Source organism: Electrona antarctica (assembly GCF_951216825.1).
Source record: "Electrona antarctica genome assembly, chromosome: 22".
Lineage (NCBI taxonomy): Eukaryota > Metazoa > Chordata > Actinopteri > Myctophiformes > Myctophidae > Electrona > Electrona antarctica.
This window is the reverse complement of record NC_136805.1, coordinates 8,209,204-8,353,382: the sequence shown is the minus strand read 5'-3', so window position 1 is coordinate 8,353,382 and position 144,179 is coordinate 8,209,204. Positions and strand designations below refer to the sequence as shown.

At 43.7% G+C, this 144,179-nt stretch overlaps 5 protein-coding genes and 1 long non-coding RNA gene across 14 annotated transcripts; 2 read left to right on the top strand and 4 right to left on the bottom strand.

Moving 5' to 3' along the window:
* Window positions 1-33,046: 33,046 nt before the first annotated feature.
* LOC306915839 (multidrug resistance-associated protein 1-like) lies at window positions 33,047-37,579 on the bottom strand (the record flags this gene model as incomplete). Its single annotated transcript, XM_079493478.1, has 1 exon — window positions 33,047-37,579. One exon carries the CDS (start codon window positions 37,577-37,579, stop codon window positions 33,047-33,049), a length of 4,533 nt encoding a protein of 1,510 aa, XP_079349604.1.
* Window positions 37,580-39,964: 2,385 nt separating this feature from the next.
* On the bottom strand, window positions 39,965-46,269 carry dhrs7cb (dehydrogenase/reductase (SDR family) member 7Cb). Its single transcript, XM_079492516.1, has 7 exons — window positions 46,105-46,269; window positions 44,346-44,502; window positions 44,066-44,178; window positions 43,080-43,290; window positions 42,821-42,913; window positions 41,538-41,699; window positions 39,965-40,969 (listed from the first exon to the last, which is right to left on the bottom strand). Exons 2-7 carry the CDS (start codon window positions 44,497-44,499, stop codon window positions 40,749-40,751), a joined length of 954 nt encoding a protein of 317 aa, XP_079348642.1. The 5' UTR covers window positions 44,500-44,502; window positions 46,105-46,269; the 3' UTR covers window positions 39,965-40,748.
* Window positions 46,270-47,248: 979 nt separating this feature from the next.
* On the top strand, window positions 47,249-98,212 carry LOC306915362 (myosin phosphatase Rho interacting protein). 5 transcript variants are annotated; one of them, XM_079492679.1, is made up of 25 exons: window positions 47,250-48,191; window positions 52,894-52,971; window positions 53,613-53,678; window positions 62,292-62,443; window positions 63,450-63,534; window positions 65,425-65,599; window positions 66,044-66,500; window positions 69,054-69,180; window positions 71,924-72,022; window positions 81,089-81,145; window positions 81,961-82,029; window positions 82,136-82,225; window positions 82,341-82,450; window positions 82,970-83,543; window positions 83,667-83,804; window positions 85,180-87,852; window positions 90,114-90,261; window positions 91,782-91,899; window positions 93,131-93,290; window positions 93,510-93,617; window positions 93,826-93,912; window positions 94,098-94,260; window positions 94,713-94,798; window positions 96,442-96,516; window positions 97,119-98,212. In XM_079492679.1, the coding sequence occupies exons 1-24, from the start codon at window positions 48,069-48,071 to the stop codon at window positions 96,472-96,474; spliced, it is 5,976 nt and encodes a 1,991-aa protein (XP_079348805.1). In that variant the 5' UTR covers window positions 47,250-48,068; the 3' UTR covers window positions 96,475-96,516; window positions 97,119-98,212. The 5 variants fall into 5 exon arrangements, with proteins under 5 accessions (XP_079348806.1, XP_079348805.1, XP_079348804.1 ...); XM_079492678.1 differs by lacking the exon at window positions 96,442-96,516; XM_079492681.1 differs by lacking the exon at window positions 96,442-96,516 and having other exon boundaries at window positions 47,253-48,191; window positions 85,180-85,236.
* LOC306915363 lies at window positions 96,719-98,206 on the bottom strand. The gene is made up of 2 exons (XR_013788803.1): window positions 97,244-98,206; window positions 96,719-97,212 (listed from the first exon to the last, which is right to left on the bottom strand). It is a non-coding gene; the product is annotated as an uncharacterized lncRNA (long non-coding RNA).
* A 2,516-nt stretch (window positions 98,213-100,728) lies between the features above and the next one.
* Window positions 100,729-116,004, top strand: LOC306915689 (uncharacterized protein). 5 transcript variants are annotated; one of them, XM_079493204.1, is made up of 6 exons: window positions 100,729-100,780; window positions 102,119-105,348; window positions 106,017-106,110; window positions 107,825-107,874; window positions 109,388-109,453; window positions 112,927-116,004. In XM_079493204.1, exons 2-5 carry the CDS (start codon window positions 102,124-102,126, stop codon window positions 109,433-109,435), a joined length of 3,417 nt encoding a protein of 1,138 aa, XP_079349330.1. In that variant the 5' UTR covers window positions 100,729-100,780; window positions 102,119-102,123; the 3' UTR covers window positions 109,436-109,453; window positions 112,927-116,004. The 5 variants fall into 5 exon arrangements, with proteins under 5 accessions (XP_079349330.1, XP_079349328.1, XP_079349327.1 ...); XM_079493202.1 differs by lacking the exon at window positions 100,729-100,780 and adding an exon at window positions 101,091-101,236; XM_079493201.1 differs by lacking the exon at window positions 100,729-100,780 and adding an exon at window positions 101,093-101,455.
* A 5,054-nt stretch (window positions 116,005-121,058) lies between these two features.
* Window positions 121,059-126,970, bottom strand: bsk146 (brain specific kinase 146; the record flags this gene model as incomplete). The annotated part of the gene is made up of 4 exons (XM_079492155.1): window positions 121,059-121,838; window positions 122,726-122,917; window positions 125,297-125,499; window positions 126,796-126,970. 4 exons carry the CDS (start codon window positions 126,968-126,970, stop codon window positions 121,059-121,061), a joined length of 1,350 nt encoding a protein of 449 aa, XP_079348281.1.
* Window positions 126,971-144,179: the final 17,209 nt, after the last annotated feature.

Below are 144,179 nucleotides of genomic sequence, written 5' to 3'. Positions count from 1 at the left end.
ACGCACGCACGCACGCACGCACGCACGCACACACAGACACACAGACACAGAGACACACAGCTTATCTAGTTTATTTCTAATGAATTGAAAATGGTGGACCCTGTTCTAAACAAGTGTAATGCTTTATCATGGTGTTTCACAGTTTTTGAGGGGTGCTAGCCCCTCCTAGGTTTAATGTTTGTTTTTAGTTCAATGTTTGTTTTAAAAACGCTATTGACAATGAAGAGAGTTTAATGTTTGTTTAGTCACTAACACAAACATTAAAGGCCATTAACAATAAAGAGAGTTTAATGTTTGTTTTGTCTGTGTTCACCATTACATCACCAAATCATAGCAACATGAGTTAGACTTTAATATATTAGCGTCCCTCACTTCACACGGGTGTGATTTTTGTATTGACTGTTGTTTGAAATGTACCCATTCAAAGGTTTCAATCAATCAATCAATCAATCAATCAATCATTCAATCAATCAATCAATCAATCAATCTTTTAGTGCTGGGAGGAAGCACCATTACTCCACTGAGTACCGACAACATTTCTGTACATCTGCTTTCTATTGGAGATGAAAGAAAAGTGTACACAGACATAAAAACATGCACGCACCTATTCTGTGTAGCTTGATCACAGGCTGCTTCAGCATGGCTTTCTGGTGGATCTCTGACTGTTGCTCCTCTGATGCAGCAGTTGAAAAGCTGTTGAACGACATCTCTCTTTTAAAAACCCCAAGTAGCTCATCTCCTTCGGTCCACTCTGATGGTCGACATTTGAGGCCCGCTTTTTGGGATCTGACTTTACTTGCTGACATGTTATGGTCTTCACCCAGTCCTCTGCTCCGGTTAAACTCTCATGGTATGGTCTTCACCCAGTCCTCTGCTCCGGTTAAAATCTCATGGTATGGTCTTCACCCAGTCCTCTGCTCCGGTTAAACTCTCATGGTATGGTCTTCACCCAGTCCTCTGCTCCGGTTAAACTCTCATGTTATGGTCTTCACCCAGTCCTCTGCTCCGGTTAAACTCTCATGGTATGGTCTTCACCCAGTCCTCTGCTCCGGTTAAACTCTCATGTTATGGTCTTCACCCAGTCCTCTGCTCCGGTTAAACTCTCCCAGTTCAACTCCAGACAGAACGATGGCCTTGTGTAGCCGGACTTATCTGCCTTTAGAATGCAAATACATGAGGCTAGGACAGAACAATGCTTACATAACCAGGTCAGCCCACTCTCCACCCACTGTTGCAGCGCTCACGGTAAATGGGTACCAAGTAAAGTAAAACTACACCTCCTTTTTTGTAGGGGTTCTAGCCCCTCCTATGCCCAGCTTTGTGTGTTTGTGTGTACCCCATAGTAATGATTTGATTGGCTGAGCAATGTGTGTACCCCATAGCGATGATTTGATTGGCTGATTCTATGTTCTATGTGTCGTAAGACAGAGAATTGAGGACACCAATTGTGATTGGCCGGAATGTGCTGATGTATGATGATAAGAGCGCCCCTCACTTCACACGATTGTGATCTTTCTATGGAAATAAAAAAAATCACACCTGTGTGAACTGAGTGGTGCAACTATGTCCAATGTCAGTGACGTCACATACTAACCATAGCAACCATGCTCGTTTTTTTGGTTGCTAACCATAGCAACCATGCTCATTTTGGTACGAACAAACACGGGTACACGGGTACACGGGTACAAAGCCAGTTGTTGGAGTGGTTTGCACCACTCAAAAATGATAGAACTTGCTCAAAAACAAATTTCACCCACTTTTGGAGTGGACTTTTTTTCATAATCAAGGTCCATTATTTATTCGGCATTTGAGCTACTAAATATAGGCCTAGATGTTTAACAGTAATTTAAGACTGTAAAATAAATTAATTTTACACACTAAAGATCTATAACTACAAGGGTCCATTTGGTCACTGTGGACCGGTGAGAGAATGAAGAATACAACTAACTGTCTTTGGTAGGTTTATTTGATACAACAGATGACACTGACAGTAACATAATGATTGGACACATAACTAAGATGGAGTAATAAAGGGAAAGTGGTCAAAAGAGAAAAAGATTAGCTCAAAATTGTTCTGGATTCTGACAATACTTAGCTTACGCATGTTTCTTGATAAATGCTTTTTATATATGTGATGTATTCCCATGCTTTTTGTTCTTGCTTAATGTAAATTGCTCTGGATTAAGAGCGTCTGCTAAATGCCTAAATTGTAAATTGTAAATTGTAAATTGTAATACTGACAGTATTGGAGAGGACAAGACAAAGTTAAATCAATCTCATGGATACAAGTGATACAGTTTCCTCTCTAAGAAAACATCATGCAGGTGTCCCTCCTTATCTGCCCCTGTCTAGCCTATGTTTACATTCTCGGCCAGGACACTAATAATGAACTGATTCAGCTTCCAGTCATACAGAACAAGTGATGAAATGGTGAAATAGAAAGACTCATTAATCAATCACTATAATCAACAGGAATAAAATGTAATTTCCATTACAGTCACCAACTTTCCATCATTTAGCTGGGGACCACCTGGAACCCCCTCAAGGACCACTGGTTGAGAACCACTGAGAACCCCACAGACCAAAACATTTTTAGTCTTTGGTATGACACAGCCGGGGATCGAAACCCAACCTCTCAGTTTCAGGGCGAACATTCTAACGACAAGGACACTGTCTGGTCTCATGAGAGATATGGAAGACTACAGCAGGATTTGGAAAGTCGTATGCCTATAACCCCCATAACCTTATCAGAACCGAGCCTGAAGGACAGAATGACAAAAAAGATATGCTGTAATTTAACGGTTATGTCTGTCCTTGAGTTTTATAACTATTTAACCAATGAAAAGCTTTTGACAAATAACTACATTGCAAAGCCGACTCTGGGATGGGCAGAGTATAGGCTACATAAGGGAGATATGAATTTCTCTCCTCTCTTGCCAGCCACTCGTATGCTGATGCAACCTTGGCAACTGAGGTGAGAAGAAAAGTCGAAGTGAGTTGAGACGGGAATTCAAAGGAGATGCACAGCAGCCAAAGAAAAAATTATACTCCACATTTGAGCCATCTCTTGGAGCGGTGAGCCGCAGCCAAGGAGCGGTGAGCTGCAGCCGTGCCGCGCTCGGGAATCATTTGATTAGTTGATTTGACCCCCCAATCCAACCCATTGATGCTGAGCGCCAAGCAGGGAGCCATTTTTATGTCTTTGGTATGACCCGGCCCGGGATCGAACCCCGACCTCCCAGTTTCAGGGCTGACACTCTAACTAACCACAAGGCCACTGTCTGACAATGTGCTAGTTCTACACGGCAACTCTCTCTGGCTCGACTGAGCGAGACCGTTTTCTCTGTAAGGTGTCTTGGAGCTTTCAAGAGACAGCAGGCAGTCTATCCTCTGACCTCATGATTTCTATGTGACTGCGGAAAATCATATCAAAGTCAAAGTCGTACGATTTGTCTCACACAATGCCACGCTCGGGAATCATTTGATTAGTTGATTTGACCCCCAATCCAACCCATTGATGCTGAGTCCCAAGCAGGGAGGCATGGGTCCCATTTTTAGTCTTTGGTATGACCCGGCCGGGGTCATACATTACCATACATTCTAACCACAAGGACACTGTCTGGTCTCATGAGAGATATGGAAGACTACAGCAGGATTTGGAAAGTCGTATGCCTATAACCCCCATAACCTTATCAGAACGGAGCCTGAAGGACAGAATGACAAAAAAGATATGCTGTAATTTAACGGTTATGTCTGTCCTTGAGTTTTATAACTATTTAATCAATGAAAAGCTTTTGACAAAATAACTACATTGCAACGCAAGTTAGTTTTGGTTGTTTCCTGACACCAATGATATACTGTTCAGTCTGTATAGTGTATGTATACATATAGATAACGAGACCGATCTCACCCAAACACGGTGAAATAACACGGATTGGCAATTCCGTACATACACTACTAGAAAACCCCATAATCCGTACACTACTACTGTTTTGACTGTGATGGGGGCGTGGCCTTCACCCCATTTTGTCTCAGTTGGGGAAATTGTGCTTCCCACAACATTATTTACGATTCTGTGTGGGTTGCAACTCGGACGGTCTGATTCGGCTCAGTATATGCTATGCTCTGCTCAGTCAATCACAGCGCAGAATGGCACACCTTCCAGTCGTTGACAACGGACAATCACAGTGTCAATGTCGGCACCGTACATGGTAATTTTTCCGTCCAATCACACCAATTTCCAATTTCTGGCCAATCACAGCACCAATTTCCGTCCTCAAATTTGGTGCCATACATGGTAATAAAATAAGTCTTGAATAATTTTCCAAAATAAATAGCGTGATTATAAAATGTATATTTCTGATGCTAGCTCTTTTGACACACGATATGGGGCATATTATAGTATATTGAGATGGCAGGTATATGTCACATAAAAAATGAAAAATCACACTTGTGTGAAGTGACATACATTCTGTAAACTTCCGGTTCAGGCCTTTGTCACTATTCGCCAATAGAAGTGGCCCCATGAAGTGAACGGAGTTGTCTTACTCTGTCTTACTCTGTCTCATAATTGGCGTCTTGAATTTTCTGCCCTCAGTTTTTGCTCAGCCAATCAAATCATCGCTATGGGGTGATCAGCCAATCAAATCATCGCTAAAATTCACACAAACAGACCAAGCTGGGCATAGGATATTAGAACACAAACAAATCACACCTGTGTGAAGTGAGTGGCGCTCTTATCATCATACATCATCATATTTCGTGCTCAACCAATCAAATCATCACAAATGTCATTTCGACCAATCACTTTTGGCGTCTTCATTTTTCTGCCCTCAATGTGTACTTTGCTCAGCCAATTAAATCATCGGTATGGGGTGATCAGCCAATCACAAGCCATGAATGTTTGTGTTCACACAAACCCGGAAAGCTGGGCATAGGAGGGAGGGGCTAGCGCCCCCCATAAATCACTACAGCTTCAGTAGTCAACCTGTAAAACTTTTGACTATCCAGTTGAAACTTGAAAGTGAAAGTGAACTACGCCGACACTGTATATACACAACATGGAATGTATAGCCTAATATTACGTTTCATCATTACGACATTTCACTTTAGGTTTTTGAGGTCTGGATGGCTTTCACTCGTGATGTCATGTGGCAGCCAAGTCTATGGAATTTTAATGTTTGCTTTAACCCATTTTGACCTGAGATCAGATTCTAAAAATGTCTTCTACATCCTGACAGTTTTCTGAAAAAGCTATGTTTCTATGTCAGTCGTTCTTTGATTTTTCAAAAATAGCAGATCTACAAGCTCGTAGCGCGCCACTCGGTGGCGCGCTATGAGCTTGTATATCTGCTATTTTTCACCAAAAGGGGTTCCCACCCAAAATGGGTTAAGCACCCCCCTTAAAATAGATAATGATTTCAATTAATTGTTCCCTCTCTTCTGTCTCCAACTCATGATGGGGAGTTAGAAGAGCAGAAAGGAGGAGTGCAGCTGGGTGTGTCCTGGATTAGACCAACTGGGAGTCTTTGGCCATCGTGTAAAAGATTCCTCTTTGAGAGATGAGGTTGGAGGGGGTGTCGAACTCAACCATCTGCCCCATGTCCAACACCAGGACCCTTTGAGGTGCAGTCCTCAAACTGTGTGCGGATGGTGGACTGGATTAGATTGTCTGTCTTGAAGTCCGAGATCCACAGCAGGCCAGGATTTGGAATGTCTTGCCTCTCTTTACCCTGCAGCTCTGTGTGTTCCTAGATAACCCCCATGACCTTATCATCAGAACCCAGAGTGAAGGACATGCAGAATGACAACAAAAGTACATATACCACTGATACCGGTATCTCCTTTTGGAAAAAAAACATTTAACCTATAATGACAAATTACGTTGAAAGGGGTTAAATCCACACTTCCCAAACTCTTCTCCCTTCTGGCTCCAAAACTATGGAATGCACTCCCCATCACAATCAGAACTGCAGCCTCACTCCCAATCTTCCGCCGTAGTCTGAAAACCCACCTCTTCAGACTCCACCATGGCCCGTAACACTAGCCCCTTAGATAGCACTTTATGTAGACTTAGATAGTATTTTAAATATAGCACGTTATGTAGACTTAGATAGTATTTTAAACAGACTTATAGCATGTTACGTAGACAGCACTAGAATTGCATTTTTATATCACTTTATAGTACACATGTATAATATATAATATAGTATAGTATGTATAGTTTACATAGATACTCCACTGTTACGTTCTTAGCTTACGCATGTTTCATGATAACTACTTTTATATATGTGATGTATGCCATGCTTTTTTGTTATTGCTTAATGTAAATCGCTCTGGATTAAGAGCGTCTGCTAAATGCCTAAATTGTAAATTGTAAATCTGTCCTTGAGTTTTAGGTCTACATTACAAATTACAAATGAGTGCAATAGCTACTGAATAAAGGCCACTGTTCTCTCATATTGTAGACATTAGTCAACATATAGAACTACTGAGAGAGGATTATACCATCAAACCAAAAAGGTCTACTCTATGCTTTCATTGAAAGATAAACCCATACGAAATCTCCTATTTTTTTTTTTTTGCTATGATTATAGGGATGGTTTAAATACAGGGAGGTGAGAATCTACACTACAGTAAGATGGTTGGTCTGTGTGTGTTGTGGACATTTTGAGATTTCCCAAATGAATACAACGAAATGTCTTAGTGCATTTATTTAATACAACAGATGACAATAATAATACAATTTAAAAGAGAGTAATGGATTGAAATGAGAATAGGCCTTCTAAAAACGGACAGCGTCCAGTTGTCTCAGAAGGCAACAGGAGACTGACCCTGATTCCAGTGTTGGTAAAACAAAAATGAAATGTTACAAATGTAGGCCTAATCAGACGACCCTGGTGCAGTATTTTGGCCAAGCAGTTCTCCTTTCCCAAGTGAACACTAATGCAGATGGCTCCTTATCTTCCTTGTTTACGTTCCCTGCCAGGGCACCGGCTGACTTGTCATTCTAATCATTGATGGACAAAACAACTATCTCCACAAGGTGGAGTTAGGTGGTTTGAACAGTGTGAGTATCCAATGGAATTGGGAGGTTTAGTCAGAAGCGCATTTAATACTTTTCATTGGTTACATATTTTGTAAAACCAAACACAGACGTAAAGGGTGTTCAATTGAACTGATTAAAAAAAAAAAGTGTATATAGCGGGTTTCTGCCCAACAGCAATGATATCATTGATATCCTACATTGAATCCTTTTCTTTGAAATATCAACAAGTTGTAACATTTGTGTCAGTCCAATACAGAGGTTTATACAACCAGGTCAGATAAAAATGAGGTGATACGATGCAGGCACAAGGGAGACGTTTTCCCTCAATGCTTTCTACTAACCTAACCTTAACCTCACTAAACTGAGCCTAAACCTAACCTTAACCTCACTAAACCTACACTTAATTAACCTTACTAAACTCAAACCTATTCTGTTGAAGATGCCGAAAGCAAACATTCTTTGTACTGTGCTTATACAGTACAAACACATTTCTAAGGTACAGAACACCGAAGTCCCCTAACACAGACACTTAGCCTAAAAAAAGGCTGGAGAGACTACTTACTCTCTGACTACATGACATCTTTAGAGAGTCCTGCATGAGTGAGTTCTCTGGTGTTTTCTTTTAGGTCACTGCTCACGCTGAACCTAGTCCCACACTGGTCACAGTGGGGTATGGCTTCTCTCTTGTATGAGTTCTTTGGTGAACTTTGAGAGTACTGTTGCGGCTGAAGCTTATCCCACATTGGTCACAGTGGTAGGGCTTATGTCCGATATGAATTATCTGGTGATTTCTTAGATGACTGCTCCGGCTGAAACATTTCCCACACTGGTCACAGTGGTACGGTTTCTCTCCTGTATGAATTGTCTGGTGTTGTTTGAGAGTACTGTTCTTACTGAAGCTTATCCCACATTGGTCACAGTGGTACGGTTTCTCTCCTGTATGAATTCTCAGGTGAACTTTGAGAGTACTGTTCTGACTGAAGCTTATCCCACACTGGTCACAATGATAGGGCTTCTCTCCTGTATGAATTCTCTGGTGATGTTTGAGATTACTGTAAATGCTGAAACATTTCCCACACTGGTCACAGTGGTACGGTTTCTCTCCTGTATGAATTCTCTGGTGACATTTGAGAGTACTGTTCTTACTGAAGCTTATCCCACATTGGTCACAGTGGTACAGTTTCTCTCCTGTATGAATTCTCAGGTGAACTTTGAGAGTACCGTTGCAGCTGAAGTTTGTTCCACATTGGTCACAGGTGTAGGGCTTCTTTCCTGCATGAATTCTCTGGTGATCTCTTAGATGACTGCTCTGGCTGAAGCTTGTCCCACATTGGTCACAGTGGTACGGTTTCTCTCCTGTATGAATTCTCTGGTGATTTCTTAGATGACTGCTCTGGCTGAAGCTTGTCCCACATTGGTCACAATGGTACGTTTCCTCTCCTGTATGAATTCTCTGGTGTCGTTTGAGAGTACCGTTGCAGCTGAAGCTTATCCCACACTGGTCACAGTGGTACGGTTTCTCTCCTGTATGAATTCTCTGGTGACGTTTGAGAGTACCATTGCAGCTGAAGCTTATCCCACACTGGTCACAATGATAGGGCTTCTGTCCTTTATGAAGTCTCTTGTGTCTCTTTAGGTAACTGCTCGTGCTGAACCATTTCCAACACTGGTCACATTGGTAGGGTTTCTCTCCTGTATGAATTTTCTGGTGACATTTGAGAGTACCATTGCAGCTGAAGCTTATCCCACACTGGTCACAATGATAGGGCTTCTCTCCTTTATGAAGTCTCTTGTGTCTCTTTAGGTAACTGCTCGTGCTGAACCATTTCCAACACTGGTCACAGTGGTAGGGTTTCTCTCCTGTATGAATTTTCTGGTGACATTTGAGAGTACCGTTGCGGCTGAAGCTTATCCCACATTGGTCACAGGTGTACGGTTTCTCTCCTGTATGAATTCTCTGGTGTCGTTTGAGAGTACCGTTCTGGCTGAAGCTTATCCCACATTGGTCACAGTGGTACGGTTTCTCTCCTGTATGAATTCTCTGGTGATTTCTTAGATGACTGCTCTGGCTGAAGCTTGTCCCACATTGGTCACAGGTGTAGGGCTTCTCTCCTGTATGAATTCTCTGGTGAATGTTGAGAGTACTGTTCTGACTGCAGCTTATCCCACACTGGTCACAATGATAGGGCTTCTCTCCTGTATGAATTCTCTGGTGAAGTTTGAGATTACTGTCAATGCTGAAGCATTTCCCACACTGGTCACAGTGGTACGGTTTCTCTCCTGTATGAATTCTCTGGTGACGTTTGAGAGTACCATTGCAGCTGAAGCTTATCCCACACTGGTCACAATGATAGGGCTTCTCTCCTTTATGAAGTCTCTTGTGTCTCTTTAGGTAACTGCTCGTGCTGAACCATTTCCAACACTGGTCACAGTGGTAGGGTTTCTCTCCTGTATGAATTTTCTGGTGACATTTGAGAGTACCATTGCAGCTGAAGCTTATCCCACACTGGTCACAATGATAGGGCTTCTCTCCTTTATGAAGTCTCTCGTGTCTCTTTAGGTAACTGCTCGTGCTGAACCATTTCCAACACTGGTCACAGTGGTAGGGCTTCTCTCCTGTATGAATTTTCTGGTGACATTTGAGAGTACCGTTCTGGCTGAAGCTTATCCCACATTGGTCACAGTGGTACGGTTTCTCTCCTGTATGAATTCTCTGGTGATTTCTTAGATGACTGCTCTGGCTGAAGCTTGTCCCACATTGGTCACAGGTGTAGGGCTTATGTCCGGTATGAATTCTCTGGTGATTTCTTAGATGACTGCTCTGGCTGAAGCTTGTCCCACATTGGTCACAGTGGTACGGTTTCTCTCCTGTATGAATTCTCTGGTGTTGTTTGAGAGTACCGTTCTGGCTGAAGCTTATCCCACATTGGTCACAGTGGTACGGTTTCTCTCCTGTATGAATTCTCTGGTGATTTCTTAGATGACTGCTCTGGCTGAAGCTTGTCCCACATTGGTCACAGTGGTGGTGATGTTTGAGATGTCCATTTCTGCGGTATATATGTTTGAGTTGGGAAGGTAAGACATCTGGTATGGAGAATGAGGAGAGAGAAAAAAAGTTAGACTGGCAGCAGCAACTGCCAGGCACAGATTGGCCGTTGGAACATTTAGGCTAATTCCTGGCCTGCCTGACGACTGATACTTCTTCTAGACAGTTGTGATTAAAATGCATTAAATCCCAACCCTCTCTCTCACACATACACACATGCATGCATGCACGTGCACGCACGCACGCACGCACGCACACACACACAGCTTATCTGGTTGATTTCTAATTAATTGAAAATGGTGGACCCTGTTGTAAACAAGTGTATAATGCTTTATCATGGTGTCGTCAGTTTTTGAGGGGTGCTAGCCCCTCCTATATACAGGATTAATGTTTGTTTTTAGTTCAATGTTTTTTTTTAAATGCCATTGACAATAACAAGAATGAAATGTTTGTTTAGTCACTAACACAAACATTAAAGGCCATTAACAATAAAGAGAGTTTAATGTTTGTTTTGTCTGTGTTTGTTTTACATCACCATTACATCACCAAATCACAGCAACATGATATTAGCGCCCCTCACTTCACACGGGTGTGATTTTTGTATTGACTTGTGCTTTTGTTTGAAATGTACCCATTCAAAGGTTTCAATCAATCAATCAATCAATCAATCAATCTTTTAGTGCTGGGAGGAAGCACCATTACTCCACTGAGTACCGACAACATTTCTGTACATCTGCTTTCTACTGGAGATGAAAGAAAAGTGTACACAGACATAAAAACATGCACGCACCTATTCTGTGTAGCTTGATCACAGGCTGCTTCAGCATGGCTTTCTGGTGGATCTCTGACTGTTGCTCCTCTGATGCAGCAGTTGAAAAGCTGTTGAACGACATCTCTCTTTTAAAAACCCCAAGTAGCTCATCTCCTTCGGTCCACTCTGATGGTCGACATTTGAGGCCCGCTTTTTGGGATCTGACTTTACTTGCTGACATGTTATGGTCTTCACCCAGTCCTCTGCTCCGGTTAAACTCTCATGTTATGGTCTTCACCCAGTCCTCTGCTCCGGTTAAACTCTCATGTTATGGTCTTCACCCAGTCCTCTGCTCCGGTTAAACTCTCATGTTATGGTCTTCACCCAGTCCTCTGCTCCGGTTAAACTCTCCCAGTTCAGCTCTAGACAGAACGATGGCCTTGTGTAGCCGGACTTATCTGCCTTTAGAATGCAAATACGTGAGGCTAGGACAGAACAATGCTTACATAACCAGGTCAGCCCACTCTCCACCCACTGTTGCAGCGCTCACGGTAAATGGGTACCAAGTAAAGTAAAACTACACCTTTTTTTGTAGGGGTTCTAGCCCCTCCTATGCCCATCTTTGTGTGTTTGTGTGTACCCCATAGTAATGATTCGATTGGCTGAGCAATGTGTGTACCCCATAGCGATGATTTGATTGGCTGATTCTATGTTCTATGTGTCGTAAGACAGAGAATTGAGGACACCAATTGTGATTGGCCGGAATGTGATGATGTATGATGATAAGAGCGCCCCTCACTTCACACGAGTGTGATCTTTCTATGGAAATAAGAAAAGTGATAGAACTTGCTCAAAAACAAATTTCACCCACTTTTGGAGTGGACTTTTTTTTCATAATCAAGGTCCATTATTTATTTGGCATTTGAGACCACCATTTCATGAAAAATACTCTCCATGCTGTCCCCAAGTGAGGCCAATTATCTTGGCATCTTAGGGGTTCCACTTGAGGGACTGTCTTGTGGTGTTTGAGGCTGGTTTACGGAGAGTATGGCCTATCCATATGTTGTTATTGTTGCATAAGATTTTGTCCACAATTCCATGCTGTTTTGATGTTGGTACCATAGGCATAGGAGAGATAACAATTATTCTATATTCTCTAATTGTGTAAACTTGTAAATTAAGTAATGTAGATGTTTGACAATAATTTAAGATTGTAAAATAAATTAATTGTACACACTCAAGAGTTAAAGATCTATATAACTGTCTACAATGGTCCATTTGGTCACTGTGGACCGGTGAGAGAATGAAGAATACAACTAACTGTCTTTGGTAGGTTTATTTGATACAACTAACTGTCTTTGGTAGGTTTATTTGATACAACTAGCTGTCTTTGTAGGTTTATTTGATACAACTAACTGTCTTTGGTAGGTTTATTTGAACAGATGACACTGACAGTAATATAATGATTGGACACATAACTAAGATGGAGTAATAAAGGGAAAGTGGTAAAAAAGAGAAAAAGATTAGCTCAAAATTGTTCTGGATTCTGACAATACTGACAGTATTGGAGAGGACAAGACAAAGTTAAACCAATCTCATGGATACAAGCGATACAGTTTCCTCTCTAAGAAAACATCATGCAGGTGTCCCTCCTTATCTGCCCCTGTCTAGCCTATGTTTACATTCTCGGCCAGGACACTCCAACCAGACATGATATCCTTATATACAATTGAAAACATGTCCCCAAAAGCACGCACAGGAACAAAAGGCACCAGCTACTACGTCACTGACACGCTGCAACACGCTGCAACACACACTGCAACAACACACTAACACGACACAGTCTTACCCTCCGCGTCGATCCACGGCTATCTCCTCATGTCGCGCCGCACGCCCACAGTCAACAACACCCGCGTAAAAACTGTCATTGCACTGCCACTACAGCCGCCTCCCGTCCACACTCACAAACAACATCAATATCAATAATAAACACAAACACGCCACAAGCACCGACACCCCCGCCTAATTTGTTGCCAGGTCTATGAAAACAAGCCCAGAAAAAATGCCATTCAACACGCTACTTACAACTCGCTTACAATTCGCGGACCTGGCAACACTGCATCCTGTTTTCCCATTGGCTACGGTTGCTACAACACGCATTTGCACTGCATCTTGGGAGCAACACAGCTTAATGTAGGGGTCACCGATTGCTGTGCTACATCCCCCTCATGTCCTCACCACCCCGTTCGGCTACACCACACACACTCACCTACACAATTCTCCACATGCAACACAGGGCCCTTATTGGCTAGCCCCCTCACATGGCGATCCCCACGCAACAAAACACAGCCAGCCACACACACACACACCCACCCACACACACACACACAACGCCCACGTTCGGAAATATCGCACTGAGCGCACTGTGCAAACCTGGCGTGGTACAAGCGGGACAAACCGACGCGCAAATATCGACACGAACAACAACAACAACACTACACGCACACGCGCGCGCTGCAACAACACACAGCTACGTCCAGTGTGTGTGTGTGTGTGTGTGTGCGTGCGTGCGTGCGCGGGGGGGAATTTGGATCGCCTCGCGATGCAGCGAAAATGCCACTACACTACACAGGGCTCGACAGTGCGACTAGGTACTCGCATTTGCGCCTTACAACATCACCGTGCGAGTTGTAACATTCACTTTGTACCACCGGTGCGACTACACAATCCGAACTTTAAAGCTACAACTTGCGCAGTTTACATCCACAAGAATGTGTCACTCTCTCGGTTCTGCACCGCTGCTGGAGAAGTATAGCACTGTCGCAGGCAGCGCCACTAATCCCCCCCCCCCCCCCCCCCACACACACCCCAGAGACGGAGGCGAGAGAAGAGAGCGAGAGACACAGAGAGCACACACGTGAGTCCTGCAAATTATATTGACCCAATATTAATTTGTACAACCTAGCAAAGCATAAGATATCATGCTTTGGAGAATAGGCTGGTCTCTCTTTTTACAAGACATAAGCCATTGCATACAGCTTCTCAACCCTTTTAAATTTCAAGGACCCCCATAACTCTGAGAGTAAAACCAAATGGACCCATAACAGTCCCATTTCATTCCATTTGTACAGTATCACAGTTAAACGTTATAACAGAGTCCATTTGGTTCCATTTGTACACTCTCACAGTTACAGACCTGTAGGGTCCACTTGGTTCCATTTGTACACTCTCAGAGTTACAGACCTATAATGGGTCCATTTGGAACCCCCTCAAGGAACCATGAGGGTCCCTGGATCACACCTTTGACAGCCACTGCTTTAAATCTATACATAACTAATATAGAGCATATTTGATCCATTTATTGTTATGGATAAGAACAACAACACTACACGCGCGCGCGCGCACGCGCTGCAACACAAAACAGCTGCATACAACGCGTGTCACTGTGGACTTCTGTATCTGTGGACTTCTGTATCGCAACGCGGGGCAACGCAACTCTGGGATGAGCGGGCCGAAGGCCCGCGAAATTCTAGTTCATAACACTGCACTAATAATGAACTGATTCAGCTTCCAGTCATACAGAACAAGTGATGAAATGGTGAAATAGAAAGACTCATTAATCAATCACTATAATCAACAGGAATAAAATGTAATTTCCATTACAGTCACCAACTCTCCATCATTTAGCTGGGGACCACCTGGAACCCCCTCAAGGACCACTGGTTGAGGACCACTGAGACCAAAACAAAAGTAGCCTACTACACTGACACCATAAACAGCGCAAGTCCATTTTTACACTCAGTGTAAATTCACACTCTGGATTTTAGTGTGCACCTCTGTGTGTTGCAGAATTTCAAAGAGCTGTGGGAGGTGGAGGTTACAGTATTGTTGGTCACACACACAGGTAGAGAAAGCCGACTCTGGGATGGGCAGAGTATAGGCTACATAAGGGAGATATGAATTTCTCTCCTCTCTTGCCAGCCACTCGTATGCTGATGCAACCTTGGCAACTGAGATGAGAAGAAAAAAATCACACCCGTGTGAACTGAGTGGTGTAAGGTTTTATATAGCATGATCAGCTGTGGTCTGACGTTTGGCTAGGTAGGGTCGTCTTCTGACGTGATGATTTGTGACCATGAAGTTGATTCAGCTGGAGTTTTTGTCCGATGTGAGGTATTATATAAGGTAAGGTATTATATAGCCTGATCAGCTCTGATCTGACGTAATGAAATCACACCCGGATGTGATTTCACAACTGGCTTTTTTTGTGCAGATAAAATGAGCATGGTTGCTACGGTCATCCAGTTCACCCGGGTGTGATTTAATTACGTCAGAAATTATTTTGAACATAGCAACCATGCTCATTTTTTCTGCACACAAAAGCCAGTTGTAGGAGTGGTTTACACCACTCAAAAAAAAAGTGAGTTGAGACGGGAATTCAAAGGAGATGCACAGCAGCCAAAGAGAAATTTATACTCCACATTTGACCCATCTCTTGGAGTGGTGAGCCGCAGCCAAAGAGCGGTGAGCTGCAGCCGTGCCGTGCTCGGGAATCATTTGATTAGTTGATTTGACCCCCCAATCCAACCCATTGATGCTGAGCGCCAAGCAGGGAGCCATTTTTAGTCTTTGGTATGACCCGGCCCGGGATCGAAACCCAACCTCTCAGTTTCAGGGCGGACATTCTAACCACAAGGACACTGTCTGGTTTGCAGAATTACAGTACATTCCAAGCACAAACTCAATACAAAGGCTGTTAACTGTGAGTGGACGACCCAATTAAGCATTACACTTGTTTACAACAGGGTCCACCATGTTCAATTCATCAAAAGAGTGATATGGAAGACTACAGCAGGATTTGGAAAGTCGTATGCCTACAACCCCCATAACCTTATCAGAACCGAGCCTGAAGGACAGAATGACAAAAAAAGATATGCTGTAATTTAACGGTTATGTCTGTCCTTGAGTTTTATAACTATTTAACCAATGAAAAGCTTTTGACAAAATAACTACATTGCAACGCAAGTTAGTTTTGGTTGTTTCCTGACACCAATGATATACTGTTCAGTCTGTATAGTGTATGTATACATATAGATAACGAGACTGATCTCACCCAAACACGGTGAAATAACACGGATTGGCAATTCCGTACATACACTACTAGAAAACCCCATAATCCGTACACTACTACTGTTTTGACTGTGATGGGGGCGTGGCCTTCACCCCATTTTGTCTCAGTTGGGGCAAATGTGCTTCCCACAACATTATTTACGATTCTGTGTGGGTTGCAACTCGGACGGTCTGATTCGGCTCATTATATGCTATGCTCTGCTCAGTCAATCACAGCGCAGAATGGCACACCTTCCAGTCGTTGACAACGGACAATCACAGTGTCAATGTCGGCACCGTACATGGTCATTTTTCCGTCCAATCACACCAATTTCCAATTTCTGGCCAATCACAGCACCAATTTCCGTCCTCAAATTTGGTGCCATACATGGTAATAAAATAAGTCTTGAATAATTTTCCAAAATAAATAGCGTGATTATAAAATGTATATTTCTGATGCTAGCTCTTTTGACACACGATATGGGGCATATTATAGTATATTGAGATGGCAGGTATATGTCACATAAAAAATGAAAAATCACACTTGTGTGAAGTGAGGGGCGCTCTTATCATCATACATCTTCATACATCGTCATACATCACATTCCGTGCTCAGCCAACCAAATCATCACATATGTGGTTCCGGTCAGAGCCATAGAGTAAGACAGAGTTACGACATTGAGGAGGCACAAAACAGCCCGGTCACGTGGTTCATGTAACTCGTTTGTTACTGTAAAGCCTATAGATTCCAATACATTCTGTAAACTTCCGGTTCAGGCCTTTTTCACTATTCGCCAATAGAAGTGTCCCCATGAAGTGAACGGAGTTGTCCTAACTGTCTTACTCTATGGCTCTGGTTCCGGCCAATCATAATTGGCGTCTTGAATTTTCTGCCCTCACTTTTTGTACTTTGCTCAGCCAATCAAATCATCGCTATGGGGTGATCAGCCAATCAAATCATCGCTAAAATTCACACAAACAGACAAAGCTGGGCATAGGATATTAGAACACAAACAAATCACACCTGTGTGAAGTGAGGGGCGCTCTTATCATCATACATCATCATATTCCGTGCTCAACCAATCAAATCATCACAAATGTAATTTCGGCCAATCACTTTTGGCGTCTTCATTTTTCTGCCCTCACTTTTATCCTCAATATGTACTTTGCTCAGCCAATTAAATCATCGCTATGGGGTGATCAGCCAATCACAAGCCATGAATGTTTGTGTTCACACAAACCCGGAAAGCTGGGCGTAGGAGGGAGGGGCTAGCGCCCCCCATAAATCACTACAGCTTCAGTAGTCAACCTGTAAAACCTTTGAAACTTGAAAGTGAACTATACGCCGACACTGTATATACACAAAATGGAATGTATAGCCTAATATTACGTTTCATCATTACGACATTTCACTTTAGGTTTTTGAGGTCTGGCTGGCTTTCACTCATGATGTCATGTGGCAGCCAAGTCTATGGAATTGTAATGTTTGCTTTAACCCATTTTGACCTGAGATCAGATTCTAAAAATGTCTTCTACATCCTGACAGTTTTCTGAAAAAGCTATGTTTCTATGTCAGTCGTTCTTCGATTTTTCAAAAATAGCAGACCTACAAGCTCGTAGCGCGCCACTCGGTGGCGCGCTATGAGCTTGTATATCTGCTATTTTTCACCAAAAGGGGTTCCCGCCCAAAATGGGTTAAGCACCCCCCTTAAAATAGATAATGATTTCAATTAATTGTTCCCTCTCTTCTGTCTCCAACTCATGATGGGGAGTTAGAAGAGCAGAAAGGAGGGGTGCAGCTGGGTGTGTCCTGGATTAGACCAACTGGGAGTCTTTGGCCATCGTGTAAAAGATTCCTCTTTGAGAGATGAGTTTGGAGGGGGTGTCGAACTCAACCATCTGCCCCATGTCCAACACCAGGACCCTTTGAGGTGCAGTCCTCAAACTGTGTGCGGATGGTGGACTGGATTAGATTGTCTGTCTTGAAGTCCGAGATCCACAGCAGGCCAGGATTTGGAATGTCTTGCCTCTCTTTACCCTGCAGCTCTGTGTGTTCCTAGATAACCCCCATGACCTTATCATCAGAACCCAGAGTGAAGGACATGCAGAATGACAACAAAAGTACATATACCACTGATACCGGTATCTCCTTTTGGAAAAAAACATTTAACCTATAATGGCAAATTACGTTGAAAGGGGTTAAATCCACACGTCCCAAACTCTTCTCCCTTCTGGCTCCAAAACTATGGAATGCACTCCCCATCACAATCAGAACTGCAGCCTCACTCCCAATCTTCCGCCGTAGTCTGAAAACCCACCTCTTCAGACTCCACCATGGCCCGTAGCACTAGCCCCTTAGATAGCACTTTATGTAGACTTAGTATTTTAAATATAGCACGTTATGTAGACTTAGATAGTATTTTAAACAGACTTATAGCATGTTACGTAGACAGCACTAGAATTGCATTTTTATGTAGTCATATCACTTTATAGTACACATGTATAATATATAATATAGTATAGTATGTATAGTTTACATAGATACTCCACTGTTACGTTCTTAGCTTACGCATGTTTCATGATAACTACTTTTATATATGTGATGTATGCCATGCTTTTTTGTTATTGCGTCTGCTAAATGCCTAAATTGTAAATTGTAAATCTGTCCTTGAGTTTTAGGTCTACATTACAAATTACAAATTAGTGCAATAGCTACTGAATAAAGGCCACTGTTCTCTCATATTGTAGACATTAGTCAACATATAGAACTACTGAGAGAGGATTATACCATCAAACCAAAAAGGTCTACTCTATGCTTTCATTGAAAGATAAACCCATACGAAATCTCCCATATAAGCTCATTTGCTATGATTATAAGGATGGTTTAAATACAGGGAGGTGAGAATCTACACTACAGTAAGATGGTTGGTCTGTGTGTGTTGTGGAAACTTTGAGATTTCCCAAATGAATACAACGAAATGTCTTAGTGCATTTATTTGATACAACAGATGACAATAATAATACAATTTAAAAGAGAGTAATGGATTGAAATGAGAATAGGCATTCTAAAACGGACAGCGTCCAGTTGTCTCAGAAGGCAACAGGAGACTGACCCTGATCCTATAGTGTTGGTAAAACCTAGGATGAAATGTTACAAATGTAGGCCTAATCAGACGACCCTGGTGCAGTATTTTGGCCAAGCAGTTCTCCTTTCCCAAGTGAACACTAATGCAGATGGCTCCTTATCTTCCTTGTTTACGTTCCCTGCCAGGGCACCCCTTTCAGACATAATCATAACACAATGTGCAGATCTAAAGTTGCAACAGTTCAAAATCAAGTCATACAATTTTAAAGTAATACTCAAATAAGATGAATACTGAATATATAATACATCAATAATTATACAGGAATATAAATGTAATTTCCATTACAGTGTGTGTCTCTGAAGTTAACCCCTTTTGGTGTTAGCATTATGTTATGCTTTAGCTATTGAAAAATAGCAGATCTACAAGCTCATAGCGCGCCACTCTACGAGCTTGTAGGTCTGCTATTTTTGAAAAATCGAAGAAGGACTGACATAGAAACATAGCTTTTTCAGAAAACTGTCAGGATGTAGAAGACATTTTTAGAATCTGATCTCAGGTCAAAATGGGTTAATCTAGTAGACCTTTGGACTAATCAGTGACTTATGTAGCCAACACTGCTAGTAGGCCTGTAGCTTTATATACTTTTAACATTCATTTCATAATATAGGAGTTAATGGGGCTCGTGGCTTGAATATGGTGCTTTCACACGTCGGGCAGACGCAAAGATTACAGATACAGTCTACCATTAATGAATTAATTAATGAATTCATTGTCAATGGAAGCCAGCAACACGCTTGATGATGTCAACATTAACCGTGTGAGCAACAGATTTTACAAAGCGACAATGCAATTGTCCACATTGGAACTTTTTTGGTATTCCAACATGTGACTTTGTTTGTTTGAGTGTCTATGCATTATTATTCCGCCCGCTGTGACATCATGTGGGTCAATACATCATCATGATAAAAGGCACCGCTCGGGTGTGACCCCCCCCCCCCCCCCGGCTGACTTGTCATTCTAATCAATGATGATGGACAAAACAACTATCTCCACAAGGTGGAGTTAGGTGGTTTGAACAGTGTGAGGATCCAATGGAATTGGGAGGTTTAGTCAGAAGCGCATTTAATACTTTTCATTGGTTACATATTTTGTAAAAACCAAACACAGACGTAAAGGGTGTTCAATTGCACTGATTTATAACAAAAAAATTATATAGCGGGTTTCTGCCCAACAGCAATGATATAATTGATATCCTACATTGAATCCTTTTCTTTGAAATATCAACAAGTTGTAACATTTGTGTCAGTCCAATACAGAGGTTTATACAACCAGGTCAGATAAAAATGAGGTGATACGATGCAGGCACAAGGGAGACGTTTTCCCTCAATGCTTTCTACTAACCTAACCTTAACCTCACTAAACTGAGCCTAAACCTAACCCTAACCTCACTAAACCTACACTTAATTAACCTTACTAAACTCTAACCTCTTCTGTTGAAGATGCCGAAAGCAAACATTCTTTGTACTGCGCTTATACAGTACAAACACATTTCTAAGGTACAGAACACCGAAGTCCCCTAGAAACAGAAACAAAAACACTAAAAAAAGGCTGGAGAGACTACTTACTCTCTGACTACATGACATCTTTAGAGAGTCCTGCATGAGTGAGTTCTCTGGTGTTTTGTTTTAGGTCACTGCTCACGCTGAACCTAGTCCCACACTGGTCACAGTGGGGTAGGGCTTCTCTCTTGTATGAGTTCTCTGGTGAACTTTGAGAGTACCGTTGCGGCTGAAGCTTATCCCACATTGGTCACAGGTGTAGGGCTTATGTCCGGTATGAATTCTCTTGTGTCTCTTTAGGTAACTGCTCGTGCTGAACCATTTCCAACACTGGTCACAGTGGTAGGGCTTCTCTCCTGTATGAATTCTCTGGTGACATTTGAGAGTATCTCTGCGGCTGAAGCTTATCCCACATTGGTCACAGGTGTAGGGCTTATGTCCGGTATGAATTATCTGGTGATTTCTTAGATGACTGCTCCGGCTGAAGCTTGTCCCACATTGGTCACAGTGGTACGGTTTCTCTCCTGTATGAATTCTCTGGTGTCGTTTGAGGGTACCGTTGCAGCTGAAGCTTGTTCCACATTGGTCACAGGTGTAGGGCTTATGTCCAGTATGAATTCTCTGGTGTTTTCTTAGATGACTGCTCTGGCTGAAGCTTGTCCCACATTGGTCACAGGTGTAGGGCTTATGTCCGGTATGAATTCTCTGGTGATTTCTTAGAATACTGCTCTGGCTGAAGCTTGTCCCACATTGGTCACAGTGGTACGGTTTCTCTCCTGTATGAATTCTCTGGTGTTGTTTGAGAGTACCGTTGCAGCTGAAGCTTGTTCCACATTGGTCACAGGTGTAGGGCTTCTTTAATGTATGAATTATCTGGTGATGTTTGAGATGTCCATTTCTGCGGTATATATGTTTGAGTTGGGAAGGTAAGACATCTGGGATGGAGAATGAGGAGAGAGAAAAAAAGTTAGACCAGCAGCAGCAACTGCCAGGCACAGATTGGCCGTTGGAACATTTAGGCTAATTCCTGGCCTGCCTGACGACTGATACTTCTTCTAGACAGTTGTGATTTCAATGCATTAAATGAAAATCTTATACTGTAGCTTCAGACCAAATCTATGCTAGTCACTAAAATCCCAACCTTCTCTCTCACACATACACGCACGCACGCACGGACGCACGCACGCACGCACACGCACACGCACACGCACACGCACACGCACACACACACACACACACACACACACAGCTTATCTGGTTAATTTCTAATGAATTGAAAATGGTGGACCCTGTTGTAAACAAGTGTAATGCTTTATCATGGTGTCGTCAGTTTTTGAGGGGCGCTAGCCCCTCCTATACACAGGATTAATGTTTGTTTTTAACGCAATGTTTTTTTTTTTTAAATGACATTGACAATAACAAGAATGTAATGTTTGTTTAGTCACTAACACAAACATTAAAGGCCATTAACAATAAAGAGAGTTTATTGTTTGTTTTTCTGTGTTTGTTTTACATCACCATTACATCACCAAATCACAGCAACATGACTTTAATATATTAGCGCCCCTCACTTCACACGGGTGTGATTTTTGTATTGACTTGTGCTTTTGTTTGAAATGTACCCATTCAAAGGTTTCAATCAATCAATCAATCAATCAATCAATAAAACAATCAATCTTTTAGTGCTGGGAGGAAGCACCATTACTCCACTGAGTACCGACAACATTTCTGTACATCTGCTTTCTACTGGAGATGAAAGAAAAGTCTACACAGACATAAAAACATGCACGCACCTATTCTGTGTAGCTTGATCACAGGCTGCTTCAGCATGGCTTGCTGGTGGATCTCTGACTGTTGCTCCTCTGATGCAGCAGTTGAAAAGCTGTTGAACGACATCTCTCTTTTAAAAACCCCAAGTAGCTCATCTCCTTCGGTCCACTCTGATGGTCGACATTTGAGGCCCGCTTTTTGGGATCTGACTTTACTTGCTGACATGTTATGGTCTTCACCCAGTCCTCTGCTCCGGTTAAACTCTCATGTTATGGTCTTCACCCAGTCCTCTGCTCCGGTTAAACTCTCATGTTATGGTCTTCACCCAGTCCTCTGCTCCGGTTAAACTCTCATGTTATGGTCTTCACCCAGTCCTCTGCTCCGGTTAAACTCTCATGTTATGGTCTTCACCCAGTCCTCTGCTCCGGTTAAACTCTCATGTTATGGTCTTCACCCAGTCCTCTGCTCCGGTTAAACTCTCATGTTATGGTCTTCACCCAGTCCTCTGCTCCGGTTAAACTCTCATGTTATGGTCTTCACCCAGTCCTCTGCTCCGGTTAAACTCTCCCAGTTCAACTAGACAGAACGATGGCCTTGTGTAGCTGGACTTATCTGCCTTTAGAATGCAAATACGTGAGGCTAGGACAGAACAATGCTTACATAACCAGGTCAGCCCACTCTCCACCCACTGTTGCAGCGCTCACGGTAAATGGGTACCAAGTAAAGTAAAACTACACCTTCTTTTTTTGTAGGGGTTCTAGCCCCTCCTATGCCCAGCTTTGTGTGTACCCCATAGTAATGATTTGATTGGCTGAGCAATGTGTGTACCCCATAGCGATGATTTGATTGGCTGATTCTATGTTCTGTGATTCTATGATTCTATGTTCTATGTGTCGTAAGACAGAGAATTGAGGACACCAATTGTGATTGGCCGGAATGTGCTGATGTATGTATACAAATTTCACCCACTTTTGGAGTGGACTTTTTTTCATAATCAAGGTCCATTATTTATTCATTTGAGCCACTAAATATAGGCCTAGATGTTTAACAGTAATTTAAGATTGTAAAATAAATTAATTTTACACACTCAAGAGTTAAAGATCTATAACTATAAGGGTCCATTTGGTCACTGTGGACCGGTGAGAGAATGAAGAATACAACTAACTGTCAGATGACACTGACAGTAACATAATGATTGGACACATAACTAAGATGGAGTAATAAAGGGAAAGTGGTGAAAAGAGAAAAAGATTAGCTCAAAATTGTTCTGGATTCTGACAATACTGACAGTATTGGAGAGGACAAGACAACGTTAAATCAATCTCATGGATACAAGCGATACAGTTTCCTCTCTAAGAAAACATCATGCAGGTCCCCCCCCTTATCTGCCCCTGTCTAGCCTATGTTTACATTCTCGGCCAGGACACTCCAACCAGACATGATCATAACACTGCACTAATAATGAACTGATTCAGCTTCCAGTCATACAGAACAAGTGATGAAATGGTGAAATAGAAAGACCCATTAATCAATCACTATAATCAACAGGAATAAAATGTAATTTCCATTACAGTCACCAACTCTCCATCATTTAGCTGGGGACCTCAAGGACCACTGGTTGAGACCCACTGAGAACGCCCCAGACCAAAACAAAAGTAGCCTACTACACTGACACCATAAACAGTGCAAGTCCATTTTTACACTCAGTGTAAATTCACACTCTGCATTTTAGTGTGCACCTCTGTGTGTTGCAGAATTTCAAAGAGCTGTGGGAGGTGGAGGTTACAGTATTGTTGGTCACACACACAGGTAGAGAAAGCCGACTCTGGGATGGGCAGAGTATAGGCTACATAAGGGAGATATGAATTTCTCTCCTATCTTGCCAGCCACTCGTATGCTGATGCAAAAATCTGAACTATCCCTTTAGTCATACGTAAAGATGTCTGACGTCACAGACTGGCACATGAAGTCCGAGATCCACAGCAGGCCAGGATTTGGAATGTCTTGCCTCTCTTTACCCTGCAGCTCCATTGTGTTCCTAGATAACCCCCATGACCTTATCAGAACCCAGAGTGAAGGACATGCAGAATGACAACAATATATGCTGTAAATACAGTACATATACGTACAGTACCACTGATACCGGTATCTCCTTTTGGAAAAAAACATTTAACCTATAATGACAAATTACGTTGAAAGGGGTTAAATCCACACGTCCCAAACTCTTCTCCCTTCTGGCTCCAAAACTATGGAATGCACTCCCCATCACAATCAGAACTGCAGCCTCACTCCCAATCTTCCGCTGTAGTCTGAAAACCCACCTCTTCAGACTCCACCATGGCCCGCACTAGCCCCTTAGATAGCACTTTATGTAGACTTAGATAGTATTTTAAATATAGCACGTTATGTAGACTTAGATAGTATTTTAAACAGACTTATAGCATGTTACGTAGACAGCACTAGAATTGAATTTTTATGTAGTCATATCACTTTATAGTACACATGTATAATATATAATATAGTATAGTATGTATAGTTTACATAGATACTCCACTGTTACGTTCTTAGCTTACGCATGTTTCATGATAACTACTTTTATATATGTGATGTATGCCATGCTTTTTTGTTATTGCTTAATGTAAATCGCTCTGGATTAAGAGCGTCTGCTAAATGCCTAAATTGTAAATCTGTCCTTGAGTTTTAGGTCTACATTACAAATTACAAATTAGTGCAATAGCTACTGAATAAAGGCCACTGTTCTCTCATATTGTAGACATTAGTCAACATATAGAACTACTGAGAGAGGATTATACCATCAAACCAAAAAGGTCTACTCTATGCTTTCATTGAAAGATAAACCCATACGAAATCTCCCATATAAGCTCATTTGCTATGATTATAGGGACGGTTTAAATACAGGGAGGTGAGAATCTACACTACAGTAAGATGGTTGGTCTGTGTGTGTTGTGGAAATTTTGAGATTTCCCAAATGAATACAACGAAATGTCTTAGTGCATTTATTTAATACAACAGATGACAATAATAATACAATTTAAAAGAGAGTAATGGATTGAAATGAGAATAGGCATTCTAAAACGGACAGCGTCCAGTTGTCTCAGAAGGCAACAGGAGACTGACCCTGATTCCAGTGTTGGTAAAACAAAAATGAAATGTTACAAATGTAGGCCTAATCAGACGACCCTGGTGCAGTATTTTGGCCAAGCAGTTCTCCTTTCCCAAGTGAACACTAATGCAGATGGCTCCTTATCTTCCTTGTTTACGTTCCCTGCCAGGGCACCCCCTTCAGACATAATCATAACACAATGTGCAGTTATGAAGTTGCAACAGTTCAAAATCAAGACATACAATGTTAAAGTAATACTCAAATAAAATGAATACTGAATATATAATAAATCAATAATTATACAGGAATATAAATGTAATTTCCATTACAGTGTGTGTCTCTGAAGTTAACCCCTTTTGGTGTTAGCATTATGTTATGCTTTAGCTATTGAAAAATAGCAGATCTACAAGCTCATAGCGCGCCACTCTACGAGCTTGTAGGTCTGCTATTTTTGAAAAATCGAAGAAAACTGTCAGGATGTAGAAGACATTTTTTTAATCTGATCTCTGGTCAAAATGGGTTAATCTAGTAGACCTTTGGACTAATCAGTGACTTATGTAGCCAACACTGCTAGTAGGCCAGTAGCTTTATATACTTTTAACATTAATTTTATAATATAGGAGTTAATTGGATATGGTGCTTTCACATGGGCAGACGCAAAGATTACAGATACAGTCTACCATTAATGAATGAATTAATTAATTCATTGTCAATGGAAGCCAGCAACACGCTTGATGATGTCAACAACCGTGTGAGCAACAGATTTTACAAAGCGACAATGCAATTGTCCACATTGGAACTTTTTTGGTATTCCAAGTAACATGTGACTTTGTTTGTTTGAGTGTCTATGCATTATTATTCCACCCGCTGTGACATCATGTGGGTCAATACATCATCATGATAAAAGGCACCGCTCGGGCGTGATCCCCCCCCCCCCCCCCCCCCTGTCTGACTTGTCATCTAATCAATGATGATGGACAAAACAACTATCTCCACAAGGTGGAGTTAGGTGGTTTGAACAGTGTGAGGATCCAATGGAATTGGGAGGTTTAGTCAGAAGCGCATTTAATACTTTTCATTGGTTACATATTTTGTAAAACCAAACACAGACGTAAAGGGTGTTCAATTGAACTGATTTATAACAAAAAGTGTATATAGCGGGTTTCTGCCCAACAGCAATGATATCATTGATATCCTACATTGAATCCTTTTCTTTGAAATATCAACAAGTTGTAACATTTGTGTCAGTCCAATACAGAGGTTTATACAACCAGGTCAGATAAAAATGAGGTGATACGATGCAGGCACAAGGACGTTTTCCCTCAATGCTTTCTACTAACCTAACCTTAACCTCACTAAACTGAGCCTAAACCTAACCTTAACCTCACTAAACCTACACTTAATTAACCTTACTAAACTCAAACCTATTCTGTTGAAGATGCCGAAAGCAAACATTCTTTGTACTGCGCTTATACAGTACAAACACATTTCTAAGGTACAGAACACCGAAGTCCCCTAACACAGAAACTTAGCCTAAAAAAAGGCTGGAGAGACTACTTACTCTCTGACTACATGACATCTTTAGAGAGTCCTGCATGAGTGAGTTCTCTGGTGTCACTGCTCACGCTGAACCTAGTCCCACACTGGTCACAGTGGGGTAGGGCTTCTCTCTTGTATGAGTTCTCTGGTGACGTTTGAGAGTACCGTTGCGGCTGAAGCTTATCCCACATTGGTCACAGTGGTAGGGCTTATGTCCGATATGAATTATCTGGTGATTTCTTAGATGACTGCTCCGGCTGAAACATTTCCCACACTGGTCACAGTGGTACGGTTTCTCTCCTTTATGAATTCTCTGGTGATTTCTTAGATGAGTTCTCTGGCTGAAGCTTGTCCCACATTGGTCACAGTGGTACGGTTTCTCTCCTGTATGAATTCTCTGGTGTTGTTTGAGAGTACCGTTGCAGCTGAAGCTTATCCCACATTGGTCACAGTGGTACGGTTTCTCTCCTGTATGAATTCTCTGGTGATTTCTTAGATGACTCCTCTGCCTGAAGCTTGTCCCACATTGGTCACAGTGGTACGGTTTCTCTCCTGTATGAATTCTCTGGTGTTGTTTAAGAGTACCGTTGCAGCTGAAGCTTGTCCCACATTGGTCACAGTGGTACGGTTTCTCTCCTGTATGAATTCTCTGGTGTCGTTTGAGAGTACCGTTGCAGCTGAAGCTTGTTCCACATTGGTCACAGGTGTAGGGCTTCTTTCCTGTATGAATTATCTGGTGATGTTTGAGATGTCCATTTCTGTGGTATATATGTTTGAGTTGGGAAGGTAAGACATCTGGGATGGAGAATGAGGAGAGAGAAAAAAAGTTAGACCGGCAACTGCCAGGCACAGATTGGCCGTTGGAACATTTAGGCTAATTCCTGGCCTGCCTGACGACTGATACTTCTTCTAGACAGTAAAATGCATTAAATCAAGATCTTATACTGTAGCTTCAGACCAAATCTATGCTAGTCACTAAAATCCTAACCCACGCACGCACGCACGCACGCACGCACGCACACACGCACATACGCACACAGACACACAGCTTATCTAGTTGATTTCTAATGAATTGAAAATGGTGGACCCTGTTCTAAACAAGTGTAATGCTTTATCATGGTGTTTCACAGTTTTTGAGGGGTGCTAGCCCCTCCTAGGTTTAATGTTTGTTTTTAGTTCAATGTTTGTTTTAAAAACGCTATTGACAATGAAGAGAGTTTAATGTTTGTTTAGTCACTAACACAAACATTAAAGGCCATTAACAATAAAGAGAGTTTAATGTTTGTTTTGTCTGTGTTCACCATTACATCACCAAATCATAGCAACATGAGTTAGACTTTAATATATTAGCGCCCCTCACTTCACACGGGTGTGATTTTTGTATTGACTGTTGTTTGAAATGTACCCATTCAAAGGTTTCAATCAATCAATCAATCAATCAATCAATCAATCAATCAATCAATCAATCTTTTAGTGCTGGGAGGAAGCACCATTACTCCACTGAGTACCGACAACATTTCTGTACATCTGCTTTCTATTGGAGATGAAAGAAAAGTGTACACAGACATAAAAACATGCACGCACCTATTCTGTGTATCTTGATCACAGGCTGCTTCAGCATGGCTTTCTGGTGGATCTCTGACTGTTGCTCCTCTGATGCAGCAGTTGAAAAGCTGTTGAACGACATCTCTCTTTTAAAAACCCCAAGTAGTTCATCTCCTTCGGTCCACTCTGATGGTCGACATTTGAGGCCCGCTTTTTGGGATCTGACTTTACTTGCTGACATGTTATGGTCTTCACCCAGTCCTCTGCTCCGGTTAAACTCTCATGTTATGGTCTTCACCCAGTCCTCTGCTCCGGTTAAACTCTCCCAGTTCAACTCTGGACAGAACGATGGCCTTGTGTAGCTGGACTTATCTGCCTTTAGAATGCAAATACGTGAGGCTAGGACAGAACAATGCTTACATAACCAGGTCAGCCCACTCTCCACCCACTGTTGCAGCGCTCACGGTAAATGGGTACATCAAGTAAAGTAAAACTACACCTTCTTTTTTGTAGGGGTTCTAGCCCCTCCTATGCCCAGCGTTGTGTGTTTGTGTGTACCCCATAGTAATGATTTGATTGGCTGAGCAATGTGTGTACGTACCCCATAGCGATGATTTGATTGGCTGATTCTATGTTCTATGTGTTGTAAGACAGAGAATTGAGGACACCAATTGTGATTGGACGGAATGTGCTGATGTATGATGATAAGAGCGCCCCTCACTTCACACGATTGTGATCTTTCTATGGAAATAAGAAAAATTATAGAACTTGCTCAAAAACAAATTTTACCCACTTTTGGAGTGGACTCTTTTTCATAATCAAGGTCCATTATTTATTCGGGCATTTGAGACCACCATTTCATGAAAAATACTCTCCATGCTGTCCCCAAGTGAGGCCAATTGTCTTGGCATCTTAGGGGTTCCACTTGAGGGACTGTCTTGTGGTGTTTGAGGCTGGTTTACGGAGAGTATGGCCTATCCATATGTTGTTATTGTTGCATAAGATTTTGTCCACAGTTCCATGCTGTTTTGATGTTGGTACCATAGGCATAGGAGAGATAACAATTCTTCTATATTCTCTAATTGTGTAAACTTGTAAATTAAGTAATGTAATTTAAGTAAAATAAATTAAGTTTACACACTCGAGTTAAAGATCTATATAACTATAAGGGTCCATTTGGTCACTGTGGACCAGTGAGAGAATGAAGAATACAACTAACTGTCTTTGGTAGGTTTATTTGATACAACTAACTGATGACACTGACAGTAATATAATGATTGGACACATAACTAAGATGGAGTAATAAAGGGAAAGTGGTGAAAAGAGAAAAAGATTAGCTCAAAATTGTTCTGGATTCTGACAATACTGACAGTATTGGAGAGGACAAGACAACGTTAAATCAATCTCATGGATACAAGCGATATTTTAGCTGAACAGTTTCCTCTCTAAGAAAACATCATGCAGGTGTCCCCCCTTATCTGCCCCTGTCTAGCCTATGTTTACATTCTCGGCCAGGACACTCCAACCAGACATGATCATAACACTGCACTAATAATGAACTGATTCAGCTTCCAGTGATGAAATGGTGAAATAGAAAGACTCATTAATCAATCACTATAATCAACAGGAATACAATGTAATTTCCATTACAGTCACCAACTCTCCATCATTTAGCTGGGGACCACCTGGAACCTCCTCAAGGACCACTGGTTGAGAACCACTGAGACCAAAACAAAAGTAGCCTACTACACTGACACCATAAACAGTGCCATAAACAGTCCATTTTTACACTCAGTGTAAATTCACACTCTGGATTTTAGTGTGCACCTCTGTGTGTTGCAGAATTTCAAAGAGCTGTGAGAGGTGGAGGTTACAGTATTGTTGGTCACACACACAGGTAGAGAAGGCCGACTCTGGGATGGGCAGAGTATAGGCTACATAAGGGAGATATGAATTTCTCTCCTCTCTTGCCAGCCACTCGTATGCTGATGCAACCTTGGCAACTGAGATGAGAAGAAAAAAAGTGAGTTGAGACGGGAATTCAAAGGAGATGCACAGCAGCCAAAGAGAAATTTATACTCCACATTTGACCCATCTCTTGGAGCGGTGAGCCGCAGCCAAGGAGCGGTGAGCTGCAGCCGTGCCGTGCTCGGGAATCATTTGATTAGTTGATTTGACCCCCCAATCCAACCCATTGATGTTGAGCGCCAAGCAGGGAGCCATTTTTAGTCTTTGGTATGACCCGGCCCGGGATTGAAACCCAACCTCTCAGTTTCAGGGCGGACATTCTAACCACAAGGACACTGTCTGGTTTGCAGAATTACAGTACATTTCAAGCACAAACTCAATACAAAGGCTGTTAACTGTGAGTGGACGACCCAATTAAGCATTACACTTGTTTACAACAGGGTCCACCACCAATTCATCAAAAGAGTCATATGGAAGACTACAGCAGGATTTGGAAAGTCGTACTGTATGCCTATAACCCCCATAACCTTATCAGAACCGAGCCTGAAGGACAGAATGACAAAAAAGATATGCTGAAATTTAACGGTTATGTCTGTCCTTGAGTTTTATAACTATTTAACCAATGAAAAGCTTTTGACAAAATAACTACATTGCAACGCAAGTTAGTTTTGGTTTTTTCCTGAAACCAATGATATACTGTTCAGTCTGTATAGTGTATGTATACATATAGATAACGAGCCTGATCTCACCCAAACACGGTGAAAACACGGATTGGCAATTCCGTACATACACTACTAGAAAACCCCATAATCCGTACTACTGTTTTGACTGTGATGGGGGCGTGGCCTTCACCGTGGCCTTCACCCCATTTTGTCTCAGTTGGGTCAAATGTGCTTCCCACAACATTATTTACGATTCTGTGTGGGTTGCAACTCGGACGGTCTGATTCGGCTCATTATATGCTATGCTCTGCTCAGTCAATCACAGCGCAGAATGGCACACCTTCCAGTCGTTGACAATAACGGACAATCACAGTGTCAATTTCGGCACCGTACATGGACATTTTTCCGTCCAATCACACCAATTTCCAATTTCTGGTCAATCACAGCACCAATTTCCAGTCCTCAAATTTGGTGCCATACATGGTAATAAAATAAGTCTTGAATAATTTTCCAAAATAAATAGCGTGATTATAAAATGTATATTTCTGATGCTAGCTTTTTTGACACACGATATGGGGTATATTACAGTATATTGTGGGTTGTATATTGAGATGGCATGGGTATATGTCACATTAAAAATGAAAAACCACACTCGTGTGAAGTGAGGGGCGCTCTTATCATCATACATCTTCATACATCGTCATACATCACATTCCGTGCTCAGCCAACCAAATCATCACATATGTGGTTCCGGCCAGAGCCATAGTAGAGTAAGACATTGAGGAGGCACAAAACAGCCCGGTCACGTGTAACTCGTTTGTTACTGTAAAGCCTATAGATTCCAATACATTCTGTAAACTTCCGGTTCAGGCCTTTGTCACTATTCGCCAATAGAAGTGGCCCCATGAAGTGAACGGAGTTGTCCTAACTGTCTTACGGCTCTGGTTCCGGCCAATCATAATTGGCGTCTTGAATTTTCTGCCCTCACTTTTTGTACTGCTCAGCCAATCAAATCATCGCTAAAATTCACACAAACAGACAAAGCTGGGCATAGGATATTAGAACACAAACAAATCACACCTGTGTGAAGTGAGGGGCGCTCTTATCATCATACATCATCATATTCCGTGCTCAACCAATCAAATCATCACAAATGTCATTTCGGTGAATCACTTTTGGCGTCTTCATTTTTCTGCCCTCACTTTTATCCTCAATATGTACTTTGCTCAGCCAATTAAATCATCGCTATGGGGTGATCAGCCAATCACAAGCCATGAATGTTTGTGTTCACACAAACCCGGAAAGCTGGGCATAGGAGGGAGGGGCTAGCGCCCCCCACAAATCACTACAGCTTCAGTAGTCAACCTGTACAACTTTTGACTATCGAGTTGAAACTTGAAAGTGAACTACGCCGACACTGTATATACACAAAATGGAATGTATAGCCTAATATTACGTTTCATCATTACGACATTTCACTTTAGGTTTTTGAGTGGTGTAAACCACTCCAACAACTGGCTTTGTACCCGTGTACCCGTGTTCGTACCAAAAAAATGAGCATGGTTACTATGGTCACTGACAGACCACAGCTGATCAGGCTATATAAGACCCTGCACCACTCAGTTCACACGGGTGTGATTTTTGAGGTCTGGCTGGCTTTCACTCGTGATGTCATGTGGCAGCCAAGTCTATGGAATTTTAATGTTTGCTTTAAGCACCCCCCCCCCCCCTTAAAATAGATAATGATTTCAATTAATTGTTCCCTCTCTTCTGTCTCCAACTCATGATGGGGAGTTAGAAGAGCAGAAAGGAGGAGTGCAGCTGCAGGTGTGTCCTGGATTAGACCAACTGGGAGTCTTTGGCCATCGTGTAAAAGATTCCTCTTTGAGAGATGAGGTTGGAGGGGGTGTCGAACTCAACCATCTGCCCCATGTCCAACACCAGGACCCTGGTATAATCCATGATAGTCTTGAGGCGATGGGCAATGGTCAGGATGGTGCAGTCCTCAAACTGGGTGCGGATGGTGGACTGGATTAGATTGTCTGTCTCCAGATCAACGGCGGCTGTGGCCTCATCCAAGACCAGGATCTTGGTCTTCCTCAGTAGAGCTCTGGCCAGACACACCAGCTGGCGCTGACCCATGCTGAGGTTCTCTCCTCGTTCAGAACATTCATTGTTGAGTTTGTTTGGCAGACCTGATACAAAGCTCTTGAGGTGGGCCAGTTCCAGAGCTGTCCACACCTCCTCGTCAGTGTAACGATCAAATGGGTCCAAGTTCATCCTCAAAGATCCTGAAAACAATACCGGGTCCTGTGGTATGATGGTGATTCTGGAGCGGAGTTCGTGCAGGCCCAGCTGAGCGATGTTGACCCCATCAATGAGGATGTATCCTTCGGCTGCTTCAATGATGCGGAACAGGCCCAGTGTCAGGGAGGACTTCCCTGCACCTGTACGGCCCACAATACCCACCTTTTCCCCTCCCTGAATGGTGATGTTGATGTTGCGAATGGCCAGCACATGGTCCTCACGATAACGCAGGCCAAAGTCTCTGATCTCAATGTAACCTGCTGTTGGCCAGCCAGGGGGCAGGATGGATGGGTCATGTTTCCACTCTGCCTCTTTCTTTGTGTCGCCGTACTCTTTGATCCTCTCCACAGCCACAATGTTTGTTTCCAGTTCAGAAGACATCCTCACCAGCCATGACAGAGAGACTGTCAGCTGCAGAGCATATGAGATCGACAGGCCCACGATCCCAGGACTCAGGCTTTCTCTGGCCATCACAGCAAATAAAGCAGCGAATAACACAATGCAGTTCCCCACAAAGTCTAGACGGACAGCCATCCACCTGTTGGCCGCGATGCTGGGGTAGTAAGCCTTCTGGTTGTGATCGACACGCTGGTCGCTCTCTTGGATAAAGCGCTCCTGCTTGCCGAAAGCACGAATGACGCTGGTTCCCAACAGGGTTTCGTTGAAGTGGGTATAGATGGGCGACCGGCTTACCGACTCCAGTCGCTTGAGCTGGCGGGACGATGCCACGTAGAACCTCTGTACAAAAAAGTAAAGCAGTCCCAGCGGAGGGATGACGATGGCGACCAGTGGCGTGGCCACCAGTATCATGGCGCATCCATCCAACACGTTGAACATAGAACCCAGGAACATTCTGATGATGCTGGGGAGGACCGAGTCGATGGTGTCCGTGTCTTTGGCAAATCGGTTCACCAGGTTTCCGCTGGGTGTGCGCTCAAAGAAGGACATTGGTGAGCGCAAGACATTAAACAGCAAGGACTGGTGGAGGTAGCGCGAGGCCAGGATTCCCCCAATGTTCATTGAGATGGAATAACAGAAAACTGCCACACCTTGTGAGAAGCCCAGAGCGCCATACACGCCCAGTCTCATCTCCGTATAGGGTTGAGTGCCGTTGATCACTGGGTCGTCTGTCCACCGACTAAGCCAGTAGTTGGACAAGAGCGAGGCCGAGTGGTGAGCAAGGAACAGCACCAGACTGATGCAGGACAGCGGCACTCCTATGGCCTTTGTGTATTCCCAGAACACAGCCAACTTTACCTTTCCTGTGTTGGCCTTGTCTGCCTCCATCAGCTTTCCCACTTCATTGTCATTTGCTTTCATCCCAAAAACCTCATCTCCTTTCTTTGAGTTACTGCTGTTCTGAACACTTTGACCAATGACAGTAGCAGGGCCTCCGCTTTCCATTCCCTTTGGTACAGAAGTCGAGTTGTTGCTTTGCTCGGTGTTGGCGTAAGTATGCAGGAACTCGGCAAAGGCCCCCTCTCTGGCCATCAGCTCCAGATAGGACCCCATCTCTGTGATCTCCCCCTCCACCATCACCAGGATTAGGTCAACCTGCGGCAGGTAGCTCAGGCCATGAGTCACCAGCACACGTGTTTTGTCCCTGAGCATACCCTGTGGGCCGATGATCTTGTCGAAGATGTGTTTTCCCACATGGGCGTCGACCGCAGACAGCGGGTCATCCAGCAGGTAGACGGAGCAGTTGCAATAGACAGCCCTGGCTAAGCTCACCCTCTGCTTCTGACCTCCTGATAGATTCACTCCCTTCTCGCCGATCTCAGTATTGTCTCCTGCAGGCAGGATATCCAGGTCGGGCAGCAGGGCGCAGGCCTCCACAATGTGCTGGTACCAGCTATCATCCCTCTCCTGACCAAACGTGATGTTGTCTTTGAGGGTGTCATTCTGAACCCACGGCTGTTGGGGAACATAGGCCACGGAACCCTTAACAGCCACAGTCCCGTCTAGTTTCTCCATTTCTCCCAGCAGAGCAGAGAGCAGCGATGACTTTCCAGATCCTACATGTCCAACCACTGCCACTAGGGAACCTTCGGGTATGGACACATTCAACCTCTTCAAAGTCTCCGGTTCATCTCTGGACCAGCTGAAAGACCCGTCCACAATGGATATACTGTTAGCAGATCCTGCTATCATCTTCCTCTCCACGCTGTCCTCCTGCAGCTCCTCGTGAGACAGGAACGCATGTAGACGCGTCATGGAAACGCTGGCCTGCACCATGCTGCTGATGACCATGGGCAGCATGTTCAGAGGGAAGCGCAGGATGTTGAATAGAGCCAACGAAACAAAGGCCTTCTGGGCATCCAGCACGTTGTTCTCGTCACTCAGAACGTACACAGCGAACGTGGACAGCGCTACCAGGAAGGGGGTGCAGATCCAGGTAAAGGTGGATAAGGCATGCAGGTAGGCAGCCTTCGTTAAGACACGCAGCTCGCTCTCACGGATAGCAGACAGCTTTTCATTGAAGGCCAGTTCCCAAGCATACAACTTCAACACCTTGATGCCATTCAACACCTCGTTCATCAGCTTGATCCGGCTGTCTTTACTCTTCATCTGAGCTACCTGGTAGGTCTTGGTTTTCATGGCAATGACAGCATTGACTGGCACCATCAGAATCATCATGGCTACTCCTGCCAGTACAGATGGACCCAAGGTCTGCCAGAGGAAGTACAGGGCCAACACCACCTGTAGTGGTGCAGACCAGATCATGTTAATGTAGGTGATGAGGTTCATTAAGTGCTGGGCGTCTACCGACATCAGGTTGACAATCTCACCCACTGTGGAGGTACGCCGTGCCGCATTAGTGATAACCATGGCCTTTCTGTAGACGGCTCCAATGATGGCGGTCCGTAGTCGCATACCAGTCACAAAGCACACATGGAAGTACTTATGTAGAATCAATGTCTGAAAGCAGGAACACGCAAACAACAGCAACGCGTAGAAGTAGCCCTGCCAGGAGGGGGCACTGGAGCTGTTGACAAAGTTGATCAATCGACCGAGGATCTCGGGCCCGACAAACAGGAGGATGTCGTGGATGATCTTGTAGAAGGCGGACATGATGAAGTATGGTCCGAAGGTCAAGCACAGGGCCCAGAACAGAGAGGCCTCTCTGGTCTTCTTAGGTTTCTTCACCATCGGGATCTCTGACTTCTCCACAGGTTGCTCCTCCTCTCTCTCATCCCCGCGCGACGCCCTCTTGGGGGAGTACAGCATCTTATCCTCTGGCCTTTTGACTTTTTGGCACTCTCTGTTCCAGCACTGCAACAGGTGAGGGACGACCCTCTGGGAGCAGTCCTCAGGGTTCAGGGACCACAGGTCTTTTTCCTCCAGAGGACGCCTGTAGCCCGTCGTCATCATGCCGGTAACCCACCAGAAGGTTATCCTGGACAGGAACGAAGCGCCGGCCTCGGGACAGGGATTCTCGTCTTTGATGGCCTCTGTGAACAGCGGTGGACTGTCTGAAAGGCAGGACAGGAACGTGGCAATGAGCAGCAGGGCATAGTACACGTAGAAGGTGGTGTGTCGCCACGCGCACACAGCTGACGGCTGGTCGAGTGCCTGGATTATCTTGGACCTGAATGTGACTGTGGCACAAACCAGAGCCAGGAGCCAGAAGCCCAGCATCCGCCCAGAAGACTGGATTCCTTTCATACGCTCGCAGTGCGCCAACAGGGTGGCCAACAGCATGGTGACTCCCAGTACGGCGGGGCTAACCAGGTACACTGGTGCGGGAGCATTGTGTGGTTGGCTTCTTTCCCAGACAGAGTAGAAAAGATCTGCCCAGCAAATGATCCACAGCAGAAAGCCAACCGCCGTTTTGGATCGGTTGAAGTGGTTCATGCGGATGTAACCACCGTTTTGGCGGCGGAGGTAGGCGAGGTAGAACGGAGCACACAGCCAGAGGTAGAGGCAAGGTAACCACGCCAGCACAGTGTTTTGGAAGCACTGGGTTAGGTCTGGATTGGCCGTGTACCAGGTCCGGTTCCAATCCCAGAATGGATCGGAACCGTCCAGACTGCAAAGGTTGGCTAAGCCAAATAGATGTGACATAATGTAAGTAAAGCGTTCTGTTGTTTTTAAACCAGTTGTGTACCTGTCTCTCAAGTACCATTCCACCTAGCTGTCCACCCTGGAATTGCATGCACTGAATGAAATCTGCTGCTGCGGCAGCTTTTACTGTTGGCAGCTACTGTATGATGTCAGTATAGTATATAGTGTATACTATATAGTGTAACCTAGCAACGGACACTGCTGCGGTTTTTGTTTTCCTTACTTTCTTCAATCAGAAAATACTATAATCGAGGTGTAGTGGGGATAGTGCACATCTTCTTGATCAGGTACACGCTACGCACGTACACTCACACACCCGTACATGTGTGCCCATGTGCCATCCATCATATATTTGTTTAAAGTGCCATCCAGATTTGTGTGACTCTGATCAGATTTTCTAATATACTGTCTGTTGGAAACCCAATATATCCAAAACCATGCATTTACCATTCCGATTTTGAGGGACACTAGCCCCAACTATGCCCAGCTTTGTGTGTGTGTGTGTGAATAATAGCGATGATTTGATTGGCTGAGCAAAGTACGGATTGGGGATAAAAAGTGAGGGCGGAAAAAATAGGATGCAAATTGTGATTGGCTGGAATGAGATGATGTATGATGATGTACCATGATAAGATCGCCCCTCACTTCACACGGGTGTGATTTTTGTAGTGCTGTGAGTGTGCTGTGAGCGTGCGGTGAAACAGTATGGCATTAGGTCAGGGAAACAGGTTTCTTCGCGACAGCGGATGCATTTTTCAAAACTATAATAACACTGGTCTGTGTCTCTGCACAGACATGTGTGTGTGCATGCATTTGACGCAAACATATCCATTACATCCCTGAATATAATTAACCGGGAGGCTAATAAAAGAACATATGTAGTATAGGCTATATGCAATTTAACCACTCTTGCACAATCAGTGCCTATTGCCTAGCCTTAACTAATAATGAGTACTTAAAATTGATCCCTATGGCCAGCTGGTCTGGGCACCTAGGCTGCAATGCGGCCTGACAGTGTGTCAACGTTTCAAAAATAGCAAACAATTGCTGATCTACAAGCTCTCACAAGTAGATTCATCATGAGCTGTAATTGGGCTTAAAGGTTAATTGGTTACATTTCTTCATTAAAAGGTTAACTCGTTATATTCTGATAGTAATCTTGTTATAGTGTTGGTTCAGTAACCAGTTCTGTCCTTGTCTCTCCAGCTCGTTAATGAACATAAAGTATCCAATTTTAGTCAATCATGACTTCAGGAGAGAGTACCAGTGCCAATTTTGTGTGCTCATTTCTTTGTTTAATCACTTCCAATTTGACCTGTTTATCCTGAATCCTGCATGTGTGAGTTCTCACCTGATTGGATACAGTTGGTATCCCAATATCTTACATTAAATGCATTTTCTGTTTATTAAAGAGCTCAGAATATAGAGTTATTATCTTAACAAAACTATCGCTACCTTATTTAAGTGCACATGTGGGGAGTCTCAGTTTTGTCCGACATAAGAAGGGGAGCTCCAAGGAAGAAGGCATGAGAAACACTGTCCTACCTAGAGAATGAGACTCATTCACACTTTGACTCCAGTCGTTCCTCTTCCCTGTGACCATCATGATTATCCTAGAGTTCAAGTCATTCTACATCTCCATCATGATCATAGCCGTCATCACAAATGTGATGAGGTCATCACAAATGTGATAAGGTCAGCACAGTTTGGCACATTTGGGTATGGCTATGGCCAAATTTAGGCCAAGGAATATTTTTTGTGCAAAACGAATGCTTGGAATGGATTCAGAATCATGAAAACCCCCTAGTTTGACATGTCACATGCTACTTAAAGCATAATGAAATTTGGAAAATGTTGTCTTATATAGGTTGTTGGTGTGGTATACAAAAATGGCCATAACTTTTTTCTCGCAATGTTTCCGGCAGAGCAGGCCTCTCATTCTGTGGACCTTAATGATCAAATTAATAGAAAAAAATCACACCTGTGTGAACTGAGTGGTGCAAGGTCTTATATAGTCTGATCAGCTATGTCAGTGACGTCACACACTAACCATAGCAACCATTCTCATTTTTTTGGTACGAACACGGGTACATGGGTACAAAGCCAGTTGTTGGAGTGGTTTACACCACTCAAAAACACAAATAAAAAGTACGGCATGACATCACAGGTTAAACTCTATTCCTTGAGCTTTTGGGCCTGTGGCCCCTAGTGTTTTACAGATGAAATTATTCTAGGCATTTCGATATTTAAAATGTCAAGCATATACATATACATATACATATACGTATCTTCAGACCTTCAAGGTCTGAAGAAGAGCCTAGTCGGCTCGAAACATTACTGATGAAGATGCGTGTGAGAGCATGCAGATATTCTGAGGGACAATTCATTATGACACATTTGCCACTGAACTATTTTATTTCACTGTCACATGTCCAGGGCATTACATTCTTATTTGTTTTTGGGGGGTTTTATCTTAAAATGCACACATATTTCAAAATTGGCACCATCATAAAATGCAAGCAAATGGCACAAAGTTAAATATACCTGAAATACACCAAGGAACAAAGACCACACTAGTGCTAAGAATGACATGTTGCTGCCATCTACTGGAGATTCCATAAACTGGATGGATTTCACAGATGAAATAGCTTGGCATAAAAATCCATCTTGGGCCAAATACACATTTCAACAAAACCATGCTTTGTGATTCTATGGACAAATTATAATGGACATATAATCTGTCATAATATGATTTATCTTCAGCTAAAGTGATCTGATGTACTTACCAACTTCATTCTCAAACACTATACAAATCATTTGTAATGGCCAAATAATAAAACACAACAAATTTCCACTTCTAACTAACCATAAGCCTAAGATGTATAACTTAAACTCTTTATTTTGATATACTCCATGGGAAAACAATTTAAGACAACATCCTTACATTTGTGTGAATATTCCAAACCGATGGATAATAATTGCAGAATTAAATTAACAATGGCGATTTATTTAAATTATAGTCTGTTATGCAGTGGAAATGCATGTCAAACTGAGGGTCCTTGAAATTAAAATGGTTGAGAATCACTGCTAGAACCATACATTATACTCTTATGGGGGTCCCTGGTCAATTTAGGGGTCCTTGATATGAAAAGGTTTGAGAACTACTGTCCTACTGCATCTGCTCAGCCAAAACAGAGTCCTTCACTCCCGCGGCCAACACAGAGAAGAGGAAGGATGGGAAGAGTGAGCGGAGGTAGAGGGCCACCCTGGGGATGGGGTGGGCCAGCAGGACCTCTCTCCTCTTCCTGTTCACGGTCCGCACAATCTCATTGGCCAGGACCGATGGGCCCACACCATTGGCCAACTGGTTAGCAATAACGGTGGTAATGTCTGTAGCAGGAAAAAAAAATGGTTCAATTTAGCCAAAACAATATTCATATGTTGCATGTTGTGCATCTGTATAATGATTTAGCTGTCATTATTATTACACAAGTACGCGCTTTACCCCATTTTGGGCGGGAACCCCTTTTGGTGTTAGCATTATGTTATGCTTTAACTATTGAAAAATAGCAGATCTACAAGCTCATAGCGCGCCACCGAGTGGCGCGCTACGAGCTTGTAGGTCTGCTATTTTTGAAAAATCGAAGAACGTCTGACATAGAAACATAGCTTTTTCAGAAAACTGTCAGGATGTAGAAGACATTTTTAGAATCTGATCTCAGGTCAAAATGGGTTAAACAATACATTCTTGTATGTGGGGGGGATTTCTGTGGCACAATAAATGTGCTACTGATCGGTCCAGTGAACCTAATTTTGATGAGATTAGCTCCAGATGGAGGCATAGACAGACTCTGCTAGAGATTCCTTGCAGATCCACACAGTAAAAATAGCGTGTTGTGTTTTTCACCTCAAAGTCAGCCATATTTGGCAAGCAACATACATTAGGCTTTATACTCACATGGTTTCAAGTTGTTTAGGTTGAGTGCAGGTGTGTCAGATGGAGGAATGGCACCAGTATTGATGAAGGTGTGACTTATGGTGCTTACGGTTATCCCAAACTCCTCCACTTCAGCACGCAAGCAGTCAAAGAAGGCTTGTGCTGCATGCTTGGAGGCCGCATCTAAGAAGACATACATAAACACACACAGACACACGCGTGAACACAACAGAGCTTTGACTCACCCATAACGCAACTTCATTCCATACATTGCAAAGGAGACACTGAGCCTAATTGTTATCTGTCTCGCCACAGGAATTCTTTGTGCCTGTTGCACCACACACTGAAAACTTGTAGTTCATGTTTGAAATTCTAACAGGCTGTATGGTCTCTTATGAGGCACAGTACAATAAATGGGGAGCAGAAAATACAGCAGTGTGTGGATATTTTCATATATTTTTCCTTTATGATCTTTACTCAGCATATAGGTAATAGTTCAGTTATAGAAACATATAGAGACTGCACTCCTTGAGTCCGTGGTCCTGCCTATACTGTATATGGGCGTATCAGGTTTGTTTATGGTTATGTCTGACAGTCTAACGGCCACGCTACACCAGGCTTTTCTCGCGTGTTTACCCTAAACGCGCGGCCCGCGCGTGCGTTTTTGAGTGGTGTAAACCACTCCTACAACTGGCTTTTGTGTGCAGAAAAAATGAGCATGGTTGCTATGTTCAAAATAATTTCTGACGTAATTAAATCACAAATCACACCCGGGTGAACTGGATGACCGTAGCAACCATGCTAATTTTTTCTGCACAAAAAAAGCCAGTTGTGAAATCACATCCGGGTGTGATTTCATTACGTCAGATCAGAGCTGATCAGGCTATATAATACCTTACCTTATATAATACCTCACATCGGACAAAAACTCCAGCTGAATCAACTTCATGGTCACAAATCATCACATCAGAAGACGACCCTACCTAGCCAAAGATCTTTAAGACCACAGACCACAGCTGATCATGCTATATAAAACCTTACACCACTCAGTTCACACGGGTGTGATTTTTTTTTTTAAATAGGACTGGACCTAAATTCAACGCAGGCTCTAGCCTGACAGCACATTGCGTGTTCGAGTCCCGTTCATGGCGACCTTTGCTACATGTCTCCCCCATCTCCCTCTCCCTCTTTCCTGTCATTCTTCACTTGTATCTATCAATAAAGGCAGAAAAGCCAAAAAGGAAGACAGACACCACAGAGAAGCTGTCTTAGCAAGTGATGAAAACTGCTTCATGAAAACTTACAGGAGCTTCTGAAAGGGACCGCCAGTCTACCCTGAATGCTGTTGACCAATACGATGTGTCCTGATCTTCTGGACAACATTGTCGGGAGCACACCTGTGACACGATTCACACAATATTAACAGTATTAACACAATCGTTAATCATTAAGCAATCATTATTGGCTGACAAAGACATCAATAATACAGGAATGCACACAGAAACGCAATGTCTTGTCATAGTGTTTGTGGCGATTTGGGCAAATTGTCTCTGGTGTGTCTACCTTTGGCCAGAGTGCTGGGGCCAAAATAGTTGATGTCCATGATGTTTCTGTCCAGTTCCAGAGAGACGCTCTGCACGGGGGCCTTCAGCTTCATGCTACTATTGCAGATCAACACGTCCACGCAGCCATAACACTCAACCACCTCATTCACCACCTCTGGCATGCTGTCCATGTCACTAAAGTCCAGGATCACAAGCTTGGGCTGGAACGTCTTGGGGAAATAGAAAACAAGGAAGGTATGTGTTATGGGTGCCACTTGAACCCTATATTTAGCCGACCTCTACGCTAAATATCTTCACCTAAAATAACAGATACAAGCTCACGAGGCATCACGAAATGATGCATTATGAGCTTGTAGATTTGCTATTTTGCTAAATGCCAAGATTATGAATGCTGTGCTAACCAATTAGATTTTGGACAGGCATAATGCTCATATGTTTTCTCATTGGATAATATTAGTGTCTGTTTCAGTAACATCTGCTTTTATTTCCTATAGCCTACATGCATCTGCTCTGGCTTGTGTGCAGGAAATGCCCAGTGGACAGTGGACACTCAGAAAGGATATCCTACTATTGTGTGTGACCAGAGGAGGAAGCGGTGGTCTGTGACGCGATAGATAGAGGAGAGCATTATGATAAAAGCAGTGATGGAATGTGCTATGGTTATGTCTTATTCTAAGAACCATTGTGTCATCCATTGATCCCTCACTGACATAAGTGACATTCCAGTGAGTTTTTGGTTTATTCATCTGAAAAGGCTTCACACAATCAAGACTGTGAGTGTGATGTCATGAAGGTGTAACTAGATCTTTGATAATCTAGTGTTGTATATTTCTTTGGATCAATGGCTGCCAATACATACTTTTTCTCATTCAGGGAGCTTGCAAAAGCATGGAAAACTTGCCTATATGAGGAATCACTTAGTTTTTGGTGCTTATTCAAACAAGGATGGACTTCCTGAAACTGTTTTCGATTTGGTTGCCTCACCTGGCTGGGATCAGCATCTCTGGTCAATGAATCAAACAGAGACTCAAGCTTATCCCAGCTCATTCCACACAGGATCAGTCTGGCACCTCCCTTATGGAGGGTATGGGCACATGCTAAATAGGAATAAAACAATAAAAACAACAACTGAAATTATATCAGGAGAGGTATAGAAAATAATAGTTGGCTCATCATGTACAACAACCTTGTTATGCATTCTACAACTGCATTGGAAACTATTTCTCAAAGTCAAATCATGAGAAAGTTATGAAAAGTTATTTACCAGTCCCAACCCCCGACACGGCGTCCGTGATCACCACCACTTTGTTCCGCACCAAGGACTTGGCCATGAACTGCATGACCTCATTGTATATGTAGTATATCCCTGCTGCCACCACTATCAGCAGGGGCAGCGCAAACACAGAGGAGAAACTCATGATCTGTTAGGGAGACACAGAGGAATCCAATAATAAGCAATAAATACACAAAAGACCTATATTGACCTGCATTCTATAGAACAGCAAAAGAGCCAGTCAAGGATCAGGTGTTGAGACAAGAACCAGAATCCAGTTGGAACTTGGAAGTGTAACTATTTTGAGGTGCGGCTTATCTGTTTGTGTAGATTGCTGTAATGCCAAAAAAGCATCATCATCGCTGAAAACTCTGTAGAGCAATATCAGCATATGTGCTGTCAAATACAATTGTGTGCTCAAGAGATGATGAGCCCACTATCCTGTGTTTCCACAGTGGCTGAGGAGTAAAGCCACGGGCAACGAAACTGTTGCCCGTGGCTTACTGTTCTCTCCTGTGTCCAACTCGAGACTATACACTCGACAGATCCTATTCAGATAAGCATGGGTGACATCAGGGTAAAATGTAGGTCACGTTTCAACTTATGGAACATTCACTGTGTTCTGTAGCAGCAGACCAGACACTGTGCACTTCCCAATTGATAGATATTAGATATGTGTGCCAAAGGAGAAGTCTCACAGCTCATCTCATGCCTCCTAGACCTTTTAGTTCTGCATGTCGGTATTGATTGCATGCCGACATGGCTATATCTATGGAGAAAAGTAAGGTGGATTTAGAATAATTTAATTCACTTCTCACTTGTAAGGTAGTGAGGTATATTTCTTGGTTACTTCAGTAGTAAGGCCTATAATGGTACTAATAAACTCAAAATGTTCCTCCTAAATCTCTGGGTCCAACATGTGTCTGGTGGCCTTTATATTGCACTTACCATGTAAAGTGTGTCTTAAGAGAACGGCTAAATATATTCTGCCGCAGCAGAATCGCTTAGTTGCACTACATTGAGTCACCTCCGGGATATCGTCATTGGATACCCCAAGGGGGGCAGAAGGTTCACGTGCACAATCAAGAAAGGACCTTCCTTGTCTTGATTTAGTGGGGAAAACACATTAAAGAGGCCTACAGTCAGAAGAACCATACATATGTGACCAGGTCTAGCAAAATGGTCCTCATCTCGCCTATAATGAAAAGGCAGAAAATCTAAAATAAACTTGATTTATTTTTTTGTGATTTTCGTTTTTTTTTCATATTAACACAGCTTGAATGTTGAAGAAGGTTTTCATTCCAACAGATTATTGATTTGGGCAAATTAAATGTATACATTTATAAGTCAAAGTAGGCTAGCCAGCTCTAGGTGTTGAAATGTTGTGAACATTCAAAGGGGATTTTCTCAGCTTTGGGTAAAACGGCACAATCATTTTAAAATGGCCATATCTCCTTCAAATATTTTCCAATTTAATTGAATGATACATCATATGAAAGCTTACATTCTGTACTTTAATAATCTGTAAAAAACTGAAAAATTACTCTGGTCGAGATGAGGGCCTATTTGCCAGACCCGGTCACATATGTTGTATAATTAGTTAATTACAAATACTGTAAATCCCCCCTGGAGGTCCCAGAGGGCTAGTCGGTATAGGCCTACTGATGATGAGCAGCACACATGACACATCTAAAAGCAACACAGCACACAGACACACACATGTAATCTCTGTTATTCTTGGGTCACTTACAGCATGGGCAGGGAACTAATCCTTCACCGGGGATGGCTGATGTTTTCCGGGTTTAGTTAGGTAACAGACAGAGTATTATCCCTTTTCCCTCTGTGTCTCTTGTCAGTTCACATAGCTCTCTAACACACTCTCTGTCTGCCTGGCCCACTGCGGGCTAGTGGAACCTGATGCTTATAATAGCCCGTGCTAGAGTCAGCCATTAATACACGTTATGTGGTGTATAGTATTTAAGGCATGCCTCCTTGTTGCCAACATGAAGCAGGGATCGACAACAAATGGAGGCCCAACTCCCCCCGACTAGAAATAAGAGTTGCACAGTTGGTGTTGAAGGAATTTTAGTCAACGCCTTGTCTAAATAATATCAATCAGCAACTATATGTCCCCAAACTCAAACTCCTAAGGGTAGGCTCTATTGTCCCCCCTCCTTCCTCAAAGTTTTAGAAATGCTTAAAATGCTCCTTATTCGCCTAAACCAGCTTTTAAGTAAATACAAAGTCTGAGTATGTGGATAGAAAGTCACATGGCATGGGTCAAGAGAAAGAGAACAAGACTATTACTGCCAATTTCATCCATAGTTTCACGATTACATCCCAATTCTTAAATAAACTAAAATTTGAGAACTTGAGTTTTTCATTTTTCACCCCAGTCTACTCTCAGAAGAATGACTTATTTAAACTTTGCATTTCCCACAGTTTGTCGACTTTAAAGCATATAAACAGTATTTAATTACACCATTTATTAACTCCATCTCGTGTCGCTCGCCCAAAAGAACAGATAAGGAGCTTGTGTAAATCAATCAGTATTTTTGGGTGGGAGAGGGGCAACTGCGACACCGTCGTACTGCGGTGTATATATATATTCGATGCGCGACACCACCGTACGACATGATATTACGCTTCTCTCTCTCCGGTGGGCGGCGACAGTTGAGCTAATACCGCGAGATCCCGTAAAATTCCAGCAGCAAATCTGCGACCTCCATCCACTGGGAGAGAAGAACTCAGTCAGCCCCGAGAAAAGGAAGAAAAATAAACCCACCGTGGTGCTGCTGTGTTAGTGCTAACCCAAACCAGCCAGGAATAATGGAACCCAACCCCAAATATCAACTTATTTGGCGTCAGTAGTGATTATTCGGGGACGGGACGGGACGGGCGGGATGGGGTTTCTTTCTCTGCAGACCGACCGTATGGGAAGCACTAGAGGGAGTCGGTAGGATTTGTTTTTGTTTTGGCTCCTTTTTAAACCCAAAAGAGGGTTTCATTATTAGCCTGCAAGCTAGCTCAACGAGCTAGCAGGAGGAGAGGAGAGGAGGAGCGGTCGGTGGGTCAACTCCGCTCCGTGGAGGAGGAACGAGTCGACCGACCCGAGGGGGATAGGAGCCCGCTAGCTGACTGACTGACTGACTGACTGGAGGAGAGCTCCGTTCTTGCCTGGGCGGATTTTGTTTCCCCACTTTTTTGATGGAGTTCGAGGCGGACGCCTCCTCCTCGGCCCTGGTGTTTTTGTGGCTTGCGGCGCCCCGTTATTGATCTGTGGAAAGAAGCCGTGTTGGGCTAGTAGCGAAGCTAGCTCGTTAACTACTACTACTACTACTAGCCACCTCTGTCTGTCGCCACTGGGCTTTGTGGGTGCAGGAGGCCATGGACTAGAAAGGCGTTCATCACCACCAGCAGGCTGGCTTAATAATAATAATGGACACTCATCATTTATTGGGGTTATAATAATAATTGGATATAACTCGACAAGCAAAAGGGAGCGTTTGTTTTGAACTGTGATCGTGCAACGCTTAAAAAACTTGGAGGAATGATGCATTGGATGGCTAAGCAGTTGTTCACCACATTTGGATAAAAACGAAACGCACAAGAACAACAACCCCGGGGATTGCACAAAACACACAGCTCAAAGAGTTGTCAGAAGAAAACTATTATCAGTTTGCTAAGCTTTGAGGTGGGAAGAAACAGCAGAGAATGTCTGCTGCAAAGGAAAACCCCTGTAGGAAGTTCCAGGCGAACATTTTTAACAAAAGTAAATGTCAGAACTGTTTCAAACCACGAGAGCTGCATCTCTTGACGGACCAAGATTTGAACCAGGTAGGCTTCAAGTTAGGCCTAATTGCAGTGTTGATTAGGTTTGTTTTGCGAAACACTTTGTATCTCCTAAAACCCGTCGTTAGTCACAACAAACGGGAATTTCATTTCAGGATGCATGACTGATACGTCCCTGCCAGACGTCAGTCAAAAGTTTCAATTAGCTGACAAAGGTAACCTGATTACAGTGTTAACCAGCTTGTCAAGTTCACGAGAATGTAGTCGAGCTACAACGATCAGCACTCGTTTGTATACTGTATATAGACAATGATTATCCATAAAGCACTTTGTAATTGATATAATTGTTACTTAGATGGTTAGATATCTGGGCTTTTGGATAGTGTTCTGGTCGGATCAGTGTTTATGTGCTTGTGCCAGTAATAAACAACAAGCCAAGATGCAGACAGACACTATGATGGAAGAGTGCTTTATTGTTTTGGCCAAAACAAGCTGTCTATGTCATGCATTGATATGTCTCTGATTCTAAGCAACCCACTTTCTTTACCCATGTGACAGGCATGTTGTTGAATGGTAATTCCTCTAGCTTGGCTAACTGGCAATTTCAGCTTAGCACTGTTTCGCCTGCTGGGGTGTCACCATCAACTATGCGTTTTATCTGAAAATGAGTGCAGCGGCTATAAAGAGAGAGAGCGCCCTTCATCAAAACTATGGAGATTGAGTTATACAGTACACACTCTTTCCCTTCAGTCTTTCTCGCCTGTGTTCACTCTCCCTCTCTCTCCCCCAGATCATTAGTTTAGTCTCTGTTGTATCCTGTAATTGATCCCAGGCGATGAGGTCCAGATGGGCCCTTGAACATGGCTTAAGAGCCAAAACGGCAACGTCAGCATCCTCTCCTCTCCGTGTCTATACTTTGTGTGGATCTGCTAGTGTTTATTGCAGGTTAACCCGTTCGGATCCAAGACTCCTGATTCCCGAGCAAGCATTTTAGGATTACATCACTTCCTCTAATCCCCTGTGACCCACCCCTCACACTCTCTAAAAGCATTGATGATGACATCCATCCAAGGAACCAGAAAGGCTGTATAATAGTAATACTGTGCTGTACATGTGCTGTACATGTCTGCGTAACTGTTAGATCCGTGGGCTCAGTTCTTTAGTCTTCTTTACATTCACAAAATGCCTTGTGTTCCAATCTTCCAACACTATAGTAGCATGCAGTGCATTTGTATATAACGTAGTGGTTCTCAATGTGGGGTCCAGTGTTTAGGGAGGTCCATGACTCCATGACTAAAACGTTTGAGAACCACTGGTATAATCACTGGTTGTTATCAACAGTCCCTACCGGACAATCCACACAATGATGTATTTGCTATAACCCCTGGCTTCCATCTATGCATGAGCAGTCAGTGTTAAAGTTCCCAGACATGTTGGACGTGTATAAAACAAGGTTTTTTATTTTTGAGAGGGAGAATGTGACCAGTGGATGGAAAGTGTTACAGGCTGACTAGGAAAACGCCAAGCCTCTCAGCCAGCGATAAACTCAATAAGCAAGTGAGAAGAAAGCTTCAGCGCTGCAGTCGTGTAATGCTGTTAAAACACCATGAATGGCTCATTAGGCTAAGTGAATTTAAGAAAGTTATTTGGGACTCGAAGGGATCTGGAATTGCTAGTTTAAGCGCCCCCCCCCTCCCCCTGCTTTTCTTTTCATTCGCCTCCCACTACTCGTTTGATAGAGCTGGCGCTATGAATGCAACATTGACATAGATAGCCCACATGGAAAAGTTATCCGAAGGGAAGGCCGCGAACATCAGAAGAACAGTATCCAATATAAACAAGCTCTTTGTTTCACACTACTAGGACATAAGGTTGAACCGGGGGAGGGGATGCGGCTTGAGCACATTCCTGTATCTCAGCTTGTGTACTCTTTAGAAGAACCCAAAGGCAACGAATTTGTTGAATTTGTTGCTATGGGTTGTCACATGAATGATTTGTCCATAGAGGGATTGAGATCATCTTCAGGCTTTGGAGTTCCTCCCCACGCGAGAGAGGAACGTAATCATGCTTTCATGGTGTAGGGGTGGTGGGAGGCAGGGCTATGATGGAGGATGCAGTCTAAAGTCTGTGTCTGCGAGGCAGGATGCGTGAGAAGCTGAGGGAGTCTGGGATGGGGTAGTAGTTGTGAAACGGTGAGAGTAGGAGTGAGTTAAGCGAGAGGGGGGAAAGGAGGAAGCGTTTCTAAGGGGAAGTGGATCCATCGGGGGAAACTGGAGCCGAGCTTCCCAGAGGTTTCTGCTCAACCTTGCACTCCGTGGGCTTGCAGGCACTGCAGGCAGTAGTTAACAGAATTTGAGACAAAGTCTTGGCCTTAAAGAGCCTTTTAGAATTAACACATTCCAAATGTTCCAAGGCAGCTAAACCCTGCAGACTATTCCCAATGTTGGCATCATGGAATGATTGGTGCCGCCAAGTAACTTTTATGCCAAATAGCCAATAGCTTATATTGTTGACTGTCCAGCACAGTGCCAGTGGGTGGAGGGATGCTAGTATTTAGAGGATCACTGTTGTGGTAGTGGAATGACTTTCGCATGGCTCCCTCCATTCTTGCGTGTCACACCCAGCTGTGTTTCTTTGTCACTCATATGCCTGACCAGCGACACGTGTGCGCCTGCTAGAATATGTACACCCACGCTGTAAAATCCTCAGTATTAATTTAAACACGAAACTCAATACACCAGGGCTGTCAGCTTAGATTGGCTGGTTTCAGTGCATAAGACATCACCGTATGACACTGTCTCTGACAGTATGAAGTATACTATACATTTACCCATGTGGACCTGTGAAGATCCACTGAGGGTTACCTAGCACTGAGGTGCACCTGCCTGCTGGTGCCAACATTTGGACGGGCTAAACGACGAGCACCCGGGGTTGAGCACTGAGCAGTTCACCCCTTGCTTGGGCCCTCTGGATTGCTTTAGGGAAGAAATAGAAACATAACCCCCCCCACCACTGGTGGGAGAATGAGGGCTGTTGAAAGATTCTGCAGGAGACGTGTGTTAGGAAGAGGAGGTTGGAGGGCTTGTGGCATCACAGCAGGACCCCTACACCCTGTGGCTGTTTCTCCCTGGCTCAACGGCCTGCCATCACCCCAGGTGTCAGCTCACACAGCTGCTCTCCCCTTGTGATTTTTCTCCCTCACGCTCTCCTTTCTTTATTTTTCTTTTGCCTGTTTCCAGACCATTGTGTGCAATCTGTGCATTAAAACATTAGAGATAGGCTAAATGTAATTGTTTGTGTCAAACTTTGCCAAATTAGCAGAGAGGTTTGATTTATGTGGCTCATGACGTCTCTCCCCTCCAAAAAATCACTTTGTTTAAACTAAAGGGCCTCCATTTGTCTATCCCCATAGGTGCATCTATGCAAGTTCAAACAAGACAGATTTATAGCAGGCATGCGATGACATGGAGCCACAACAGGGCCAGTAATGGTGTAGCTGGGGCTAATAATCAGATGTTTCTGCTCTGCAGGTGAGCCATTCACCTGGAGTTTGGTAAGGGGGCGGCTCAAGGAAGAATGAGGGCCGCCTGGCCTGTCAATGTTTTAACACTCAACACAGATAAACAAAACACTTAACCTGGCATCCCTTATTTTGGGCATGTCATTATATAGGTCAATTAAAAAAAGGAAAAAAGGCAGATCTACACTGAGCTATCTACGAGACGGAGGTATTTCAACCCATTCTGGGCGGGAACCCCTTTTGGTGTTTTAAACATTGTTATAATTTAGCTATTAAAAAACAGCAGATCTACAAGCTCGTAGGTCTGCTATTTTTGAAAAATCGTGAAAATATTTTTTTCAGAAAACTGGAGGATTTAGAAGATTTTTTTTAAATTTCGACGTCGGGCCTCAATGGGTTAAAAGGCCTTCCTTCTATTCCGCCCGTCCTATGTTTCCATGTCTTGAACTTATCCTCTATGAACCAGTGATCATGTATAGGGGATTTGTATTTTTTTTTGCTGAGTTAGTTTCTGGCTGATAGCCACTCTGTCGCTGTCAGTCACACTTGGATGCCCCACTCTGGGCTCATCTGTTGTGAGGAAATGGGAAGGAGAGGCACTCAAGCGTGTCATCAAACAAGAGTTGATTAAACCAAGAGGCTTCACTAACTGGCTGTTGTGTGGTTGCAAAAATGCCTCGTGAGAGGAGAGGAGAGGACAGGATGGCTGTGCTTTGTTGTGGGGAGCCAGGTCGTAAGCTTTAACCCCTTTTGGTGTTAGCATTATGTTATGCTTTAGCTATTGAAAAATAGCAGATCTACAAGCTCATCTACGAGCTTGTAGGTCTGCTATTTTAGAAAAACCGAAGAACGACTGACATAGAAACATAGCTTTTTCAGAAAACTGTCAGGATGTAGAAGACATTTTTAGAATCTGATCTCAGGTCAAAATGGGTTAAGACAGCTTATCAGTCTCACCTGGGCATAGCTGATGACCCTTACTGTGCCCAGATCTCAGCGGGGGAAATGCAAGGCTGTGATGCTGGAAATGCTAGAAACTGGCTGTTGTGTGGTTGCAAAAAGGCCTCGAGAGAGAAGAGGACAGGCAACATCTGGGCCCCAAAAGGCTGCACACTCTCTCACCATCTCTCTCTCTCTCATCCCATCCCCCCTCTGGTTACACTCTCTTCCAGTTTTAATGATTGCCTAAATTGCCCTTTCCCCCCCTCTCTTTTTTTTTTTTTACAGGCTAAACCTATTTATGGCGGATGGCTGTGCTTGGCCCCCGAGGGGACTGACTTTGACAATCCTATGCAGAGATCCCGGGTAAGCATGTATTTGTAGTGGATGTAGCACTGGAGCAGGGGGATGGGCATGCATTGCATATGCTCATTTTTTTCCCTGTACTCTACACTGAGATAGACTAGTGGTATGTTACACGAGCTCCATTTCCTGCTGTGAAAAATGTATGGCTGAACTTTTACAGCCTTTTAACTGATTCTGGTCCATATCATATGGGAGATATAGGCTAATGGCCATTGACACGAGGTAATCTGTGTCCTTATCTTATCTGTCTCTTTTATTTAGGGTGCCATATCTTGGCTTTTGTGAGTCATTAACCACATTAACCTGAATGTCCCTATAGAGGGTATGCGCATGCTTAAAGGAGAGGACTTTTCTGTTTGGATGCATGGGTTATCATGGCCAGAAAGTAGTTTTTTGCCACTCAGTAGGCATTCCTGCATAACTTCCTGGTTTGATTATGATGTCACGCGCATACCCTCTATTCTGGGGCACACATTTGGTAAAAAAAAGAGATTTGGTGTGGAGCAAAAAACGAGGGTATAGACTGGGGGACTCGGTCAACAAATTATATGAGGTTTAAGTCGCTACTGCCTACTGAGCTTCTTTTACGCTGCTTAATTTACAAGCTTCTCCAGAATAACCCGACTTCTCAATTTTGACAGAAATGGCAGCGGAGATTCTTTGTGCTGTACGAACATGGCTGCCTGCGCTTCGCCCTGGACGAATCGGTAAGCACAGCATCCGTGTCACTCAAATCACAGTCTTCCTTTTGTTGTGGGGAGCCAGGTCGTAAGCTTTAAGACAGCTTATCAGTCTCACCTGGGCATAGCTGATGACCCTTACTGGGCCCTTATCTCAGCGGGGGAAATGCAAGGCTGTGATGCTGAAAATGCTAGAAACTTTTATCACTGGAGAACAACACATCGCAGTAGTTCATAGAGAGGTAAATGGTGCAATGGAGAGATAAGCATGAAGGAGAACGAACGGTCCAGCAAATAAGAGGGAGGCCGCAGAGCTGTAAAGTCACTTTATCCCATTTTGGGCGGGAACCCGTTTTGGTGTTTTAAAGCATTATGTTATGCTTTAGCTATGGAAAAATAGCAGATCTACAAGCTCATGAACTTGTAGGTCTGCTATTTTTGAAAAATCGTGAGAAACATAGGTTTTTCATAAAACTTTTAGGATTTAGAAGACAATTTTTTTAAGAATCGTCCTCAGGTCAAAATGGGTTATTGACCATATTCACATGGCCGGAGTGTGACACAGAGCTAAAATGGATACTATGTACTGTATATATGGTCTGTGGTGCCCACGCTAAGTCCATGTTTGTGCTGGCGTTGTCGCTGGGGAATGTGACACGGGTGACCAAACCCACAGCGGCTGATCAGGCTGGAGATTAGACTGCTTGTGTATAAACATTGGGGCCCACACATTACGTTACCATGTGCAGCATAGCCTGCACACATTACGTTACCATGTGCAGCATGCCTGCACACATTACGTTACCATGTGCAGCATAGCCTGCACACATTACGTTACCATGTGCAGCATAGCCTGCACACATTACGTTACCATGTGCAGAATGCCTGCACACATTACGTTACCATGTGCAGCATAGCCTGCACACATTACGTTACCATGTGCAGCATAGCCTGCACACATTACGTTACCATGTGCAGAATGCCTGCACACATTACGGTACCATGTGCAGAATGCCTGCACACATTACGTTACCATGTGCAGCATAGCCTGCACACATTACGTTACCATGTGCAGCAGGCCTGCACACATTACGTTACCATGTGCAGCATAGCCTGTTCACATTACGTTACCATGTGCAGCATAGCCTGCACACATTATGTTACCATGTGAAGCATAGCCTGCACACATTACGTTACCATGTGCAGCAGGCCTGCACACATTACGTTACCATGTGCACACATTGCGGTACCATGTGCAGCATAGCCTGCCTGTCGTATTTAGCTTGCCAAAGACGTACAGAAGCATGGTTTTTAAATTTCCTGAAAGAATCATGTGTGTGGGAAGGTGTCGGTGAGGTCAATTTAGGGGAATTTGACTTCAAGGGGCATATTATTTATAGCTGTGTGTGTGTGTGTGTGTGTGTGTGTGTGTGTGTGTGTGTGTGTGTGTGTGTGTGTGTGTGTGTGTGTGTGTGTGTGTGTGTGTGTGTGTGTGTGTGTGTGTGTGTGTGTGTGTGTGTGTGTGTGTGTGTGTGTGTGTGTGTGTGTGTGTGTGTGTGTGTGTGTGTGTGTGTGTGTGTGTGTGTGTGTGTGTGTGTGTGGCGAGAAGATTTAGTAGTTTGAATCCACTCTTGCTGAATGATCTCACGAATCATGATATTGTTGTCATTGATCTGCCACCTAATGACAAACGTGCATGTGTGCGTGCCTGGCCTGCGCCGTGTGTGCGTTTTCCACTGTGTATGTAATGTTTTTCCAGTGACACCCGTGCTGGTGTGTAACTGTTTTCCTCTCATTGTAATGGTTATTCCAAAACGGTCGGGCTCATTGTCCCCCGGCCTTTTCATCTGCTCTGAGAGCACTCCGGAAAGGCAGGGAAACTGGGTCAGGAAAATGGCCACTTTGTGCGCAGGACCCTCAGGATAGGCGCTCTCCCAAATGTGAACCTCCCTATTGCGCATTTATTATTTCTCTCGTCAAGGTCCTCATTGTTTAACCACCAAATGGTTTGTCCAGGCCGAGCTGTAATACGTTTTGTTTTTTGGCTGAGGGAATGAATACCGTTGTGTAATGCGGACATCCCTCCCCCATTCCCTCAGATACACTACAGAGATTTAATGTAGTGACACCCAGTCCACATGCTCTCTGTATCTTGCAGTCTTTTTTCTTTTTTGATCACATGCCATATAACTCCCACCTATTGCAATTCCTCCTCTAAGAGCCTATGCCATACAAAGCCTGTCATGCCAAGGAGCTTTTTTTTTTGTGGCGTTCGCCTTTATTTTATATTTTTTATGGAGGGACAGACAGTAGGCTGACAGGAAACGGGGAGAGAGATGGGGGGAAGACATGCAGTAAAGGCCGTCGGGATCGGGAGTCGAACCCGCGGCACACTGCCAGACTGGATTACCAGCCAAGGTGCCTGGACCATTGAGCCATGGCCCAGGCTGCCAAGGAGCTTGAAGCAGAGAGATATGGTTTCCTTGCCAGTGTTAACCTCAACTAGCCTAATGGCTCAAATGCATACCTCGCCATTTTTTTGTTCAAAGTGGGTGATTCTTTTTTTTACTTGGTAAATCATGTTGTCCCCAAGGTTCTCTTGAATTTGCTTGTTGACATGGTTATTATGTCTCATTGAAATTAAGGTGAGCAGATAGTTGCAAGTTTGAAATCCTAGTTGTTCCTAATAGATTTTGTAACTAAGGAATGCCGTAGAAGAAAGCTTTGGCACACCTAGAGATGAGGTGTGTGAACAGGTGCGTAGGCCAGTGGATATCAATAATAAGAAGAAAGGTATACGCGCACACTGAGTATCTGCTCAGTACAAGAGTGTTACATTTATTAAAGCTAGGCCTTAATAAATGTAAACACTCTAGTACCGAGCAGATAATCAGTGTGTGGGCGTATCTTTGTAACTAAGGAATGCCAAAATGCAGTGCTGAACGTCTAAACTAAAAGTATTCTTTCAGCAGGCAGAATGAATGGCCGAATGTCGACCAAGCCAGCCACATGGAAATGCTAGATGATGTTACTGATGATTAACCTCACGGCCAAGCTACACCAGGCTTTTCTCGCGCGTTTACCCTAAACGCGCGGCCCGCGCGTGCGTTTTTTTTAAATAGGACTGGACCTAAATTAAACGCACGCACGGGAGAAAACGCGCGAGAAAAGCTTGGTGTAGCTTGGCAGTTAGTCAGCAAAATTACTTACTTGTAATTTACTTATTACTTGGTCAATTAATTTACTCTTGTGAAAGACAACCTTGTTCTTCACGGGATAAGACAAGGTTGTATATTCTACTGTTAGACAGATTCTTAGCTTACTTATGATCTTTGTAGCTTACTTATGATCTTTGATGACTTTCTATGTATTTGATGTATTACCATGTTTTTCTTACTGCAAACCTCCGGATTAACCCATTTTGGGCGGGAACCCCTTTTGGTGTTTTAACTAAGCATTATGTTATACTTTAGCTATTGAAAAATAGCAGATCTACAAGCTCATAGCGCACCACCGAGTGGCGCGCTATGAACTTGTAGGTCTGCTATTTTTGAGAATCGTAAAAATGCGGCACAAATCTTTGAATATATATTCTTTCAGAGCGAACGTTTTTTTTATTTCGAGCCGTATTATTAGCCGATATAGATTTAATGTTTTTGTAAAACTCTACTGGAATGCTTTGGCATCATCCTGTGATTTTCTTATTTCACTGTCTGCGTAACAGACCCAATATGGTCTAAAGACAAGGCAACTTATCCTGCCTGAAGTGATTCTAAGTCATTCCTCTGCTGAGAAGGTCAGAGTTAGGCGCAAATTATGTTGACCACAGAGCTCTGAGTAAGCGCAGCAGAACCGAATAGGATAAGTCGGTTAGCCATTTATTGTTCGATTCTGTTGTGATGGAAAGGCAAAGACAGTGTGTCTTGTCGGAAGGAGTGGCCTATTCTCACATGGTGATGGTCTGTCAAAGAATAAGGACCACAGACTGATGGCACTCTGCTATTTTGGGGCGACCAGCAGGCATCATAGTCTCTACGTGAAGAGGTAGCCTCTTAACGCTGAACTATTTTAGCCACGAGGAGAGCCGAGGGATGTTCTCAAGTCTTCAGCAGCGTTCCTCTCGCATGCCCATATTTGGTGAATTACAGCAGACTCTTCGTTCCAGGACTACAGAGAGAGGAAAGGGAGCATGCAAGCCCCCCGAAACCACAGGGAAACGTCACATACGCCCCAGACCCAGACATTCCACACACACACACACACACACACACGGCTCGCCGCGGCAAGCGCCCAGGTCTGTTGCTGCCGGGGATGGGGGGGGGGGGGGGGGGGGTGGTGGTAACGCATCTAATAATTAGGGGAGTTTGAGAATATTTTACAACGTGCTTTTAACCAGATAATTAGACGGACTGGGTCAGAACATTGCAAGTAGAGCCAAACCGATATATTGGTTTGGCCGTTATTTGCCTTTTTGACATCTGTATTGGCAATTTGGCAATTATGCAGCTGGTATTTCTCCTTGTTACCATTATGAAATTTGCAGATCTATACACTCACAATGCATTGAGAGCTTTAGATTGTCTGTCTTTGAAATAGTTTGAATATGTATTTAGTGGTTTAATAAAATAAAGTTCAGTTTGTCACTTTCATTGCATAATGTACAGTAATAGTATAGTTAGATGTTCCTTTTATATATTAATGTTTAATGTGCTTAATTTAAAATATTGTTTGGGTCAGTTATTTGAAAAGGTTACCCTCCCCCCCATGTTTTATTTACTTGTACGTTAACTTTTCACAAATATAATCTTACATTTTTCGATGTTTTTCAAATAGATATCAACATATTGGTCAAAACATTGTTAATCGTGGTCTAGGACTCTCCAAAGTGGGTATATTTGGCATGGGACCCCCACAATCTGGCCTCAAGGCGGGCTCTAATTGCAAGGCATGGCGTCAAACGGAGAGAAAGGTGGTGGTGAAAGTGAGATTTGAGTCGTTCAGTGGGGGGAAACCGGTTTAGTGGGCAGGCTGTGGAAACGAAGCGAGACCACCCTGCAAGTGTCGAGGTTGAAGGGGTCGGTGACCATGAGAACACAGGGTGTGTGTGTGTGGCTGCTGCTGCATATCTGCCTCTGTTCTACCCTTTTGACTGTAAAACAGTACATGGTCATTTAGCCAGTCACATCACATATCAACTAATCTACTACTTCTCTGTCCTCTGCCAGGTGTCGGGTCTCTGTATCCACGACGCTGTTTTATGGCCTGGAAAGTATTTCTACCGTAGCAGCTCTATAGCAGTAAGGGGAAAGAGAGGGGGGATGTAGGAGAAGCTAGACTGGCAGTTCCTGTCTGTTGAGGGTTGGAAGAAGAGTGTTGTCGGAGGGCACTGCGTGTCGAGGCACATGTGCCATATAAAACGGCAGCCTCCGGTCCATAGTCTTAACGCGGCGGCCTTTGACGGGACTTGCCACTGGCTTGGCCCATAAAAAGCCTCCTCCTGAAGGATTTATCATTTATAGAGTGGGTTGTACTCCACTTAATTCTAAAGCTGGGCTCAGTGGGTTTTTTCACAGTTTCTTTTACAATCTTTTATTTTATTTTGGGGGTGGGGGGGTGGGGGGGAGTTTGCTTCACAAGTTTACTATTGGGTTTGGGCTGCAATTAAAAATACCCCAGATTTTAGCATTGGGTAATTGCTTGCAGTAGCCGAGTTAACCCATTTTGGGCGGGAACCCCTTTTGGTGTTAGCATTATGTTATGCTTTAGCTATTGAAAAATAGCAGATCTACAAGCTCGTAGCGCGCCACCGAGTGGCGCGCTACGAGCTTGTAGGTCTGCTATTTTTGAAAAATCGAAGAACGACTGACCTAGAAACATAGCTTTGTCAGGATGTAGAAGACATTTTTAGAATCTGATCTCAGGTCAAAATTGGTTAAGGTGCCACCATATTCAATGGGTCATTCTTACTTTTTTCTACAGTACACTACACAATGATCTGACTTCATTGAGTAGCGTGCTTGTATTGTTTCTGTGCAGTTCAAACTCCTGTCATGTTTTATAGCCTTTTCTTGTGTCGTGGCTCCCATAGAAGCAACTCTCTAAACTGAACTCTCAAGAGTCTGAGAGCAAGCCATTGGTTTTAATAATATCCCACCGACGTGGGCCTAAAAATAGTTGTTCCCCATGGCAGACAGACACAATCGGAGGATATGGTATTGAATCTGTTGTGTAGAAGAAATCAAACTACGACTATAATTCATCTGCCTTTGAATGGCAGCGTCTTGGCCGATAAATCTCCTTTGTTTTGCTGCCAGAAGCGGCTAACTGTTTCTAAGCAACAGCAGTTGCCTCTTCTATGCACAGACAGGACCAGGATCAGCCGGTATACTGACTGACCACAGATCAGATTTGGGGATCACCGTCCTGGATCTGAGTGTTGTTTGATTTGGCCATCACTGACAAGTGGATGTGAGGCTAATGTTTAACTATTTCACTGCAACTAGCTTCCAAAATGCTTACATTGTTTAGTGATATTGTCACACTTTTACCAATTGTCTACATTTTGCAGATTGAATCAGCACTAAAAACACAATGTAAATGTATTTACCGAAGGTCGCAGTGAACTATGGAGTCGTGCGCTTTTTGTCCGTCAGTGTATCACTCAAAATCCCCATACATGGGGAAAGCCCCATAACCTGTTTTCTGACATTCCATATGTTGATCCTTCCCCATCCATCCTTCCTCTTCGATGTCTCCCTTTTGACTGATACCTGTCCATTTAAACTCTAGACGGGCCTGCCCAAAGGTTATTGGTGCAGCCATGCCCGGCAGCCGGCGAAAACTAGAGTTCTCAACGGGCCTGAAAATTAAGGCCCGGCCCTACCGTCCTGGGCCCTCATCAAACCCTGTACACTCAAGACACTTCCCCCGCTGTCACCCTTAGATCTCCATATATGGAGCTGACCTTTTCTGACATTCCATATGTTGATCTGACCTCATCAAACCCTGTACACTTAAGACACGCTCCATATATTACTTATGTTGTACTGTATCTCGACGACACTGCAAATGAGGGAAACCTCAATGTCTCTCGAGAATACATAAAGGTTTGAATGAATATATGGCCAGTGCATGCGACAAGAGAAAGGTCGCTTCTCGCCCTCAGGTGTCTTACTGGTAAAGTTACTGGAAGTTTATGGGCCTGAACCTAAAACATAGAGCCAAGGAAAAATTGCATAGTGTAAATCAAGAGAAATTTGAAATCTCTATGGACTCTGGACTGGAGTACTATGAATGTCACTATTACATTGATGTAGCTTAAGTTCTCTCCCATGCCCTCTGCATCGCTAAATGGCCTAGAATTCCCTCTGTTTTTTTGTGCAGATGGAGTCCTTTCTGCAGCCTCTAAGTTCTAAGTGTGACCCACTGTAATGGCCATATTTGGCAGCCCCCTGGGTTCACTGGCCGATCTTAATAAAGCTGGATCTGTATTCAATGGCCTTAAAAGGAGCTTGGGAGAGCAACGGCACCTGTTTTACATCTGTAGCAGGCAGAGCAGGGCCTGATAAGAACGCTGCAGGATTCAGACCAGACGCAAAAGAAAGTACAAGGGGTCCGAGAGGAAGTTTAGGGGGAATTCTGCTGGCCCATATTGACCAGACAATACGTTATCAGGTAGAAATAACAATGAGATCATTGTTATTCCCCCCCACCCCACCCCCACCTGAAACAAAACGTAGTTGCTGTGTATTGTCGAGGGCTCTTCGGACAAGGTTTTGGTTCCACTGATTGCAACATATGACCAAGGAATATGGAACAGATTGACATTAATGTGTTTATTGGAACATATTGTGCAGCATAGTAAATCCATCAAACAGGGTGGATTACTATCATATGGTCAGTCAGTCTACTCTAGGCACTCTAGGCTTTTCTGAAAAGAATTATAAGGCATGCTCTTTGTCTTGATCTCTCAGCTGGTGTACAAAACACAGATGTAGGCACACAGCCTAACACACGCACACATGTACACACACACACACACACACACACACACACACACACACAGTGCTGTCATCCCCTCTGTTCACACAGAAGGTTCTGCAGGTGAAAGAAAGGCTTTCCCCAGTTGCCATGGTGACCTGCTGATAAACAGTGGAGTGACCTTACAGTAGAGGGGCCGATAGCCCTGATGTGTCCCCTGGGCAAGAATGATGAAGGAGCGACACGTTTAGTCCTGGGCTTGCTGCAGGCGTTGCTGTGGAGCACGGCTAACGTAACACTAAACCCAGAAATGGCTGAAAACACGGCCTCTAAATGGCTAGTGCGAACACGGGCCGATTAACTGTAGAATTGTCATTGACCAATCACACGCCTTAGCCCAGGGCTTGAACTAAGTAAGCTCTGGGTCTGCATAAAATCTGGGGAGCACCTCCTAACTAAGCCACTTTTCTCCTTCAACTTGGTTTGGAATCATATGGAATGATATCGGTGTTTACCTTTTGCAGCCGTCCTGATGTGTGGCAACAGAGCACTGGTGACTCAGTGGTGAATGTCTCTGCCACCTCTCCAAGGATAAAACCGTGAGGCGTGCATGAATAAAGTCAGTACCATTTTAACGTGATGTTGTTTCTCCCCCCCCAGCCAAGCACGCTGCCTCAGGGCACGGTGAACATGAACCTTTGTACCGATGTCATCGACGCCGAGCCCAAGACGGGCCAGAAGAATGCTCTCTGCATCATCACCCCAGAACAGGAGTACTTCATTAGAGGAGAGAATAAAGAGATTATCAATGGGTAGGTTTATTGTATGCGTGACACATGTCGCTGACATGTGTCTGTGTGTTTGTGTGTGTTTGTGTATGCTGGTATGATGAAGTCATGAATGAGTCAGCGGTTGTGTTTTGTTTTTCTACATTGGTGTTTACTTTTTTGCGTGTGGGTAAAGATACATACAGTTGCCACTGTGCCATAGTACAGTGGTTCCCAAAGTGGGGTCCGGGGACCCCCAGGGGTACTTGAGGGAGTTCCAGGGGGGACCCAGCTAAATGATAATTTGCAACCAAATGGACCCTTATGGGTCTGTAAATCAGAGTGTACAAACCACCACAAATGGAACCGTTCCATTTGTACACTCTCAGAGTTAAATTAACAGTGGTTTTACAATATAAATTGGGGTACCAAAGATAGAAATTCCATTAAATCGGGGATCCGTGGCATAATGCGTGTGAAACTGGGGGTCCTTGAAATTAATATGTTTCGGAATCACTGCTGGAGCCGTAAAAATCCTCCCTTATCCTACCCACTAGAATGGCTGAATGCCCTTTATACTATATCTGAATGTGTTAAAACTGAAAAATAAACAAAAAAAAGCTTTGTACTGTGCCTGGGCCTTTAACCCATTCAGGACAGGAACCGCTTTTGGTGTTTTAAGCATTGTTATACTTTAGCTATTGAGCTATGAGCTTGTAGATCTGCTATTTTTGAAAAATCGTGACAATGTGGTGCAAATCTTTGAATATATGCTTTCACAGATAAAGTTTTTAACAAAAATCTTTGCTTCTGGGAGGTCCCTGAAACAACATATTTTCAGATGGGGGGTCCGATTACATATAATTTCTGGGGTCCTTGACATGAAATAGTTTCAGAACCACTGACATAGAAACATAGGTTTTTCCAAAGAGAACTGTCAGGATTTAGAAGACATTTGGAGAATCTGGTCTCAGTCCTAAATGGGTTAATGTGGTTCTTAGCAGAACCAGAGAACAATGTAATGCTATTCACATTGCATGTTTGTCTTTAGGTGGAGTGAACAGCTGGTGGTGTACCCCAGGACCAATAAGCAGAACCAGAAGAAAAAGCGCAAGGTGGAGCCCACTACCTCCCAGGTAACCTTCAGTACACCGTGAACCATACACACTACCTCCCAGGTAACCTTCAGTACACCGTGAACCATACACACTACCTCCCAGGTAACCTTCAGTACACTGTGAACCATACACACTACCTCCCAGGTAACCTTCAGTACACCGTGAACCATACACACTACCTCCCAGGTAACCTTCAGTACACCGTGAACCATACACACTACCTCCCAGGTAACCTTCAGTACACCGTGAACCATACACACTACCTCCCAGGTAACCTTCAGTACCCCGTGAACCATACACACTACCTCCCAGGTAACCTTCAGTACACCGTGAACCATACACACTACCTCCCAGGTAACCTTCAGTACACCGTGAACCATACACACTACCTCCCAGGTAACCTTCAGTACCCCGTGAACCATACACACTACCTCCCAGGTAACCTTCAGTACCCCGTGAACCATACACACTACCTCCCAGGTAACCTTCAGTACACCGTGAACCATACACACTACCTCCCAGGTAACCTTCAGTACACCGTGAACCATACACACTACCTCCCAGGTAACCTTCAGTACACCGTGAACCATACACACTACCTCCCAGGTAACCTTCAGTACACCGTGAACCATACACACTACCTCCCAGGTAACCTTCAGTACACCGTGAACCATACACACTACCTCCCAGGTAACCTTCAGTACACCGTGAACCATACACACTACCTCCCAGGTAACCTTCAGTACCCCGTGAACCATACACACTACCTCCCAGGTAACCTTCAGTACCCCGTGAACCATACACACTACCTCCCAGGTAACCTTCAGTACACCGTGAACCATACACACTACCTCCCAGGTAACCTTCAGTACACCGTGAACCATACACACTACCTCCCAGGTAACCTTCAGTACCCCGTGAACCATACACACTACCTCCCAGGTAACCTTCAGTACCCCGTGAACCATACACACTACCTCCCAGGTAACCTTCAGTACACCGTGAACCATACACACTACCTCCCAGGTAACCTTCAGTACACCGTGAACCATACACAAAATAATATTTTAGTTAATAGCAACAACCTTTACCTTTTAACAACCATTGTAATGTCTGGGTGCTGTGGGTCCATTATCAGGAAGCTTATATTCTCCAATTAAATTAGACAATTTTAATTATTTCTGCTTTTAACCCCCTTATGGCCACCCTAATTAACAGTGGATTGTGCCTTCTACCTGCACTATTCATATTTTTAATTCATCATTTTAATGCCAATAGAAAAAGCTGTGATATACACACCAATCCTATAGTATTAGACACCCAGTCCTGATGGTGGCGGTAACTTCACCATTATGCTGATTTTGACCGAATAGAGAGAATCCGGCGATGTCATTTCCGGTTAAACTAAACGGAACATCAACATCCGCTATCTTTCTGCACTGTTACACAGTCAGATGTCCGCGATGCTATGCGATCATCGTTTATCTTAATAACTAAGTCAAATTAAGCTCTAATCAAGGCCCGAATATCGCATTTTACGCAGCTATGCACATAAAGACCGCGCACATGCACACGAGGATTTCAGCCGGTTTTAGGTAGAGTACATCGGCCGTTAGCCAAACATGCTAAAAGTTTCTATGGGCGTTTAATGTTTGTGACGTCATGTGGCAGCCACAGTGGGCGCCCCTCACTTCACACAAGTGTGATTATTTTGAGGGGCCCAGCTTGAGAGTGTTTGCGTAAACACAAACATTGAAGACAAAAGCGTGGACGTAAATTGTGATTGGTCGGCGTGATTGGGTGGGAGATGTTCCATTGGTTGAGAATGAGATGGATGTATGATGACGTATGATTATAAGAGCGCCGCTCACTTCACACGGGTTTGATGTTTTTGTTGTTGTTGTTCAGGAGCCGGGTCCAGCCAAGGTTGCGGTGACGGGCTCGGGTATCCCTGAAGCAGAGAAGGTTCCAGACTCTAGCTCCATCATCTGGCAGGAGGAGCTGAGCCAGAGAGAGGCTGAAGGGGCTGCGGTCTGGTCTGCTGCTGACCTGCCTCCGCTGGGATCTCCAGTTCCCCCTGCTGGTAGGGAGGAATCGGATAATAACTCGCCTACAGAGTTTTGTGCAGAGAAGAGCTCACCACTCACACACTCGGTCACTCCAGCATGGCAGTGTTACAGTGACATTGGTGACCTACAGAAATTAGTGATAATCGTGTGGATTGGACATAATGTCAGTGTCCGAACGTACAGTAAGTCATTGCCGGTTTGTTTATTAGCAGAGTTCAACCTACCTGTATTTAGGCCACGTATTTAAAGACCTTCATGTAAATTGTGTGAAGTCCACAAAGTGGTCACATATATCGGCAGCTCACCAATTTCACCGTAACGCCACCATGACGGAGTGACCGAGTGTGAGTGAGCGAGTGGCCGAGATGTTGGGTATTGGAATTTGGCTTAAATCAATTTCATAATCGCACATCTGTATTGCCCATGTAGAGTGACTTCCTGTGTCCTCCTGTGTTTAGCTGACTCCGCCTCTGTGGGCCGCGGCTCGGACGCCGGCTCCGTGAACGGCGACGAGGCGGACCGGGTGTTCGGCCCGCCGCCCCTCCTCCACGGCCCCACGGCGCCCCACGACCTGCTCTCCCCCACGGGCTCCTGCTCCAGCCTGGGCGGCGTGCCGCGCTGTGTCTCCCCGGCCCCCAGCGACCCCTTCCCCTCCGGCAGCTCGCTGCTCTCAAACGGCTCGCACATCAGCGGCTCGGTCAGCTCGCTGGACTCGGACGCCAGCGGCAGCACCGTGACCAGCACCGACAGCCACCCGGCGGCCGCGCACCCCCGGGGCGCCCACCACAGCCACCACGACACCGCCACGCGCACCTCCAGACGCCTGGAGGCCGAGGCCAGGAAGGCGGAGAAGAGGAGCCGGCTGAGGAGCCCCGAGAGGCAGGAGAGGGAGGCCGTGCTCAGTCCCGAGAGGAGGTCAGTACTGTGGGTCTGCCAGGGGTGGAAAAAGTACTCTCATGTTTCACTTAAGTAAATGTATCGATACTGCAATATAGAAATACTCCGGTGAACTTCAAGCAATCAGCCAAATCTACAATAGATTGGCCATTTTTGGATGAGATTTGATGTAGAGGGAAAAAAGATATGACAGCCATACACATTACATTTACATTGTACTTATTTTGTCATTTATATATCAAATGATCCAAATAGGCTATAATGTCTATTTTTAACAAAAAAGTACATTTCGAGCCCTGCAATTGAACATTACAGTATCATTAGTACAAGGCATAACAATTAATTGAAATTGCATATCGGTGCTCGGTATCAGCGATACTCGTACTCTGTCCCAAGAAAATGGTATCAGAGTATCTCTAGTCTAGTCAGTATTGTATCACTTGTCTTTCCCATTCCTCCAGTAATCAAGGTTCAAGGTGTTTATTATTATTTCCATATACGCGTACAATACAGCCGGTAGCAACATTGTTTTTATAAGTGAAAGAGAAGCATTCTTTAGCCTTCTGTGGAACAGGGCCTGGTCATGCCCGAGTGCAGAGCTATTGAAGATAATATCCAGCCTGTCTAAAACCACTGTTGTCGTCTTCCAGGTAAAGCAGTTATTAATCAACCGCTGGTCTAGCCTTAGAACTGGTGAACCAGGTTAGCAGGCAGCCTTCTTGGAATGCCGGCTTCCCCGCTGTCTGGAGACAGTGGAGCACTAGGCTTTTTATCCATTTAAAGGCATGCACTCAAATACAGTAGACAGTCCTGTGACGCACTTAACCGACATACTTAACCACTTTTGATGCACACTCGGAACCGGTGTATTTTCCATGGGGGTGGAAGAAAAACGCCGTATTTGGTGATTAGGGAGACAAGAGACGCAGACTGAGATTTGAGAGGCTCTGCTTTGAATATTCCTGTGTGTGTATTTCTTGGACCATATTTAAATACTAATTGTATTTTGCCAGTTTTATTTTTTTTAATTTTTTTGGTGGGGGGAGGGGCAAGGGGGGTCAGCGCTTATATTCTGTGTAAGCACACACTGTATAAACATACTGGCTTTGTACTTTTCCATTCAGCAATCTGCCCCTCAGCCCCTGGGCGCTGTTCTTGGAAAGGTCACAGGTCATACACACACCAGTGAAGGCAGCATTTCAAACGAAACGCGTGGGGGAGGGAGGGGTCATCTTTTTCCTCCTCCCAGAGCCCGCTTCCTGCTCCATTCCCTACGTCCAAGCCCGGCCTGAAAGGAAAGGGAGGAGATGGGAGGGAAAAATGGAAAGAATGTACACAGTTGGCCTCGCAGACAGATAACTGGTCCATTTGGACTGTTTGGGATTTTTGAGTGGCAACAGACATCTTGTTCACTAAGGCAGCCATTTTGGTCTTACATCATAAGAGTAGAGTATGATGTAACGGCAAAAATGACAGCTGTGTGAATATGGTTAATTAGCCAGTGAGATCATGTGACTGAAATGCCCCTTTAGCCGTCCTCTTCCTGCTCTCTCCCATGTTGCCTTTTAAGGAGGCCGGCTATTGCTGAGGAATCCCCAAATAAGGGCAGCATAAAAAAAAGAAGAGTAATTTAATATTTCCCACTGCCTCCTGCTCTCTCTCTCGCTCTCTGTAAAGTGAATTCCACTGGCTTTTTTAACAAAGGCTGTATGTGTGGGAATGTGTCAAAGCCAGCAGTGTAACGTTTCATTTGTCCCAGCTATGTTTATGCAAGTCTGCAGATAAAGCACAGATTAAGGTACTACTATCTCATCTGTGATCTTAAAGTCCAGCTGCCCCCTTAAGTTCTAATATTGTTTGACCGTCGCACTGACCTTGCCATAGGACATGTCCTTGATGTACCCAAGCTGCCCAGAAACAGACTTTTCCAATGTCTGTCAGAAATCAGCTTTATTGTCACATCACAGGTTTACAGAAGTAAAGAAGTGGGTGAAATTTGATGCACAAAACCGAATTTAACCCACTTCCCTACTTGTACATTACAATGTATGTACGATTGTCCTTTGTATACAGTGTCTCGAATGGACAGTGTGGAAGTACAGTGTGTGAAGTTGATCAGATGAACGGTTCTCCATACCTGGCCCGCTCCGACATGGCCTGCCACAAACCGGCTTAGTTTGCACTAGTATTATAAACTGTATGACGTGTGTAGAAGACACTAGACACTCTTGTTCTATCTTGCGTGGGTTTTTATTTTACTTGTTTGTTGTGGTCACTTTGCCTTAAGGTGGCCGATAATCGGGCATTTTTGACCGGGTCATACCAAAGACTCTAAAAATGGGACCCAGTGCCTCTCTGCTTGACACTCAGCATCAAGGGATGGATTGGGGGTAAGTCCCTGCGACATACTAGCGTCATGTCCAGGGTACATCAAGCTGCCTCACGCTACAGAAACAGGAGATAGGCTCCTGCCCCTATGGGCCTCATGGCTCGGCAAGGCTACTTACTTACTAAATGGCCTCTGTGTTTAACCGTGCGTTGTGGGTTTGTCTGTGTGTTCCCTGGATCCAGTCGCTCCGGCGTGATCGAGAAGTTGGAGGCCTTGGAGCTGGAGAATGCAGAGAGGATGGAGGTGGAGGAGGCAGGGAGGGGTGGAGCCAGACAAGGCCGCAGTGAACACAGACGCTTCAACAGAGAGGTAATACTTGTACACTGTGTGCGTGTGCGTGTGCGTGTGCGCGTGCGCGCGCTAACAGTGCCAGCATTGTGCAGCAGTTTACAATGGATGTGGTAAGGACTTGTAAACAGTGTTTTTTAAACGACATCACATGGCAGAAAAGAACGCAGACCTGAGCTTAGCTTTTGGACCCACGAGCTTGTGTTGTGTTGTTCCTCTCTTTCCAGCAGACCCCTGCCCCCCCCCCCCCTCCAGCCCCCTTTTTCTGTCCTGCCTTTGTTTTGGTTGGAGGTCATAGGTCAGGAGCGTGTGCTGTATTCATTTCCAGTTTCCATTCTGTTTCGGGAGTCCCATGGTGATTGCGCTTCCCTTTCCCACCCTGGCCTGCTGCACTCGAGCTACAGTGGCTTAACCCCCCCCCCCCCCCTCGCCTTAGGAGAGAGAGATGCACAACATTGGGTCAGAAGTCAAAAACAGATTGAGAACTGCCACCAAAATGTTATGGGGAACCGATCTCACCAGCACTTTTTTTTTTTTTTTTTTACCGCTCGGTGTTTGTCTCCAGATGGAAGATAAAGGCACAACACTTGTTCATTCTCACATACTCTGTGCCCGTGTTCGACGAATTCCGTCCGTCTCCATGTCAAACATCCAGTCGCGCAGCACTCCCCCTTATATACGCAGCACTCCCCCTTATACACACAGATTGCGGTTAGAGCCGCCCTGTTTTGCTTCATGCTATCAGCGAGCATTCTGTGTTATCATTCTCTCTGGTCCAGCGCGGTGCCGTGCCAAGTTCAGCCTCAGAAAACATGCACGTTTGACGTGGGCGGCCGGGGGGGGTGGGGGTGGCAGCGGTATTGGCTGTCATCATATTTACGTATGCACTGAGGGGCTGGGGGGGTGGCGGGGGTATTGGCTGTCATCATATTTACGTATGCACTGAGGGGCTGGTTTCATTGGCTGTCATCATATTTACGTATGCACTGAGGGGCTGGTTTCGCACGTTCCCACCCAGACCCTGACCCACATGGTGTTACTTCCTGCTTTTCAGATTTCTCTGGAAAGCAGGACGTTTCCTGTGTCTGTTATGATGATGAATCTGATTCCCACAGAAAGAAAACGTATGATTAACCCATTTTAGGCGGGAACCCCTTTTGGTGTTGGCATTATGTTATGCTTTAGCTATTGAAAAATGGCAGATCTACAAGCTCATAGCGCGCCACGCTACGAGCTTGTAGGTCTGCTATTTTTGAAAAATCGAAGGACGACTGACATAGAAACTAGAGTTCTCATCGGGCCTGAAAATTAAGGCCCGGCCCTACCCTACCCTAACTGGGTCGACCCGAGGCCCGGCCCGACCCTAACAATTACCATAATGTCAGGCCCGAAAACCCGAAAAAGCCCGAGTGAAAAAAAAGAGAAAAAAAGGAAAAAGAAAAATGCCACTATATGGCTGCGGCGCTGTGGATTATTGAGACGACTGTGTCAGAGAACGCACTAATAGTCTAGTCGCCGAAATAAAGGATTTATGTAACTCACGTTAATTGGCTGATAATGTTCCATTTTCAACATTCTAATGGTTTCCAGCAATTTCCAGGGGTGAGTAAACATCTTCTGAATCAAAGTAGCAGCGATCCTCTGAAGTGACGCAGTTAATTATGTCCAATAGGCTACTGGCAATATTATGACAATTCAAGTCAACTTGGCTATAATCTACTAGGTTACTGTATAGTTTACATTAATCATTGCCTCTCAAACCCACATACCACGCGTAATGTGCGTTGCCTAACCAAAAGAACAGACATACAAACCATCAACATGCCGCTCGATGGCGTGTCGAGTCTGTCGACAGCTTGCAGATCTTTTATTTTGGGCAGTGAGCACACAACGAGGCGCGCTGCGCTACGATGGGGAAATTAAATAGTTGTAGGCTACAGCGCGCTGCGATACGATTTGTAAACCAAATAGCTGTAGCCTACAGTGTGACTGTAACATTGCTTGGTCATCATGTAACTATATTACGGGCAGGCGCTTTCATAGTTATATGGAGCATTTACCGTTGATTAGGTAGCCTAATTTAGCTTATTCACCCAGCTGGGTTCAACGAGACAGTGTCTCGTTAAGCCCCGACGTTTCCAAAACGAGCTATTGCGGATAAATCGATGGTCTTATAAAACATTTAAGCATATGGCAAGTTGACTTAAGTTATATAGTTGATGCTGAGCAGTAAGCAGCTCATTTGGTTGGCAAACCAGAGGCCATCCAGCGGTAGCAAGTTCAACAACCACCGTTCTATTCTGTCACTTTGGTGCGCTGCTGCCTGCTGCTGATCATCGCCTCCTCCTCCTTCAGTCACATATAGTATAATAGCCTAAACTGTAAAAGTTAATCGCCAACATTCACCAGCTCAGCCCTCTTCATATTAAATAAATACATTACACAAACAACAGAATTGTTATTTTTGTTATAATAAAATTATATATATAAAAAAAAAAAAAAATCACAATCACAGAGCCCGAGGCTCGGCTCGGCCCGGCCCGACTAATTATCGTGCATTTTAGGCCCGGCCCTACCCGAAAATGTCGGGCCGGGCCGGGTTTGGGCCGAGATTGAGAACTCTAATAGAAACACAGCTTTTTCAGAAAACTGTCAGGATGTAGAAGACATTTTTAGAATCTGATCTCAGGTCAAAATGGGTTAAAACAGAGAGCAAAGCAAGAAAAACATAACGTGTTCGTGTGTGTGTGTTTTTCTTCTCCAGGAGCAGAAACATGGCCAGGGACTGGACTTCCCCTCCACCCTCCCTCCACTGAGGAGAGCCAAGTCCCTGGACCGACGGACCAGTGAGTCTGTCATGACAGTAAGTCTCCCTTTTGAATATCAAGGTTATCACGGTTCATGTGATCCTTTCAAATGTCTTCTGTAACTAATACAGACAGATCCTGCCGGTATTAACACATTCACTCATTCACTGCCAATCATTTTTGTAACCAGGATCATCGGCTCTTTAGTTATGGATCGTGCAAATCTGTTTACATTGAGTCCGCCGGTGACAGAGTTTTCATTTACGGTTTTATCCGTCTCCTAGCAACCTAGAGCGAAGAGCGCAATCTAACGTAATCAATGAAAACCCTGAAATGACGAGATATATTATTGGCAGTGAACCGTTTCAAATCACGAGATATCTCGTCAATGGCAGTGAAATGAATGTGTAAAGGTAGGGTAAGTGATTTGGTTAAAGTATTAAATATCTCTATATTGTGATAGTACTCATTGCTATAGTGTTTGTTCAGTAACGGGAGTCTCCATGAAGCTGATAAATCTATGGCTACGGCTACGCTCTCCTGATGGCTGACATTTTGTCACCTACCAGAACATTTATTTTCTGTTTATTAAAAAGCTGGAGGGACAGGGAGACCCCTGTTACTGAACAAACGCTATCGCAATGAATACGATCAGAATATAGTGATTTAACCTTTTAACAAAATACTTGTTGTTTTAACCAAAATATATCACTCACCCCACCTTAACACGAGGCCTGCCGGGAACATAGGAATTTTAAAACGTAGAATCTTGTGGCCTGCCACAAACGGAAAAGCCGTTTTAACAGCGATGTATTAATTAATGCATGTTTTAATACGATCGTATCGAAATCTACCGTCAGTTAGCTTTGTTATGCTTCTGACACAATGGGCGCGGCCATTTTGAAAATGCGCGCGCATCCACTTACATTGCCGGCTCTGGTTTCAGACGGCTTTATCTCACAGAAGCGACATTGCAGAGGACGCTTTGTCCCAGACAAGCGTTTTCAACGGCCTGTAGCAGGCGCTGTGATACTCGCGGTCAGCTTTTTCCACCGCCGAGCGAGACAACAACAACCGGTCATGATACCACACACAGCAGCTTTTCACAGGAACAATGCGATTACGGATATTTGGATCTTCAAAGTAAGTGTTACGCGTGATAAAACCTTGGCAATACGCAATCGAGGGATTAATGAATGGCGGCAGGCAGACGGTTAAGTTACTATTAGCATAGTGGTCAGTCTTCTGGTAGGAATATGGCACTGTGAGGCCTCACCAGGATATAAAATTACTGTATGGGATCACTTTTTTAATATATACAAGTGGCCATAGCCGTCATCACAAATGTGATGAGGGTAGCACATTCGGCTATGGCCAAATTTAGCCCAAGGAGTGTTTGTCGTGCAAAACATAATGCTTGGAATGGGTTGAGAATCATGAAAACCCCCTAGTTTGACACGTCACATGCTACTGTACTTAAAAGTATAATGAAATTTAGAACATTTTGTCATATTGGTACCAATCATGGTGTTGGGTCATAGTTCCCTGTGAACTATCAACCTCAATCAGCAATGCATCACAGAGTGGAAAGAAGGAGGTGATTTGATTACCTACCTATTTGTATGCCTAGTCTTTTCTATTTCTTGGTGACGAAAATATATTATAAGAAGATATAACGAGAGAGAGAAAATGTATAAAATCATTATTTAATGCCACCAAAATGTATGTTGAGTAGTTTCCACGGTACCAGCACATTACATGTTGTAGTTTCCACGGTACCAGCACATTGTATGTTGAGTAGTTTCTACGGTACCAGCACATTACATGTTGAGTAGTTTCTACGGTACCAGCACATTACATGTTGAGTAGTTTCCACGGTACCAGCACATTACATGTTGTAGTTTCCACGGTACCAGCACATTACATGTTGTAGTTTCCACGGTACCAGCACATTGTATGTTGAGTAGTTTCCACGGTACCAGCACATTACATGTTGAGTAGTTTCCACGGTACCAGCACATTACATGTTGAGTAGTTTCTACGGTACCAGCACATTACATGTTGAGTAGTTTCCATGGTACCAGCACATTACATGTTGTAGTTTCCACGGTACCAGCACATTACATGTTGTAGTTTCCACGGTACCAGCACATTACATGTTGTAGTTTCCACGGTACCAGCACATTACATGTTGTAGTTTCCACGGTACCAGCACATTACATGTTGTAGTTTCCACGGTACCAGCACATTACATGTTGTAGTTTCCACGGTACCAGCACATTACATGTTGTAGTTTCCACGGTACCAGCACATTACATGTTGTAGTTTCCACGGTACCAGCACATTACATGTTGAGTAGTTTCCACGGTACCAGCACATTACATGTTGAGTAGTTTCCACGGTACCAGCACATTACATGTTGTAGTTTCCACGGTACCAGCACATTACATGTTGTAGTTTCCACGGTACCAGCACATTACATGTTGTAGTTTCCACGGTACCAGCACATTACATGTTGTAGTTTCCACGGTACCAGCACATTGTATGTTGAGTAGTTTCTACGGTACCAGCACATTACATGTTGAGTAGTTTCCACGGTACCAGCACATTACATGTTGTAGTTTCCACGGTACCAGCACATTACATGTTGTAGTTTCCACGGTACCAGCACATTGTATGTTGAGTAGTTTCCACGGTACCAGCACATTACATGTTGAGTAGTTTCCACGGTACCAGCACATTACATGTTGAGTAGTTTCTACGGTACCAGCACATTACATGTTGAGTAGTTTCCACGGTACCAGCACATTACATGTTGAGTAGTTTCCACGGTACCAGCACATTACATGTTGAGTAGTTTCTACGGTACCAGCACATTACATGTTGAGTAGTTTCCATGGTACCAGCACATTACATGTTGTAGTTTCCACGGTACCAGCACATTACATGTTGTAGTTTCCACGGTACCAGCACATTACATGTTGTAGTTTCCACGGTACCAGCACATTACATGTTGTAGTTTCCACGGTACCAGCACATTACATGTTGTAGTTTCCACGGTACCAGCACATTACATGTTGTAGTTTCCACGGTACCAGCACATTACATGTTGTAGTTTCCACGGTACCAGCACATTACATGTTGTAGTTTCCACGGTACCAGCACATTACATGTTGTAGTTTCCACGGTACCAGCACATTACATGTTGTAGTTTCCACGGTACCAGCACATTACATGTTGAGTAGTTTCCACGGTACCAGCACATTACATGTTGAGTAGTTTCCACGGTACCAGCACATTACATGTTGTAGTTTCCACGGTACCAGCACATTGTATGTTGAGTAGTTTCCACGGTACCAGCACATTACATGTTGAGTAGTTTCCACGGTACCAGCACATTACATGTTGAGTAGTTTCCACGGTACCAGCACATTGTATGTTGAGTAGTTTCCACTGTACCAGCACATTACATGTTGAGTAGTTTCCACGGTACCAGCACATTACATGTTGAGTAGTTTCCTTCCACGGTACCAGCACATTACATGTTGAGTAGTTTCCATGGTACCAGCACATTACATGTTGAGTAGTTTCCACGGTACCAGCACATTACATGTTGAGTAGTTTCCACGGTACCAGCACATTACATGTTGAGTAGTTTCCACGGTACCAGCACATTACATGTTGAGTAGTTTCCATGGTACCAGCACATTACATGTTGAGTAGTTTCCACGGTACCAGCACATTACATGTTGAGTAGTTTCCACTGTACCAGCACATTACATGTTGAGTAGTTTCCACTGTACCAGCACATTACATGTTGAGTAGTTTCCACGGTACCAGCACATTACATGTTGAGTAGTTTCCATGGTACCAGCACATTACATGTTGAGTAGTTTCCACGGTACCAGCACATTACATGTTGAGTAGTTTCCATGGTACCAGCACATTACATGTTGAGTAGTTTCCACGGTACCAGCACATTACATTTTCTTTAAAGGACCACTTCACCACTTTTCAACATCTCTTCATATAATTGGTCCTCACTAATGTTCATGTTAAAACACCACCATTTTTTCCTACTCAGTCTGTGTCTCATAGGAGGGCTGTGGGCAGTTCGGACACCCGTCCACCAGTGACATCATCATTAGGCAGATATTTTTTTAAACAAGATTTGTTTTCAAATATATTTAGATTTTTATTATAGTGAGAACGATGGCTTCAACTTTTGCATTGCAACTTTTCAGGAAAAGAAAGCCTGCCGTTTCTATTAGCTTGGATTCACCATCGATGATGTCACTGGTGGACGGGTTTCTGAACTGCCCACAGCCTTCCTATGAGACACAGACTGAGTAGAAAAAAATTGTGGTATTTTATCATGAACATTAGTTAGGACCAATTATAGGAAGAGAAGTTGAAAAGTGGTGAAGTGGTCCTTTAACAACAAAGCCAGCCAACTTGTGTTGAAACGAAATTCTGATTGGCCGCGTAGCGTGGTGATTAGATTACGTCCCAAATCGTCCAGTTTGTGTTGCGTCCAGATTCCAGAAATCCCCTTGACTTGATCACCTGACACGATGAGGTGTCCATGTGACGCTTCCTGGGGGGAAACTGGAGGACACTGTAAATCTAGCAACACACGATGAGAGCAAAGCACTCGTCCAGAATAAACTGAGTAATCAACTGGTGATATTTGCTCAAGGTGTTTCTGTTTGCGTGTGTGTGTGTCTGTGAATGTTGATGGGTGTACTGTAGACTGTGCTTTTTTTTATTAGACAATACCTCTGTTGTTCTCGTAATCTGTGAAGAGTCTATGGTCAGATTCAATGCCAGGGTTGTTGCTGAGAGAGGTCATTGGGTTTCTCTGTTGTTGTTGGGTTGAAGGTAGGGCTGTAACTATCGATTATGTCATTGGTGATTATTCTATTGATTACTTTTCAGATTGTTTTTAATCTGCGTCCTAAATCAAATATTAGCACTATTGGCACTTTGGCTAGGGTGCAGTACTTAGTTCAGGCTAGTCATTGGTCCGACAAACGACAATCTACCTCAAACCCTAACCTAACCGCAAGCACAGGAGCAGTGCATGTTCGAGCCCTGTGTGCAGCCACTTTCTTGTATTTTCAAGATTCCCCTTTCAGTTTATTCTCCTGTGGGCCGGCACTGCTACAAGGACTTTGGTGTACGTAAGCATCCTCGTGCATAACAAATCAACGTTAACATTACGTAAGCATCCTTGTGCATAACAAATCAACATTAACATTTTTGAACAGATGTTCTAGTGAAAATAGCTGATCTCCTATCTCTGCTGGTGCAGCCCTAGTTGAAGGGCCAGTGAGGTTATCTAACGGATCAGAAAAGAACAGCACACATTAAAGATAGAGGGAGGTTTCAGTTGATCCAGACTTCATTCTTAACACATTTTGTGCCCAAGACGTCTGTGGACGTCTTTGGTATTACCGCACGGGCAGAGCCCAAGACGGGAAAAAAATAATAATATATATATATATATATATATATATTTTTTTTTTAATACGTGGTGCCAAAGTTTGTGTTTTCGCCATTGAGAATGCATTTGGCGTTTAAATTAAATAACTCAGAAACTATAAAACATTTCAAAGTAAAAAGTTCCAGCATGTGTCTCCACAGTCGGCTGAATTATAAAAAATGTGAATGGATTTTCTAGGTGAAAGTGATTTTTGGGCAGTTTTGCGTGGGCTCTCAAAGTGTTAAAGCAAAGCTGGTCCTTTCTATTCATGGCAGCTCTGCTTGGGAAGCTGTTTCTTAGCTTGGTTGGTCTTACGTCTTTTTCCCCGTTTCTGTCTGCTACTGCTTCTGTTAATGATCGAATCAACAAATTCAGATGAATTATATTAAAACGGAAGCAAAATTATCTGGGGACTGTTTAGCTTATGCATTATATCTCCGTTGGGCCAGCTGATTTTGTCACTAATATAGATTAGGGGTGGCGGGGGCTCAGGGGTAGAGTGGCTGGATGGTAACCGCAAGGTTGCCAGTTCGAACCCGGACTCCCCCAGAGTTAGTGTCGAAGTGTCCTGAACCCCAATTTGCTCCCGATGTGCAGGTTGGTGCATTGCATGGTTTCCGCCGCCATCGGTGGGTGAATGTAATGCACAATCTATGTAAAGCACCTTGGATAAAGGCACCATTTACCATTTAGATTCCAAGTGTCTTATCTGTGGCCTGAACCTACTACAGACACTAATGCTAGTGTTTCTTCGGCCTAGGTGTGGTTGTGTGAGAGTGTGGAGCTATAGGGCAAGTCGTCCATGATGCAGGGTTCTCTACCTCTCCTGTCCAGGTTATCCTCCTGCTATCTCTGTGTGCAGCCTTTTATCATCTTGCGTGATTTTGGAGCACCCATTCTGGTGTGTGTGTGTGTGTGTGTGTGTGTGTGTGTGTGTGTGTGTGTGTGTGTGTGTGTGTGTGTGTGTGTGTGTGTGTGTGTGTGTGTGTGTGTGTGTGTGTGTGTGTGTGTGTGTGTGCGTGTGCGTGTGCGTGTGCGTGTGCGTGTGCGCGCGCGCGCGCGTGCGCGCGTGTGCGTGTGCGTGTGCGTGCGCGCGCGCGCGCGTGCGTGCGTGCGTGCGCGCGCGTGCGTGCGCGCGTGCGCGTTTTGAGAGCGACAGAACAAAGTGTGACTGTGTGTGTGTGTCACAACTTACCACTGCTTCCTGAGGGCACTGATCACATGTGTGTGTTTTGTCCCACTGTGTGGAATCACAGCAGACTACAACAAAACTGGACGCTGCAACCTCGGCTATCGTAGTACAGAACAGCAGCAATATAGCAACGTCGGCAGAAGTTGCCCCTGTCAAGTGGATCATGTCTAAAAAGATGATCATTATATTAACAACAAACCTATTATAGATTTGTCCGAGCCATTGGTAGGGTCAACTTCTACCCTCCGCTGAGTGAGCATGCGTTTGTCTCTGCTGCTGCTGCTATTATTTTTGTTTTGAAATGATAGCGGCGTGCGTGCAGCCTTTTGACTTGGAAGTGTCGAAAGCTCAAATGTCTGCTATCGTTTTGGGCTAATTCATTCATGTTTGTTGTGTTTATATTAATTGTGTCACAGCCACAGGTAAGTGAACCGAACTCATAGTCTACTTTATAAAGCCAATGTGATCTTATGTTTCAGTGCCTACACAAGTTAAAAACTCAACATTAGCAAAATAAATTGTCTTGCATGGTGTCATATTGTTTTTAGTCTTAAAAGGACCATACCGCATGATGTGACTATGACTCAAGGTGTATAATACTCAACATTACTACAGACCATTTTCCAAAACATACTGCACATGACATCGTTTGTGTCATTTTCACGGGGGTTATTGGATTCAGTTCATTTCAGTAAGGTTTTATGAATCAACTTGAAACTATCTTGAGATAGGTAATCCAGCACACTAAATTTGACAAAGGTTAGCTTTTTGTTGTGTATACTGCATATTAAAACACCAAAGGATTATGGTTAAGTTTAGCCTAAAATAGTCCCTCCCTACCTCCATGATTTATTAGTCGTATCATGTTTAGTTCTTCAGGTAAGTTTCGTAATTGCATGTAAAAAAAAGTAGAAGCTTGGGCGCCTGCGGCTAGCTCACATTTAGCGCCACGCGTCCATGTTGTTTCACCGCGAATATCGTGTCAGAGTGAGACACACAAAAGCGTATATTTTGAATGAAGCCTCAAGATTAGATAAAATGCTAGATTATAGTCACCAATGTACACATACACGTACATTAAATGTACAAATATTTCTAAAAAAAACATTTTTAGGTAGTTAGACAACTAGTAAACTAGGCAACTAGTCAACTAGTAAAATCAGACCCGTCTGAAGTGAGTGGTACTGTACTGTACTGTACTGTACTGTACTGTACTGTACTGTACTGTACTGTACTGTACTGTACAAGCCCTCCCTGGCCTGTGTGTGTCTGTGTGTTAGGCTGTGCAACGGTGACACTTGGTGGTGAACAAACGCTATAACGTGCTCGGACACAGCCAGGGACACAGGGACAGACCCAGGGACACAGCCACACACATAGCTGTCTATAGAGCGTCGCAGTCCCTCCCCCTACCATGGACCAGGAAATGAATCCAAATGCATTTTTCCCATAGTCATTTCATAAAGTATTTATTTAAAGACTGTTACGCCACGGACAAAGCCAACTCGAGTCGTGACAACTCATGACAACACAAACAATATTTTGGACCAAACAAATAATTACAAAGAAGAAAAACAACAAAAGTGTTGTAACCTGCCGTTTTTTGCCGTTTGTAGTCATGATTTGTCACGACTCGAGTTGGCTTTGTCCGCGGCGTAAACGTCTTTAAATAAATACTTTCTGAAATGTCTGAGGAAAATGAACGGAGAATAATTTCCTGGTCCATGGTAGGGGGCGGGACTGCAACGCTCTATAGGAGTGGTTGCAAAAATCACTAGAAGTGAAAGCCCTATCGCTCCTTCGCATCACAGAGAGGGAAACTGCAAAAGCTGGCCCCACTGTGGAAAATAAAGCTGTGCGCGGTTGTAAACGCAGAGGTTACGTATCATGGCCTGAACTCTTCAACCGCCATGTCCCCTCTCACTCGCTCAGGTCAAGCACTGCCAACCAACTGGAACCCCACAAGTCCAACAAACAAACTTGGGGAGACAGGGCCTTCGCAGTGGCTGCCCCTTCTCTGTGGAACTCACTCCCAACTCACATCAGAGTCGCATCAAACCCACCTTTTCAAACTGGCTTTCCCTACATAACCCCCCCACACACACACCCTTCTTGTTTGTCCTTTTTGATTTTGATTTCTAGTTTTTAAGCTTTTAACTAGTTTTTCTAATAAAATTGTTTTTACTTACGCACAGGTGAAAACGGCACTTCTGCATACTCCACATCTGATTTGGCCACCCAAACTGTGCACAAACTTGTGCTGTTATAGATGGATGTGAAATCTAAAAATTAACTAACAGATTTATTTTTTATGTACGATATATGGCTTATGATGAGAATACGTAGTATTGATGCTGGTATGGTCCTTTAAGAGAGCCTTTAATTTTCATTCAGATGAATACAGTGTCTCACTATCCCTTTTTTTTCCCCCCCCTTCCTTTTTAGCCGGATTTGCTGAACTTCAAAAAGGGTTGGATGATGAAGTTGGACGAGCAAAGCCAGGTACACTCAGAGCTTGCTAGGTCTACAGACAGCTTTACGTGTGTGGAAGTGCTCCTTTTTGGTCCATTCCACATCCTGTGTACTGTGTAATGTGCATGCAATGTGCATTTTACAACAAACCTTTTAATTTAGGCTCGCGCCGAACAGACACTGGCCTTGCACATCGTGGCAAGCCGTGGTGAAAGGAATAGGTTATCGTGGCGGGCACCAAAATGAGCGCTCCCTCCATGCGTTTCTGTTCTGCCAATTGCAGCCATTGTGTTTATTTCATACGATAAAATGCAATAATGTGCACTTGTAAAATACCCAATGTTTAACTGAAGCTCAAGTAGCTGCTGAGTGTGATGTAATGCATTCACTTTATGTCAGCAGTCATCAAAGAAGGGACTTGGTGGCTTAAGTTCAAACGACATCTGAAATGTCCACCCAAGCACCTCAGAATGTCTGTCTGTGTACCATTATATGGCCTTTACAGAGGTCTGGTCAGACTTTGATGTCAGAGCTTCAATGAGGACAGTTAAAAGAGCAAACCCAAGGCCCTTTGCACATGCATTTTACACAACATATGGACAGGGATGATGGTGTCAGCAGGAGCTGCAAACGCTCCTGCATCTCGTAGCGGCTTTTACAGACTGGGAATGTTATGTTATACACAACGTGAACAAACTCTAATTTCTCAAGTATCTCGTCGGTTTTTCATTACCCAAGTTGGCGGTTTTATGTTCTTCTGCATTGCGGTCTTTTGCTGTGACACCATTCTGTCTTTGAACTTTGTGTAACCCTGCTTTTTCTCTTCTCACCCCTCTCCGCTGCAGTGGAAAAAGTATTGGTTTGTGCTGACGGACCACAGCCTGCGATACTACAAGGACTCCATCGCTGAAGAGGTGACGCAGCTGATATTTTCTATTTGCTTATATTGATCTTGCCAATAATGTTTCCTGATCTTGTCGATTGTTAAATGTCATGTTTGACACGTTTGCGTCCCCTCAGGCTTCTGATCTGGATGGTGAGATTGACCTGTCTAGTTGCTACAATGTCACGGAGTACCAGGCGCAACGCAACTATGGTTTCCAAATACATGTGAGGGACAACTCCTTTCTCATAATAATAGACATTTTGTCGTTGTTTTAGCATACCACATGTTCGTCCGTTGAGGCCTAATCTATGTGTCTCATACCGACTGTCCAATGTTCAGACCCAGGAGGGCATGCACACTCTGTCAGCCATGACGGCAGGTATACGGAGGAATTGGATCCAGGCAGTCATGAAGAATGTGAGACCCTCCACCGCTCCTGATGTGGCGAGGTCAGTTTAACCATCTTAATATCGCTTGGCAATGCTGTTTACAGCAGATTAAACTCTTCATAAAACCTTGATCTCAGTGTTTCATTCGCAGCACCATATCAGATATGTATTAACCCATTTTGGGCGGGAACCCCTGTTGGTGTTAGCATTATGTTATGCTTTAGCTATTGAAAAATAGCAGATCTACAAGCTCATAGCGCGCCACCGAGTGGCGCGCTATGAGCTTGTAGGTCTGCTATTTTTGAAAAATCGAACGACTGACATAGAAACATAGCTTTTTCAGAAAATTGTCAGGATGTAGAAGACATTTATAGAATCTGATCTCAGGTCAAAATGGGTTAAACTAAATCATTTGCATAGCAGCAATAGTACAATTGCCATTGGTGCTGAATTACATCACAGCCGTGATGTTATGCATCATAACACTCTTCCTTGCATGTTCCATTGTTTAATTGATAACCCAATTAAGGCTACGAGTGTTTCAGTGTACCTTTTTTTAAATGTCTTGCCTGCCTTCAGCTCGACTGAGGACAACAGTTCCTTCTCTGCACTGGAGGGTCTGGTTAGACCAGATGTCACCCAGGACTCTCCTTCCTCTGAGGTGTCGTCGACGGAGCGAGACCCTGCGGCGGGCGTCAAGAAGAGCCGGGCCCGCGAGCGAAGAAAGGAAGGTCGTTCGAAGACCTTCGACTGGGCAGAGTTCCGACCCATCGCCCAGGCTCTGGCCCACCAGCGGGCCCAGGAGGCCGAAGGCCTGCAGGCAGACCTCGGAGACCTCGACCGGACTCGCAGGAGGGAAGAGAGGCGAAAGAGGTACGAGTCTGTGACTGGCACGGGTGCCGAGCCCCCGGCCGCTGTCGAGGGAGGGAGAATGGACTGTGAGAGTGGAGGGGGCGATGGACACACGGAGCTTGACGCGGGAGGTCCCTTAGCTGTGGAGACGCAGCAGCAGGTGGAGGAGGTGATTGAACAGCACTGGCAGCAGGTTGAGAACACACCCATACGGGATGAGAGGAGAGTTCCCCTGCCCGCAACTGTGCACACCAGAGAGGCGGCGGAGCTGGAGAAACTGTTGGAAAGTTACAAGAAAGGGGTACGTTTACACAGAGTGGCAGAATCTGTGGAAAGCGGGGAACAAAGCTCAGTCAATTTAACCATTTACTGTTCTATCTTTCTACTATCTACTATATTTTTGTATGGCTCGCCCCCTTTCCAGGTAGAAGAGCTGAAGGTGCAACTGGGCAGCTGTCACCAGCAGCTGGTCGACTCCAACCAGCACAAGCAGGAGTTAGAAACCCAGCTGAGAACAGCCCTGGACAGAGAGCAGGACTTCCGTTCAGGCTACATCTCCCCGGTGAGTCATCAGATTACTAGTCGCTACGTATTCAGTGCTGTACTGCATTATGATGTGATGTCTTGGAAAAGGCCTGCTGTTGGGTTTCATGCATTCGTTCGGAACTGAGCAGTATTTTCCTTTCATTTTGTAACAATCTTTGCATGTTGTATTTTGTTGTAAGAAACTGACAGGCCTCGATGCTACAAAACGACTACAGATATGTGCCTTTGCATGAGTTCATTGCATGCGAAGAAAAACATGGAGATCTTATTACTACTTTGGCTTCTATCAGCGTATCTCTTATTTATGTGATGGATTAGGCTTGTGTAGAGGATAGAGTTCAAGAACTTACGCTGGAAGGAAGTTGATTTGCTGAATATTCAATTGGGTATGAACCAAATAACATTGGTCGTCATTATTAACGGGATTATACTTTTTGGCTATTAAATGTTTGGCTTGAAATATATAACCTCTCAGCTTGTCTAATTATTTGCATGGAAGTCCGAATTTCATTTTCTTTTAACTACTATAGACCATCCTTTTTTTTCTTTAACAAATGTCATCAGCCATGCCGTGGCTTAATTTGATTTTGTTGGGTTGAATCCCGTTGACCTTGTGCGTGTGGATATGTTTCTAGGTTTGTGACAAATTAAGTCTATCTATTTGTATTTACATACAACATACAGATGTTCAGACATGCTATAAAAAATGTTATTTCTTTCCATGAGTTTCTTTTAAATCTTTAGAATATGTTTGTAATCATTATGAAAACATGTACATTTTGTTTTGTCTTGTTTCAGAAATATTACATTCCAGGGTTTTGCAAGACTGTGGTGAAATCTTATCACTTTTATTTTATGAGAATTGCATTTCTAGGCTATGCTTTAGAAGAGGCACGACAGAAATCCAACATCTCTCTCAACAAACCTTATGTTTAGTGAAAGACAGTGAATGAGTGGTGCAAATAACTGAAAATGTATGTACGTGTTTTTGTTGGACTTGGTCTTCTGTTCTTCCATCCCTCATCCCTCAGTAAACCATCCAGCTGAAACTAATTCTGCATCACTTACCCCATGAAATAACCTTTAACCATTTAGTGTGCATGCTCTGTCGTGATTAACTAACATCGGCCATTAAATCTCTTTCCTATGCTTTCAATTCACATAATTTAGGCCTAATTAAATTGGAATGATGTTTTTTTTTATATATATATCATTAGTGTTCATCAACATACTTTGAAGTTAAACATTAATCATTTGGGAATGTTTAATTCAATGTCACATTTTAGAGGGAAAATGGGGGGAAATAATTAATTAGTTGACCCTTGAAACAATTAGCAAGCTTGTGTGTCCCCTGCTGTGTGTTAACCAACTGTCTGGTCCCCTTTTCCAAGCTGGAGCACCCAGCTCTGGAGGCTGATGTGACGCCCCAGACGAAGAGGCCGGAACTGGTTAGTTCTCAAGCACAGAGCTTGACAAAGAAGTACCAGGAGACCAAAGAGCTCCTGCAGCTGCAAGAACTGAAAAAGCGCAATATGCAGGCACAGCTTGGCCTCTCACTTTCTCACCTCTCCATCAAGGAACCTTATCTTTCTGAACCCCCACAAACCCCCACTCTGGAAAGCCCTCCCCCAGAACCTATCCAAAAGACAGTTAGCCTCCTGCTCCATGATAGCACGGAGAGGATTCAAGAGCTAGAGGACTTGATAGCTGGAAACCCTCTGACTCTTAATGGTTTGGTGAACTTATTACGGTCACACAGTTGCAGTCAGGAGGCAATGGAACACAATAGCTTCCATAATCTCTTGGAGACCTGGAAATATCAACAGGAGGTAGAGAATGAGACCATGAAGAAGAGCTTAGCCATGGCAGGAGAAAGCATCCGCAGCTACGAAACCCGTCTGCTAACCATGGAGGATATGGTAGGGAAGGTTCAGAGGCAAAAGTTGGAAAGCTTAAAAAACCCATACTGTCCCATCTCAAAAATCGAAGACCATTCGGAAATGAACGAGGTGACGGTAGCAATGCTGTCCCAGCGGGTGGAGCTGTTGTCCAGCGAGAACTGGGCGCTGAACCAAAGATATCAAGAAATGGTGAACCAGCTGACTGAAGCCGACAGAGAGATCGACAGGCTGAAAGCCGAGTTGGTCGACCTGCAGGGCAGCAAACAGCACTACCTCATCATGGAGGAACTGAATAGAGTCAAGGCTCAACTGGCAGAGAACCAGGCCAACGCCATCGACAGGGAGTATTATGAGAGGGAGCTAAACGACAAGTCTCTGAGGCTTCACGAAGCTCTGGTGACATTGGAGGAGCTGGGGAACAGCCTGAAGGACACAGAGAAGAAACTGCAGTTGAAGGAAGCCACGCTGAAAGGTCTGGGATTCCAGTTGGCGAATAACGACGACAACGACGAGACGCTGTCGGAGAAAGAGCATCTCAGGGAGCTGCTTGAAGCCTCTGAGGCCAAGTTGCTTGAAAGAGAGACGGCCCTGCAGACCACGGAGCAGCGCTGTTTAGAACTCTCGGCACAGACCAGTGAACTAATCACTAGAATCCAGGAATCTGAGAGAATCAATAGTCAGAAACTATTAGAGGCAGAAAATGAACTACGGATGTCAAAAGATACGTTAGAGATGACTGCAAGTATGGAAGAAAAGATGCGTGTTGCACGGGTTGAACGGGTAATTCATGTGGGCGAGAGGCAGGGTGCAGAAGGACTTCATGTGGGCGAGAGGCAGGGTGCAGAAGGACTTATTAAGCAAGTAGTCAGAGAGTTTGAGTTGAAGGCTCAAGCACTTCATCGGGTATTGCAGATGTTATCGAAGGTGGACGTCAATGTAGAGAAACTACTCGGTGGTTTGAAAAGCACTTTACTTATCACAGAATACCTTGGATGTCCTAACGTGGCGTCATTTAACGTGAGTCAGAAAATTTTGAAGAGATTAGTATTCGAGGGAGAGTTCTGGAGCCAGCTGTTGAGTATTACTGAAGAGAGACCAGAAGACGAGGCAGGAAATACACAAAGCTTTGAGAGGCTTTTGGCAGAACGTATGATGGCGGAGAGGAGCATGTTGCTTTTGATGAGAAGGATTTGTCCGCAAGAAAAAATGGAAGTTGATAGCGAGGTGTTTGTGACAGAGTCGAGCCTCTCGGACATGTACAGCTGGCTCAATAATGAAACCAACGCTCTCATCCTGGATGACCTCAGAGAGATCCTGGAAGAGAAGGTTTATTTACTGAAGCAGATAATCTCCACTTTGAAGTCCAAAAAAGATGACAAGCTCCTGTCTGTGATTCTAGCTAGTTTCAACTCTGGTGATCGACCGAAACACTGTCACGAATATATTTTAGATGCCTTTAGAGAAGCGCACTTGTCTTATGTCAGCATTAGACTGAAGTATGAACATAACGCAGAGCTACAGCAAAAGCAGACACACATTCAGAATGGCAGCTTGGACTGTGCAAACTGTCCTAAACTGAGAGAGCTCACACGAGATATACAATCCCAACTGGCAGATCTTCAGAATCGGCTATCTGAAGCAACGGTGAGAAGGGACACAGAGTCACTAGCTCACATTCAGATCGAAGGACAGCCTATAGACTCGCTGGATAAAGCCATTGAACTTCAAGACATGATAGCCAGACATCGGAAGGAGCTGCGGGAGGTCAAGGACGCATATGAGCAGGAAGCGGAAAACCTGAGGCAGGACGTTGCTAAGGCCGGCGAGGTGCTCCGTCTCCGCTCCGAGGAAAACATCAAAGAGATAGACTCGCTCACCGCCTGCATGGAGAACCTGGCGAAGAAGCATGAGCTGGAAAGGAGCGTTCTCCTAGAGAAGTTTGAGCGTGAAATGGAGGAGCTGCGATGCGTGGTGACTCCAGCGAGCGCCTTTGCGGTCAGGGATGATCCCACTACTCTACCCCCAGCATCCACCCTCAAGGAGCGTATCCAGGAGCTGGTGGCCCAGGTCTCGGCCTTGACCGAAGAGATGAGGCGACGCGAGCAGCAGGGCGACAACGTGACACTGCGGCGGAAATATGACAAAGACCTGGAGAATCTGAAGGTGGCAGCACTCCCTGTCCTTGCCCGTCCTCCATCCGTGACGCCTTGTGTTCCCTTGTGGCAGACCCCCAGATCCCCCGTCCCCTTACCCTGCCTTCCTAACCTCGCCCACCCTCACTCCCGCTCTTCGTTCTGTAAACCAGTTTTCCCCCATGTTGCATGATCACTAACCCTCTCTTGAGTGCATGTTGTGATTGTTAAAGCTGCAGTAGGTTTGTACCGAGGAACCCATTTTGTGGACGTTTTTGCGCTGCAATTTCTTGATTATTTGAGTTAGTCTCAAGTAACCAAGATTTGACATTGGCTATCTGATCATTTCATTTGACACTGTAAGATGCTGTCCCACAATTTTCGTGGAACCAGTCATTTGAGGCTATATTAATATGAAATGAGTTCCTCTTGTGTTAGTCCAGTGTGCTTATTAATCCAATCTTTTACTCTGGTATTGGCAAAGAGGTTGACCCTTTTTTCTTTTATTTGAAGTAATTTATTTGGAGCCAAAAGTAGATTTTTTTTAAATCATGGTTTTGGAACTTATTTTAGCCTTTATTCAAACATGGGTCCAATCTCTTTTCCTTTAGCTGTGATAACGTTAACATTTCAACCTTCTTGGCTCTGATTAATATGAAATTAATTGAACCGTCTTGTATAATATTTAATTATAGAATTTCTTTTTTTTTCTACAAATATATGAGAGAATTTATCTTAGTTTTATTCCACCTACAGAACTAGGTTTGGCTTCGCCTTTTTGGGTCTTAATTTTCTAATGTTACAATTAAAGTCAGTGGAAGTATTGCATTGAGCTAAAGGCTAATACAGTCATGTTTGTTGTGAATTAGAGGAACGGCAATGTATTCCTTCCATCCACTCTGAAATATATGGAAATAATTTGTGTTACCATGTAACTTAATTAGTCCTCACCATTACAAGCTACGTAAATAGTCTGGATTGGTCGAGCGGAACCCATTGCACTCCTCAAACAGGATATGAGCTTTTGTACACATGCAGACACACACACACACACACACACACACACACACAAATCTGTATCAACAGTAAACAAAGTGCAGGTGCTCTGTGATGTAAGACCAGAGAGTCTCCATATGCCCAGCGGGAGAGACTTGGCTCACTCAGTCTCTCACAGTCAGTTCCTGCGCTACTCTGAGTTCTCAGGGCTTTTATCCCTATGAAAACAGACTGGGGCTGCAGCCTGTTTTAACTGCTGCAGAGAGGGAGGAGCGCAGGCCAGGGCACCACCGTTGACTGGGTCCTCAGATTAGTGGCAGTGAATAGAGGACGGATGTAGGCCTAGGTTTGGGGTCAAGCCAGTCGGAAAGGCCATTCAAATCTCCTCTTGTGGAAACGTGCACTGTTAATTATAATAGCACTGTGAATGGCTCTTTTCTAAAAGTGTGCTGATTAGGATTACCTTCCCTCCCCCTTCTCCAGTCCATACCACCCAAAGGTGTAAATACAAACTTGCCGGTCTTGCATAATTCGACACAGATGGGCATGCCAAAAATACCTCATGCCGACCAGGCGTCTGTTTCCAGAGGCATCTGAACCCCCCCCCCCCCCCACACACACACACACACACACTGATCATTTCGTTAGGGCCAATGCAGATTATGTTGTGTACACGTTTTCAACCAGACTTGAACTCGTTTTAAAAATTGGCATTCGGTCAAGTTGTCAGTGCATTAATAGCCTTTAGGTGCATAGGGTTTAACCCATTTTGGGCGGGAACCCCTGTTGGTGTTAGCATTATGTTATGCTTTAGCTATTGAAAAATAGCAGATCTACAAGCTCATAGCGCGCCACCGAGTGGTGCACTACGAGCTTGTAGGTCTGCTATTTTTGAAAAATCGAAGAACGACTGACATAAACATAGCTTTTTCAGAAAACTGTCAGGATGTAGAAGACATTTTTAGAATCTGATCTCAGGTCAGAATGGGTTAAAGGCACATGTTTGTATTACCCACTTCTCTCACTGCTTCGATGTATTCCGTGCCTTTCTCTTAACATCTTTGTACTCATACAGGCTCATCTTGCTCGTGGCTAACAGGCTGCAGCTTGTTATTAAATGGATGATGATGATCAGCAGCAGATAACTTGTGTGTGTGTGTGTGTGTGTGTGTGTGGGGCCCAGGAGGTTTTTACATCCCAGCTCACATTGGCCAGCTAGGGGAACCTCTTGGTCCCGTCACAGATGACCTGTATGCTCAACCGTTGCCTCTGAACCCCCTCCTATGTATCGTTTAGGCCACCTGTGAGCGGGGCTTCATGGCCATGGAGGAGTCGCACCAGAAGGTGGTGGACGAGCTCCAGAGGAAGCACCTGAGAGAGCTGGAGAACCTCCACGAGGAGAAGGAGAGGCTGCTGGCCGAGGAGACTGCAGCAACCATAGCTGGTAAATGGAACCTGGGATGAAGAACCCTTTTTTTTACAAAAGTTGATAATTATGTATATTGACCAAAAAAAGATATAAATAAATAAATAAAGATATAGGAGAGCTGGAGCTGCTCCTAGATAGCCTGGCTAATAAGCCAGACTCAAATCACACTGTCGTGTGGTATTTGAGTCTGGAGATGCTGGGTATGGATCTTGTTTCCCGGGGGGCGGGTTCAAACATTTTCTCTTTGATGCAATTGGTCAGAGCTACTGTCAGTCAAAGGTCTCAAGCATAGACATATATACATAGACGCCTCATTTGCCGCTGCAGTTCATTGGAGCGACGTGTATCCCAATGAAGGCGGAAGTGCAGTGCTGAAGGCTTTTTTTTTTTTTTTTAACAAATCTTTATAACAGTCATGACAATATACATTACAAGACAAGACAAGACAAACAAACAAACACAGACAACAACGTTATTAACAATACAACATCAGAGCTAGGGGGGATTAGATTACTAACAGAAAACATTAAAGAGTGAACACAAAGCAACAGTTCTCCGCAACTTTCTTATTTAGAAGTGCTGAAGGCATTTGCTGAAGGCGACTTCGTCGCTGCCCAAGTTACGTCACTCATGTGACTCCTCCATGTCTCTCGCTGTCACTCAAGTGACTACTGGCCAATCACAGCACGTATTTTCCGGGACTTATGTTACGCACGCGGAAGCTTGACAAGCTTCCGCTTTGCTTCCGCTATTCTTCGCAAGGAATGTCGGGAAAATAGTGCCTTAAATTTTGACACACGCCTCAGAGCCGGAAGGGGCGTCTATGTATATATGTCTATGGTCTCAAGCATTGAACGTCACTGTACCAAAGCCCGCCCATATTGCATACCGTGTTCCGATTGGCCACACCAGTTCTCTGGTGTAGGAAATGGGCGTACAATAAATTGAGCCTCTCCAGACCGTAATCCGCCGGCAGGCAATTTATTTTTTGCCAACGGCTGATTCGGTCTGGCTTATTAGCCAGGCTAGCTCCTGGAGGGGTCTAACATCAGCTCACGTAGACCAGGAAGAGTGCAGTGTCAACAATGCATGGAGTGGTGTTGTCACATCATCTAGAACAGATGTAAACAAAAAAACAAAAACCAATTGCGCGATTGAATAGGAGTTCTAGCGTTAGACCCCTCCAGCAGCAGCTGAAGGACCAGCTCCAGATTCAGCTCCCCTATATCTTTTTTTTTTTGTTGGTCAATATACATAATTATCAACTTACTTTTGTAAAAAAAAAAAAAAGGGTTAGGGAGAAATTCCCATTTAAGACAGTACATATCTGAAGGCATTACAGACTAGTAAATGCATGTGATCACAAATGCATGTGATCACTGATTTTACCAACCATACAGTACAGTACTTTTAAGCTCATTGGACACATTGGCGTGGGGTTATTATGCTCTGCAGTGAAAGTGGTTACACATGTAAGAAAGAGTTTGCCGGTTCTCCACTCAGTAAAGCCCTTTGTTTTTTTGTTGTTGCCATAGCAATTGAAGCAATGAAGAATGCCCACCGGTCGGAGCTGGAGAAGGAGCTGGACAAGGCCCGCAAGGCTAACAACAACACGGAGAATGCAGACATAGAGGAGATTCGCAGACAGTACGAGTAAGTTTGCTTCCTTCGCTGCTCCAGTACTGTATCCTCTGGTAGGATACAACACAGTAAAAAACGATTTCATGTTAAGGACACCAAACATGTAATCGGCCGCCGACCCCCATCTGAAAATATGTTGTTCCAGGGACCCCCCAGAAGCAAAGATATGAGTTAAAAACGTTCGCTGGGAAAGAATATATATTCAATGATTTGAGACACATTTTCACGATAAAAAAAATAAATAAGCTACCGGTATCTACAAGCTCGTAGCGTGGCACTCGGTGCCGAGCTATGAGCTTGTAGATCTGCTCTTTTCAACAGATGACACAGATCTGACACAGATCTTAATGGGTTAACTCAGATGTGGCGGTGAGTGGTTTTTCCCCCCACATCTGTCGTTTTATTATTGATAGCACGTTTGAGTCAAACTAGCTGGTTCCTCTTGCCTTTGCTTATTTAAAGGATGACTTGTTTAATTTGATTTTGGCAATGATCCGATGTTAATAGTCCCAGTCTCTTCTGCTGTTCCATATGTCTAGTTGCGACATGAGCAGACTAGACAGACATACTGGGTGTTGACTTGACTTCCCACCTGCCTGTCCTCTGCATGCTATGACACATCACACCACATCACCTGGGGAGCTGCAGGTGTTGAGACCTGCCACATGACATTCCCATCAGAAAACTTGAGCATTTATTAAGGTCAAGTCCATGGAAATGTGTGTGTGTTTTTTTTAATGAGTCTATTCCATGAGTTTCTCTACAATCAGATTGTAACACAATCTGATTGAAAACGGTAAGCATGAAACGGCTGTAAAAATCTATTTTAGTTGTGCCCTTTCTTCGATCCAGGACCATTGTTTGTCTGTGTTTTCTGGACTAACTTACTGATCCCGCTTTGTGAAACTAAGCAACTGGGCAGAAGGTCTCCTATAGTCCGCTGCTTGCCAGCTGTAACCAAGGCAACAGGTGATGGGTAGCAAAATATGACCCTGCCAAACATGGAATTACAATGTCCCACAGACCGGACTCCAGTCTGGTCTGTGTGACATTGAATTTATCTGTTTTTCTCTGCCATTCTGCCCCACTGTATGCTCCTAATCAGACATCAATCAACCTCATTCAGGCTCAAAGCGTGAACTTAAAAGCAAAGGCAGGCCAGAATAATTCAGAATTTATGCCGCTGTAGCTCTTGTTTGAACTCTCTTGAATGTCTCGTGTGTCTTATCGCGGTGTGTTTCAGAGAGGAGCTGTGTTCGTTCCAGCGGGAGATCGAGGTGCTGTCGGAGCAGTATTCCCAGAAGTGCCTGGAGAACGCCCACCTGGCCCAGGCACTGGAGGCCGAGAGGCAGGCCCTCAGGCAGTGTCAGAGAGAGAACCAGGAGCTCAACGCACACAATCAGGTGCACAAGTCGTTACTGTACACTACGCACACACAACACAGCTGCTCACAGGCAACATGGCTGCTCACACGCATTCTCCTTGGAGAAACCGTGGCTTGCTAGCCTCGACATTTGCATGTGATGCATGAACATACACATGAATCATGTGTCACGGTTTCCCTGGTGCTGAAGCTTTCCTTTACCTACTGAATTGAGACGGTAGTTGTTTGTGTTTCTTAGGAGCTGAACAACCGTTTGGCGGCAGAGATCACAAAGATGCGCCAGATGACCAGTGAAGAGAAAGACTCGGGGACCACCATACAGGGCAAGGAGCTCTACGAGTTAGAGGTACCCTCACCTTTTACTCTTGAAACTTTTTATTTTTTTTAAGTGTACATTATGGTTCCCTCTGTGTACCGTAATGACACTAATAGTGGCAGATGCAAATTTACCTTAATCATTGCAGAGTTTCCACTGTGAGCGTCTGTAATCCGATGTATGGAGGTTAATAAGATTGTTGCTCAGTATTAAGTTGCATGTCTTTTCCACATGCCAGGTGATGCTGAGGGTGAAGGAATCTGAGGTCCAGTACCTGAAGCAGGAAATCAACTCGCTGAAAGATGAACTCCAGTCTGCCCAAAGAGTATGTTTCTCTTCATTTGACTTGGCTTCCTTCTCAGGCACTTCAGGATGAAAATTTCTTAGGCACGGGGGGTTGAAGTGAAGGGTAAACAATGTAGATAATACTCAATTGACCCTTTATCCGAGATCTTATAGCGTGTGTGTGTGTGTGTGTGTGTGTGTGTGTGTGTGTATGCGTGTGTGCAGGACAAGAAATATTCAACTGATAAGTATAAGGACATCTATACAGAGCTGAGCATTGTCAAGGCCAAAGCCGAGCGGGATCTGGGGCGGCTCAGAGACCAGCTGCAGCTGGCCCACGAGGCACTGGGGGAGCCCTCACTGGAGGAGATGGAGAGAGGAGGATACGGTAGGAGAACCGCTCACACTGCAAATAATCAAATGCTTACCATTAAACTATGAGATGAGATGAGATGAGATATACTTTATTAATCCCCGAGGGGAAATTGAAGCGTTACAACAGCACACTGTGACACATAGAAAGCTAAAACTACTGGACAGACATAAACACAAATGGACATAAACCACACAAGACCAGCACCACCAAGGACCTTATGCCAATTGGGGGGAGGAAGTTCTTATGCATTCGCATTGTATAGTCAGATAGCAGTTGGCATAATAGAGAGTCTGTATCGTTCCGTGTGCATCCTCGGGGGGGGAGTATGAGCCTACGGCTGAAAGTGCTCACCCTATCTTGCAGCACACCATAGAAGGTGTGGCAATTGGCATATGGTCCTTGGTGGTGCAGTCCCACACTTGCCAGGAGTACCTTGCTATTTAAGTGTCCATTGTCTTCACTAGATATAATGAAGTCCAAAAGCAACCCAGACATCCTCAAGATGGCAGCTGCTGCAGCTAAACGCTCTGAGCGAACCCTGAGGTCAAAGGTAGGTTGCCGAAAACTAGGGAGGCCATTACTAGTCCTCAAACCCATAGGGAGGCCATTACTAGTCCTCAAACCCATCTACTGTAGCTGTTACTAGTCCTCAAACCCACCTACTGTAGCTGTTACTAGTCCTCCAACCCATCTACTGTAGCTGTTACTAGTCCTCAAACCCACCTACTGTAGCTGTTACTAGTCCTCAAACCCACCTACTGTAGCTGTTACTAGTCCTCCAACCCATCTACTGTAGCTGTTACTAGTCCTCAAACCCATCTACTGTAGCTGTTACTAGTCCTCAAACCCATCTACTGTAGCTGTTACTAGTCCTCCAACCCATCTACTGTAGCTGTTACTAGTCATCAAACCCATCTACTGTAGCTGTTACTAGTCCTCCAACCCATCTACTGTAGCTGTTACTAGTCCTCCAACCCATCTACTGTAGCTGTTACTAGTCCTCAAACCCATCTACTGTAGCTGTTACTAGTCCTCCAACCCATCTACTGTAGCTGTTACTAGTCCTCCAACCCATCTACTGTAGCTGTTACTAGTCCTCAAACCCATCTACTGTAGCTGTTACTAGTCCTCCAACCCATCTACTGTAGCTGTTACTAGTCCTCCAACCCATCTACTGTAGCTGTTACTAGTCCTCAAACCCACCTACTGTAGCTGTTACTAGTCCTCAAACCCATCTACTGTAGCTGTTACTAGTCCTCAAACCCACCTACTGTAGCTGTTACTAGTCCTCCAACCCATCTACTGTAGCTGTTACTAGTCCTCCAACCCATCTACTGTAGCTGTTACTAGTCCTCAAACCCATCTACTGTAGCTGTTACTAGTCCTCCAACCCATCTACTGTAGCTGTTACTAGTCCTCCAACCCATCTACTGTAGCTGTTACTAGTCCTCCAGCCCATCTACTGTAGCTGTTACTAGTCCTCAAACCCATCTACTGTAGCTGTTACTAGTCCTCAAACCCACCTACTGTAGCTGTTACTAGTCCTCCAACCCATCTACTGTAGCTGTTACTAGTCCTCAAACCCATCTACTGTAGCTGTTACTAGTCCTCAAACCCACCTACTGTAGCTGTTACTAGTCCTCCAACCCATCTACTGTAGCTGTTACTAGTCCTCCAACCCATCTACTGTAGCTGTTACTAGTCCTCAAACCCATCTACTGTAGCTGTTACTAGTCCTCAAACCCATCTACTGTAGCTGTTACTAGTCCTCAAACACATCTACTGTAGCTGTTACTAGTCCTCAAACCCATCTACTGTAGCCGTTCCCTTTCAATTAGAATGTAATCTTCATTACACTGGATTGCTGAATGATTGTCTTTTTCTGAACAGTGATTAATTTTGCCAGTAGAGGTCTCTCATAACAGCTGGATTTAGTGTGTTAAATACAATAAACAAGTCATGTAGCATGCCATACTGCCATCTACAGGTCAATTGTTTTATTACCTGTATTATTGAACGGTGCGCCACATAATATGGCAATGTTATTGCCAAGCTGCACACACACTCACACACACACACACACACACTTAGAATGACCTTCATAATTATGGACTTTGTTGCACCAGTAACACTGTAGTTGCTTAACACACGCTTGCTGGTGTGTTTTGTTCTTTTCCCCCCTTCTGTTCTCAGTCTGTGAATCGTGACATGCCCTGGGACAGTTAGGGCTGCTGGAGACGTTTAGGCCTTCTACCCTTCTCCTTTTAGGTAAACCAACCGGACCCCTCCACCAGTGTCAACCACTTCCTGTTTTCCTTCACCTCTTAAAGCACTGTGTGGCTCTCTCTCTGACGGTGTCACTATTTCAACGTCGTTAAACACAAATCCCCCTACGTCCCAGGTTGCAGGCTGATGAGAAGAAATTGTGTTCGGCTCCCACAGAGCATAGAAATCTTTTTATGTAGTTCTGTTTTATTTACGTGGTCGGTATGGCTCTCAATACAATTTGATCCATTTGTCCACTCACATTACTCACTCATACCTTTTTTTTTGTTTACCAGTTTACAACTTATAGCTTTATAGATTACCTCAGTGCCACACGGTGTGTCTAGAAGGCTTTGAGGTCACAAGTGAAGTTTTGTCTTTGGGTTTTACTCCTCTCACTGCACTGTTCGGATGAATGCATTCACCCATATTGTGCATTGTGTTAAGCACCTGTTAACAATAGATAAGCACTGTTGTGTTGTGAAGCACTTGACTTCCGCTGCCTGCTAAGGAATGACATGGCTCTATCAAGGCAACAATGTTATGTTATTACCTGATCTGTCTCAATTCCCTGTTGTCTTTCTCTTCTGTTTGTCTTTCTCCAGAGTCTAAAGGAAGGACTGACGGATGAACAGAGACTCCACCTGTTTGAAAACAAAGACACTAAGGAGTTCTGACATTGGCACGTTAATGGCCTGCCTAGTTCTGACATTGGCACGTTAATGGCTGCCTAACTTGCTGCATGTTTAGAGGCCCACTATATTTTAGCTCTGTAATTACCTATTTAGAAACACTACACACTGGTCACAAAACACAAGTCTTATATTATTGAAAAAAAGAAAAGGAGAAAAAAAAAAAAGAATGAATTTGAGTTTGAATTTCATGTCTATAGTGTCCGCATTCCATGCACTTCAGTTACTGTGACATTTTTGTTTTTTATTGTTAAAATCTTACTGTAAATATTGTGTACTGTTTTTAATTGAGCATCTATCATGCATACACTAAAACCCTGACCGTGTAAGCTACTGTTTTAACGGCGTAGACTGTGTTGCTAGCCAAAGGAATAAGTGTGATGTTTAATGGCTACACACAACAGCTACATGTTAATGACCGAATAACCAACCTGAGGAATTAGTTTGGCCTTCATGCCTGCACATTATGCTAGGTGTGGTCGGCGTGCACATGTTGAGAACCCCCCCTCCCCCCCCAGCAGGCCAGCACCGCTCCGTTATCATTTCATCGCCGATGACTGTCACTCGATAAACAAGCCGCGGGACGAAGATGTATGCAAACTGTCTGCCGCATTGGATGTCGCTTCATTGGCCGTTTGCTTAAGTTCTATGTGGTGATCATCATAGATGTCTTAAATTCACCATATTTTAGATTATCCATGAAAAGGTTGACTGCTGAATGCATATGTATCTGATTCACTGATTATAATATAAATATATATATGAAAATTTATATAGACTTTTTTTTTTTTTTTCCTTCTTGCTGCAATCATTGGGTCAGCTGTATAGGAGTTGTCGGAGGTGGTTATGTTTGTAGTCGTGTTCAGTGGCAGTCCCTTTGTATTTATTTAAATGTTCTGGATTGTTGTCTCACATGCCCATTCCTCTGTACTCTATTATTGTAAATATACAGCAAATGTACACCAACTGACTAAAGGTTTATTAGCAATAAATATTTTTGCACCCTTGTTCAGGCGTGACTTAGTTTGTGGAGTTGTTCTGCCAGCATACCTACACTGTGATCGCAAACTTGATTAGAATTGATTTTTTTTTTCCATAACAAAAAGCTTTAGATCCAGACCAGTTCAACACTACATTATGTCTTTGAAAGGAAGAAAATGGAAGGAACGGAAAACAAAAAAGGTCAGCATTTACAAATTGACAGGCACCAATACCATAGCTGCTGCAAAAGATGTCAATGTGATGTTGAGCTTCAACTTTGATTCTGGAACTAAATGTAAAGCAGAATAAATGTAAATTTAAATCTATGCTATTCATAAAAACATTTAAAGTTACCAGAAGACACCCATGTATCAACTACTTATGGATTTACAAGTCACAAGCACCAGGACAAAAATGGGGTCTGATTTTTGTCCCTTGAAAATGCATAATGGTTGTGATTTATATTTATTTTTTAAGCTTTGCAACCACATTTAAAATTCACAATTAATAGCCTTGCATATAAATTCTGTTCACGGTTCTGTTCAAGTTTATTTAGTGTCCCCGAAGGGCAAATTGGGTTGCAGCAGCGGCATAGACAGACATCAGTACATCAAACGATACAGTAATAAAAACATTTAAAAACTTTATTTTATTTTATTAACAGTTTGCAGAATTACAGTACATTTCAAGCACAGCTCAATAAAAAGACTTAACTGTGAGTGGACGACCCAATAGCATTACACTTGTTTACAAGAGGGTCCACCTTGTAAAGGAGGTAAAAAGGGAAAATAAACATATACAGTGAGGAAAAACGGGGGGGGGGGGGCAGTTAATTGTCAGGTCGTTTAGCTCAGTTGGTTAGAGCGTGGTGCTAATGTAACAAAATACACTAATAACGCCAAGGTCGCGGGTTCGATCCCCGTAATGGTCTGATTTTTGTCCCTTGAAAATGCATAATGGTTGTGATTTAGTGTCCCCGAAGGGCAAATTGGGTTGCAGCAGCGGCATAGACAGACATCAGTACATCAAACGATACAGTAATAAAAACATTTAAAAACTTTATTTTATTTTATTAACAGTTTGCAGAATTACAGTACATTTCAAGCACAGCTCAATAAAAAGACTTAACTGTGAGTGGACGACCCAATAGCATTACACTTGTTTACAAGAGGGTCCACCTTGTAAAGGAGGTAAAAAGGGAAAATAAACATATACAGTGAGGAAAAACGGGGGGGGGGGGGGGGGCAGTTAATTGTCAGGTCGTTTAGCTCAGTTGGTTAGAGCGTGGTGCTAATGTAACAAAATACACTAATAACGCCAAGGTCGCGGGTTCGATCCCCGTAATGGTCTGATTTTTGTCCCTTGAAAATGCATAATGGTTGTGATTTAGTGTCCCCGAAGGGCAAATTGGGTTGCAGCAGCGGCATAGACAGACATCAGTACATCAAACGATACAGTAATAAAAACATTTAAAAACTTTATTTTATTTTATTAACAGTTTGCAGAATTACAGTACATTTCAAGCACAGCTCAATAAAAAGACTTAACTGTGAGTGGACGACCCAATAGCATTACACTTGTTTACAAGAGGGTCCACCTTGTAAAGGAGGTAAAAAGGGAAAATAAACATATACAGTGAGGAAAAACGGGGGGGGGGGGGGGCAGTTAATTGTCAGGTCGTTTAGCTCAGTTGGTTAGAGCGTGGTGCTAATGTAACAAAATACACTAATAACGCCAAGGTCGCGGGTTCGATCCCCGTAATGGTCTGATTTATGTCCCTTGAAAATGCATAATGGTTGTGATTTATATTTATTTTTTAAGCTTTGCAACCACATTTAAAATTCACAATTAATAGCCTTGCATATAAATTCTGTTCACGGTTCTGTTCAAGTTTATTTAGTGTCCCCGAAGGGCAAATTGGGTTGCAGCAGCGGCATAGACAGACATCAGTACATCAAACGATACAGTAATAAAAACATTTAAAAACTTTATTTCCCCGTAATGGCCACAGTAGTTTTCTGTTCTTTGACTATATAGTAGTGTATATCTGTACGTCTCTAAATGTTTTGATGAATTGAACATGGTGGACCCTCTTGTAAACAAGTGTAATGCTTAATTGGGTCGTCCACTCACAGTTAACAGTATTGAGTTTGTGCTTGAAATGTACTGTAATTCTGCAAACTGTTAATAAATATTTAAATCAATCAATCAAAAGCCGTCCGTAGGTGCCCTTTGGGAGCGGTTTTGAAGGAGTCAAGGGAATCGCATGTCTCAGTGACTGTTGGTAGGGCGTTCCACATTTTGGTGGCATAGGAGCGCATGGTTTGTTGCACTCCCTCTGGTGTTGTGGATGTGGTGGACTTCGTTAACATCAAGGAAGTATTTAGACATGGGTATCTTATTCTTATTGGTGGTGTGTATCGAATCTTGTGGACCAGACCCACACACACAGAAGACAGAACCAATTAAAGTGCTCATAAGGCCTGATTATCTCCTTGACCTTCACAGCATTCAGTGTACAAATGGAAACGGGGACAAAGGAATATAATATTTGTACATGTTTTTTTTTTAATGGAGTTCGTACTCTACATTTAGTGAGTGATGATTGAGCAGCGTCAGTTAATAAGCCTAAACTGTTTTTAGAATTGTCTTGTGATTTGCTCTAAATTATTTTTGTATTGGGGGCCGGCCCGGCAGGGGCCTATGTTAAGTTGAGTTAATTACTACATCGACTACCCATGGTAATAACAAGGTAACTTGTCTTAAACAGAGCTATAACAAGGTATGTATTGTACAGTAAGTTCAGTAACCTGCGCGCGCGCGCGCGCGCGTGCGTGCGTGTGTGTGTACAACTGTGCAACCACGGCTCACCTTGTGCATAGCCTGCCTGAAAATGATCACAAGTCAAGTGACATGATGGAACAAAACCGTAGTATTATATCATAACAGATAACAGTCAGTAATGTTAAAAGGCTCAGGGGGATGAATCACTACAGACTACAGCTCACGTGTCCCATAATGCAGTTCAGTGTAACTTGTGCCCCAGCTGAGTGAGTGACAACTGTGCGCTCAGTCAGGAAAACTAGATATTTTTTTGTTTTCCTGCCTCCCCCTATAGTATAATCTTGGGGGGGTTGCTGATTCTCATAATATTGTTGTTCAAGTCTTCATTATTATTAATAACGAATCCGGTGGCTGGCTTATTTGGAAGCGATGTTGGGCGGGGCGGATTCTTAAAAAATTGTCCGTTTCAAAGCATCCGTTCCGGGGTAAGTTTTGTGCAGCAGCAGCAGCACTAGCGCACTGAGCACAGTAGCCCTACTGCCTTTGTTTCATCCATCCCGGGGCCTCCTAGCATTAGCATTAGCATTAGCATTAGCTGCTCGCTAACCCAGCGTGAGGACAGGACAGGGACGAGTTCGCCTGACGATGTTGTCGGTCAATAATATTGTGAAAAAGAAGCCGGTCTCGGTTGATTATTTGGGACGTGACATCCCGGCCGTCCACTTGTCACCCTCGCGGTCTCAGCGAGTGAGGCGCAGGGTATGAGCTAAACTATTTTTAAGCTAACGATAGACCGTATTTAGATGCGAGCTGCTGCCTCCACGTTCCGGGGCTAAGGTTAACGTTAGACTCGGGTCAGATACGCCGAGGAGAGGACAGCCCGGTCCTGTCTGCGGGGTCCCGCTGGGGACTTGTAGCACTTTAGAAAACAACAGCTGGGGGAAGCAGCCAAAAGGTTGTTGTTGTTATCGGTAGGTGACTTAAAATACAGTAACTATGTATATTGATACTAGCCAACTGGAACCTAGTTAGCTAACTTTTTAAATAATCTAAAATCAAAAGAAAAGAAAGGAGGGGGGAAAATAAACTTCTTTATTAATAGTACACTTGTTAACTTTATTTCTCTTCTCTGTTGTGTTACATTGTAGTTGCTATGGAGCAACCACCCGGGAGCTTAGATGATTTACAGCCCCAGGATCTCTCCACCTGCAGCATCCCCACTGTGATCAACGTAACCGGACAGAGTGAGGAATGCGTCCTCAATGCCAGCTCCATGGAGGCCCTACAAATAGTTAGGAACACCAACTGGTACCCTCACTCTGGGAACAGCATAACTGGACTACCTTTCTTAGAGACGGCACCCTCGGACAGCAGACTACTACAGCCGGGGGATCAGATTCAACCAGACAATGCCTTCTCCAACACTACACTCACCCTCTCTTATGTGAGCAGGTCTCACCTCTTCTCCACCCATGACTCTCTGTCTCAGCATTCAGCACTATATGGAGTACCGTCTATCGGAAAGTTCTCCCTGCCCCCTTCTTATGAGTCAGAGAAGGGGCTCGGGGAGGCCGGCTGTGCGCTGAGCCAACACTACTTACAGCAAAATGATAGTCCTCTGGACCTTGCCACACAGACGGAACTCTTTCAGTGCTTGTCCCAGGCTCAGGAAGGGATCGAGAATGCAGTGGGAGTATGTTTAACGCAGCAATCTCACGAATTCAATGGCGGGGTTGTTTCCATTGATGGCAATCAGGATAAATGTCTACAAGGCAGGACAGAACATGGCACTACTCAGGATACAGTAAACAGCGGCGGTGTGGACACTTTTCAAATTGACTGCATTCAGCCTTTGCCCGACAGCCTTGCTGCTAATATGGGGGAGCCCACAGTTCTCCTCTTCCTCTCTGGAACACCGGGGCCAGTGGTCATCCCGGACCTGTGCTCGCTGAGTGGGAACTACGTCAGTCCTCTCGAGGACCCCGTCTCCCCCTCTGCTACCTCACTGGACGACGTGGAGGCTGTGTTTTCGCTGCCTCAGGCCTCCAGCTCCCCCAGTGCGGAGAGCTCCCTTGTGGAAACCGCCGAGGAGGCTGTCTGCTGGGACAGGGTAAACGGAGGAGAGTCCGTCCAGCCTGCAGCCCCGGTGGGTGTGATGTCTGGCGGTGACACTGTGGTGACGGCCGTCGCCAGCAACAGGTGCAAGTCAACAGGAAGTCGACGAAAGGCCGTGCTGGAGCCCTTAATCGACCTGACTGAGGACGATGACTTCCTGTCGGAGGTCTTGGAGGAGAAACCCAAGAAGAAGTCCACGCTTCCTCACTTAAACGGGAAGGCACCGACACTGCAGAAGAGCTTTCAGAAAAAGGAGCTGCCCATGCGCACCGGGAGAGGGTTGAGGTTGGAGGCAATCGTCATGAACATTAATGCCAGTAGGTACAAACCACTGGCATGCATACATACTGCTAAAAAACCCAGGGCCTCCCCAAACGCAGCTAGCATTTCGAAAGTTGTGACTGTGAGTCCTAAGAAAGAGACCTCAAAAAAGAAAGGGAGCGTGAAAGCGCCTGTCTCGGCCAAAAAGACTAAACCGAAAGCGGCAACGCCGCAGAGGCGGAGAAGACCCAACGGCATCAACACTGACGGCTGCAAACAGTCTACCTCGGAATGTGAGACCATCAATGATTCCAAAACCTCCCACAGCAGCACACCTCCCAAAAAGCCCAGTCCTCGAGTGCGTGTCCGCAAGAAGTCTAAGAACAAGCAGGGGGATGTTTCACAACAACCCAAACAATCGCCAGAGCCCAGTCCCTACTTTCATGTACACAATAGGTCCAAGTCGAAGGCAAACCATGGCTTGATTCCTGAGCCACCGTTGAAGTCCAGCCCTCAGCCTTCTAAACGCAAGAGGCCGTCGAGGCAGCCCAAGCAGGCTTCACGTCGTGCTCTAACAGCCGAGATCGATGCAGTAGTTGGGATTTCCTCACCACCGGCAAAATCTCCAAAGAAAAGCCCCGCCAAGCACGCTTCACGTCCTGCTCCAACAGCGGAGATCGATGCAGTGAGGATATCCTCACCACCGGCAAAATCTCCAAAGAAAAGCCCCCCCAAGCAGGCAAACCATGGCAAGATTCCTGAGCCACCCTTTAAGTCCAGCCCTCAGCTTTCTCAACGCAAGAAGTCGTCGAGGCAGCCCAAGCACGCTTCACGTCGTGCTCCAACAGCGGAGATCGATGCAGTTAGGATATCCTCACCGCCGGCGAAATCTCCAAAGAAAAGCCCCGCCAAGCTGGCAAACCATGGCTCGATTCCTGAGCCACCGTTAAAGTCCAGCCCTCAGCTTTCTAAACGCAAGAGGTCGCCGCAGCAGCCCAAGCACGTTTCACCTCGTGCTGCAACAGAGATCGATGCAGTTAGGATATCTTCACCACCAGTGAAATCTCCAAAGAAAAGCCCCGCCAAGCACAAGGACAATAATGCAGGCAGCAAAACCCCCCCGACCTCTCAAGAAAAAAAAAAGGTGTCCCCTCCCCCAAAGAAGAAGAAAAAGAAGAGACAGAAATTCAGACCCATGATGCAGTCCTCCATGTTTTCCCCCAGGGAGCCCGAGATCAAGCTGAGATATGTCAACTACAAGGAAGAGAGAAGGGACCCGCGCCTGGATACCTTCTCCCCCTTCATCCGCAGGGAAGTCAAGCCGTCGTCGTCGCCACTTTGCACTGTCATCAACTACCCTGACCAGGAGCAGACGCGGCTTAAAAAAGGCCAGGTCCGTTCCGGAGGAGGCTTTATCCCCGGAGCCGTGCCCAGCACTTCCTGTCTGCAACTGGGTCGTGCCTCCGCCCACAGCCAGCACCGCCGGTCGTTAGTCTGCTGCCTGTGTGGAGAGTCGGCCAACGCCATGGACTTGGGGGACCTCCACGGGCCATACTACCCCGAGGGTTACCAGCCCAGCACCAAAACCCCAGAAAGCACGTCGCCTGGCCTTAAGGAGGACGAGGAGGGGGACTCTAGTGATTCGGACTCCTCACTATGCAGCGATAGGGGCAGAAATCGTGCTAACCCACTGATACCGTGGCAGCGAAAGCCGAAAGGACATCTGTTGAAACGCAAGGGCCCGTCGTCAGGGAGTCAGTTGTGGGGGGCGGGCGATGGCAGCGAGCGTTGTGGCAGCCCCGAAGCCAAGAGGGCCAGGGTGGATACAGCCCCCACAGTGGCAGAGGAGGAGGAGGAGGACTGGTACAGCCCTCCCGTTGTGCCCCTGGAGCCCTGCGAATACTGGTTCCACGAGGACTGTGGCATCTGGTCAACGGGCGTGTTCCTGGTGAAGGGCAAAGTCTACGGGCTGGAGGAGGCTGTCACGATTGCCCAGGAAACGGTAAAGTTGGAAGGCCAGTAATAGAGGGTATGCGCGTGACCAGAAGTTATGCGGGAACGCTTACTGAGTGGCACAAAACTACTTTCTGGCCATGACAGTCCATACATCTAAACATAAAAGTCCAATCTGCTTTCATTAAATGACGTTAAACAATGTTAAACTCACTTTGCCACTCGATTTGCCATTCACTTTATGCATGCGCATACCCTCTATTCCAGATTGTTGTCAAAACAGACAATCTGTTTTGTAGTTAATTTATACTAGGGAATTAATTAGGAATTGTCTGCTAGGGCAGGGCAATTAACTGAAAGCTAGATTCGAACCTCTAACTCTATCTCAAAAATCCTATAAACGAATCAACAAAATTTTAATTTTGTTATAAGTAACAAAATGTTATGAATTATTCTCAAGCCCTGTATTATACAGTACACACTGACTGTTGTACAATAGTGGTGGGCAAAAAAAGCTTGTAGATGGGAGTGTTTCACTATTAAACAAATCATCTACAAATGATATCACCAAACCCTAATGTCTTCTGCTTCTTGTCATGACCTCACATGGTCTGATTGTTACAAAAAAAAAGAAAAAATGTTTGATCTGCACCAAAAAAAAAAACAATGCCTTGAGATGTTTCTTTCTGGGGGGGGATGGTTGGGCTGTGTTTCCAGATGTGCTCTGCCTGCCACGGCTCGGGTGCCACACTGGGCTGCTTCTTCAAAGGCTGCCCCTGCAAGTACCACTATAGATGTGCCCTGGAGTCAGGTGAGTGCTGCCCACCCCACCCCATGTATCCATCACACGTTCACACATTTGGACTGAGGTCGATAAAAAAAAGGCTTCTAAATCCTACACTTTTTCTGAAAAACCCATGTTTCTATGTCCGTGGTGCTCAACCTTTTACATGTCAAGTTCCCCCAGAATTAATTGGGTCACGGACCCCCATCTCAAAATATGTAGTTCCAGGGAGGGACCCCCAGAAGCCAATATTTTAGTTAAAAATGTTCGCTCTGAAATATATATTCAAAGATTTGCGCCACATTTTCACGACTTTTCAAAAATAGCAGACCTACAAGCTCGTAGCGCGCCACTCGGTGGCGCGCTATGAGCTTGTAGATCTGCTATTTTTCAATAGCTGAAGTAGAACAGAATGCTTAAAACACCAAAAGGGATTCCCGCCCAAAATGGGTTAATAGTCTAATATGATTAGCTAATAATTGCGACCGCAGGTCATTGCAACCACAGGTCGCATTTACTATGGAATCGCGCATTTCCCGTCAGTGTGTCACACCAGGCAAGCCCCCAGGTCATCGTGACATCAAGTGACATCAGCCACCATATATGGTGCCCAGGTCATTGTGACATCAACAGGGATGGATATCCCTGATGTCATAGTAAATGCGACCTGCTGCTGTCGCAGTTAAGCCCATATATGGATATCCCCATTCATCCTTCCTCTTCGATGTCTCCATTTTGACTGATACCTGTCCATTTAAACTATACGGGCCTGCCCCAAAGTTATTTGTGCAGCTGCGCCCGGCAGCCGGAAAAAAACTAGAGTTCTCAACAGGCCCGAGAATTTAGGTCCGGTCCTCATCAAACCCTGTACACTCAAGACACTGCCACCGCTGCCACCTTTAGATCTCCATATATGGATCTGACCTGTTCTGACATTCCATATGTTGATCTGACCTCATCAAACCCTGTCAAGACACGCTCCATATATGGCCAGTGCACTCTTCCTCAGGTGTCTTACTGGTATAATATGATTTCAATGAGAAAAGGTGAGTGTCTGTGTGTGCCACATCTTTGCATGTGGTGGCAAGGCAGTGTTAACATCTTAGTTTTTCATTGTCTCTCCCAAGCTGGTTTGTAACCGCTGACTATACTGTGTCCTGACAGCAGTCTGACCCTGAGCTGATTTAAGCACACTTCAGCATGGATTTGGAGAGGTTCTGTTGCAGTGCAGTACAAGAGACACATTGTCAGAAAACTGAACAATGAAATGTGATCGCTTCCAGCCAGGCCTTTGAAAAGATTTAGATGCCAATAGATAATGTCTTTAAATGTTATGTTGGTGCTGACCCACCTTTCAGTTCATGTCTCTGGACTTATGGCCTATTTAATATCTTCAAACCCAGTCATTTACATGGACATCAAGTCCTTGAAAAGTCCTTGAATTTATCTTTAAAAAATAGAAAGAAAAGTGCCTCAGACATGTATAGCCTATAGCCTATTGCTATAGTATTATGCTGATTACCATGTAAAAGGGTGTAGTTACCTGGGAACAAGTGCTTGCATGCGTGTGTGTGTTTGTGTCTATTCCTGCAAATAGCTCCTTTGTGCTCTGTTACATGTTATTATAGCAGCCATAAAGGAAAAACTAGCATGTGGGGGCTGGTTGACGTCTGCTTAAATCTTCTGGGTGAGTCACCGTATAGTATCCTCGATTCACATTGCATTCTTCTTGTCTTTGCAGGCTGTGTGCTCACAGAGGACAACTTCTCCATGAAGTGCAAAAAGCACAAGGTAAGCATGAATAATTGCAAATGGGCTTGGCCTCAAATATTAAAATATTTGCATGCTCATTCAACAATATTTGGAGGCCTCATTTTGCTTTGTAAATGTTCCACCTCTATGAACAAAACATAATGGTGGCCTAACTAAGAGATGTGATAAACGAGTACATGCAGTTCATCAGCTTAGTGAGATTGACATTCTCATAATGCTGCATTTCCTTTCCCTTTGTTCCATGCAGTGTGTATATTTGATATTATGCTTGTTAAACAATATTATATTTTTGATGAATCTCACGTCACCAACATTGTTCTTGGTGAGGTACATAATGCAACGCAAGGCGGTGGCCTGTTTATAGTATTAGTAGGCATGTCTCTAAACGGACACGTTGATCTCTATAATCGTCGCCATTAAGAACAAATGATGTAACTAGAAAATGTAACTCTGAAAAGAGCAAAGAGTCTCTCTCCAACTCTTTAATGAACAGAAAAACACATTTTCACGTGCGTTGCCAATTTCACCCAATTCAGTGTTCCATTTCAAATTTTGTCTGCTCATTTCTTTGTGTCATTACTTCCAATTTCATTAGTTTTTTCCTGTATGAGTTCTCTCTCCTGATTGGATACAATTGGTATCCCAACCTGAAAATGCATGTTCTGTTAACTAAAGAGCTGGAGAGACTCCTGTTAGTGAACAAACATTCTGCAGCCATGATTACTTTCAGGATTTAGAGCTTTAACAAAAAACGAAGTGTTTTAAACATGAAACATTACTTACACTACCTTTTTAATGTCTGTAAATGTTTGATCGTTCTTTGAAGAATGCAGAGGAAATAATGTTTTAACCACTTATTACCACCCTATTTAATTCACAATTAAGTTCACAATGTGTCAAATCAGCTTGTATAGAGCGTCGCAGTCCCGCCCCCTCGAGAGACCTGGAAAATAAATTCCTGTTCATTTTCCTCATAGACTTTTCAGAAAGTATTTATTTAAAGACGTTTACGCCACGGACAAAGCCAACTCTTGTCGTGACAAATCATGACAATAAACACAATGTTTTGGGCCAAACAAAGAATTAGAAAGTAGAAAAAAACGGCAGGTTACAACACTTTTTTTTCCTTCTTCTTTGTAATTATTTGTTTGGTCCAAAATATTGTGTTTGTTGTCATGATTTGTCACGACTCGAGTTGGATGTCTATGGGAAAAATGCATTGGGATTCATTTCCTGGGCCTGGTGTCGTCATGAAAGGGAGCAGGACTGCGACGCTCTATAGCGGTGATTTTCTAAACATTAAAAAAAAAAGAATGTAAACCGTGAAAGCATCCGTGTAATTTTAAATTTTTGCATTGGTTATTCAAAAATGGCAGCTTGTTGTACATTGCATTTTTTTCAAATTTTTATGTTTTATTTTAGAAGGTATTTGTCGAATCGGTCTGCAGGTCTAATGGCTTAAATAAATCAATGTAAAAAGATCTCTGTCGTGACAGTTTCCTGCACACTGAGCTCTGGTTTCTCTCCTTAGTACAAGACATTGAAAGCCCCCCCTGGGACCAGACGGAATGACAGGTGACCAATCCAGCCTCATGTGGTAAGTATCATGATGTCACACACACTGTCGGGTGGGAACCTTGTATGTCCAACAAAACCCTTTTTATTATTACTTTAACCCATTTAGACCTGAGGACAATTCTACAAAATGTCTTCTTAATCCTGACAGTTTTCTGAAAAACCCTATGTTTCTATGTCAGTGGTTCTCAAACATTTTCATGTCAAGGGCCCCCAAAAATAGATGTAATTGGCCGCCGACCCCCGTCTGAAAATATGTTGTTCCAGGGACACCCCCCAAGAAGCAAAGATTTGAGTTGAAAACGTTCGCTCTGAAAGAATATATATTCAAAGATTTGCGCCACGTTTTCACGATTTTTGAGCTTGTAGATCTGCTATTTTTTCAACAGCTAAAGCGTAACATAATGCTTAAAACACCAAAAGGGGGTTTGCACCCAAAATGGGTTTAAAACATTAAAAAAATTGTGGAAATAGCAGATATACAAGCTCACAACTTGTAGATCTACTATTTTCACTGCTTTTGTGTGATCATGAAGTAGGACATTAATTTTTTTGGAAGAAAAATCGCTAAAAGTTGCAATGTGGAGATGCAAGGTTTTTGCTCGTCTTGCCTATAAATAAGCGCATGTGTCATGTACCACGCCACCTCCAGGGGCCTCATAACTGCATTAGACTTTTCAAAACATATTGGGTGTTTTGCAGGGTATGACTAAAAGGTACCAATCACAATCCATCAAAAATAAGGCTCTCTCGTTCGGGCTGAGTAATGGCTCGAAGGGATGAGAACATGCAGCCAATTAAACTGACGTGGATAAATTGCACCTGTACACTTATTATTTTATCCTGATTTAACCCATTTTGGGCGGGAACCCCTTTTGGTGTTTCAAGCATTATGTTATGCTTTAGCTGTTGAAAAGTAGCAGATCTACAAGCTTGTAGGTCTGCTATTTGTAGGTCTGCTATTTTTGAAAAATCGTGAATGTGGCGCAAATCTTTGAATATATATTCTTTCAGAGCGAACATTTTTAACTCAAATCTTTGCTTCTGGGAGGGTCCCTAGAACAACATATGTTCAGATGGGGGTCTGCAGCCAATTACATGTATTTTTGGGGGTCCTTGGCATGAAAACGTTTGAGAACGACTGACATAGAAACATAGGATTTTCAGAAAACTGTCAGGATTTAAAAGATGTAGAATCGTCCTCAGGTCAAAATGGGTTAAAACATACAATCAGTCCCAGACAGTCTGGTTGATGCATGACTGTGGGGTGTCCTTTATGGCTGAATTGAATACATACTAGGACCACAATGGAAACAAATAAGTCCCCAGGGCTTCTTTCTTTTGTTTGATCCTTTTAGCCTAAATGTGTGACTGACTGTACTGTACTGTACTGTAGGCACACACGCACAACCAGCCATGTACTAATCAGGTTTTGTTTGGAGCAAGAACAGAGTCATTAAATATAGAGCGCCTGCTGATACAGTCCAGATCAAATCTTTACATTACATTGAGGCACTTACATTAACCCATTTTGGGCGGGAACCCCTTTTGGTGTTCTAAGCATTATGTTATACTTTAGCTATTGAAAAATAGCAGACCTACAAGTTCATAGCGCGGCACTCGGTGCCACGCTATGAGCTTGTAGATCTGCTATTTTTTTAAAACCATGAAAATGTGGCGCAAATGTTTGAATATATATTCTTTCAGAGCGAACATTTTTAACTAAAATCTTTGCTTCTGGGGAGTCGCTGGAAATACATATTTTCAGATGGGGGGGGGGGGGGGGTTATCGGCCAATTTCATATTACACATTTTTGGGTGTTCTTGACATGAACATGTTTGAGAACGACTGACGTACAGTAGAAACATGGGTTTTTCAGAAAACTGTCAGGATTTAGAAGACATTTGTAGAATCGAACTTAGGTCTAAATGGGTTAAAGAAATTGTATACGCCTCTCACATTACCAATGGCCGCTTCGCTCGCTGCTTGTATTTCCGATCACTATTTGGTTTTTTCACAGATGCTCGTGTTGCAACAGTGTTAAAGGACCACTTCACCACTTTTCAACATCTCTTCATATAATTGGTCCTTACTAACGTTCATGATAAAACACCACCATCTTTTCCTACTCAGTCTGTGTCTCATAGGAGTGCTTTGGGCAGTTCGGACACCCGTCCACCAGTGACATCATCATTAGGCAGATTTTTTTTAAACAAGATTTTTTTTCAAATATATTTAGATTTGTATTATCGTGAGAACGATGGCTTCAACTTTTGCATTACAACTTTTCAGGAAAAGATAGCCTGCCGTTTCTATTAGCTTGGATTCACCATCGATGATGTCACTGGTGGACGGGTTTCTGAACTGCCCACAGCCTTCCTAAAAAATGGTGGTATTTTATCATGAACATTAGTGAGGACCAATTATAGGAAGAGAAGTTGAAAAGTGGTGAAGTGGTCCTTTAAGGTCCATGTCTGCACACACACCCATTCAGATAGAAAGTGGCCTATAAAGCGTCAATCCACTTGTACTGTTCACACTGTTGTACATGATCCGTCATGGAGACACACTGTTGTACATGATCCGTCATGGAGACGGCCTGTCAAAACAAGCAGCGTCTGTGCCTGCGCAAGGCTGTAGACTGCCACGCAAATGAGTTTGCATTGCACGTCATTGCATTTGTGATGATCATGGTCTCTCTCCCTGCTGCATGTTCATCATGAGTGTGTGTGTAGGTTGTGTTTGGTGAAATGTGCAAACAATCCAGTTCAAAGGGACTGACGTCATCAACTGACATCTCAGACTAGATTTATATTGATATAAATCCTAACTTTAGGATGTCTGGAGAGATGACTCATGTCATTTAAATCAAATCACTGGTGTACACAGGACACAAACGTATACTGATTGACTACCTGATTAACATTTAATTTGGCCAGCTTGCGTCATGCAAGGATATCACACACTCAGGCCCAGGCTACACATATATGGATCTTTTGCTAAACGCACATTTATTTGTGCGTTTGGGCCTTTCTAGCCACACGCAAACGCCGTTTTCGGCCACTCAAACGGATGTTTTTTGGAAACCGATAAATAAGTGAAGGTTTTCAAAAATATCCGGATCAGTGGATCTGTGTAGTCATGCGAAACTGAGCTTTTGAGAAACGATGATGTCACTGCTTATTAGCGCATATCATTTTTACTATAATTAGGTGAGAAATGCAGCTTGTGCCTGCATGGAAACTACACGGATATATATCCAATTGTTCATTTATAAAATGATATATCACTGTTAACAACTTTATCATATGTTGTATGTAGGTCTGCTATTTTTTAGAATCTGATCTCAGGTCAAAATGGGTTAAAGGCGGAGTCCAATTGCCTGATTGGCTGAATGGCTGCAGAGATTGGCTAGATGAGCTGGCTTCTCAAACAGAGGTCTTCCTCATTGAACCGTTGCTAAAAGCTACATTTTCTTCCCCCTGTTCCTCCAGGCATTCATCTGCAATGTTTTGCAAGGAGACGTGGGGGGGGGGGCCTTACTCCTGCCCGTGGAACTGTGGATTCCATTGATCTTCGGCCTGACTTTCGGCAGACCACGAAAGCGCCGGTGAACCGTAGTTACACTTCCTCACTCTCCGACTGTTCTGTCCCCGTCGTCACTCCAGCTGGGAAGACGTGGCCTCTGTGGGCTTGACGACTCCCTCCGAGTAACGTCTAGCCAGTACCTGCGGGGCAGCAAATGAGCAGAGACTTGCAAATGAGGCCATCGACGGGTGTCCTACATCCAGGCCTCCAAACCAAGGCCACACGTTGGACAGAGCGATACAAATTATTTTGCAGACTTTATCGCTTTCTAATTATTTATCGGAAATTATTTTTTTCTTTCTCGCTCTTTAAAGAAAGAAATAATTTAAGTCTGAATTTACAATCAAATTATATTTAATTTTGTAAGACTTTTAAGTATGTGATTATCTTGTTTGGCTATTTATTTCATGAGGTTTCTTAATGGCTTCTCGTTTAGCACTTGTTGAAGAGGTTCGATTTATGTGAGTGTTTTTCTTTTTTAAGTTATTAGGTAATCCGATGCTGCCCACTTAAGCCAGTCAATGAAGTGCTGGTCACGTCGGGTCGAGTGTGGGAACGACCGCAAGTTTATCCTCGACATCATCAATTTGTGACCTACTGTACCCCTTAACTTCCCCTCGTAACTTCCTTCACAATCCATTTTAAAATGCCATCAACTCAAACAGGGTTTTGCTTTTGCGTTCGATCTCTCACGCATGATGGAATGTTTTGTTTTGCAAAGCAGGGGAGAAAGATGTACAAAACAACGACATCCACACAGTACTTGCACTATTGGTCAGTGGTTGGTTGGGTATGTGATGGTGGCTACGTATGAAGACAGCATTATGTAGGGAAAATAATTCTGTGTGTTTGGATGTTACCCAAGCCCCCAAATAACGGGATTTCTACAGTAAGCACTTTGGAGCAGAACCTCACCTTTAAGGAAAATGCTTGTCACGCTAGCTGCAGCATTCTGTCCTCCTAACTGACTGACCCCTGTCTCTCATTCTTCCTTTGGTCCAGGCACTTTTATCATGACGGTGTTTCCAAAACGGCATCTATCTATGTCACCGTAGTATGCTGAGAACTTGGTCGTCTCATTGATGACAAGGCCACGCCTCGCCGTCGTGATGATGGGTTCCTTTTCATAATTTTGTGTTTCGCTTAAAGCACTTTGTTGTTGATCTCCATCAGGCTTGAATGTGTTCCCTGTAGAGTGTATAGACGAAGGTCAGACCGGCAGCTGTTCACATGTGGACGTACAGTATGGTGGGAGGCCCGGAATAGTTCCATTTGTAGTACACCGTTGGCAGGTGCAGGTGTGGGTTCTGTTGGGTTGCTGGGTGGCAGCCCGCCCCGCCCCGCCGCCCTAGTTCATTTCATGTTTCACTTTTCTGACTATAACTTGGTGACGACATTTGCACCCCACACTCCGCCGACATTACCGACTGAATGTGGCACAGCACAGCGCTCTCATTGTTGCATCACACTATACATTTCCATCTTCTTTACTCTCTCAGCGTTAAAGACTCAAACCATCAGATGCATGTTTTGACATCAATGTTTTGAGTTGAATTCTGGGGTTGCTGCAACAGCTCTTTTTGCTTTTGACGTCGGATGTGATAATGACGTGTTAAGAATGGCTATTGTGGGTATTGAAGACAAACCTGTTTTTATTTCTGCTCAGTTCAACTTGCTTGATTGTTTCTGACTTGTGGGCCTAATAAGCGTTACTTTTGTCCAACCGCAAACCTTTTCAGTTTTAGGTGTAGTTTTTTTCCCCACCCCACCAGCTTTACTTAAGACAGCTTTCTGTATGTATATTCCTTTGGACATCCTGGTGACTAAAGGCAGCTTGTATGTATTTTTCTGCTGCAATCAATGGAAGAGGTCTGTTAGATCAATACCAGTACCGAAACTACACTGCTCCCCTGCCAGAGCACACGACACGGGCACAAACAGACCTAACCTGGGACCTCTAATGAACAATACATATTGAACTCTAAATGAACAATACATATTCAAATGTGTACCCAGCATGTCCAGGACTGGATGTTTATGTCTGGCTTTGGGATCGGATGCACCTTAATGCCAGCCTTGTTTGTTTTGCTTCACACAATTTTTTTTTTAGAGGCATTCGTCATTGTGATCAGTGTTGGTGGGAAAACGTCTGTTCTATGTACATTGCACCACTAGGGGCAGTGTTGCTCTGTCTTGGGAGTGGGGCCAGCTCTTTCTTGTTGTTGTGCAGGATGGAATCGCAGCAGCTGTGGCCGAATGTCCCACTGATACACCGGCAGACGTCTGAACGCCTTGCCAGCTTTGACTGTCCTGTTAACACACCCAGGAGGTTGGGGGGAGGGGAGGGTAATCCACATTTCATCAACCCACAACACGTCTGTCTTGTGATCTGTGCCATTCTAATGATTTACAATTATTATTTATTTGTATTTGTTGTGGTGAAATGGGGACTGTTTGTTTTGACGGGTGTGGCGTGTCTTAAAAGGCTATATATCCTCAATGTAACGGTTTCTTTTCAAGCAGGTGTGTGCGTTTATGTATGTCTTCTATGGTTGTGCCGAATGCAGCATTGGAAATATGTTTTATTCTTTTTAATAATATGTTTTGTCCATGTCTAGATCTCAGGGCCGAGTCTCAGATATTGCAATGATTTGATTAAAGATTTTATTTCCTTTTATATTTTACTTTTCTGTTTTGGGCTTTTACATTAACTACACCTGGACTTGGAGCGGTGATCGCTGATGTAGCAGGTTGTTAATTAGAGCAGCTTCAGAGGTGTATGAACTGATGACACGCTGCTCGTCACATTCCAATGTCTCCTCCATGTGTATGTGGTCTTAGGTTCAACAGGACTGGATTAGGGCTGCCAACTCATTGTTTTTCCATCAATTTGTTTTCCTTTTTGTGGCAACATTTTGTACTGTTTGCCTCTGCGAGTGTCGGAGGTAACATAATCGTAAGAATAAATATTTTGTCCAACCCTAGTATTTTCTGCAAAGATCTTTGATGTTCAAGGTTATTCATCACAATTTATTATTACTGAATATTGGAGCCAAATGTATTACTTGACTACTTAAAGTTGAATTGGTCAAGTAATACATTTAAAGTAGCTATAAGCAATATGTCAACATTTTTTTTTTTTTTTTTTTTGGTATTCAGACAGCCAGCAATGGGTAAAACACAAAAATGTGAGTCTATCTAGGGGCCACAATCTGCATTCAAAGAGTTTCCTAGAAGATTTGTCATTGGTCGATTTGCCTGTCTACTTCCTGATTGCCTTGGTTAGTCATTTCTGCAGGGTTTTTTTTTTGACCAATGAAAATCTTTGAATGCACATTGTGGCCCCTAGATGTGTCACAGAGACTCAATTCTTTGGGGGAGAGTTTTACTCATTGCTGGCTGTCTTGATTAATGTTTTTTTTTGTGGCTTTCGCCTTTATTTTATATTTTTTGTGGAGGGACAGACAGTAGGCTGACAGGAAATGGGGAGAGAGATGGGGGAAGACATGCAGCAAAGGCTGCCGGGATCGGGAGTCGAACCCGCGGCACACTGCCAGTCTGGACCAGCAGCAAGGTGCCTGGACCGCTGAGCCACTGCGCTCTTTTGAGATGCTAGGGTTTGTGTGTTTTTACTGGGGTCCCCCAGGGGTCTTCTCTTTATTTCCCCTCTACACCAAAACTAGAAGATCTGCAAAATCGCAACACATCACAGCGGTTGTGAGCTTGTAGATCGGCTATTTTATTGCTGGGGACTTGATGTAAACATTCTATCACTACGAAATACGAATACCATCAACCATGCCCCGCCCCCAGGCACTAGATTCACTGTGATGATTAATGATTTATAGTTAACTGACTGGAATTATCAAGAAATGTGATGTGATATAATATAATCCAATATAATCAAAGCAGACCCCACCTGTATCACCCAGTGTTCTGGTACAGACCCCACCTGTATCACCCAGTGTTCTGGTACAGACCCCACCTGTATCACCCAGTGTTCTGGTACAGACCCCCCCTGTATCACCCAGTGTTCTGGTACAGACCCCACCTGTATCACCCAGTGTTCTGGTACAGACCCCACCTGTATCACCCAGTGTTCTGGTACAGACCCCACCTGTATCACCCAGTGTTCTGGTACAGACCCCACCTGTATCACCCAGTGTTCTGGTACAGACCCCACCTGTATCACCCAGTGTTCTGGTACAGACCCCCCAAGGAAGACTCAGTCACTCCCAACAAGAATTCTCATATTTTATTTTATTATTGTCGACTAAATCTGAGCTTACAGGAAGACCGTTGTATTGTAAAGACAGAACTGGTTACGAGTTCTAGTGCTGTGTTCATCTACTCACTAAAAACTCCACTAAAACCATGGTGCTTCAAAATGTCACTGGACAGAGAGAGAGACACACACAACTCCATTACATGGCTTGCAACACAATACGTCATGGCTGAGTAGACGGCAGTAGCTCACTCAGATGTTCTAAGGGAGGCAGGGTGGAGTTAGCCTGGGTTCCAGCCTGAATCACTGCGTTCCGTGAATCTTTTTATTCAGGGCTGGAACCTAGCCTAGGGTGGAGTCTCCTGTCCCCAGTTCTGGCTTTGTTGTGACTGTCCTCTCTCCTTCAGGTGACAAGGCAGTGGTTGCCAAACCTGAACTCTGGAAAGCTACTGTGTAGACGTGTTTCCAGCCTAATGGCAATTCCTTTTTTTTAAAGTATAAATTAGGTTACAATTAATCTGGGGAAGTCTTAAAGACAGAGGTGTTCATTTGAAGGGACCGAGGAATCCCACAGGGTATAGGCTGCCGCTCAGACAAAATTAAACATTTGGTCTTCCTTCTTTTTCTTTCACCTCATGAAACCATTGAATCTGGCATGCCCCAGCACTAGAAACTGAGATGTCTACACAGCATGTAACTGGACCAGAACCAAGGTCGACAAGGACCCATTGTGAGAAAGGGGACACAGCACTGTGTACAGTGTTTGTATCGAGACTGCCCCCCATTGTTCCGAGTCAGAATGCTGTCGATGAGGTCAGAGATTGTCACAAGATGTAGTAATTTGCACACGTGTTCAGTGATCTGGGGCCGCTTTGTGAATATGATCCAAATGGTATTGGTAAGGAGTTTGAGTGACCCTCGTCCTGGGCCCGAGAGAGAGAAAGAGAGCATTCTGCTCAGAGATCAAGCCTTTGTTGTATGACAAATATAGCCAATCTACACTATCTTTGCTGCACAACACCAGGTGTAAATGTGTATAAATGAAGCATATAATAATAGGTCTAGGCTATTTTTTGAGAATCTTCCAACTACAACGACATGCCCAAAATAGGGACACCAGTGCACCACACACCAGGGTTAATGTGGTTAAGTCGATCAGTGTTGTCAAGCCACTGCGCTTTACAAGCTAAAGAAACATTTTCCTGACAGCTACTCTACGTCTACGGTATGAGGTATTGTACTACAGCTTGTGACAGAAAAAACTATGAACAAATTCTCACAATTAGAGCTTTAGCACATACACATTCATGCAGCTATTGTCTGGAAGTTGCAATGCACAAAATGCCCATTCCACGCATGTTCCAAAGCTCCTGGCTTTTTTTTCTTGTTTATAGGCTACTGCTACTCCATAAGTCAAAGAAAGGAAGCATTTCCTTTTTTTCTTTTTCTGATATTTAACTTGGCAACAAAGCGAGAAAATCTGCTCTAGATTTTCACTCTACAACAGATTTGGCAATTTCGAAGCAATGATTTCTCATAAAATATACAACCATATCCATCCCTGTAATTTAAAACAACGCCTCTCATTGTATGTTTTCCATGCGTAGCCTACATCCTTTTCTCCATTTCTAACTTTTGGGAGATGGATACACAACATTAATAGCATACAAATACAATACACTGAATAAAAACTAATTATTGTTCCAATTCGTAGCCCTAGGGTGTCTCAAGAGATCATAACAGCAATATTCACTCTGGGACATAATGCAATAAATTGTGCTACAGCAAAATCACACAATACAACATTTTACGTTTTCTTTTTTTGTCTTTTCATTTTTGTATAGCCAGTTCAAATTCCCATAGATATGTTTTAGCTACTTGTCATGCAATTTATAAAAAATGTGACTAGTGTGTACATGTTCACTGGATTTCTTTTCCTTTCTTTTTAGATCAAATTGAAAATGCTAAATGAGCATTTGTTTGTGTCCTCTCTTTTCAGACAATAGTTTCATTATAACATTCAAAAAGAAAAGAGAAAACCATACCGTGTAGAAAATAAGTCTTTTTTTCAACCATGGAATAGATATGTTTGTGTTTGTTAAGCCTAATTTGTTTGTCTGTCGCAACGACAAGGTCGTGCAGCAACAATAGCCGACCTACACGATCACGAGGTGTCACATCATCCACACCGTACTGTGAGCTTGTTAGTTGGCTATTTCCGACATGCAAAAACCGCTGTGCGATGAAATATGAATCAGGCTTTAGAACCCATTTTGGGCGGGAACCCCTTTTGTGTTAGCATTATGTTATGCTTTAGCTATTGAAAAATAGCAGATCTACAAGCTCATAGCGCGCCACCGAGTGGCGCGCTACGAGCTTGTAGGTCTGCTATTTTTGAAAAATCGAAGAACGACTGACATAGAAACATAGCTTTTTCAGAAAACTGTCAGGATGTAGAAGACATTTTTAGAATCTGATCTCAGGTCAAAATGGTTTAAAGAACTGGTTATAAACAAAGAGATCCTGAGCTTTTCCTCAGTCTGGTCAGAGGCTCAGGGACATCTTTGTTTGCAACCAGTAGCAGGGAAGATAAATCTCCCCAGTACATTGATCACAATGAATACTTCACGCCATGCCATCTGTTTGCCTTGATCTCTCCAGCTTTGATATGTACATCTCTAGAGTCAATATGTACAGCAGCAAAACAAAATGTGTTGCACAAACAAATGGATTTGGCACAGGTGTGCCCCAAAACCACGCTGAACAGAAACAAAAGGTACTTTATAAAAACCAATAGAGGAAAAAAAAGTGTATGGATGTTTCTCTTTTCTCTTTCTCCCAATAAATATAAATGATGACAAATCTTGAACATAAAATAATTCTGCGTAAGCATCTTTTTGGGTTCATACATACAGAACACATAGTGAGGTACATACATACATACACACATTTCACATTTTGTAACACATTAAACATTATAACCATCATTCACTTGTTTTTTTATTTATTTTTATTTGACATGGTATTTCCGTATATTTTAGTCAACTTCAAAAATACAAATCAATAGCTCTGCTCTGTGTCCCTTGGCTTCATCGAAAAAAAACAACACCCAGCCACATATACTGCAAATAATTGAAATAATTCAGACAGTTTCTGTTTTGCTTCTTTTTTTTTGAATTTTTTGCTGAAAATATTGCTTTAAGAAATACATTTTGGTCTTCTTTTCAGACGTTTGTTTGTAACGTTGATCTCTGACGGAAGCCATTGTGAAGCTTTAGTCTGTTTTCATGTCGATTCGTTCGGACGCCTCTTTGATTGAACGGGTCATTAAATGACGGCCCCGTTCAACAGAAAACGTCAAAAATGTCACTACTGCTGCTGTTGCATTAGGGCACCTCCTCCTCCGACTGATATGAAGATCATGTGCACTCCATGAAGCAATATGCAGACCAATACTGCCTCGCTGTGTCACTGTGGTCGAATATTCTTCAATTCACCTGCCGTACCAACAGGATACACATAATGTATCCATTGTTTATTTATGTTTATACGTGGGTCTATTTGTGTATTGTGTGTGTGTGTATGTGTGTGTGTGTGTGTGTGTGTGTGTGTGTGTGTGTGTGTGACATGACTTATGTGACATGTGGGTGTGTGTGTGTGTGTGTGTGTGTGTGTGTGTGTGTGTGTGTGTGTGTGTGTGTGTGTGTGACATGCATGTCCATGTGGCGTAAGTGAACGGTACAAAAGTGTGCGTCTGCGTTGTCCGTGCCAACGGCGGGCGAGACGCTGGTCCGGCGGTACTCTACTCTACTCTCACACACAGATCTCTATGGGCGTGGTGACCAGCATCCGGCCCCCGGGGGAGTTGTTCTCTCTCCGCTCGTAGCTGTTAGTGGACGACACGGAGCTGTTGGTGGACACCGACACAAAATGGTGGCCCCCGCCGCCCGGACCGTCCATCATCCCTCCCTTGTTGGCCGCTCCCGTCCCTCTCTCCCTGTCGACCACCCCGCCGGGGGACATGGGCGACAGAGTCTGCTGCTTCATCCTCTCCGCCAGCTGCTCCGACTCGTCCTCCTCGCCCGACGAAGACGACGAGGTGGTCCCGTCCGCCTCGCCCCTGATGCCCCCTCCTCCTCCTCCTCCCCCGCCGCCGCCGCCCCTCTCCCGCTCCCGCTCCCGGTCGGCGGCGGCGGCGCTCACCACCGCCGCGTTGTTCCCGTTGTGGTTGTTGTTGTTCTCGCGCTCGGCGCCGTCCAGCATCCAGGTGTGGCTGAAGTAGCCGAAGACCTCCTTGACGGAGCAGCGGCGGTCCTGCTCCACGGCCAGCAGCCGGCGGAACATGCGCAGCGCCTGCTCGGTGAAGCGGCGCCACTGCGACGGCACGGCGGCCGTGCGCCGCCGCTGCCAGCGCACAAACTCCTGGTAGAAGGAGTCGGACGGCAGTGCCTTCTCCCACGGGAAGTTGCCCGTCAGCATGCAGAAGAGCAGCACGCCGAACGCCCACACGTCAGTGCTGTAGTCCACGCAGAAGCCCTCGTGGCGCGACACGTCGCACAGCTCGGGCGCCGTGTACGGGATGGTGCCGCTCACCTGCGGGGGAGGGAGGGAAGGAAGGAAGGAAGGAAGTGACGCGCGTCCATTAGTTTGGAGACCCAGCGTATGCTATTTTGCTTTGTTAGAAACACTAGGGCGACCACATACCCAACATCTTCTGATATAACGGAGAAATGTTGAGCCTCTTCCCTACAAGACAATTGAGATTTTGAGTGTATGCTGGGTTTTTAGTTGATATTGAGCAATTCTATCGGCTAAATATGTTTTTCTATAATGGACATATTAACCACTTAAATCCCAGATACTTTGTTGCACGTCAAATAGTGAAAATAGCAGTTGTACAATCTTGAAGATCTGCTATTTTCAAATTGTCAAATATTTTTTTGCCGAATGTCTATATCCATTTTTGCCAAATGTTCACCCATTATGACATGCCCAGAGGAGGGATGCTAGGGTTTATGTGGTTAAACTGTATGGCAGGGCGGGGCGATATTGCACTAAATTAAATACATCTTTAACAAAACAACTTCTACATGGATAATGTGGTGATTTTTGGGGATGATACTTGGTGCTATCAGAAGATTTACACATTCATTAGCAAAAGGTGGATATGATGATCAAACATGTAGAGGCATTCATTGTTCATTTCAATCAGCAAGAACAGTCTAATATGTTAAGACAATATTAACACTTGACTTTAATACAGCCTTTAAGACCAAGAAAAGACAACATTTAGATTATATTGCGATATTATGGTAAGCAAAATCTCAGACAATATCTGGTCTCTCATACCATAATATCGAATATATTGACATATCGGCCAGCTCTATTGTATGGCAAAGATGATAAAACAGCAAGCAAGATGGCTACTGTCTATGCAATGTACAGCTAAACATCCTAATGTCATCAGTTGCGTCACTGACCCTTTTGACCGGGGAGCCTGCGCGGCGGGTCATGCCAAAGTCAGACAGCTTGACCTTGCGGCACTCCCTGTCAAAGATGAGAATGTTCTCAGGCTTGATGTCTCGGTGGACAAGCTTCTTTGTGTGCAGGTAGTCCAGCGCGATGGCTACCTGGTGCACACATCGCTTTGCCACCGCCTCAGGAAGGCCCACCTGAAGGAGAGGAGAGGAGAGGAGAGGAGAGGAGAGGAGGGGAGGGGAGGGGAGGGGAGAGGAGAGAAGAGAAGAGAAGAGAAGAGAAGAGAAGAGAAGAGAAGAGAAGAGAAGAGAAGAGAAGAGAAGAGAAGAGAAGAGAAGAGAAGAGAAGAGAAGGAGAAGGAGAAGGAGGAAGAGAAGAGAGACACCGGGAGAGGACTGAGTGAGCATGTGGGCCCCCAAATTACTGGCAAAACACAAAGATGTCAATGATCATAATTATAAATGTTAATATTATAAATGAATTAATGCAAGAAAAGGGTCATTGTATTCATGGTATACTAGGTTGCCATCAATCAATCCATTGATCATTAAATTAAACATGCTCTGAAAATGTATCACCCATCTGACTTTTTTCCCCCTTTTTGTCTTTTTTCCCCTCACTTTTCGCCCTCTTCATTGTACCTTCTTATTTCCTCTCAGATGCAAATTTTTTAACCCATTTTGACCTGAGATCAGATTCTAAAAATGTCTTCTACATCCTGACAGTTTTCTGAAAAAGCTATGTTTCTATGTCAGTGGTTCTTCGATTTTTCAAAAATAGCAGACCTACAAGTTCATGAGCTTGTAGATCTGCTATTTTTCAATAGCTAAAGCATAACATAATGCTAACACCAAAAGGGGTTCCCGCCCAGAATGGGTTGGGGGTTGGGTGGGAGGGTTTGTGTTTGGCTTTCTATCACTGACATACTGTACCTTCAATAAGAATTATGTGACGGTGTAGTGGACTATTGCTCAAACTCTCAGCACTGAGTTTACAACCGAAAATCACTACGAGACCATGGGCTATAGTCCATTGTCTCGAATGATTTTCACCTTTTTTTCAAATCCTCAAAAATGATGAAAAACGGCATGCTATAGTATGCCGTCCGTGACCATGGGCTATAGTCCATTGTCTCGAGTGATTTTCACCTTTTTTCAAATCCTCAAAAATGATGAAAAACGGCATGCTATAGTATGCCGTCCGAGATGGGCTATAGCCCATGGTCAAAAATGATGAAAAACGAGGATTTGAAAAAAAGACGAAAATCACCCCGAGACCATGGGCTATAGTCCATGGTCTCGGAGTGATTTTCGTCTTTTTTTTTCAAATCCTCAAAAATGATGAAAAATGGCATGCTATAGTATGCCGTCCGTGACCATGGGCTATAGTCCATTGTCTCGAGTGATTTTCACCTTTTTTCAAATCCTCAAAAATGATGAAAAACGGCATGCTATAGTATGCCGTCCGAGATGGGCTATAGCCCATGGTCAAAAATGATGAAAAACGAGGATTTGAAAAAAAGACGAAAATCACTCCAAGACCATGGGCTATAGTCCATTGTCTCGAGTGATTTTCGTCTTTTTTTCAAATCCTCAAAAATGTAGAAAAACGGCATGCTATAGTATGCCGTCCGTGACCATGGGCTATAGTCCATTGTCTCGAGTGATTTTCGTCTTTTTTTCAAATCCTCAAAAATGATGAAAAACGGCATGCTATAGTATGCCGTCCGAGATGGGCTATAGCCCATGGTCAAAAATGATGAAAAACGAGGATTTGAAAAAAAGACGAAAATCACCCGAGACCATGGGCTATAGTCCATTGTCTCGAGTGATTTTCGTCTTTTTTTCAAATCCTCAAAAATGATGAAAAACGGCATGCTATAGTATGCCGTCCGAGATGGGCTATAGCCCATGGTCAAAAATGATGAAAAACGAGGATTTGAAAAAAAGACGAAAATCACCCCGAGACCATGGGCACTCCGAGTCCATGGTCTCGGAGTGATTTTCGTCTTTTTTTCAAATCCTCAAAAATGATGAAAAATGGCATGCTATAGTATGCCGTCCGTGACCATGGGCTATAGTCCATTGTCTCGAGTGATTTTCGTCTTTTTTTCAAATCCTCAAAAATGATGAAAAACGGCATGCTATAGTATGCCGTCCGAGATGGGCTATAGCCCATGGTCAAAAATGATGAAAAACGAGGATTTGAAAAAAAGACGAAAATCAGAATATAAAAAAAATAATATATTTCCCTAGATTTTAAAGACCTTTTTTTTGTATTGTTGTATGTTATAAACCTTTATGTTTTACCAATTATTTGGGGGGGGCACTTTAAATATCCCCACGGCCCACCAGTGGACCCCAGCCCACAGATTGAGAACCAGTGGCAACTGGACTCCCTCATTTATTGGTGTGTCGCCCCGGTTGCGTCCCTAACATTTTAACTTCACAAAAACGAATGGACCTATAACCTCACAAACCAAACTTCAAAACCCTGTCCACCTGGGCGAAACACAGGGAAAAGAGACTCTCCCGTTTAACATGAACAAAACACATGAAACTAATGAAGCGCACCTGTGGAGGAATGATGTCGAAGAGGTCCCCTGCCAGAGCGTACTCCTGTGCAAAGACGTAGTACTCGTCCGTCTCAAAGGCAATGCCGAACATGTTGATGATGAAGGGACAGGGGGACAGGTACAGGGAGATGCTGTACTCTCTCACAAACGACTTCAGCTTCGTGCTCTTCTTCTTCAGAAACTTCAGCGCCATCTTTGTGCCTGCCAGTGGAATCGGGGAGAATGAAGCCACATCATAGAGGTCAAGAAGAGGTGAGTGTGTGTCTCTACATCATCGAGGTCAAGAAGAGGTGAGTGTGTGTCTCTACATCATAGAGGTGAAGAAGAGGTGAGTGTGTGTCTCTACATCATAGAGGTGAAGAAGAGGTGAGTGTGTGTCTCTACATCATAGAGGTGAAGAAGAGGTGAGTGTGTGTCTCTTCTGTTTTATTATCGCTGAGAGGATATCGTTGCTGTCGGCCAGAAACCTTGTATCTCCATGTTTAAAATGTTTGTTTTTTTTCTAAATGAATGCCCTACTTCATCACAATAGTACCATTAAACATATAGCTACACCTGGCCTACAGGGGGCACTGCTCCATGGATTACACCTCAGTAATGGCCGCACCCAGGGCACCCCTCTGTGGATTCGTCTATAGATAATACAAATGGAACTATTTGGACTTACAAGGTTTCCACTCTCAGAATAAAACACTCTGGAAGAACCGTTTTTCAGTCCCCCATGAGGAAAACTAGTTTTTATGCTAAATAAAGATGTTTTATTCATAGAGAAAATGTCCTTAACACAAAAGAAATAATGACAGCTAAACTAATACTAAGCATTTTCACAACATAAAAACCAAGCTAAATTAGCAAACGAAAAAGGAATGAATACTAACTGAAATTTAAAACTAAAACAAAACTAAAATGTAAAACTAAATGAAAAGTGCAAAACTATAACAACCTTTGATTGATTGATTGATTGATTGATTGAATAGTTTTATTAGACAGAAATGTAAAAACAGGAACAGTCTACACAACAGGCTACAGTCAAACACTTTAGGCCTGACGTCGAAATTTAAAAAATGACTTCTTAATTATGAAAGATTTCTGAAAAACCTCCAATATTTCATGTCAAGGACCCCAAAAATGATCTGTATTTGGCCGCCGACCCCCATCTGAAAATATGTTGTTCCAGTGATCTCCCAGAAGCAAAGATTTGAGTTAAAAACGTTCGCTCTGAAAGAATATACAGCATAGTCAATGATTTGCACCACATTTTCACGATTTTTCAAAAATAGCAGATCTACAAGCTCATAGCGCGGCACCGAGTGCCGCGCTATGAGCTTGTAGATCTGCTATTTTTCAATAGCTAAAGTATAACATAATGCTTAAAACACCAACAGGGGTTCCCGCCCAAAATGGGTTAACCTAAAAGGCATATACTGTAGCACCCTTGCGGTCTTGTTTCCATTTAGGCCCTATATATGGTAGATAGGTGCATGTGTGTTCCCTCACCTCGGATCTTATGGATGACCAGGTCTACCTTGCCATAGGTGCCCTTGCCCAGCTCCCTGATGACCTCATAGTACTTGTTGACCTCTAGCCGCTCCAGGTTCTGCGCCGCGATGAACTGCAGCTCGTCCAGGATGTCCATGTTGGCGCGGGACACCAGCGGAGAGGAGGAGCTCATTGCTTTTGGGGGGGGTGCGCTGGTTAGCAGGGGGACGCACTGGGAAACACACACCGAGGGGAGGGCTGGAGCTCAGGCAGAACGAGCTCAGCAGCTAACAGCTGGTGTCACTGCAGAGAGAATAAACACAAAGAGGAACGTTATTATAGCTAAATTAAATATGAGAGGATGTTCTGTACTCTGTATAATGTTATAGCTGAATTAAATATTATGAGAGGATGTTCTGTACTCTGTATAATGTCATAGTTTGAGCAACTATACAACTGCTGTTTGTAAATGAGCTGAGCACAAATACGAAACTCCAGAGTCCAAAAACAGACCTACTTTATATTAGGGATATTAGATACTCGGATAGATATACTGTCTATGTGTAAATATTTAGATAAATTGCTGTTTTTTTTATCAATTTATCTCTCTTCCCGTTGCCCCCCTCCCCCTTCTTCTTCTTCTTCTTCTTCCCTTTTTTTCAAGGAAAGAATGAGTGAGCTTTCACAAAAATGAATTCCACCTCTGTTTTACGACCAATAAAGTTGATTCTGATCATTTTCAATCACTGACCGCCACCACTGACTCCAGCGCTGCAACTCCATCTGCTGCCAGATACAGCGGGATCTTTTATTTTGAAGTCCCTAAAATTCACCCCAAAATGAACCGGAACAAAAATCGCCTAAAGGTAATCTGGCGGTTGTATTTTTAAAAGTCATCAAAAGCGGTAATATTGTAACTGCAAGGTATAGCGACGATTCGCTACCTCGCGAATCAATCTGAGCCTCAAATCAGAGAAAAAAGGGTTTTAAGATCACTGATATCCACCGAGACCATTCTGAATCAATACAAATATAAAAAGACATCGAAAGACGATCTAGGCACCGAGCGCCATTGGAAAGAAGACGTCAAAAGACAATCTTTACTTGGCGGCGAGTGAGTTAAGACTACAAGTAGTGTAACCCACAGGGTCATTGAGGAGGGGATACCAAATGGACCATCACAGGTCAGAGTTATGGGGGTGCCTGAGAACCACTGCTGTAACCCACAGGGTCATTGAGGAGGGGATACCAAATGGACCATCACAGGTCAGAGTTATGGGGGTGCCTGAGAACCACTGCTGTAACCCACAGGGTCACTGAGGAGGGGATACCAAATGGACCATCACAGGTCAGAGTTATGGGGGTGCCTGAGAACCACTGCTGTAACCCACAGGGTCATTGAGGAGGGGATACCAAATGGACCATCACAGGTCAGAGTTATGGGGGTGCCTGAGAACCACTGCTGTAACCCACAGGGTCATTGAGGAGGGGATACCAAATGGACCATCACAGGTCAGAGTTATGGGGGTGCCTGAGAACCACTGCTGTAACCCACAGGGTCATTGAGGAGGGGATACCAAATGGACCATCACAGGTCAGAGTTATGGGGGTGCCTGAGAACCACTGCTGTAACCCACAGGGTCATTGAGGAGGGGATACCAAATGGACCATCACAGGTCAGAGTTATGGGGGTGCCTGAGAACCACTGCTGTAACCCACGGGGTCATTGAGGAGGGGATACCAAATGGACCGTCAAAAGGTCGGAGTTATGGGGGTGCCTGAGAACCACTGCTGTAACTCACAGGGTCATTGAGGAGGGGATACCAAATGGACCATCACAGGTCAGAGTTATGGGGGTGCCTGAGAACCACTGCTGTAACCCACAGGCTTCCAAATTTCAACCCTGCCCGTCACGCTTTTTCGTCACACTTTTGTCACACTTTTTCGTCACACTTGAAAGCACTTCGGCAATAGTAAGCACTTGAAAGCACTTTGGCCCGTCAGTACTTAAATAGAAAAAGTCACAGGGAAGACAAAATGTCAACAAGAAAACCGTTAAAGGTACAGTAGGCACACTTGTTTGTCTGTGTACTGCCGCTGCCTGGCATTGTCTGTGTTTTGATCTGGGCACTCATTTGAGGATTATTGAACCATTGCTGTTGTTTTGGGGCCCAAAGACTCGGCGGCAATGAACCACACTTACGTGTTTTTATGGAATTGGAGGCTGATGATGTGATTGTGAGCCTTTGGTGTTGTGACAGTCTGGCTGTTGTATTGGGTGGCAAGTGACAACGCACTCGGGACATGTGTTTTCCTCTCCTCTGCCCCCCCCCCCCCCATCCCTCTGCCCCCCCCTCCCTCGGCCCCTCCCTTTCACAGAATGCTTGAGCTGCTTGAGCTGAGCTCTGACAGAATGTTGTGCACTCTGCAGAGCACTCTAATATATTCAAACAAAACATTCAAACACTATATATATATAGTGTATCAGTTATACCCTATATAATTATTAATTAGTAATTATATACAGGATATAATTGCTATTGTCCATAAATCCCTCAATTATCAAGAGCTTGAACTCTTTTTAAAGTTGTGTTACAGTTTTACAATGTTAGACATCCCAAGGTAAGCCATTCCATCATTTCACTCCACTGACAGATTCAAATTCAGTTCCCTTCTCAATTCATACCTCCCCTCCCTATCCTTGAACTATTCCTGTATATTTCCAGGTGTTAGTTTATTCCTTGCCTTATAAATCATTTGTGCAATTTTAAATTCAACTAGATCTAGAAATGTGTTTGTACTGTATGTTCGCCTCACATCGTAGATATGCTATTTTGACAGAATAGGGATGCTGGGGTTCAAGTGTTTAATCGACAAGTGAAATGTCATGATCGTGACAGCCCCTAACAAATGAGTATATTATCCCAGTACAGTAGAATGTGACTGCTCAGTGTAAATGGCTCCGTTACAGCGGTGACCGCAGTTAGACTTGGGGCGAGGACTGCAGATACTGCTGATGCAATCTACTGTAACCGAGAGCTAGTAAGACAATTAATAATAGCATTCATATTTTTTTAAAAAAGAAAAAATGGCCATGGGCAGATTTTTGCTTTTAAACCTTGAAAGCTTAAATTGTGATACAGATACATAAGAACTTATACTACTGTAGGCTACAGTACTGAACACAAACAATTGATTGATTCATTAAAATGGGGCCCACCCCTCTGACCACTTAACACGGCAGTCATTCGGTTAGTAGGTGAAGTTGAACGAGGCAAATCAGTGGATTGTGTTGTTTAGGAGTCGGACAGGTCCGAACCCCTTTTGGTGTTTTAAACATTATGTTATAATTTAGCTATTGAAAAATAGCAGATCTACAAGCTCATAGCGCGCCACCGAGTGGCGCGCTATGAACTTGTAGGTCTGCTATTTTTGAAAAATCGTAAAAATGTGCCACAAATCTTTGAATATATATACTTTCAAAGTGAATGTTTTTAACTCAGGTCTAAATGGGTTGCTCAGCAGATCTGCAAAGCTCACTGCACACTGCACTGATATCCCAGCTCCATCACTGTGGACCACCACATTCAGGGACGTGCACACATAGACATCAAAGGGGGGCTTCAGCCCCTGCCCTTTTACAACGTCTGTAAAACAACTGCCCTTTCCAGACCACGAATGCAGCACTTGCTACGGTGAAAGAAATGCAAATACCACTCCTTTCCATGCCATACCTGAAGGCTAGCCTGGCGCAGCCACACTTCACCCGCCCCTATTGCATATGCATACGCCCCGAGGCGGATTAGCCCAGCGCAGTGGTATATTATCGCAACGCGAGGCTACCTGAAGGCAGCATTCAGGAGAATTGCTTTTTCCCCGTTATAGTCTCCAGAACTTGAACACAGCATTTTGCATTGAACATCTCCACTAGCTAAAGAGTGCTGGGTTGCGCCCCGAAAATAGCTGATCTACAAGCTCACAGCGACGTGTTGTGAGCTTTTAGATATGCTATTTTCCCTATTTTTGTCCAAAAGTGCCCTCTTACGGGATTTCAGCACCGAGTTGATGCACCGATAATATCTCCACTTACGTGACATGTAACATCTCCACTAAAAGGACATGTAATACTTCCACGTACGTGACATGTAACATCTCACACATCATGTAAACAGGATGACGGGATGTGAAACGAAGGAGTGTGAATTCTCTTATGTTTTCAAGGTCACCCGTGGACAAGATGCTCCAGCTCAGTGGTTCAAGGTCACCCGTGGACAAGATGCTCCAGCTCAGTGGTTCTTAACCTGTGGACAAGATGCTCCAGCTCAGTGGTTCTAAGATGCTCCAGCTCAGTGGTTCTAAGATGCTCCAGCTCAGTGGTTCTAAGATGCTCCAGCTCAGTGGTTCTAAGATGCTCCAGCTCAGTGGTTCTTAACCTTTCCTGGATCATTCAGGACACTCCTCACGGCTGCACCCAATGGCCCCTTAATCCGTTATTGGCCCGTGTTCGGGGGAGGGAAGCCGGGCGGACTGCACGTAATCCTATGGGCTAGGGCGGCACCTGTCAGTAGGGAGTGTTGGGTGGGAAGAGTATGGTGAAGGCTTTACATCCTCCGGTTGGGGCTCCTCACTGGTAGGTGAGTCAGTACTGACATAAATATATTGTTGGCTTCCTTCTGTCTCATAAGACAATGGAGTACCTGTATGTGCCAGGGATTAGTCTGTTGTTGGGTTACAGCACCTGCTGTACAGTCTGATGCTTTTTTAAATATTTTTATATTATCATTAGAATTGTAGTGTTTTTGCAATCATTTGGGGGCCCACTTGTAATACCCTCACGGCCCACCAATGTGCCCTGGTCTGCAGGTTGAGAATCTGAATCATTTGATTGGATACAGCAGTTTATTTTTTCTCCGTTTTTTTTTTGGCTTTTGTGCCTTTATTGATAGTTACAGTGAAGACGGACAGGGAATAGGGAGGGAGAGAGGGGGAGAGACATGCAGCAAAGGTTGTCATGAACGGGACTCGAACACACAACGCGCTCTCTCTCAACCTGCTCCACAGGTACATGAGCCATGGGTGATGATGACCCCAGACCCCCAAGCTCAGCTTCTTCTATCCCCCGAGTCCATTCTCCTGTCACATGCTGTGAATGCTGGACCCTTGAGCCTGCCCTAAATCCCTGACCACTGCACTACACCAGAATGCTAATGCTGTGTGCAGTACTACACATCCAATGCTGAGTGAGAAGATGGCAGCCAGGAGAATGAGGCTGGTCGGTGGAGGATGGAGAGATGACCAGAGACACTGCATCACTTATACAACTGATGTCAAGTATAGAAGACGGCTTGTGTTGTACAGTATGCTGTGTATACTAATGTGATTCTGGTGTACTAGTAGGCTACTATTACTATCATTTTGGGACCCAATGACTGGGTGGCAAGCTGGCAATGAAACATGCTGAGTAACAGTCTGTTTGTGGCTCTGGAATTGAATGCTGATGTGAATTACAGTTTGTATGTTGTGTGTGTTGTATCTGAAGGCATGTGAGTTGTACCAGGGAACAGTACATGTGTGTGTCACTGTGGCTCTTGATCACTTCAATAATCCTGACTGAATTTGCTATTTCCTTTTGGGCTTTGACATAACATCAATGATTCTAAATGTTAATTTTCAAATGAAGACAAATAGATAAATAGTTATGTGTGGTGTGTTGTGGTTGCTGAGTGAGTTATTGTGACACGGTGGCTGTATTGGTTCATGACTGGCATGTTGGCAAAGAATGTCTCTATGTAGGCCAGGGGTGCCCACACTTTCTAGACTTGAGAGCTACTTTCAAAATGACCAGCTCAACCAGATCTACCCACCAAAAATATATACATATATTATCCCATTGTTGAAAATACAAATGCACTTCTTTTCCTTTTTTCCGTTTGTGCGAACATTTTTGAAAACACGGTAGTCCTGTTGCATTGTGGGTTTGCGCTGCCCTTTTTGATGTCGATCAATCAAGTGCAGTCACCTTAATGTGTGGCAGATGCCAAAAATAGTTTATTATTTATTTTTAATTGTATATTTTTAGGGGCCATGTCATGTGTTCTACCTGCACAGCCTGTGTGATCTACTGGTAGATCACAATCTACCTTGTGGGCACCCCTGTACTATAGCATGCCGTTTTCCACCATTTTTGAGGATTTGAAAAAAAGACGAAAATCACTCCGAGACGATGGGCTATAGCCCATGGTCTCGGACGGCATACTATAGCATTTTCGTCTTTCTTTCAAATCCTCGTTTTTCATCATTTTTGACCATGAGCTATAGCCCATATCGGATGGCATACTATAGCATGCCGTTTTTCATAATTTTTGAGGATTTGAAAAACAGACGAAAACGAGGATTTGAAAAAAAGACGAAAATCACTCCGAGACGATGGGCTATAGCCCATGGTCTCGAACGGCATACTATAGCATGCCGTTTTCCATCATTTTTGAGGATTTGAAAAAAAGACGAAAATGACTCCGAGACGATGGGCTATAGCCCATGGTCTCGGAGTGATTTTTGTCTTTTTTTCAAATCCTCGTTTTTCATCATTTTTGACCATGAGCTATAGCTCATATCGGACGGCATACTATAGCATGCCGTTTTCCATCATTTTTGAGGATTTGAAAAAAAGACGAAAACGAGGATTTGAAAAAAAGACGAAAATCACTCCGAGGCGATGGGCTATAGCCCATGGTCTCGAACGGCATACTATAGCATGCCGTTTTCCATCATTTTTGAGGATTTGAAAAAAAGACGAAAACGAGGATTTGAAAAAAAGACGAAAATCACTCCGAGACCATGGGCTATAGCCCATGGTCTCGGACGGCATACTATAGCATTTTCGTCTTTCTTTCAAATCCTCGTTTTTCATCATTTTTGACCATGAGCTATAGCCCATATCGGACGGCATACTATAGCATGCCGTTTTTCATCATTTTTGAGGATTTGAAAAAAAGACGAAAATCACTCCGAGACGATGGGCTATAGCCCATGGTCTCGAACGGCATACTATAGCATGCCGTTTTCCATCATTTTTGTGGATTTGAAAAAAAGACGAAAATGACTCCGAGACGATGGGCTATAGCCCATGGTCTCGGAGTGATTTTTGTCTTTTTTTCAAATCCTCGTTTTTCATCATTTTTGACCATGGGCATTTTTGACATGTCATGTGTTCTACCTGCACAGCCTGTGTGATCTACTGGTAGATCACAATCTACCTTGTGGGCACCCCTGATGTAGGCCCTTTCTTTCTTTCTTTCTTTCTTTCTTTCTTTCTTTGGGTGTCCCATTTGGTCCAGGTAAATATACTTAAATAGTTGATGCATTCAAATGTGGCTGTATATCCAACAAACATGTTGATGTGCCTTTGAAAGCTATTTAAGTTAAACCATGGAATGGTGCATGAAGTTGAACTATTGTGGCAGGTGGGTATGATGGACAGGTATGATGGACCCACCCGACACAATAGTGGTGGTCCCCAGGCAGGTTGCTCTTAGTCAGGATGGTGGTCCCTGGGTTGCTCTTAGTCAGGATGGTGGTCCCTGGGTTGCTCTTAGTCAGGATGGTGGTCCCCAGGTTGCTCTTAGTCAGGATGGTGGTCCCCGGGTTGCTCTTAGTCAGGATGGTGGTCCCCAGGTTGCTCTTAGTCAGGATAGTGGTCCCCAGGTTGCTCTTAGTCAGGATGGTGGTCCCCAGGTTGCTCTTAGTCAGGATGGTGGTCCCCAGGTTGCTCTTAGTCAGGATGGTGGTCCCTGGGTCAAAATCAGATGAAAACCCCTGGATACAGACTAGTATAGCTAGGCACGCAATGACGTGCAGTGCTGCTGCACAGCGTGACAAGTCCTGAAGAAACCAAGTGAAATGTGAATATATCCAGTGAAAAGAAAAACGCATTCTAAATGTTAGTAGCTCAGAGGCATGACAGAGCAGGGTGCTGAATCACACGCTCACGCCAGCCAATAAAGACACACACACACACGTACGCACACACACACACACACACACACACACACACACACACACATGTACGCACCCACACACACACACACGCACACGCGCACACACACACACACACACACACACGCACAAACGTTAAACCAATAATAACAACTCTACAGAATGCAATCCTTGCTCCCATGTGATTATTTCAAGTGATGGTTCAGTATTTTCCCTCTAAAAAGCAAGGCCTGCCAAGTCCTTAACCATTCCTCACACTTTAGATCTGTACATGTGCGGAAAGGAAAAGAAATGTGAGCTTACACGCACGCACGCATGCACGGCACGCACGCACACACGCAGGCACGCATGCACGCATGAACACAACACGGTTACATAAATACAGGGAGGCTGTATTGGTCTCAGAACTAAAGGTGAATCTGCCAACTCACAAAAAAACCCACTTGGCATTAATATCTGTATCTATCTATCTATCTATCTATCGATCTATCTATCTATCTATCGATCTATCGATCTATCGATCTATCGGTCTGTCTGTCTGTCTGTCTGACTAAAACCCACTTGGCATTAATATCTCTATCTATCTATCTATCTATCTATCTATCTATCTATCTATCTATCTATCTATCTATCTATCTATCGATCTATCGATCTATCGGTCTGTCTGTCTGTCTGTCTGACTAAAACCCACTTGGCATTAATATCTCTATCTATCTATCTATCTATCTATCTATCTATCTATCTATCTATCTATCGATCTATCGATCTATCGGTCTATCGGTCTGTCTGTCTGTCTGTCTGTCTGTCTGTCTGTCTGTCTGACATGATACTGACATGATACTGACCATGCTTTTTGATTGTATGACCTACGGTTCAACAGCTATAGGGCAAAATGTGAAGCTGCCTGTTATAGCGCCACCATGCTGCGATGCTGCGTTCATGATAAAGGCATTTTGTTCCAAATGGGCCAATCGGGATGGAATAGGAAGAATCTGACAGATCCATCTTCATCACATGACTGTGTGCTGATTTGCATGATGTTTGGACAAAATCTGTAAGAGTAGTATCAGAAAATGTGTTTTGCAAAGATTGGCCTCCTGGTGGCACTAGGCTATAACAAGCCAATTTGGGGCAGAACCTGGTTCTGCTTTGTTCTCCAGGCAGTGTGTGTGTGTGTGTGTGTGTGTGTGTGTGTGTGTGTGTGTGTGTGTGTGTGTGTGTGTGTGTGTGTGTGTGTGTGTGTGTGTGTGTGTGTGTGTGTGTGTGTGTGTGTGTGTGTGTGTGTGTGTGTGTGTGTGTGTGTGTGTGTGTGTGTGTGTGTTGTTGACAAAAGCCCCTTCAACCTACCCTTTTCTCCTTTAAATTAAATGGCCATTGAGAATGCATTGGGCTCTTAAAAAACTGAGTTTTTAAACTGTGAATCAAGTTTATAGGTTAAAGTATATGAAGCAACAGCGCAGTGCAAATTGTAAGTTTTAAAAGTTAAATAACAAAACTACAAAATATTTCAAAATTAAAAGTTCAAGCATACGTAAACTGTAGGCTATTATAAAAATTGTGAATGGAGTAGGCCTATCTGGGTTTTTCTTTCTTTTTCAGGTACCAAAATTTTCCTTTGACCTGTTTTGCCAGCTAAACAACAAAAGCACTAAAAGACAAATGTGGGAACAGTAAAGTTACATAATGTAGCTTTAGCTTTAAATGCTATAGTATTTCAACTTAATTGTAGGCTACACTTCTTGAGTAAGCTACACTTCTTTAGTAAAATCTGCTGAGGGATGGTATAGTGGTCTAATGGTCAGACTCTCAGCATTCTGAGTGTAGAGATTCCCTGTTCAAATCCCATTCCTCATATAGTTCAATGCTGTTGCAGTATTTCAACTTCCCTTTACTAACTGAAGGCTAACATACAAAAGAACGCTTCAACAGTAATAAGAGACATTTGCAGAGGGACTGCATGATGGTGTAGTCGTCTAATGAACGGACTCTCATCACAGATCTTTCATGTTCAATTCCCAGTCCTCTTCATTGCTTTTCAATTTTACCTAACTGAACGTTAAAATACAAAAGAACGCTTCAACAGTAATAAGAGATATTTGCAGAGGGACTGCATGATGGTGTTGAAGCGTTCCTTTGTATTTTAGCCTTCGGTTAGGTAAACTTTATTATTTGATCCCTGAAATCCAACATCATAGAAGAAGAACACATTTATCCACAGTCACAAGGGGGCGCTCTGTAGTAGTCTGTAGTACCAAGACGATCTGACGACGAAGAAAGAAGAAAAGTAACGAGTGTGTTTTCTGGTCCTGTTGATTGAGCTGAGCAGGACCTAGAAACTGGCTCCTGCTCAGCTCAATCAACAGGACCAGAACATAGATATTATAGAACCAGAACACACACTCGTTGATGATGAATGAGGAAATGTGGCAGCGGTGGCCGAACGGATAGCGGCGCGGTCTAGATACCGGATGGTTCCCAGTTCGAATCAGCCGTCCGACACGTTAAAATTACCACCGCTGAAATGCCCTTGAACAAGGCATCAACCACTACGATGAAATGTGTTCTATGAGCAGGGCCTGGCTGGAAACAAGTTCTTGAGCTTAGCCCAGATACCCTGGGTAAATATAGATTTCATTTCATTTCATTTCAAGTGGTTCAGTCCATTCAACAAGTGCCTCTGAGAACGAAGCGAGTCGCCACACTGCCCCCTAGTGGTGGCAACACTAGGAAAGTTCCACTGTGTGGTGTCATTGAGAAAGCTTGGAATTAAACCAATAGATATATATGCATTGTCCATTCTTGCTCATATAGCAACATTCTTTTCACAAAAACAACATCTTCACAATCATAACAAAATTAAATACACAACATAAATGTGACCATACATTTTGTGTGCGTCACAAAGGCTAAAATACGAAAGAACACTTCAACAATTCTGAGAGATGGTGTACTGGTCTGATGATCAGACTCTCAACACAGAGGTTCCATGTTCAAATCCCACATTTCCTAGTTCAACTTCAATTCTGGAGAACTTTGAAATATTGGCTATATAACATTGCACAAAGAAGTTAATATCACTTTTCCAAGTCGGACGCAAACACGGACAACACTCACTCAGCTGTCATCAAAGGTTCTATGGTGTAATGGTTAGCACTCAGGACTCTGAATCCTGCGATCCGAGTTCAAATCTCGGTAGGACCTGAACTTTATTTGATGAATTGAACAAGGTGGACCCTCTTGTAAACAAGTGTAATGCTTAATTGGGTCGTCCACTCACAGTTATCTTTGTATTGAGTTTGTGCTTGAAATGTACTGTAATTCTGCAAACTGTAAATAAATATTTCAATCAATCAACAAGTCAACTCACTCTAATTCAATATACAATTCAATAATTAAATGTAAATGCGTCTTATAAACCCATGGGGGTTGGGCACTTTGTTGCACACAAACATGAAACACGAAAATAAAAGAATCAATCAAAATGCAATCAATCATAGCTAAAAGAGTTCGAAAGTGAACAGCCCCGACATTGTCCAGTTCAAAATGAAGTAATGAATTACGCCGACACGCCACCCATACGACGTTGATACGCCGTCTTTCTCTGGACGGCGTATCAACGGCGTATCGACGTCCGCTCACGCCGTCGGACTGTTTTTGTCCAAAAACAGGGTTTTTTGTGATTTCAGACAGTTGAAAGTGAGCTGAAAATGAACTACGCCGACACGCCGTGCACACGACGTTGATACGCCGTCTCTCTCTTGGACAGCGTTGTAACGGCGTATGGACGTCCGCTCACGCCGCCGGTGATTTCCGCCGGTGCTTTTGTGGAAATGTAAGAGATTTCCTCAGTGACAGAATTAATAAATTACAGCTATATCTTTATTGGATTTAAGTAACAGATGGAATGAATTATTACAACTAGGCCTAGTCTTTAGTGGATGTATTTTATACAACAGATGACAATAACACAATGAAAACAGAGTATAATGGATTGAAATAATAGACATTCCAAACGGTCAGGTCCGAAACGTACCTTTATGAACATTCTATAATAGTTTGTGGTGATGATGATTGCCTGGTGAAAATGAAAGAAGTTAAATGATAATTTTATTAAAATAGTTTTATTTATGAACGTGACGGTCAAATCACTCTCTCTGTCTGTGCTTCCTCACTTTGATTTGGTTAATTATAAGGTGTGGCTCTTTAGTCGACTGGTAACGTATGCGCCTTGTTGATACGAGGCCCCGGGTTCGCCTCCAGGCCGAGGCTACTCAACACTTTAGTTTATACCACAGTGTTTCTTTCTACCGGTCCGTAGCTACATTGGTTTTTCCACCACTGAGTGGAATCAAACCAAAGAGAGACCGTTGCGCTGGGAGACCACTGTTAATGAACTCAATTAGAACTTTTAATTATTTGCGAGTTCAAGGTTTAAAGTTAAATGTTGTTATCTAAAATGCCTAACAACACCAACGACAGAAACATCTAGCTGCCCTCTGAACACTAGCCACTTTACACAGCAAGTGAGCTGTAGCATGGCAGGCCAAGAAATGCATTCATTCATTTTGATCCCTGCGATTAAATCCAACTGGTGTCATCATAGACATTACAGTCACAAGGGGGCGCTCTGTACCAAGACGATCTGACGACGAACTGGAAGAAAATGTATTCGTGTCATGTGTGGTCCTGCTGATTGCTGATTGAGCAGGAGGACATCCATGTCCATGGGGACAGAAGCAGTTTAGAGAAAGGTGAGGAGGAGGAGGAAGCAGCCATGGCGTTACATTCCCCTCAGCTGTATGGATGTATGTGACAATCCACTCTCTGGAGACTGGAGGTGATGGAAGGAACCCATGTCATCAGCCACACTCAACGACAGATAGGCCTACAGGTCCATGTTAAATTAGCATCCCCAAAAATATATACATTTATAGCAAAAATATGTGTAGTCTATGCTTTGGAAAATGGTTGGGATATTTAATAAAATGTATGATTGGAACATGATCCAGTAGCCTACATCTTTAAAACAACTTTATTTTTATTTTTTTATATATAGTTTTTTTTATTGGGGACAGTTACGCAGCACATATGACAAGAACATCTTTGCACATGGTCACCCATTTGTTTATTTTTTTAAAAAACATCACAAAGCATTGCAGAAACACGAACATAAAAGCAACAATGTAGGCTACCCCCCCAAAGAAACAAGGACAAACCACAGGTCACAGGTCACATCATGGGTCACAGTCAAAGTATTGTACACTTGGAAGAGAGGCACTGTCTGTGTGTTAATTTTGAAATCCACTGTCCGCTATATTTGGGTCACACCGAGCAGTCTCTGTGTAAAACAACTTTATTGACCCTTCAATTTCATGGACATCACAGTTTTTGTAGCCATTTTGTAGAAATATAGGGCCATAAAACATATATAGTGTATTTAGCCACTCATTTCTAAAATAAATCAGGTGCCCACTGTACCGGTTGTCCCTCATCTACTGTAAGACACATTCATCGTTTATTATAACTAACATAAGCCTTTGGGCTTATATTTGGGCTAATAGAAATTGGCCGATCTACAAGCCTGAAGTTGGATCTGAACCAAGAAACTACAGTTGGTCTTAGGACTTTAACATGTAAACTCAGTGCTGAGAGTTTGAGCAATAGTCTACTACACCGGCCGTAATACCATGTTAATGTTCAATGTTCATTTAGGCTTGTTAAGCAGTCTTTGGACTGCTTTGGACGGCATGCCGTTTTTCATCATTTTTGAGGATTTGAAAAAAAGACGGAAATCACTCCGAGACCATGGGCTCTAGTTTTTCATCATTTTTGACCATGGGCTATAGCCCATCTCGGACGGCATACTATAGCATGCCGTTTTTCATCATTTTTGAGGATTTGAAAAAAGACGAAAATCACTCCGAGACCATGGGCTCTAGTTTTTCATCATTTTTGACCATGGGCTATAGCCCATCTCGGACGGCATACTATAGCATGCCGTTTTTCATAATTTTTGAGGATTTGAAAAAAAGGCGAAAATCACTTGAGACAATGGACTATAGCCCATGGTCTCGGAGTGATTTTCGTCTTTTTTTCAAATCCTTGTTTTTCATCTTTTTTGACCATGGGCTATAGCCCATCTCGGACGGCATACTATAGCATGCCGTTTTTCATCATTTTTGAGGATTTGAAAAAAAGGCAAAAATCACTCGAGACAATGGGCTATAGCCCATGGTCACGGACGGCATACTATAGCATGCCGTTTTTCATCATTTTTGAGGATTTGAAAAAAAGGCGGAAATCACTCAGAGACCATGGACTATAGCCCATGGTCTCGGAGTGATTTTCGTCTTTTTTTCAAATCCTAGTTTTTCATCATTTTTGACCATGGGCTATAGCCCATCTCGGACGGCATACTATAGCATGCCGTTTTTCATCATTTTTGAGGATTTGAAAAAAGACGAAAATCACTCCGAGACCATGGGCTCTAGTTTTTCATCATTTTTGACCATGGGCTATAGCCCATCTCGGACGGCATACTATAGCATGCCGTTTTTCATCATTTTTGAGGATTTGAAAAAAATACGAAAATCACTTGAGACAATGGACTATATAGCCCATGGTCTCGGAGTGATTTTCGTCTTTTTTTCAAATCCTTGTTTTTCATCATTTTTGACCATGGGCTATAGCCCATCTCGGACAGCATACTATAGCATGCCGTTTTTCATAATTTTTGAGGATTTAAAAAAAAGACGAAAATCACTCGTGACCAAAAAGTGTGACCAAAAAGTGTGACCAAAAAGTGTGATAAAACTACATGATAAAACTACAGGATAAAACTGCAGGATAAAACGACATGATAAAACTGATAAATCTCAGACACCATACTATAGCACACCGTTTTTCATCATTTTTGAGGATTTGAAAAAAAGGCGAAAATCACTTGAGACAATGGACTATAGCCCATGGTCACGGAGAGATTTTCGTCTTTTTTTCAAATCCTTGTTTTTCATCATTTTTGACCATGGGCTATAGCCCATCTCGGACGGCATACTATAGCATGCCGTTTTTCATCATTTTTGAGGATTTGAAAAAAAGACGAAAATCACTCGTGACCAAAAAGTGTGACCAAAAAGTGTGATAAAACTACAGGATAAAACTACATGATAAAACTGCAGGATAAAACGACATGATAAAACTGCAGGATAAAACTACAGGATAAAACTGATAAATCTCAGACGGCATACTATAGCACGCCGTTTTTCATCATTTTTGAGGATTTGAAAAAAAGGCAAAAATCACTCGAGACAATGGGCTATAGCCCATGGTCATGGACGGCATACTATAGCACGCCGTTTTTCATCATTTTTGAGGCTATAGCCCATTTGACCAATGGGCTATAGCCCATGGTCACGGACGGCATACTATAGCATGCCGTTTTTCATAATTTTTGAGGATTTGAAAAAAAGGCGAAAATCACTCGAGACAATGGGCTATAGCCCATGGTCACGGACGGCATACTATAGCATGCCGTTTTTCATCATTTTTGAGGATTTGGAAAAAAGACGGAAATCACTCCGACTATAGCCCATGGTCTCGGAGTGATGTGATTTTCGTCTTTTTTTCAAATCCTAGTTTTTCATCATTTTTGACCATGGGCTATAGCCCATCTCGGACGGCATACTATAGCATGCCGTTTTTCTACCTTTTTGAGGATTTGAAAAAAATACGAAAATCACTTGAGACAATGGACTATAGCCCATGGTCACGGAGTGATTTTCGTCTTTTTTTCAAATCCTTGTTTTTCATCATTTTTGACCATGGGCTATAGCCCATCTCAGACGGCATACTATAGCATGCCGTTTTTTATCATTTTTGAGGATTTAAAAAAAGACGAAAATCACTCCGAGACCATGGACTATAGCCCATGGTCTCGGAGTGATGTGATTTTCGTCTTTTTTTCAAATCCTAGTTTTTCATCATTTTTGACCATGGGCTATAGCCCATCTCGGACGGCATACTATAGCATGCCGTTTTTCATCATTTTTGAGGATTTGAAAAAAAATACGAAAATCACTTGAGACAATGGACTATAGCCCATGGTCTCGGAGTGATTTTCGTCTTTTTTTCAAATCCTTGTTTTTCATCATTTTTGACCATGGGCTATAGCCCATCTCGGACGGCATACTATAGCATGCCGTTTTTCATCATTTTTGAGGATTTGAAAAAAAGACGAAAATCACTCCGAGACCATGGACTATAGCCCATGGTCTCGGAGTGATTTTCGGTTGTAAACTCAGTGCTGAGAGTTTGAGCAATAGTCCACTACACCGTCACATAATTCTTATTGAAGGTACAGTATGTCAGTGATAGAAAGACAAACACAAACCCTCCCACCCAACCCCCTTTTAAAAAATGGTCATCTGAGAGGAAATAAGAAGGTACAATGAAGAGGGCGAAAAGTGAGGGGAAAAAAGACAAAAAGGGAAAATAAAAAAGACAGCAACCAAGTGTATCAGAGGAGATGACAGCTACGTGATACGCTTATTGGTCCTACACCATCACATCTTTGAAGTGTAGAAGTTGTCTCCCAGTGTTTGTATGATGTCTCAAAACTTAACAACAGAATATCTGCGACTCAAAACAAGGCACATCTGGGTTGAGAGACAGGGCACTAGACCACTGCACTAAAACCTTCACATGCAAGATGTGGCCCCTGGTGTTTTTGAATTTTTATTTTGTATAGTACAAATGTGGAAAAAAGGGGAACCGTATGTGTTTAATAGAATAATTTCCTAATGAATTTATCTGATACAATTATAACTTTCTCATTCATCACATCCTAAGAATTATAAACCCATGTTAGATTCAATCAGGGGATTGTAGCCTAGTTTATAGTCAGTAGCTCAGCAATTGGCATTTGATGAACTCTTTTTTTAACCTGCTTCACCTGAATAAACAGGCCCAGCAGAAGCCAACAGAGGTCAAACAGATACCCTGGAACTAACCGGAAGATCAACATGTCCATTTAGATAGAAAACGAATACTAGGCATAACCACACATACTCACAACCTTGTTTGTAATGACATTAGTGATACACAGACAGTATCAGCTGCTATCATCTGGCAAGCGGTAGCACAGCTTTAAGGCTCGCGAGCAGGCTTATGAACAATGGACACTGACGGCCAGTTGCCTGTCTGCTATGTACACACATGCACCCACAAATGTGTGTTAAATACTGGCCTTGGTTATTTATTTATTTATTCATTTAATTTGTAAAGTGGACACTGAACAGGTAGAGCAGTTGACACCTGCAGGTGAGAGAAATGAGTCAGTGCAGGTGACAAATGGAGTGGAGGGGGCCCACAGCTGCAGATAACTCTCTCTCTTTCTCTCTCTAACACCC

Bases quoted from the DNA above. Each gene is read 5' to 3' on its own strand.
- dhrs7cb (XM_079492516.1), bottom strand. From the start codon at position 44,499: ATGAGTTTCTCCTCTGTGTTTGCGCTGCCCCTGCTGATAGTGGTGGCA. The intron at 41,700-42,820 runs GTAAGTTTTCAT...ATGTCTTCTTAG, and splicing joins GGTCCCTTTCAGAAGCTCCT to ATGCGGCCTCCAAGCATGCA. The intron at 40,970-41,537 runs GTGAGTATAAAG...TTCCTGCTACAG, and splicing joins CCTAAACAACTTGAAACCAT to ACATTACCACCGTTATTGCT.
- LOC306915689 (XM_079493204.1), top strand. From the start codon at position 102,124: ATGGAGCAACCACCCGGGAGCTTAGATGATTTACAGCCCCAGGATCTC. The intron at 105,349-106,016 runs GTAAAGTTGGAA...CTGTGTTTCCAG, and splicing joins TCACGATTGCCCAGGAAACG to ATGTGCTCTGCCTGCCACGG. The intron at 106,111-107,824 runs GTGAGTGCTGCC...TTGTCTTTGCAG, and splicing joins TAGATGTGCCCTGGAGTCAG to GCTGTGTGCTCACAGAGGAC.
- LOC306915362 (XM_079492678.1), top strand. From the start codon at position 48,069: ATGTCTGCTGCAAAGGAAAACCCCTGTAGGAAGTTCCAGGCGAACATT. The intron at 52,972-53,612 runs GTAAGCATGTAT...CAATTTTGACAG, and splicing joins ATCCTATGCAGAGATCCCGG to AAATGGCAGCGGAGATTCTT. The intron at 87,853-90,113 runs GTGGCAGCACTC...TGTATCGTTTAG, and splicing joins AAGACCTGGAGAATCTGAAG to GCCACCTGTGAGCGGGGCTT.